The sequence below is a fragment of the Trachemys scripta genome, chromosome 7, assembly GCF_013100865.1.
Source record: "Trachemys scripta elegans isolate TJP31775 chromosome 7, CAS_Tse_1.0, whole genome shotgun sequence".
Taxonomy (NCBI): domain Eukaryota; kingdom Metazoa; phylum Chordata; order Testudines; family Emydidae; genus Trachemys; species Trachemys scripta.
Window position 1 is genome coordinate 93,609,211 of NC_048304.1, and position 144,179 is coordinate 93,753,389.

A 144,179-nucleotide genomic window follows, 5' to 3' on the forward strand; every position below is an offset into this window, starting at 1 on the left:
ACTGAATCTATAGTGCTCCAAATCCCAGTCTTGTGTTTTCTGGCCCATGCAAGAATCAGGGATGTAGTGCCATTGCAGTGTGGGCCTAGAACATAAATAAGTAGGCTCCAAGTTAAAACTGTGAAGCATGTGGTGGGGTGACTCTAGGCAGTAGGAGGCTTTAGGCTTCAGAGCCTGGTACAGCTATTGGTTGTCAAGGAAAAGAGGGGTCAGGGGGAGGGATTAGGTACTTTGTTTGAAGTAATGTGCTCCCAGTTTCCAAACCATCCAATACTTCATTTGACAATATTAAGAAATAACTCCTGGTTTTTATTTTTTTTTAAAAATGCTGTCCATTCTGATGGGAAAAGAGAAGTTGGCAATCATGCAGCAGCTATTTGGTAACACTTTTAGATTGATTGATAAGGAAATATTATTGAGACACCTGGAAATAAATTTAATAGGCTGGGGAGAATGTATGGAAATTGGGGGCAAACCTATCCCTCACTGTTTATTGTGCTAAAAAATTTAAAATATTGTAGCAAGCCAAAACAGATTCAATTATTGGTGGACACCTCTCTCCCTCCATTCCACCTTATTGATTTGCCTAACTGTTTTATACTGCCACCCATCACCATAGTAGCTAAGGAGCTTCCATGTAAAATCTCCAGTGGACTTCCTCATCTGTGGTACTTTTCCCTTTTCAGGATAAAAACTCTGCAGGGTTAGGGTTTATTTAGATTTTATTTATTTCCCCTTTCTTTGGTGGGTCCGTCAGGATTTATTGGATATAAGAGGGGGCGTCCATGTTGTATCATTCTTAAGGTGGACAGCGTTTTTGGAAGAGGAGGAAAGTTTTTGCACTATTTCCTGAAGATGGTCATTTGGGGTTACCAGGTATCCGGTTTTCGACATCCGCATTTCGACTGCTGACCGAAACGTTAAAAGTCCAGCTGGCAGCACAAGCAGGCTCCCTACCCGGTTCCATGTGACTCCTGAGAAGCTGCCACATATCTCCTTCTGGCTCCTAGGCGGAGGGACGGCCATGGGGGCTTTGTGTGTTGTCTCCACCCCACCCCACCAGCTCAGCAGCTCCCATTGGCCAGGAACCGTGGCTGAGGGGATGGTGCCTGCAGACGCGGGCAGCGCGCAGAGCCATGTGGTGGCGCCTCCACCTAGGAGCCGGAGGTAGATGTTGCTGCTTCCCAGGAGCCACCTGAGGTAAGCGTAGCCCTGAGCCCGCACCCCATCCCATGCTCCAACCCCCCCAGCCCCGAGCCCCCTCCTGCACCCCAAATCCTAGTACCACCACAGATCCCACCCCCCCCCAGCCACAGCCTGCACCCCCCACACACACCCCAGCCCCCTGCCTTAGCCCGGAGCCATCTCCTGCACCCCAAACTCATCTCTGGCTGGCCCCACCCTAGTGTCTGCACCCCCAGCTGCAGCCCTCACACCCTCCTGCACCCCAAGCCCCTCATCTCCAGCCCCACCCCAGAGCCCCCAGCCGGGGCCTTCACCCCCTCTCACACCCTAACCCCCGTCCCAGCCTGGTAACAGTGAGTGAGGGTGGGGAAGAGTGAGCTATGGAGGGAGTGGGGATGTGGCTTTAGAGAAGGGGTGGGGCAAGGGTGTTGGGTTTTCTGCAAATAGAAAGTTGGCCACCCTATGGTCATTGGTGAGGGCTCTGGCTTCCCCTGTCTCCTGGGGACGTTTGTTGCCTACCGCCATGCGGTTGATGGGGAAAGCTTTGTTCCCAGCCCTCAGACGCTTCAGAAGGGCAGCTATCCTGGGGGTTCAAAGCTGGAAATTGACGGGGGTTTGATCCCCGAATTGCTTTAAAATGCTGGGGGAGGGAGCTAGGGAGACTCCCTCGATGGGAGGAGAATTAACCTCCACCTGGGGGTAGGGTGACCAGATGTCCTGATTTTTATAGGGACAGTCCCAATTTTGGGGTCTTTTTCTTATATAGGATCCTATTACCCCCCACCCTCTGTCCCGATTTTTCACACTTGCTGTCTAGTCACCCTACCTGGGGGGTGCGACAGAGGAAGGGCTGGTTTGATACGGGGGGGAGGAGGAGAAATCCCCGCTCGGGGAGGGCGAGGGATTCCGCTGTCCTGTGAGGAGGGGTGACGGGAGGCAGTCTCTGTGTGCGGGCGGGGGAGGGGCAGACGATGCTCGCTCCCGCGGTACAGCGCTCCGTTCACGGGTGCGGCTGAGGGAACGCACCATGGCGGGCTCGGAAAAACCCCTTCGCGGCCCCCTCTGGCGAGCCCTGTGAGACCCCGCCCTCGGGCGGGGGAGGGTGTTGCGGAGTCCCTGGGCGGGCTGTACGCCCATGACGTAAAGGGTTGGTTCCCCTACGCCCGCCCTCCCAGAGCGCTCGAGCTTGCGACTGCGCAGAACGAGCGGGCAGTCCCTGCAACGTGACCGGGGCACCGCGGCATTTCTTACGCTGCGGAGTTTCCGTAGCCGTGTCCCCCGCTGCCTCCACGCCTCGCTCGTGTGTCGCCAAGCGCGTTTCTATGAGCAGCCCGTAAACAACATGGCGGCTGTGCCGGCTCCTTGTCCAACTCTTGGGCTGTAGGCGGCTAAGCGGGGCGCGGGCAGCCGCGGCCGCCTGGAGCGCTGAGGGCAGCGGGCAGTGTTCCGAGAGCGGGGAGCGCGACAGGTCTGGCCGGTGGGGCCCACTGAGGGCGGCAGGGCCGCGCTCCCCCCCACCGAGCCGTGCGGGGGTGTGTGTGAGCCCGCGAGTAGCGCCCGCTGCGGCACCGCAGCTTGTGCCCGCAGTGCGCTGGGCGGTCTGGGCAGGGGGCGTGAGGGGAGCTGGTTGGAGGGTCCCGGGGGGCTGCGGAGGTGACTGGTTCTGTTCCCTGGGGTGTTAAGTGGCCTCAGTGGTTTTGGGGAGGCGGTGGGTGTTTGGGGGCGACCCGGGTGGAGCAGGTGACCGGGGGCTGGTGCCTTGGGGGAGGCCGTGGGCGCGCGTGGGGAGGCCGTGGGTTGTTGGGGGTGATGAGTTTGAGGGGGTGACTGGGGTATAGGGGCTACTCGGGGGTGTTTGTGGGTTTGGTGGGGGCGGGGAAGTGTCGTAGACCCGGTGCGTGTTGGCTGGGCGAAGTAGCGATGTCACTGCAGACCCCGCAGGCTGCCACAGCCGGCTCAGATCTCCCCGCTGTTACCGAGAAAGGGTCCTTGCTGGGTTACAAAATGGGCGAGGACAGTTTTGTTCCCCCGTCAGTGGAGGAGGAAGAGGAAGACGGGGAGAAAGAAAAGGAGAAAGAGAAATTGCCTCCTATCCTGACCGCATCTAATACTGCTGCTGGGGTATGTGGAGAGCAAGTGCCTTTTCCTGATGCCATAAGGCTCTTGACACAGATGCTTTGTGAATCATTATGAAGGGGATTGTGTGACCTGCCACTTTTCGTTTAAGAGCATAACTCAGATTTAATCCAATTTTTTAAAGAAGGGCTTGAAAACCAGGAAGCAAAATGATTAATTTTTAAAGTTTTTTTATTTTACTTTATTTTATTCTTAATAGACATTTTTTTCTTTTTTGTGTTACTTGCTTTGAGGTGTTTTAATTTTTTGTTTTTTAGAAAGTGTACCAATTATCAGTGACGTAGCTGTGAAATTTAAATTTGCATGTGGTTTGTTTTATAGTGATACTTCCATTTTTTGTTGGACATGAGTGAGGTCTACAGCACTGCAAATTGATTTTAAAACACTTTTTCAGAGTGTAATATACTTATGGTAAATTTACCATATTGAAAGTAATGTAATGCTAATTATTTTCAACCCATTGCATTGTCTGCAGTATTTAAAGAATTTATTTAGAAGATTCTTTTATGTTCTTCAGTCTGCTTAAACAAAGATGACAAAATATTTTGGTGATAGAATTACTGCTGTATGGGTTAATGGAGATTGCTTTAAACTTATAAATGTGTGAAACAAAAATGGCCATATTGCGTGAGAACAATGGTATCCTGTCGTCTGACAGTGGCCAGTGCCAGATACTTCAGAACAGGGCAATTTATCAATTGATCCTTCCCTTGTCATCTAGTCTCAGGTTTAGGGATACCCAGAGCATGGGGTTGTGTCCCTGACCATCTTGACTGATAGCCATTGATGGACCTATCCTCCATGAAGTTATCTAATAAAATTGAAGATAAAGAAAGATAGATAAATGGAATTTTTTCAGTGTAATAAACCTTATTATTTTAGTGAAATCTCTGTACTTGTTGGAATTTTAAAGTTTATTTCTGATGAATATATAACATTTCCCACAATTTAACCTTGATTTCCTTGCTATAATTAGCCATTTTTTAACTAGCTCAAGTAACTGGGGACTATTTTCATAGAATAAAGGAGCAAACAATAGTTTCACTAATCCTCTAGTGTCAGAATTCTGAGATCTTTTAGTTGAGTAGATTTAAATGATGCCTGAATTATTAGAACTCATCATTTTACACAATTTAATTTTTGAACTGAGTTACTGCAATGCTTATGACACTGACAGTATTAAAGACCAGCTAGTGAAGGCAGACTGTAAACTTTTCTGTACAATTCTGCCAGTGCACCTTGGTCTTTGTGTACAATCAAATTCAAGGCCTCTGGTTCATTAAAAAGATTGTCAATTTTGCAAATCTCTAATCTGCACAAATATGGACTTGGATAAGATTGCTAGATTTATTTGCACTTGTGAACTCAAGTCATAATTACTAGGAGATAATCAGAGGCACAAATGACAGTTCTAACTCCTGTTGAAAGTCAATTGGAGTCAGTCACCCAACTGCCACTTGGCCTGGACACATGAAAAGAAAGACAGAGAGCAAGGAATGTGGCTTAGGTAAGGCCACAGCTTTATTATTTAACTCATCTGGGAACAAATTGTTAGAGTGCAAGTCATGATTCCTTAAGTTACTTCTACCTGTTGGAGGGCTGCCATCAGCTCCCCACGCCTCCACAGCTAGTTGTGAGGACCCCCACCACCTTCCCTTCATACAAAGGTTATGGGGCTGAGGAAAGGGGCTGTCTCTTTGCTCTACCAGATGTTACCTGCCCCAGCCCATTTACCCAGTTTCTTTACATCCAATTCCATTTCATCAAGGAACTGGTCCTCCTATGGAATGACTACCTGTACTGGACACCAGCCTTAAGGAGACATCAGCAATTAGATTGGCTGACTGCCCACACACCCCAAGCTAGGTTCCCAAATAGCTAACAGTTCCTTCCCCAGTGGCAGAGTAGGTGTACCCCATTACCTGAATAATTCAGGTACCAAATATATTTTGGGTGGATAATTACCGATCTTCCCAGATCCTATTCCAGATGCTTCATATGACTACTGGCTTTGTCAAGCTGCACAGGTCAGGTGGCTCGCCACCATATCTACTGAAGCTTTTCAGACAAGTTTACAGTCACGTCCTGGGCAAATGTTGTGAATCTGCCCTATATCTCTTTGGGCTCCAATTAGGAAGTCAATCCACTAATGAAATCCCAAATTGTTTTCACCCAAATGTACTAGAATGATTTTAGGTGTCTGCTTCCTTGCTGCAAAAGAGTATGAGAGAGTTATAAGTTGGTTTTAGAGCATGTCCCTCTTGCCATGCCAATTCAGATTCGCCTCTCTACCAAGACCCACCTTTGAACCTCCAGGGGAACTGTGCTTGTCTGCTTGCACAGATCCAGACAGACTCTCATGACCCATTTCCCAGCTCCCTCTAGAGCACCCCTGCATTCATGCTAATTCAACTGCCTCATCATTGATGCCCAGCAGCATATTCCTGGAGGAACTAGCCATCTGCCTGTGTGCCACACGCACAATCTTATCTCTGAACATCTAGTAACCAACTCCTGTGACCCAGTCACGTGATCCTGAAGGTTTAGTGTGCAAACCACTGAATTATCCTCCCAATAGGAACCTCCATACTTTTATATGCATTTGGATGTCACCAAGTATAGGCATAATCTCTTAGGTTCCTATTCCAGGATGTGCTGTGGATTAGAGCTTGGCAAAGAGTTTATTTTTCAGTTTTGCCAGCAAACCAAAAAATAAACTGAACTATTGGTTTGGTTCTGAAAATGTTCAGAATTTGTCAGCAAATCAGAAAAGTCTATTTTATGTGGGTCACCTTTAGAAAAGCATGTGTCCATTCCTCTTATAACCTTTAGCTTAGGGCTCTTATGTGGAAGGTGGGAGACCTAGGTTTGAATCCCCACTCTGGAGCAGGGACTTGAATTCTGATCTCCCATGTGAATATCCTAACCCAGGGGTGGGCAAACTACAGCCCTGGGGCCACATCCAGCCCCTCAGACGTTTTAATCTGGCCCTCGAGCTCCTTCCGGGGAGCGGCGTAGGGGGACTTTCTCCACGCAGCTCCCGGAAGCAGCGGCATGTCCCCGTTCCAGCTTCTACACATAGGGGCAGCCAGGGAGCTCCGCACGTTGTCACTGCCTCAAGCATCGCCCCAGCAGATGCCATTGGCCACCCTGAACTCATTTCTGGCCCCACCCCAGAGCCTGCACCCCCCAGCCGAAGCCCTCACCCCCTCCCACACCTCAACTCCCAATTACATGAGCATTCATGGCCCACCATACAATTTCCATATCCAGATGTGGCCGTTGGGCCAAAAAGTCTGCCCACTCCTGCCCTAAGCCCTATGCTATAGGCCAGTGATATTCAGACCTCACTGGTTCAGGAGCCAAATTAGAAATCAGCATTACCCAAAAGAGGCACAGTACTGTGAATCCATAAAAATTTGCCCAGCTCTGCTTTTGATGTAACCAATCCAGTCCTGACAGAATGGGCTCCCACTTTATCAGGGGAACCTCAACAACATGTGCTTTGACATTGCCATAAACTGAAAATCCTTTCCCAAGATAACTCCTCTGTGAAGAAAGAGTGGCACCTTCATTAGTGATTTGATTGGGCAAATCTCAGCTTCCCCACACTCTTGAAATATTATTTCACCTTGCCATCCTTTAATTGATTTTTGACACACTGAAAGTCGTTGTGTGAGATCTATCATTTTGCTTCCCTCCTCATTCCCTTTGCAGATCTCTAAATTCTGAAGACCTATGTAGATCCTTCCTTGCAGAACTCCTTAATATCCCTGATCGAGAAAAAAGTAAATTCCTCCACATCTTCAATGTACAGCTGAATATTGAAGCTTTAAGTTGCACTAAGACAAAATGGTCAATCAAGAACTAAGCAGCCGGAGGTCTAGCTGCACCAGAATGGCTTCCTCACTGGCTGCCAGCACCAGCGCTCAAATTCCACCTCCCTCATACTCTGAGCAACTCGAATGGCTAGTTACTAATACGGACTTCTGCCTGAATCGCCTCTCTGGTCTCTGACTTCATTCTTGCAAGTAGTCTCTGCCACTGGAAGGAGAGAGAGCTCTGTCTGGTTATACTCTCATCCTCCCCCAGATCCAATGAGCACTGCTTGCTCTGGTGAAAACCCCAGAACAGATGTCCCCAAGTATATTCTAATCAACTTTCAGGTCCAACTGTCATCCATGCTCCCTTCATGGAAATCCTATTGCACTGACTAGGAGATTTTCAAACACTCAAAACCTCCATCTCTTTCTTTTCCCTAAATAAATAGGATCTGGCCATAACTGAGGAAATAGCCATCTACTAAGTGCAAAATATCCATTCCCAGGGCACCACCTAAGGTGTGAAATTGAAGATGGCCAGGCTTGTAGTTCATGCAAATTAATCTTGGACATCCCAATCCTCCATAGCCAACTCCTACAATCCTGCAGTTTATTAACAGCAAGTAGAGAGATCTTCCTGTCTCTGATGCAGACTCCAGACAAGCCAGCCGGAGGCTCACTGTGATTTCTTTGCTGGTATTATTCAGCGGGCTTGTATCCTCTTGAATTCACCCTTGCTGCAAATAAGAGTATCCAGGTTACCACCAGCTGCAAAGTTGGTCTTAACGCAACTGTAACATCTGTGCTTCAATTACCCAGTGTCAGGAGGGGAAAGGTTTCCTGTTGCCACCCCTGCCCCCAAGCTATGGCATGCTCTCACTTGCGGGTCTGTCCCTATCCCTGTGCTGTGTATGTGTATATGAGTAAACCCTCTCTGGGCTAATCTTATGCTCCTTCCCCAGGGACAGCTTCCTCTCTCTTCCCCGCCTCCATGTGGGCTGCAAGTCAGGGTCCCTTGACTGAAGTGTCCCTCACTATCCATAGTCACGCTCTGTAAAAGGTCTTCTATTATAAGCATAGCTACTGCATATATACTTTTCCTACCCTCTGGTAGATATCCCATATTGTGCAATACTCCTTAGGAGCCTCAGTTTCCCCTTTCAGCTGAGATTTTAGTCATAGCAACACTGAGCTGTACCTCAATTTCCCAGTTTAGGCTCCCAGTTTCAGCTGGGATCTTTTTTGGCCATAGCAACACTGAGCTGTGCCCCAGTTTTTCCCCCTTCCAGCTAAAGTTCTAGCCACAGCAACACTCAGCTGTGCCTCAATTTTGGCTGCAATTGTAGCCACAGCAACACTCAGCTGTGTGTGTTTCATTGTTTTGGCTACCTCACCACTGTGCATGCTCTCACGCTGTAATGTGGGAGAGCCCAGCCAGCCCTTCTACCCCCTAAGAGCCATATACTCAGGAGAAGCAACTGCTGCACTGAATTGCACCCCCACCACACATATGTGCTCTTGCCCCACTGAGGGGGAGGGCCAGAGGCGAGCCAGCTTCCCTTTTCCCCCAAGGGGCTACCCACTCATTCTGTGGTGTGGGGAGCCCAGCCAACCTGCCCCTGCTGGGAATCACTCACCCTTCCTCTTCTGGCTCCAGAAGCTGCTACTGCAGGCTGCCTCTGCCTTGCCCCTTCATCCTATCCCTTCTTCCCATATGCATGTGCTCTCCTGGCTGGCAGCCGCACCACACATGCTTTTGCTCTGGGCAGAATGAGGGGAGGAAAAGGCACTGCCAGGTAATCAAGGGAGCCCACTCAACCTCCTCTGGCCAAGGGAAAACTGGTGAAAAGCTAGTACACTGTACCATCTATAGTTTAAAATCAAAATCTTGTTATATTAGGTCTGAAGAGTATTATGCTGAGGTTAATTGATATTGTCAGAGTGCAGATATTATAACTTGAATCTAGATCTGAATTACTGGAGGTTTTTAAGAACAGGTTAGGCGAACGCCCGTCAGGGATGATCTAGATAATACTTAGTTCTGCCTCATTGCTGGGAACTGGACTAGATGACCTATCGAGGTCTCTTCGAGTCCTACATTTCTATGATTCTATTATTCTAATGTTAATTCAAGGAAGATGTCAGGTCAATATGCTGCAGAAGTTTTTTAAAAAGTGAATAATTGTCCGGTTAAAACAGCATAAAACATTACAGTGAGATAATGTAAATATGTCTGTGACTTTTTAATATTTCATTCAGTTTTGATTGCCTTGTTTCTAAAATGGTATAAAAGAGATTTAAATAGGTTGATCTACAGCAATAAACCCACTTTAGTAGATGCATGAAGGGCTTTTATAAATAATACATTTACTTAGCACTTTGTATCTTCAGTTACTTAAAACATTAATCTTTACAGTAGTCTTGAGTTAGGTATTTACTCATTTTACATATGGGGACACTGAGGCAGAACAGTTAGATTGTTGTCACGTAGTGGGAGTTGGTTTCACACCTAGGATCATTACTCAAGAGTTCCTGGCTCCTAATATTATGCTTTCATCCACTTTGTGCCTTTCTTATATGAAGAGTGAATCAGAAGACTTGAGTTCTTCATACTAGTAAGAGAAGGTGTAATAAAAGCGTGTTAAAATAATTAACAATATAAAGAAAGAAGACCATCGAATCCACAACTTTACTCCTGCTTCCCTAAGGATTGTAGGGGTGGAGAGCAGGTAAAGCTATGAAGTCATGAGGAACTTTACCTCTGTGTACAGTCAAGGGAACAATGTTGGGGATCTCACCACTGAATATGACTTTAAGCAGCAGCTCAGAGGTCAATGCAGAGTGGGCACCTGTAGTCCAAACATTCCTGCAGAAAGCTGTGTTGAGGAGTAGAGCTCTGGGCCTGCAGCTGTCTCTCGTCAGTCATGTGTGGGATTTTCAAACCCTGGAGATACATGCATTTTTTAATTATGGAAAGAGAGTTGGTGGGACTTTTAAGTTTGCAAAAGGAGTCATTGTACAAGGCCTGGTGTTCTCCATGGCCCTGGATTTCTCTTCATGTAAGCATGGAGAGACATTTTCAAGCTGAATAGACAAAATTGGTAAGGCTGCTAAGGTCACTGGTTATGGAGCAAGTACTTTATAAGCTGCTTTGATGAAGCTGATGAACCTTGGAAAATTGCTTTGCTGCACCCTAGTGCTCACTAAACCCAGATATCTGGTTCCAGGAGCTTGTATAGTGTGCTATCAGATCCAGTGCACCTTACAGGTTCTTTAAACCCAAATTTCTTGTTGGTGCATCAAGATCAGTGTTATAAAACGCAGATCAGGTCTTATAAAACACTTGTAAAAGAAAAAGGGAATTCTCAGACCCAACCTTATTAAGTTACAATGAAAGTTGCAAGTTTGTATAACAGCTTAAGAAAAAAATCCTTATTAGAACTTGTAGTTTTACTTAAAAAAACAAACAAACAAACAAAAACACCACTGACCTTAACATGCAAGGAATTTTTAAGTTGCAGTCTCCTTGCTTTAAAACAAAAAAACCCCCCAAACACTGTAAATGTGAAAATGCAGTTAACTAACTCTAAACAGCATTAACTTTGCTGCTGTATCCCTGTATATATGATCTGTCCAAATTTATGTGATGCTCTTACACTAACACACCTGACAGCTTGTGAAATGAGCATCATACTCCTTCTGCAATACTCCACTAGATTTTCCTGTACTTGATATGTTATGGCAATGTGCTAGACAACCACTATATATTTGTACAACTGACCTGACTAGACTGTCTTGTAATTATTCCTTGATGAACCAAACAACTCCTTGGATGTACATCAACCAGTTACTGTTCTAGTTATGAACGTGCAGCAGATCCAGCTTCCTGGTCTCAGTGGTTGATGAGAAAAAGTATACCTTGCTGTCTGCTACTTTACCATTTTTCTCATGAAAGCTTGGTGATGGAGGTGTCAGGGCTCAAGGAAAGGCTGTCAGTACATAGGTAGTATATCACAGAATCCTGAACTGTGGCACTTAGAATCATTTGGATGAAAGGTTTACTTATACATGGCTGTAGCCCTTTGCATTGTGACCCTTCCTGGCCATAGGTGAAGTGGAACTATGGAAGGAGGATTCCATCATGACCTATTCTCTTACCTAAGAAAAATGTTGGGCACTTAAGAAACTTGTACATGAGTGCATTGATCTGACCATGCAGTCAGTTCAGACCTTTTCTGTGCATCAGGGCTTCTGCCTTAGGATATCAATAGTTCTGTTTGGCTGTAGGTATCCAGATTCCAGCAAGAGAAAGTTTAAGAACTTGCCTTTCACTAAAGATAATTTGTTTGAGGAGCAGGTGGTGGCCTCTGCAAAGGAAACAAAGGCCACTCTGCATTTTCTGGGGCCTGTTTCACCTTCCTGTTCTTTCTTCAAGGGAGGAAAAGGACGGGCTCTGCTTCATAAATAGGTATTACATTGATGGCAGGCTTCAAGGAAGCTGAGTGCCTTACCTCTTGCAGGGAGTTCAGCCTTGATGCCAGAAACTTAAGTGTCCTAAACCCTCTTTCAGCAAATGTTGTTATTTCTATTTCCATAGTTCCATAAAAAAACCTTGACAGAGATTCAAGAGTGTTGAGTCCACCTGCCTTTACCAATAGTCTGTCAGGACCTCCTGATTGGAGGAGGATAGGGAGCATTTTATCTTCAGTGGCCCATGTTCACCTCAGATATGTGAGTCGTGAGCATTGTTTGGATCTGCAGAATCAGGTTGCATTTTGCCTATGCCAAATGTGAATTGAGCCTTGAGAGTTCTAATAATCTCTACTCTGCTGCTGACGTCCTGTGTGATCTTGTGCACGTCACTTAGCTTCTCTGAGACTCACTTTGTTTGTTTGTAAAATAGGAATAATATCACCTTTGTAAAATTCTATAGAAGTGTTTGTTTCTCAAGGGAACAAAAATAATAATCTCGCCCTTCAAATGAATTGACATAAATAGTTATTTGCATGTTCCATCATACTGGTTCATGTAGGCTCGATGCTGATTTTTAAAGTTTATTTGCATACAGTATTGATGGCAATGGTTTATGCAGGTTCCTCACTGGCATCAGATGTTCAAGCAGCTTCTCTTGTTGTCTTAGAGAATGCTCAATAGTTAACCTTTTACTTGTAAGCTGAGTGGCAGCCAACATTGAAAGCTCAAGTTATTGACCTTCTGATTGGCCTGTAGATTAACATTACCAGCAGTCAGCCCACAGTTCATGGCCACATGCCTAAGTTCAGGCGCTCAGGGAACCTGCCTGTGGACCTGCTGGGGTAGGGGTGCCGCTCCCTCGGCCCGAACCCAGCCCCGGCCTGGACTTGCCGGGGGAAGGGCGCCTGTCCTGTGGTCCCAGTCCTGGAGCTGCCATGGTGGGGAGAGGCGACTCTCCCCCGAAGCCCAGGTGCTGCTGCGGGGAAAGAGAGCTGGGGGGGAGTCCTCTCTCCATGCTGTAGCCCCGAAGCACCCTCCTGTACCCCTAATCCCTGACCCCAACCCAGAGCCCGCACCCCCAGCCAGAGCCCTCACACCCCTGCATCCCAACCCTCCGCCCCAGCCCTGAGGCCCCTCCCACACTCCGAACCCCTTGGTCCCACCCCGCCACATTAATTTTGTTATGTGCACCAATATAAAGGTGATGTGTCACACACCACCTCCATATTGGTGGGCACATAACAAAATTCATTCCACACATGGGTGGTTAAAATTAGACTGAACACTGAAATTGGGGACATTTTTAAACATCAGATTTTTTTAGATTTCTGCTCTAAAAACAGTAGTAATACATAAAGGTATTTTGATGTAGGAATGTGAGACGCACTGTTGGATATAAACTCAGTTGCATGCAAATAAGAAATACAAAGGTAATTATTAATTAGGAGACAGTGAGTTAGAATAATATATTGAAATCATTTAGTCTTATCTGCTACTCCCAATTTATCTACAGAACCCTTAAATACTGTAAACTACCGTATGCCTTTTAAAACACGAGGAAAATGGGAAGGAATCTTACAGTGGCTTTTGTTATTCAGTTTGTTCAAAAATATTTAAGTATTACTCATGAATCTGTTCCTCATTCAAGAGGCATGTTGTTTAAGTGTTCCATAGAATAATTTATGAGTAAAATTACTTTTGCAGTAATAGATATTAGTGCTTTATTATTATTACTGCCTTCCTAATTACAGGGATTGGATAGAGGAACCAAAAGCCAATTTTCTACTTTTAGCAGTTTTATTTCCACTATCAACCAAAAGAAAGAAGCAGCCGGAAGCAGCAGCTCACCTACACAACTTGTTATACCCAACATCAAAAATGGTAAGAGAATAAAATGCCTTGTTATTTAGTTAAGTTATTAAATTACTCTGGGAAACGTTCAATATGCTGCAATAATTATCTGTATTACCATAGTGCCTTCAAACCTTAACTATGTTGAGTCTCCATTGTGGTAGGCACTGTATCAGCATATATTAAACAGCTCCATGCTCTGAAGAGCTTACATTCTAAAAGACAAGACCTAACAGGGTGGGTGAGACAAACAAGTGGGTCAGAGGATGGAGAATGGAGGACAAAGTAATAGTAATAATCAGAAGTTTTAGTGTAGAGTCTCTAGATGCACAAATTGCAGAGCCAGTCAGTAGCAGTAATCACAGCTTGACACCTGCCTATCTATCGTTAGATGGCAGATTTTTGTAGACATCATGGCAAAGATAGGATTTAAAGAGGTACTTGAAGAAGAATAATGTAGATATTCTGCAGGAGAAAGTGGACTATACCCTGCAGGATTGGGCCCTATATTACTTAATGATGATGTTATCTGTATCCATGCTGGCTATAGTGTGAGTACGGTGCTAGGTGTATTAAAATAAATGTAACATTACATTTCATAGCTGTTTTTGAGTAGACAAGTACTTCAAATCACAGATCACTGAACTGCAAAAGGCAAGGCAATTACGAACCTATAAATCATGTAGTTCATCTTAAATTAGATATTTTGGGGAGGATTCTCCAGTTTGCTCAGGTTATTTTGCACAATACAAACAGAGCAAAGTAGCCTGAAAGTAGTCAGAAAAGGCTAGTGGAGGATTATCCCAGTGTAGAGTTGGGAGTGGGTGTGTCAGGGACAGCATGTGGGTAAAGCCAAGAGGGGAGGTGTTTTATGAATCAGGTCAGAGCTGTGCCCTCTGCTCCACTGGCATAGGTCAATTCACACTTCCTCTCTGCAGCCCTAGCTTAAACCAGGGCCAGGGGTCCTGAAACAAGAAGCTGCAACCAACTCCCCGTTGCCCTCCCTCTCACCCTTATAAATGTAAATAAAACCTTTCAAATGTAAACTGAGTATAAACTGATGCAGTGCCGTTAAATCTGAAAAGAGCTCTGAAAAATGTAAAATTATCCATTCAAATCAGTGCACTGTTAACTCTGGAAGCTAATGATGCCAATTGGTCAATATTAAATTCACTGGTAATCATTTTTAACAGAAATGAATAGTTAATGTATAGTTGTATAGTGTAATGTATAGTTAATGCTTGTTCCACAATCCCAAACTATTTTCTTTGTCTTGCTGATGCCACAAACCCCAGTTGTTTCCTTTTCAACTATAAAACTCCAGCATCGTGAAAAATTGTACAATGCAATCTTGTGTTGTCAATACCAAAATCTGCAGCACATTGAAAGTTGGAATAGTAAAATAAATTTAATATTGAAATAAGTAACGCAATTGATATAGTACCTTTTCTAGAATTCACGTCCATATTTCAATTTTAAAAAAATCTCAAATTTTCAATTTATCTGTAGTTGCCAGAGAATATCTTGTCCTTCACTTGAGTGCCAGAAGAATTTAGGTCCAGCTTTTTGAAGGGAACATAGATGCCTGGTTATTGTTATTACCACAGCAATAGTGATTTTGTATGTATGCATGTATGTATTCATTCAGAAAAACTTAATTTGGTTATGACTAGATTATCTCCGTATTATACAATCAATCCTGCAAACACTTGAGTAGTCTCACAGAATTTGCAGTATCAGGACCTAATTTCATAATATTCTGTTATGATGAGGAGTAGAAAATTTTTCAAAACTTGTTTGATTGTGTCTTTCATAGATTGTACCAGATACTGATATATAACTTTATGCTTTGGGAAATTGCTCATTGAAATAAACCCAAAATTTTAAAAGTGTTTCCTTTGTGTTCCTTTATTTTAATGAGAATTATGGCATTTAAAAAAAAATACAAGTGAATGAATACGTTAAAACCTTGATAAATTAAAGTTCGTGGAATGCAATATATACCATGAAAAAGATGAGATAAGGCAAATACTATTGATAATTTGATGTTATGTTTAAGTACAGTTGGTATAATAGCAGCTACAAAGATTGAATTGGCATTACAATACAATGCAATAAATATCTATACTGAAAAGTCTTTTTAATCAGGTTGTTTTTTCTAGTTTTACTGTATAGTTAAAATATGGATAGGGTTTTTTCACTTTGACTGATTGGAAAGGCTGATTGCTCAATGGTTGTCAAGTCATTTCAGAAATGCCAGTGTTCTAGACCCATTCATTTTTAATGTCTTTGTAATAATCACTTCCTCCCATACCAGTAAGGTTTTTGTGCCTCAGAGTTTTCACATTGCTTGTTACATATTGGTTAAGGTTTTACCTAATGTAACTAAGCAACCAGCTAAATATGGTAACACAATAGTATAAGAAAAGAAAACATTATTGCTGCTTATCAATTCAGCACATAAAGTTCCAAGTATTAGCTGAATGGAACTCAAGTACCAGGTTTTTAACTATGAATATTTTTGTACCTTTACAGAGCATTATGATATGGTGTACAGTGGAGTAACTGTGCGTTTGTTATGCATGGTGGAAGTGTTTAGAACATCAGTTTGAGATTAATTTAGTATCTCACTGTCCTCTTTGTTGCTGATTACTACTTTTGCCTTCAGATTGTTTAAAAGTCCAGCTGTGAGAACTGGCAAGAAACACTCTCGAAAATCAGTGCTACTGATATTCAGCGGTCTGAGGTCAGGTTTCATCTATTGTCGTCTCATGAGTAGTATCTGAATAAGTCACATCAGTAGTTTGACTCTGTCATTAATGTCGGTGAAAAGAACTGACATTCTTTCTTCAGATGCAGCTTCCTGCTGGGATTAATGGAATTGGCAGCAGACTAGCAATAATACTTTGGTGTTTGGTTAACTCTCAAACAAGTTTTAGTGAAACCGGATACCTATTGGGTTGCAGATAAAAGTTTTAGATGAGCATAGGTTTAATATGCATTTATTGTATGTGACATCTTTTTGTATAGCATCTTTCATCCAAACAATATCTCAAAATTCTTGTACATAATTTAATAATAAAAAGAGGGGGAAAATTAGTAGTATAAATAAGGGAGAAACAAGATATTTGAAAAGAGAGAGAGAGTCAATGAAACGTTTTTTAAGTATGATGTGTTATAGTTTGTTTGATCTGACTAATCTTAGCAAAGGCAGGGCAGATTGAAAAATCAAGATAAAATATGGAGTTCGATGAAAAGATCCAGGGCTTCTTTATCTTCAGCTAAGGTATCTCCTAGGAAGGGAAAGAACTCAGGGAAGACTCCAAAAAAGGAGAGCTCTGCCTCTCATCACAAGGAGTCAGCTCCCAACAAGCCCTGATCTCTCACTAGGTCATTGGTGTTGGAAATCTTTACCTTTCAAGGTGGTACCATGGTGTCAAACTCTTCCTCCAGTACCAGTGAAATAGGGAGAGCCCAGAGCACTTCAGAGAAACAAGGCTCCAGCACGGCCCCGGTACTGTCAATGAAGGACAGGGAGGTACAAGACATACATTCCTTCACAATGTCACTGTCTACCTCAGCCTTACCAACGGTACCTTCATACTCAATTCCATCATTGTCAACAAAATTGAAGCCTTTGGCATCAGTGCCTACAAGCTCCAAACCAACTGTTTTATCTGCTGTGTCAGTACTGACCCACTTGGTACCTCAGAAATTCCACTACAGCAGGGACTTGTCAGTGTTAGATGAGCAGGAGTCCCCACTGCTTTTGGGGACTGAACAACTCTTGGTGCTGAGGCCCCAGTCTCCAGATTACTATCACTTCCCAATACTGCAGAATTCTCTGCCCTTTTCTGATGAGGCCCTCCCATTGGATAACAATGGAGAGGCTGAAGGAACATTCAATCAGACTCCTCCTTTTCAGTGCAGAATTCACCTCCGCATCATTCCAGGAACCCATATTTTGACAAGGACCCTCATCCATGTCAGAAATGGTGGAATCAGCCCTGAGTAATATCCCCTATCCTGCATGGGCTTCCTCAGTGGCTATACTGGGATCCTTGGGTGATGTATCGGCAAAAATTTGCCAGACCTCCATCTCCATTCCAGAGGGAGATTAGAGCCACACAGTCCCCTATACCAAACCGCCACCATGAAGAGACCTTAAAGGAATAGGAGGCTAGGGTGGACAAGGAGGCTACCCCTCAAGGCCCTATTTCATCTCCGGACAAGGCAGTCACGCCTCCACCACCCTTGATGGCCAACAATTTTTGTCAATTCCAGCACCTTGTGAAGAGGGTGGTTAATGCCTCCAGATACCTCTTGAGGAGGATAAAGACTCTCAACATGAGCGCCTGGACATTTTGCTGTCAGCAACACCCATCCAGGTTGTGCTACCAATTAATGAAGTGCTCCTGGATCCAGCAAAAACTGTGTAGCAAACTCCTGCCTCCATCCCACCGATTTGTAAATTGGTGGATAAGAAATATTCTGTTCCTACAAGGGACTAAGAATTTTTGTTTTCTCACCCCTAGATTAGTTCACTGCTGGTGAATGCTGTAAATGACTGGGGTCAATAGCAGGTCTAAAGGCATATTTATCCATGACCCTCCAGTTTTGGATTGCAAGTTATTAGGTGATCACGGACAAGTATGATTACACAAATTAGAAGAAGTTTGCATCCTTTATTGAATATCTTCCACAGAAGCATTCCAGATCATCATTAAGGAGGGTCTCTTATTAGTAAAGCAGCTTGGGCAGCCCCTGGGCCAGCCGCACCAGCCACTGCTGGGGCAGTCTCAGGCCACTGCCCCCTACCCCTCTGCAGCAACAGGAGTTTGGTTGTGGGAGGGGGCTCAGGGCTGGGGGTTGGAATGTAGGAGGGGGTGAGGGCTCTGGGCACCACTAACCTTGGGGGCTCCCCGGAAGTGGCGACATATCCCTCCCTTAGCTCTGCGTGCTGCCTCCGCGCAGAAGCACCACCCCCGCAGCTAGTGGGGGCTGTGGAGCCAGCACTTGGGGCAGGGGCACCATGCGGTGCTAGGAGCTGAGGGAGGGACACATCACCGCTTCCGAGGAGCCGGGTAGGAAGCCTGCCAACCCCCTCCCCCAGCACCAGCAGGGGTCCGAGGCTGTGGTGTGCCCCAGACTACTCCCTGAGCACCCATGGCACCCCCTGGGCTGCCCTCCCCATGAGCACACCTGGCACCCCTGGGCCACCCCCCCCCCCCAAGATTTAGTGAAGGGTACATAGTACAAGTCATGGATAGGTCATGAATTTTTGTTTACTGCTTGTGACCTGTCCATGACTTTTATTAAAAATACCTGTGACCAAAACATAGCCTTACTTATTAGTCAAAACCTTTCTTCAGGTGTCCTTAGATGCTGTGGATCATCTCCACAGCAGTTGTCATGCACAGGGCATCTTGGCTCCAGTCATCAGGGTTTCCAAGAGTAGTTCAGAATACACCTCTACCTCGATATAATGCTGTCCTCGGGAGTCAAAAAATCTTACCGAGTCATAGGTGAAACCGTGTTGTATCCAACTTGCTTTGATCCACTGGAGTGTGCAGCCCTGCCCCCCCGGAGTGCTGCTTTACCGCATTATATCCGAATTCATGTTATATAGGGTCTCATTATATCGGAGTAGAGGTGTACTGGTGAAAACCTCCTGTTTGATGGTCAAAAACTCTTCTCAGGAACTATGGACAAGTCTCTGCACATGTTGAAGGATTCTAGGGCCACACTGAAGTGTCTGGGTATATACACCCCCACAAACAACAGATGTGGTGCAGGCAATGTACAATGCAAAGTGGAGATGGGCGGATCATGTAGTCCACAGGCAAGACAATAGGTGCACAACCCACATCAGTGACTGGATCCCCAGAGACTACAAGCAACTGTGGGCAGACCGAAAACACGCTGGGCTGATCCCATGACAAAACTCTTTGGCCATAAATGGAAAGAACGTGCTCGCAACAAAATGGAATGGTCTGACGTCGACTTACGTTCGTGGAGGGACGGACGAAGACAAGCCGCACAAAGGTAAAACAGAAGATTTAGCAGGTCTTAAACTGCCCAGTGATCGCTTCCAGCTCAATTCTCTAGTTTTCACTGAACCACCAAACCTGCTAGAAAAAGACAAAGGTTCCAGAGGAGAAGAGCATCTCACCCTCCATCATCAAGTATCCAGTCGTCATCAAAACAGCAATTTTCATGGGCTGGTCAAGGGTTCGACTCCTCCCTCACCTATAGTTTGTAAGCTGCAACCCTTTGCCCACTTTCCCACTTTTGGAGATTGCCTTTGCCATTTCCAGCAGGCCTTGTGGCATGTTACAACAGACAAGGGGGTCGTGGAGATAATAACTTTGGGTTACACCATTCCCTCACTGCCACCCAGCAGCAGCTGCTACCTGCCCGCTCCCTGTGACCCATAATCCACAGAGGTTCAACGTGGATCCCTAGCTAGCTGTCATGACTACCCTGCTTCTCTGTTCCTGAACTCTCAGTATTTACCTCAGTTCTGACTTGAATTCTGATTCCCGATTGACCCCTAGAACTGCCACACAGACCCTAGTACCTGGTATTGACCTTCAGCCTGATTCCTGACTGTCTCTGACCCTTGTCTTAACTCCTGACTCTGGTTTGACTCTCAGCTTGACTCTTGACCCTGACACTGGCTCTGACTCCTGGCTTCAGTTCCGGAATCTCAGGCTCCTGCCACTAATCCTGCCTACCTTCGCCCAGAATTCTGACAAGTACTATGCTATCAGTTAATGTTCAGAAGATGATACCTGGATTCATTTTTTTAATGTTACAGATTACTACACATGGAAGAAGTACTTCAGATTGATTTCCCATCTTCAGCAAAAAAGAAACAGTAGAGTGGTATTGATTATCAGTTTTGTTTATTATGCCAAAGGAGTTGTAATGAGGCACTAGTTAAGACATCAGCATCCATCCAGAAATAACTGGAATCCATCTTCAAATGGTATGCATATAGTTACATAACTTACATTACTTAATTACAATCCCAGAGTAATTTATTACAGTATCCTTGTTTTTACTTTGGTCTCAATCATTTTTAGGCATTAATGGGGAGACAAAGACCAACTAGTAGCAGAATCTTTGGAGAATATCACCCCGGAGGACCTGATTGAACACAACACTTGGCATTGTGAACCAAATTTTTGCAGGGAAAAAGTTGTGACGTGCTGTAGAATCACACACCCAAACACTTGTTACCCTTCAAAAATGCTAACTAGATATCATCTTTGAAAAGCATACTGATGTGTTTTAAGTTGTTTCTCAAAGGATACAGGACTTCAAGACGAGTTCCACACATCCAGTGTACAGTCCGTATTCAGTGACTATTATTGTACATGATGGAGAGCTGCAATATCACAGAATGGATCATGACATTTAATGAGGTTGAATTGGTGACAAAGCCAACTTTTGGACTAGTGCAGTAATACATGAAGATGGTTGAGTCTTTGCTGCTCTTTATTCGATCTGCTAATTAGAATTTGCATCTCACACTGGAAGACATAGCAAAATACGTTTTTGCTTTAGATTTAACCAACTATTCTGGGATGATTGCCTGCTACCTCGCTGAAATAAGAGATGTAAAAAGTCTGACCTTCTGTTAGTATGATAATAAGATATCTTACTGGGAGGTGTTTGATTCAGCCTCCAAAGACTCTTTCCTCGCTCTGAAAGTTCTCGGAACGTGTGAGACAGTCACTGATGCGGTCATAAATGAACTGGAAGCATTAATATACCAGGTTTACCATTTGAAGACTAACATTATGACACTTGCAGAACTACGTTGGTGGATGTTTTCCAAGAAGCAGATAAACAGAGAAAAATTGCCATTGCTGAGGGCAATTTATACTTGGTGTCATGAGGGCAAATTATCAAGCAATGGAATGGCTCTTGAATGATCGACCATACCCAGAACTACCCTCCCCTATTGGGCATGGTTGGGTCTTGAAGAATGAACTGATCACACCAGTTGTGTGAAATACCATGTGGTCCCAGTCAGTACTTCAGCTAATCAAATGCTCATGTGCAAAGACCAGATGCTTACCATTCTGCAAATGTTTGGCCAGCCGCCAGCCTTGCACAGACATATGCAAGTGCAACTCAGACAAGGATCAGTGTGAGACTATGTCTAGCAATGGTGCCCTAGATGGAGATGACATTGATGATGACTTTGATAAATAAATGTTTTCAGTACTACATCTCAAGGCTAACTTCCTTAGGATTACAAAAGATCAATGTCTTTTTTATGTAAGCAATGCATCCCTCTGTTAAGGTATAATTTTAAAAATGTTGATTTTAAACATTTTCTCGAAATATATATATATATATATATATATCATTGTTCTAGGTTTGTCATGTTTGGTGCCATTGTGTTGATGGGGGAAAGGGGCTTTCGAATGATACCCAACTTGAGCCATTTCTGACAGCACTGCATTATCAAAATTTCTACCAACCGGACAACCTGAAGCTGGGTGCCAGGGGAGCAGTAAGCCCCCCCACCATGCCACAGAAGGCGGCACAATTGAAACTGAGATTCTGTAGGTTTTTAGGAATCAAATGACACCTCCATCACCTTTCTATCACTAATTTGCCCACCGAATGAGATTTTACTATATTGTGTTCCCAGATTTATGCTGAAAAATTGTGGTAGAGCTGTGAATAATACAATATAGGGCTGTCAATTAATCTTAGTTTTAACTCATGAGATTAACTCAAAAATTAATTGCAATTTAATCACACTGTTAAACAATAATAGAATACCAATAGAAATTTATTATAAATATTTTTGGATGTTTTTTACATTTTCAAATACAGTAAAAGCTGTTTTATTTGGCATGTTGGGGCAGTGGGGGTGCTGGTAACTGAAAAATGCCGGTTAACTAAGAGGGAGGGAGTTTGGGTGCGGGAGGGGGGCGGGGCACGGGCTCTGGGAGGGAGTTTGCATGCGGAAGGGAACTCAGGGCAGCGGGTTGGGGCGCGGGAGTGGGTGCGCGCTGCCTCCGCCTGCAGGCGCCGCCACCACAGCCAATGGGAGTTGCAGAGCTAATGCATGGGGTAGGGCGGGGACAGCCTTCCGCGCCTCTGCCTAGGAGCAGCCAGGACAAGTCGCCACTTGCGAGGAGCTGCCCAAGGTGAGCAACTCCCTCCCCCCGCCCGCCCCGGATCTGGCACCCCGTGCCACAACCCGCTGCCTCGAGCCCCCTCCCACACCCAAATGCCCTGCCTGAGCCCGCACTCCACAACCCCTTCTGTGCCACAGGCCCTCCTGTGCCCCAACCCCCTTACCCTGCCCCGCACCAATCGGTTTATAAACCGGAATTTCAATGAAGATCAAAAATGCTGGTTTATAGAGCTTTACGGATGGTGAAGTGCCGGATAAAACAGCTTTTACTGTATATTGGTTTCAACACAGAATACAAAGTGTACAGTGCTCACTTTATATTATTATTTGTTATTACAAATGTTTGCACTATACACATGATAAAAAAAGTACTGTAGTGTAATCTCTTTATCATGAAAGTGTAACTTACAAATGTCAAATTTTTTTTTGTTACATAACTGCACTCAAAAACAAAATAATGTAAAACTTTAGAGGCTACAAGTCCACTCAGTCCTACTTCTTGTTCATCCAATCACTCAGATAAACAAGTTTGTTTATATTTATGGGAGATAATGCTGCTGAAAGTGAGAACAGGCATTCGCATGGCACTTTTGTAGCTGGCATTGCAAGGTCTTTACGAGCCAGATGTGCTAAACATTGGACTGAGTAGACTTGTAGGCTCTAAAGTTTTACACTGTTTTATTTTTGAATGCAGTGATTTTTGTACATAATTCTACATTTTAAGTTCAACTTTCATGATAGAGATTGCACTACAGTACTTGTATTAGGTGAGTTGAAAAATACTATTTATTTTGTTTTTTACCGTGTAGACATTTGTAATCAAAAATAAATATAAAGTGAGCACTGTACACTTTGTAGTCTGTGTTGTAATTGAAATCAATATATTTAAAATTGTAGAAAAGATCAAAAAATATTTAAATAAATGGTATTCTATTATTATTTAACAGCATGATTAATCATGCGATTAATTGTGATTAATTTTTTTAATCACTTGACAGCCCTAATATATAAATATTGCAGCTGGTCAGGCAGTAAGTAAGCTTCACTAAAACAGTCAAAAGAAATGAAAATTTTTGGTTTAATTTGAAAAGTGATTTATTTCTTTTTTTTTTTCTACATTTTTAAATTTTTTTGAAAAGATTTGGAAGGGAAAATACCATTTTCTCTCACTCCTTTTACTTATTTTCACTGCAAAAAGGTAAGAGGAGGAAAGTAAAATAGCGAGAACGTGTTTGTTTTTTCACAGTGAAATTTTAAATTTTGATATTGTTCAAAAAATGAAATTTTGAGCAATATTGAAAAAAATTAAGCTAGTTCTTATATTGGTTGAAAAGGCATTTTCCGTCAGTTTCACATATATACGAGTTCCTAGTTTACAAAAACAATGTTTAGGTTATTTTTACAGATTACAATGTAAACTTTAATCCTTTTGTATAGTTCATATGCCTTTGTGTTTTGCAAGCTAAATAAATCAATCTTTCTTTGTAAATTATGTACACGATTACAATATATTTTACCACTTCTTTAAAATTTTTCAATAAGTGAGAGATCTACCACCAATTTGCCTTGATGTTAGGCAAAAGCAGCGCATCTCTATAGATACACTACCACCGGAACTGAAAGCTCCAGTCCCTCCAGAACCTTCCCTTCCCATCCGAACCAAAACTATGAAAGACTTCCAGTAAGTTGTATTGGTTTTAACTGTATACTCTGTTTTGGTTTTTATTGACTGATTTTCCATTTTATTTATGTATGTTTGTTTATGTATGTAATATTTATTTTCTGGCTGACCTCTAGTGATGGGATCAGTACAAGATAACAGAATGCTAGATAGAATGTATTTATGTATGTTAATTTGGCTAGGATGCTGGAATTAATACTTCCGTGTCTGTGGAAATTGTCATGACTCCTTGCTCAGCTTGGGTTTTATGCATCACCTAACAGATAGCACCATCAGCAGCTCAGTGCCACATGCATTTTTTTCTACCATTAACGTTTTTTGGGGGAAATGGGAGGAAAGAACTACTGATATTTAGTGGATATTTATTTTCAATCAGAGATTCTCAACTCTGACTGAAGACATTGTGTACCAGGCCATTAATTTGTAACTTCCTATATTTTTGGACCTTTGACAATAGTTAATAATATGGGCTGTGCCACCTCTCACTTAAATGTTTAAAATGTAGAATTTTTTTTTCATATTATGTCAAAGGACACTGGTGTTGGTAGTTCACTCTTTTTGTAGTTCCTTTTTTTTTATTTTATTTTCCTTTCTATTGATGTTAGTGCTATTTTAAATAGTGTAAGTAAGCTTGAAACCATATTGGGGAAATCCCTTCTTTCTAGTGCTAATTCCCTTATGTGAGAAGCACTACTCTTAATAGGCCTTTTATTCTGCGGACTTAGATCAGAGTCCGTACAGGTGAGCTTTATACTGCTGTCCTCTTACAATTTAGCAAAAGGACAATATGATCACTGTGCCAAATCAATTTGGCTTTGTTCCACTTTCATGTTTACTCCCTCTGTCAGAACACAAACCTAACTGATCTCATTTATCAAGGAAAAGTTCACAGTTGTTCTTAGTGACATATGAGTTTATCTTCTTTTAACAAGTTGGTTGCTTTTTTTGTGTGTTTGAGATTTCTCATTTTTAGTAGGAGGTTAAAAGTAACAGATTTTTTGATTTGTCAGGTGTTTCTTTACTTGGTGCAGAATGAGTCAGGTATCACAAAGGAATTGGTAAAAGAGAATATTTGTCTAGAACTCAAGTGGTCAAAAAACTGAAACATGTGACAAACCCATCTACCACGCATTTTATTAATTTATTAATTATAAAATTTTCAAAAGTGTCCATGACTTAGGAACCTAAGCCCTATTGACTTACAGCAAGGCATGCTCCTAAATCCTTTAAGCACTTTGATTATATTATGTCTATTTTCACATTTACAGTGTGTTTCATTGAAATACACAAGTTTATCATATGAGTGACTATATAAAAATATTTTATGTTGTAGAAGAAAAAATAAATTTGTGATTTGTATCACTAACATGTAGGGCCAATGTTTTCTGGAAATTGCCGCTATTACTACTTTTTTTTATTTTTTTCCTAAATGACTCTTCATTTCTGGAATTGCCCTTAATTTTTGGAATTGCCATTCAGCGGGTGAGCAGGGCATGCAGGGTGATGTCCACAGCACCTGTCACCCACTCATCTCCCCTGCACACCGCTGGCTCCTTCCTCCTGCCACACAGCTTGCCTGGCTCTAGCCCTCCGTACCCAGCGTCTGTCCCCCACCCCTCTGCACAGCTGGCTCTAGCCCTCAGTGCCCAGCATTTTTGTGCTGTAAAGCAGGCGTTCTCAAAGTGTAGGGTGCGCCCCCATCGGAGGGTGCAGAGTAGGGTTACCATATTTTGAGTGTCCAAAAAGAGGACACTCCACAGGGCCCCGGCTCTACCCCCAGCCCCGCCCATGCCCCAACTCCACCCCTTCCCCAAAGTCCCCGCCCCAACTCCGCCCCCTCCCCTGCTTCCTGCGAACATTTGATTCGCGGAAAGTCTGAAGCAGGCAGCAGGTAAGCTGGGCAGTGGGGGGGGGTGGGAGGAGGAGGCGCGGCCCAGTCTGTCCCCCCCCCTCCCCCCCAACTGAGCGGCTCCCTCCGGCCCCAGCCCCCGGCCCCACACCGCCGGGCCCGGCCCGTGCCAGCCTCCGGCCCAGCACCCCCAGCCCTGCACCGCCGGGCCAGCCCCCGGCCGAGCACCCCCGGCCCAGCACTGCCGGCCCCGCACCGCCGGGCCCGGCCCAGCCCTGTGGCCCCGGGCCAGCCCCCGGCCGAGCACCCCCAGCTTTTTGGGATTTCCCCCCGGACTGGGATTTGAGTCCCAAAAAGGCGGACATGTCCGGGAAAATCTGGACGTATGGTAACCCTAGTGCAGAGGACTGTTCAGGGGATGCGTGGTGGGGACAGGGACGGAGCGCCACACTTCCAGCCCCGCTCCGCACCCAGACCAGGTCCGTCTCCAACACCTTTTTGCCCTCACCCAGTCCTGCCCTGCCTCCAGGCCCAGCTCTGCCTTCATTTCTTCTCCGCCCCCAGACCAGCTCCACCTCTAGCCCGAGCTCCTCCCCCATCCCCAATTCTCCACCTTCTGCCCAAGCTCTGCTGCTGAGGAAGTCTAGGCTATGCAGTAATGGTGGGGGAGAGGGTTGCAGATAGATTCCATTACTGGTAAGGAGCAGGATGCGACTGGAAAAGTTTGAGCACCATTATTGTAAAGGATTGCATATTGCTCATGTTTGTCAATAAGTGTATTTTTATTAATATAATGCATATCAAAAATGTCTGAAATATATAGCTTTGAAAATCCGAAATTACTGTTTTCATTGCTGGAGAACACTGGCCCTACTAATATGAAAATAAGTTGTAGATTGGCTTTGCATAAATGTTTTTACTTCCATTTTCAAGGTATTTGGAGTTTTCCATTATATCAGACATTACTTCTTTATGGGTGTTTAATATGTTCACATAACCTATCCAACTCCCAGCTTTTAACTAGAATCTCTGAATTTTATTGTTACAACAATGAATGTGATCTTACACATGCTATGTAAAATTTAGGAATTTTAAAGCTTGTAATACAAGCAAAGATCAGTACCTGTAATGTTAAATTAACAGTTTTAGGAGGTTACTTACTATTTTAAATTATTTCTACACATTGCATAAGAATTGATAATACATTATTCTATTACTAATTTGTTTTAAAATACTGAAATCATAATCCACTGAATTAATAAATATTATGATCAGGTAGTGTTGAAATATATTTTGCACATCCAATTTCAAATGCTTCCATTCTTTTGGAGCGTCAGTGTTTCTAGGTTTTCAGGTAAAATATTCGAGTAGAAGTTAACTTGCACACATCAATTCTTAAATTAACCGTTCTCATAAATCTGTTTAGAGCTGAAAGACACTATTCATTTTGAATAGTGAAGTATTAAGTACAAAGTCTATTTCAAAAAGCGTTTAATATTTGTACATAAACTTTTGTGTGATTATATATTTATTTGTGAATTTTCCTTCTAGGGAGGATATGGAAAAAGCTAAGTCATCAGGAGATTGGAAAGCTGTACATGATTTTTATTTAACAACATTTGATTCTTTCCTGGAGCTAAATGCTGCATTTAAGGTAGAAAACAATTCAGAATGCTGCTTAGCTCTTATAGGTTTTATATCTTCAAGATGCTATATATCCATCACATAACATTTATATTTATCTTTGTTTACTTAAACAGACTAGACTCATAGTATTAGCTTGTTTACCTTACCCATACACTTTGTAGTTATAGCATTTCATTGTTTCATTTACTAGTTCCATTTATTATTTGTTTTTAGCAAACCATTTGTTCATTATTCATGTATTAGTAAACCAATGTTTCAAGCTCATTTGTAGGATTTAAAACAAAAGAAATACAAAAATTGGTGTCCTGAGAATTAAAGAAAATGCAAAGACTTTATAAAAGCTGTCTCTGTACAACCCGTTTCTGAAAGATTAACTTTGCATTATAGTAAGTGAAACTATAGACATATTATTCTGTTAAAATTTGTAATACTTTATGACTATGGAGTTGCTTTACTATCTTTTTAGGCTATTGTTGATGTACATTCCATTGCTAGTAAAATAGTTATCTGACAGCCCTGGAGACTGAAGCCCTTAATTCCCCAATGAAATACAGTATGGTTTTTGGCAATGCATTCTTCCTTGCATTGCCTTCTTAATGTGCCTCAGTGCTTCAGTCCCCATGCCCAATAAATCCTTCGTATTTTTTCAGAATCTGTGTGTGTCAGTGCAAAATGTGATTGTGCTATTTGCTGTGAACAGTGGGATCTGTATTGAGGCAATTAATTCATGTCCCACAGGCTATCAAACCGATATTGTGTGGTAGTAATTTTGTTGCTCTTGACTGTTGCTGAATTTGAATTTGAACCAATGACTAGAAATGGTAGACTAAATCACTCATCATGTATCAGCTGACACATCTAATGTAGTCTCATTATTTTAGACTTTTTTGACAAATTGAACCCATGTGAACTTCGCTAACATAATGTATTCTTGTATTAGAATTTGAAAAAGATACAATATCATATCTGACCTGGTTTCTTTTTTGTTGTTACAAAAAATTATCAATTTTTTTCTCTGTACATACTTTTTTCTAAAATTGATACAATGTTAGCACACCAAAACTTTTTTATTTTGAAGGGAATTTTTTTAAAATGACATTAGAAATAACTTGAGTAAAAAATGTTTATGATTTGAATTTGCAGAAAGATGTCAGTCTCCCTTTCAGTACCATTGAAGACTCTGGAATCAATGCTAAATTTGTGAATGCTGTCTATGATGCCTTACTAAATACTGTAAGTAAAGAAGATGTTTTTAAAATGTTTTAAAAGATTCACAATTATGAACTGAGGAATCTGCTGAAATTGCAAAAACTGTGCAAGGTTACATGAAATCACCATAAAATCCTGAAAACTGCACTCTACGGATAGAATAACTTTTAGTTAATAATATTGTTTATATTTTGGTAGAGTCTAGAGGCCTCAGTCAGGACTAGGACCCCACCATGCTATATGCTGCACAAACATAGTAAGGCATGCTTCCTTGCCCCAAAAGCTTACAATCTGGATTGAAAAAAGATACAGAAATGAGTGTAGGAAGCAATGGGGCAGATGGAATGAGAGTGACAATCATATGAATATGCACAGGCAAGTTACATGTGCAAATGATGGGTTTCAAATAATTTGAAAGTTGGTAATACCACAAGCAGAATTTGAAATAGAAAAACAAATCAGGGGAGCAAGTGCCCAATATAGGCATTCTTGACCACTTCTTAATTTAGCCAATTTTTTATTATTTATTATTTTTGTGTGACCTTTGGTGTTTTGCTGGACAAAAATATTTGTATCTGCTATAGTGAATTTAATATTACTGTTCAGTAAAGGATATTGTGTAACTATTAGTTTGTATCTAGGCTATCTGTTTGCATGGCACTGAACTGGTCTCTTTTGAGAGGTATGAAAGAAAAAATGGTAATGAGGGGGTTTTCCTCACAACATCTGAGGCATAGATCCTGAAAACAGCTTTTGCAGGTAGATTCCTGTGATTGTGCAGGACACCACTGATTTCAAACAGGCTCTACATTGTGTATAAGGGTCCACCTGTGCAGTGTTCTAGTGAAGTTAGAAGGGCCCTGCACAGCATACGGCTCTTGCAGGACTGGGGACTTGGACAGTAGAAAGAAAGAGTCTTATCTTACATACTAACAAGTAGTCAGGAAAACAAGATAATAGAAAAAGAACCTATAAGATAATATAGAATATGTAAGAGACACTAGTGATACCAAAAGTTAAACTTTGTTGTGCAACAGAAAAACATATATTGATTCAAAACAATTGTGCAATCTTTATCTCATCACTTTCACTGGACTCCCACTCTAAATCCATCTCCTTAAGTTTGGGTGATATACTTTTTAGATGATGTAGCTTTTTTTAAACATTTTTTTTTCCGTGTTTGCATCCAGTTGAAATGTTTTGTGCCTATTTAATAGGGCTTAATTTAAGATAAGGTCTTCTGGTAACCTAAACAATATTTTATTTAACCAAATGTAGAGCCTAGCTAGCCGTGATTTGTCTAGGGTGGTCTCTGTTTTTGTTTCTTTTCCTACGCATCCAGCCTTGATAATTTATATTACTTTAATAATCCTCCTATGGTGTCACATCTAAATAAAGATTTGGGGAAAATGTAATAAACTGATAATGTTTTGATTGGGAAGTTTAGCTATAGTGAAAACACACTTGCTCCCCTGATTTGTTTTTCTATTTCAAATTCTGCTTGTGGTATTACCAAGCAAAGCTTTGAATGGTCTGCAAACTAAAAGGTTTAAGTTTATATATGAAAAGAAAAAAATATGTATTGAACTTTTTCTGGACTGACTAGATTGATGGGATTTGCCTTTCCTAATTTTTACAGATGTAATCAAGCTATTAAACAAGAGCTTCTGTTGACTAGAGCTAGAATGATCAAGAAGTATTCAGTAGACCTTGGGCATTTAGCTTTTGTAGAGAAGGTAATTTGCATGAAGGAAAAAATTAGGTCAGCTTTCTTATACAATTAACCTAGTACTAAAATCAGTATAAGGTCATTCTTTCTATTATCATTATAAGAAAATTAGTATTTTAATTCTAAATTAGTAACATGGAAACTTGAAGACTGGAAATATGGAAAAGTAAAGGTAGCATTTATTACATATTCAGTGACTCATTAAGAAATTGAATATTATTCATTCTGCATTAAATCTGATACATACATATTTAGTTGTCAGTCCTAAAATGAGAGAATTTTAATAACCAATTTAATAAATCTTGCCGAATCTAATTTACCTATAGACCTAGTATTCAAAATTCAGCTAACTGAACTAAATATTCATCTGAGAGTTGTAAGTAAAATAATGTTACATATGCAATTTTCATTGAAAGTTTCTCACAGATTACTTTAAAATCAGTTTCTCCCATAGAGTGGGTAGAATTAGAATCTTAAAATTTACTGCTCAGTGTAGTTCAGTGTAGGTTTGTATGTGCAGTATTCCCATTTTAAGTATAGGGAGAACCACAAATACAGTAGTGTAGTAAAGTCAAATTTTTGATGGCACCATTTTTTAATGGCACCAAAAGTAAGTTTAACATTTTCTCCTAGTTTCTTTGTTCAACAGTAAAAGCCCAAATTTTTCTACTGATCTATTAATGTTACTTCATTGTGAACAAAGGGCAAAATCTAATAAACATTTACACCTGAATAATGTTATGCACCTGAGTAGTCCCAGTTGGAACTAACCTGGACATTTCTCTCAATGAAGGTAGCAGAATAGAATGCATATAAATTTCCTCTTAATATTAATTGTATTATTATTAGTTTGGGTTGTTTTAGTTATATTTTTTCGGTAAAGTAGACAAAATAAAAAGTTGAGTTTTATTGTGGAGTAAAAACTATTCCTAATCCTTTAAATAAGAATGTTATCCTACTGTCATGTTTCAACAATTGTATTATATGAACAAAAAATAAGTGAACTCTAACCTAATGCTGTTTGTTTTTTTCTTTACATTCTCCCTAGCCTCAAGATATTCAGAAGTCTGTCCTAAAAGGAATAATTAATGGTCTGTTACAGGAGTGGAAAGGGTAATTATAACCAGCATTTGTACCCATTTACAACCAGCATTTGTACCCATTTACATTAGTGGAAAATCTGGGTTTATTGTACTAGTATATTATCTTTCTTTAATACATGACAAGGATCTCGCATGTTTTTAGACCAAGAATGAACAATTATTTGTGTTACATCTTATTTGCTTTAGAAGTTTCTCATTTGAAGAGACACATCCGCTGATCATCTAAATCTTAGTCAAATCCCCTCTGAGTGATTGATTAGAAATAGCTGGAGCTCTCATTGTATTACTACACTGCAAAAAAACTTAAATTAGGTAGGAGAGACAAGGAAGGTGACATACTATCTTTGATTGGACCAACTTCTGCATTAGCTAACTCAGGTTGTGAAGACATGGCAAACTCAGCATACAGTTCATGTTCAACCCCAGGCTTCCCTCTAAGGCTCGAACTCAAGCTGCTAACTCAAGTTAAAAACCAGGTTAACCATGTCTTCACTGCTATTTTAACCCAAGTTGGCCAATGTGGGTTAGCAAACTGAAGTTAAGAACACATGGGTTTTTTTCTTATCCTTTCTTTGTTTTTTTACAATATAGATATATCCTTAGTCATAGTGGGCACTGGTTCAAGAGGCCGTCTCTCCGACTTCTTGCTAGAAATTTCTTAGGAAATGGGTACGCGGCTCTGGAGTTCCCTCATGCTTTTCGAATAAACCTTTATTTTTCAGCTGGAAGCCCTCTTTTTCTTTTCAGATTTTTGCTTTCAGAATCTCATTTCTCTGCTGCCTCTCCGCAATGCAAATTGCTCTTCTATTGCCAGGGCAGCACTTAGACTAGTGGTTTACGATGGTGTTCCAGACAGAGTTATTTTCCCCACTCCATTCTTGGTCATTACTGCCTCTTTTGGTTGATAGATCTTTGCTGGATAGAGGGGAATGTGATGGATAAGCTACTTCCCAATTCCCACCAAAGTGGCTCAGCAAATAGCAGTAGCCTAAAACAGAACAGCCTGAAGAGAGACACAAAAAATTCAGTGAGGGAGGCAAGTCTCAGCAGTGACAGTAACAGCAGCAAGAAAGTAAATGAACAGCAAGAAGTAGCAAAACCACACTGATATACCAGTCACAAAATACAAAAAGGCAGGTAGGCAAATCCTCTACCATGAAGGGCGATGAGACCATCCATGCTCCTCTAAGATAGAAAGAAGAGTGAGGAACTCCTTCTTTTCCTCCACTATTCCCAGCTCCTCATGCATCTCCCATTCCATAAGATTCCCCCCACCTCTAAGATGTGGGGATGGTTTTTAATAAATATTTATATTAACTAGTATTTGGGTCCCTTGTGATGGGTGCTGTACAAATATGGAAAAGATGCTAAGATAGCTAGTTGGCTGACATTGTTCCTGTTGCTCAAGGTCCCCCTCACTTAGAGAGTAGCCAGAATTTGGTAAGGTCCCAAAGGTCTCTTTTAGTCAATTATTTAATGGAGAGCAATGGGATCCTATATGCAATGAGCACTAAAAGAGCTTATTCCTCCCCCTGTCTCCTTCTGAATCCGTAGACACTTTCTGTCATGGACATAAGATCCACGATTGCATCTTAAGATCCAAGATTAAAGAAATACAAGAAAAAATTAGGAGCTTTGGAAATGCTATATGAGTCCTCCTCCAACTCAACCACTTCCTTTCATTCTCTTTCCTCAAAGAACAACTATTCTTTAAAATCTGAACTAAGCTCCCAAGAAAGACTTTTTGTCCCATGGAATTCTGCAGCACCATGATTAAAAAGATTATTTTGGCTCTGGAGTCCTCACCAAAAGAAGGCAAGAAAGAATCCGTTAAAAATTAGGTGGTCATATATTTTCCTCCTAGCACATGGACTTTCCTTTGAAATGATTGCTTAAGGAACTCAGAATGGGAGCAGCCATGAAAAAGCAATTGCATAAACTAGCAGATCAATAACTTTTGAATAAGCTGCAAAGAAAGGAACTGTCCACAGCGCCCAAGAGTGATGCTGTATTGACAGGCATGATGAAAGAAACAATCTTCTTCATTAAGAAAGATTTCTTTCTTAAGCACTATGTTGGACAGGAAGGTCAAAGCACCATTCTAAGGAAATTCAGGCCTCCAGGAAATTCAGTATTATTTTTCCAGCCCTCTGTCTCTGCCATCTACTTTGCTGTATTATAGTTCAGGAAACTTAGGGTGGACTTTTCAAAAGTGCTCAGCATTGACCTTCTCTAGTCCCATTAAATCCAGTGGGAGTTTTATCATTGACCTAAATGGAAGCAGAAGTAAGCCAATGCTGAGAGCTTTTGAAAATTCCATCCTTGAAAAACTACAGCCTTCAAACACAAAATAATGCAGTCCATCTTGAAGACTTCTCATCTCTTCTTTCATAGTAGATCCCAACCACCATTGTCAGGAAACAAACATAGCTGTGTTTATGGAAAGCTAACCACCAAAGCAATTTGTAACCCTTTAACACCTTTGCATGGAGGAGGATCATTTGGTGAAGCTCTCAACAAGGTCATGATTAAAATCTCTTGAAGACAATTGACCCAAGAAATATAGACCATTCAGAAATTGCAGGCTCTCTTCACACAGCTCCAACAGATGCTACAAGAATGAATTCACTTTTTCTAAACTATGAAAGCCAATGATTACAAAAAGCACACCAGGATCTCTGCAACATTTCCTATGTCAGAAACAAGTGGGCAGTTTGATTATGCTTGTAATACCAAGGACATTTTGAGACTGATTCCTGCTTTCTGTTCTCATGAGAGGGATTCATTAGAGACTTCTACTTCCAGACTCTTACGTGGACTTACCTTGTGGGATTTACCTCCTGGCTAACACTTCCTCAGAGTGTATCATTATCAAAAGTCATATTAGTTGAGACTTATTACTGCACATTCCATAGGGAACAAAGTAACCCTCAGGATTTCAGACTTAGAAGTGTATCTCATGTTTTAGTATCCTGTTATTTTACCCTAATCTAAAATGCCCTCAAAAAGAAAATTGATATCTCAGATTTTTGGTTTGTTCTCAATATTTATCTTAAGAGAACAGAGCAGTATTGATGGTCAAGTTTTTGTCTTTTTTGATTAGTCTTCAACATAGTAGTCAGAAAATCCAAAAAGGACAAAGTCTATTCTTGAATCAAATGCTCTCTTAGTAAAACATTGAAGGCCAAAGGTTTCTCCTTGGAGAGACTGTGGACACACTCCTCTGAATCAGCTTCATTTTCATGGGCAGAGAGATCTTGAGCATCAATCAAGGAAATGTATAAAGCAAACATTTGATTCCAAAGAGGAGTTCTGGGTATCGTGTCATATGAGGGTATTCAGTGAAGTGGTGCTTCAGCAATGTTCTTCTGTGCTTTCCAGTGTTTCTGACCTAACCTGTTCTTCCCTGCCTGTCTACTTTTCACTTCTGGCTATGCTTTTTATGCAAAGGATCAATGGACAAGTATCTCTAATAAGAGAAATGTTCTTTCTTGTCAATTTCTCTTATCTGGGCATGTCTGCTGCTCTTTATATTATTGCAGGAATACGTAGGGTCAGTCAACTTGGTGTATCTTCAAAGGATTCTTCAGGATCGTATTGAGATCCTTTTAAAAGACATTTTCCCTGTGTACATAGTTATTTACAGTAACATGCTTCTTGCCTATAATAACTTTGGAAGTACTCTTTATGGCAGAATGTAGGTGGATTGTGGTTCCTCAGCCTATGGTTTACAATGATAGACTAATTTTGCTTCTCCTGACCGATCAATGTAAGGGATCCAGAGTATGTATAGATTGTAGAAGAACATCAGATATGGTATCTTTGGAGAAGCAATACTGAGAAGTTAGATACATGTTTTCATTGACTGTTAATGTTTTTTTATACTTACATATGATTTTGGTATAAATCTGTTCTTAGGCCACGAACAAAAGATGATCTGAGAGCATACTGTATACTTTTACAGGTAAGAAAAATAGAAGCTTTTTAATAAAACACATAATCTGTTTAATGCATGAGGTACAATCCTGTATGCAATATAAGTGTAACTAGTAAAGTGTACTGTAAATTAAAAATATACGTTGAGAGGCTTTACATTAAATGGATTTATATTTAATTTCCTTCTGTATGGAAACTATGTACTGAAATATTTACAGCTATTCTACAGAAAAGTCTACTGCTGTGGGTTTTTTCTTTTAAAATTTTAAATTTATATGAAAAATAAAGGCTTTCTTTCTAATTTACATGCAAAAAACAATACAAATTTTACTGTTTGGAAACTGCCATCTTGCAGGATGAGAGAGCAAAGTGGGTTATTTTATTTCCTCCCCATCCCCAGCTCTCCTGCATTGATCTGCCCTTGTGCCCACTTTCCCAACAGGCTACATTCTGCATATTTTGAGCAGAGTTTTGTTCCAACAATTAAATAAGGCTGTAATGTTGCAGGAAACATACAAATATTATCGATAAATGCATCACTATACAGAGGTAAGAATGCCTGAGTCTTATTTATACTAGCATTTGACTGTTGCTGTTACTGGTGGAGTTGCATCGGTGATCAATAATAAGTCCGAATTTTACTAACGTAGATGAGGCTTGTTGGGTGTGTTTTGTACACAAGAGAGCAGTTCACCAGTATTTGGGGATAAAGTCAGCTGGGAATCTAATTCATGTAGGAGAAAAGGTTTTCAGTACACCAGGGAGGGGAAGCAGCTGTGAATTGTGTGAAATGTAACCTGCTGTGATAGTGGGAATGTGATCAGTCCAGTGCAGGGGTGATAGAAATTAAGACTAATGCTCTAATCCTGGAAGATGTCAATCATTAGTATCTATGTGGAGAAATATAGTTGTATATAATATTGAGCTGTAGGGTAAATGCTAACCACAGCCATAAGAATATTGAAATTTACATAAGTATTGCTTATCCAATATGTTTTAATTGATGTTCACTTATAGCAAAGTCTTCCTTAAATAAACAAATGTCTGATTTCTGTTTAAAACCAATGTTCAGAATGATATTTTCATCCATGATTGTAATGGTTGGAAAAGTCTAATGGCTTTTTTCTTTATACTAATTTTGGTACTAACAATATGTTTTTAATATCTTTTGCAGAATCCTCAGTTTAGTAACACATCTACTTATGTCATCTATGCTCACTTGCTAAGACAGATAGCAACCTTGGCAGAAGCTGACCACCATTTCCTAGCTCACTGGTTTAAAAAGTAAAAAAAACAAACTTTCCATCATATAGGATCACAATTTTTAATGTACTTTCATTGATAATGAACGTTTTTGTATTCTGACAAGCTTTAATTATATTAACTGAAAAGTTTTATTTTTTTAAACATATATGGAGTCTGGCAGGAAGGAGCAGGCTGTGAGGTACATACATAGTTCTCCTAAACTCATGGAAGTTACAAGGCTATGTTAACTTTTGCACAGATCCCATTAGTGGAAGTGTGGCCCTGTTGGAGGTGTGCTAGTAGGGGCCACTAGGGACTGTAGCCTCATCTGGATACAGGGCTTCTGTCTGAATGAGCCTGGCCTTGCAGGTTATCTGCTAGGTTTGGGAGCAGCTTTTCCCTGAGGAGGTAAAATTTCCCGCTCAAGCTGAGATGTGTCCTAGTTTACCAAAAACTCTAACAGCTATAATTGATTTGGCTCACTGTTTGAAAGGGTGATTGTAATCTTGGTTAAGACAGTAACATGAAGATTGATGTTTTTCATTGTTACGGCCAGGATAGAAAAGCCAAACAATACTAAAAATTTGAACTTTTTATCTTTTAAAAGATGGTGCATTTCTCTTACTACATACATGGAAGCTATGTATTGTACAACATAAAAAGTGTTTATAGAATACTTAATCTATACGCAAGAGAGCATGAAGTTCTTTTTAGTGTCTTTTCAATGAAACAAAATATCTCTAAATAGAAAATTCAAAAAAGCTGTCAGATTTAAAAGACAAACTTCACAGAGAGCAGATAATTTCTATCTTTCTATTTACCACTTTAATAAAGAGCCAATTAACTATTTAGGAAAGATGTAACTTTTGATACAGTAATCTAAAAAAATGTAGAGATTAAAGCATATCTATAGTATGCCTGATGCATTCAATAGAATTGCTGTATCCTTTAAAGAAAAATATTGCCACATGTCAATGTTTAGAAGTATGCAGATGTCAATAAGCTTTGTATTTGGAATTTTGTCCATTATGTGGTAATTTATTATAGTGGGCTTCAGTGGAGGCAGTACTAACTTAAGAGTAACTTCAGTGTGTTTCTTCTAGGATTTCGCAGAGGAGATTTAAGCAGTTAGTAGACAGGTTGCTGCAATTTATTTCTTTACGTCTGTTCCCTGCAAAACCTGAAGAATTCCCACCCATGATAAAATGTACTTGGTGGATTCCATCAGCAACCAAAGTCTTGTCTTTATTCAGTAAGTTTTTCTAATTAAAATTGATTATTCTTAGTTCATAATTCTGTTAGGATATATGCGCTTTTTCTTTTTAGCATAGAGACATAAAATGGTAACTGACAAAACAGATTCTGCAAGGGACCATGATGTTCCCACAGCACTTCTGTTTTTGCCACTGCATAATGAGAATGCACCCCTGTCTACACCTACCAAATGCTTTTTCCATTATCCTAAAAGAATGCCTTTAAACTGTACCCAAAAGCAGATTTTCCCTCCAGACGTGATCTAGTCTACATAACTATCACTTCTTTCCTAATCCTGTATGTATATTTAGGGAGAAGGTGCCATCTTATCTTGCACTTCAGGGGATGAGATCTTCTCCCACAAAATTGTGACCAATTAAGATTTACTGTATATACTCGTTCATAAGCCAAATATTTTTGGTAAAAAAAGTGACGTATCAAAGAGTGGGGGTTGGCTTATAAATGGGTCTACACCAAAATTTGATGATGATAAACTCTGTGGAATATCTAATACATTGTCGTTTTGTTTACCTGGCGTGTTCGCAGGCATGGAACCCCTCGGCTCCCTGTGGCCGCGGTTTGCCGTTGGCAGCCAATGAGAGCCATTTCCCGCAGCTCCCATTGGCTGGGAACGGCGAACCACGGCCACAAGGAGCCGAGGGGCTCCATGCCTGTGAATGCTTCAGGTAAACAAAACGTCCAGGCCCGCTAGTGGCGTACCCGAACGGGCCAGGAGCCAAAGTTTGCCAACCCCTGAAATATAGGGTCGGCTTATGAAAGTGTCATACAGTTTTTGCTATTTTTACCTAACCATCTTGGGAGGTCAGCTTATAAATGAACGGGCTAATGAACGAGTATATACGGTAGTCAAAGCTCACAGGTGCGAGTATGAATATATTGATATAAATGATTATAAAGTAGGTTGCTTCAGCAACTGCATAAGACTGTAATGTTGTAGTAAGGATACATATATTCTTACCACATAGATACATATAAAAAGATATAGGTAGTCTGAACACAAATCAAAGTGAATGGTCAGCATTTAGCCTGTTTTCCCTTAAAAGAAAATACATCAAATGAATGTGAGATTGCCCATACCAGTCTCACTGATATTTCCCACGAGTTGCTGACATATAAATTCAGCAGTCCCACTGGCACAAACCTGTAAGCAAAGCATGTGGATTAGCAGATCTTAAAAATTTCCAATATGCAGCATTCAACTTATTTCGCATCCAGTGAAAGTCAGAACTCCTGTTATAATGCAGCATTTTATACAAGTTTTTTATTGTTGAATGAACAGATATTTATAAACCTTAGTATTACATTGGATTAGCAATCCCAAATGTATTGCTTGACTGATCGCAATAAATACATTGTGACTCATAAATTTGGGCTTGTTGAAAGGAGTCATTATTTGCCATAAATATTGGGTCAGTTTTGGGGCGTGGTTTCAAGTCTACAGTGTGGGCCCTCTTTTTACATCAAGACAACAGTTGATTAAAAATCAGATCCCCATGTAATGACAATTTGGCTAAATCTCGTCCTCATTTAGTATCTAATTATTTCATTATGAAGCTCAAATAAGGTGATAGAGAATTGAAACCCTGAAAGGAAATAGGCAGGGCCTGGGGTGCATCCATGTCTTTTTTCCCTTTATTAAGACTGCATTGAACTTATACATGTATAACTTAAAAACATATTATGTCAATAGATCTGTTTGAAATATCTGGATAAATTAAGAGTTCAGGGAGTTGAAAAATAAGATAAGTAATCAATTGATTCCTTAATCATAGGTGTCCATTGTTCTGGTGACTATACTTTTTTTATTTATGGCTTATATGAATAGACTACTCTTTGGTGAAATCCTGGCCCTGCTGAAGTCTATGGGAGTTTTATTACTCTTTCATGAGGCAAGATTTCACCCTATTGAGATACAGTCAAGCTAAGATATTTTTTCAGGAAAGCAGTCTTCTGTTGTTGATGAGTAAAATACTTTTTAGACTTCCATTGGAATTTCAGTTTTCTTAAATTCTTAAAGTATATTTGGAAAAAATGGAAGCAGAAAAAAATTACCTTGGAATTTTGTTCCCTATTTCAAGTCACTGATCATAAGCATTAGCTGGTACTTTAATTTCAATGACAAAATCTGTTGCTTCATAAAATATCAAAAAAAGTAAATTAAATGATACGTATTAATTGCATGTCAAATATCCATATGTCAGAGACATGTTTGAGATAGCAAAAAAGCAATTTGAGTCCCTAGACTTAATTTTTTTAACATTCAAACTGCAAAATAAAGATATTTTTAAAATGATCTTTAGATTAGCACTTGTTTGTCCAGTTTCTCTTTGACTATAGTGGTTTGTAAAGTATTCTCATTAAGTGTTGGTGTGCCAGCATGACAATATTTATTTTAGCAGAGTGATAGCAATGCTGTAGCTAAGGGCTTGGCTACAGTTGCAGCTGTACAGCGCTGTGAAGTAAACCTGTCTTCGTACAGCTGAGTAGGGAAAGCGCTGCAGTCTGTCCACACTGACAACTGCCAGCGCAGTGGCGTGGCCACACTTGCAACATTTGCAGCTGTGTTGGGAGCGGTGCATTATGGGCAGCTATCCCAGCATTCATGTGGCTGCAACGTGCTTTTCAAAACAGGGTGGGGGGGGAGAGCGCTTTTTGGAGCGTGTCAGCACTCTATTTTGCAAGTTCCGAACTCCTGGCCCCCTGCTCATTCATTCACTCACTCAAAGCAAACAGCAAACTGTTTGCTTTTTCTCTGTGGTACGAGTTTTGAAACCAGCACTTCCGCGTTCCTGCAGCCGGTCACAACAATGGAGAGGATTGGCCACTTGACAAGGTGATCAGTACAGCGCTGCAGATTGATTCCTGGTACACGCTCACAGAGGAGAGTCATAGCCACTCCGCTATATCTCTTAGGTTTCTCAGGGAGTTGGAGTACCTGCAGCAGTGTACCCAGGGAAATACAGCGCTCTACGTGCCTTGTCAGTGTAGCTGGTCAGTAAGTTATAGCGCTGTGGGCAGCTTTACAGCACTGTAACTCACAAGTGTAGCCAAGGCCTAAGGTTCAAAAAAGATGACTGAATAACAGCTGATTTTTTTTAAGTGTTCTGACATTCACACAACTTGAAAATGGGTGTGCCTCATTGGGATAGTAGTTTGAGAGAGTTCCTGATACTGATTCTATATGTTTTCTTTGTAGATGCTGCAAATAGCCTAGCTAATCCTGCTATTATTCCATATACGGATTTTTATAATTCTACTTTGGATCATATTGATCTCATGGAAGAGTATCATAACTGGCAGTGTTATGGAAACTCTCACAGGTAAAAGAGAAACTGGCAAGAGTCAGGTTTTGTCTAACAATGAATAAAAATAGATTACGCTTTTTTTGTTGTTCGTTATAGGCTTGTCTATTTATTTTAAATTTCAGCATCATGTCTTTTTCAAATAGATAGCTTTGACAGTCTCAGTAAAATCCTGACCCCATTGAAGTCATTGGAAGTTTTCCCATTGACTTCAGTGGGGCCAGAATTTCACACTTTGATTTAAATCGGATAAAAAATAAAAATTGTAGACAGTAATATAAGTTCATTGTTTGCTAATATTGACAGTACAAAAGGCAGCTAGTGAAGTCTAATTACAGTAGAACCTCAGTTACAGACACCTCAGGAATGGAGGTTGTTCGTAACTCTGAAATGTTCGTAACTCTGACCAAAACATTATGGTTGTTCTTTCAGAAGTTTACAGCTGAACATTGACTCAATACAGCTGTGAAACTTTACTATGCAGAAGAAAATGCTGCTTTTAACCATCTTAATTTAAATGAAATAGGCATAGAAACAGTTTCCTTAGTTTGTCAAATCTTTTTTTAAAACTTTCCCTTTAATGTTTTAGTAGTTTATATTTAATACAGTGCTACCTGAGCGTATACTTCGGGTTCCAAATGAGGTGTGTGGTTGACCGGTCAGTTCGTAACTCTAGTATATGTAACTCTGAGGTTCTTCTGTACAAATTTTTAATATGAATTATTTTTATCATGATACAAATTATTTTGTCTGCCACACAATAAGAGAGACACCTATTAATATCAAGTGGCATTTACCATTTTATATATAAAACATATCAAATGTTCATATAATATATGTGTCCTTCCAGAATTTGACTCTGATCCTGCCAAGACTTAAACACATGCTTAACTTTACAGACTGTGATCAAGTTCACTGAAGTCAACAGGACTATTTTCAGTGCATAAAGATAAAAGTGTGTAAGCCTTTGAAGGCTTAGAGTCTTTTAACTGTCACTTTTGGAAACAAGTCTCCTGTTCTAAGTAATACTTCAGGTTATTAAAATGAAAGAAAATGTAACATTCAATTTATTTTTCACTGTTAGGCTGTTTTTATTTTTTGCATTTTGCTCAGCTTGTACAGTGAAATTAAGACTTTAGAGTCTCATGAATCAGCACAATGTTTGGGTTATGAAAACAGAAGAGGAATATTTATTAAAACTTCCCTTTGAATTAAAAAAAATCTTTAATGAAAACATTTTCATTGATTTCACAAAAGCTTATTTTTACAAAATGAAAATTTTGGATCAGATTAAACAATATAGCATCTCATTAAGGATTTCTGAAGGGACCTTGATGGCTTGAATCATGAGAGATTAATTACATCTTTCTTTACTTTACTTTTTATTTTTTTATTTCAAAGTACGCTGAAATGTTCTCAATAAGTTAAAGATACTAAAAACCAAATGTGGCCTTGTGTTTATATATGTGCAATTTGTATTGACTTTAGTAGGAGTTGAAGAAAACCTTAAGGGCAGAATTTGTTCGCACCATTACAGGTATTTTAGATCAGGCTTCAGTGTGATGCCTGATATTTGGATTTGGAAATATAAAAGCATTTTACAAACTTCTAGTATCATGGAATCTTATGATACAAATAACTTCAGAAAACTACAGAATTTCATCTGCATATTCACATGTATGTCCCAGAGCTGCTGAGCTTTAGGAACTTTCTAGAAAACAATGCCAGTTGGGTTCACATGAGTGCCTTCTTGTGGCTCTGAACATTCAGAACTAAGCCTTTAGAAGGGCTATCTGGCCTCCACCCCACCTCAGTTCTTTCCTTTTCTTGGTTAGCTGTGGACATCGGGACCTATTGTCTATAGCCAGACATGTTTTGTTTGGCTTTTGATCGTAGTGTAGTTTAGTCCAGCTATATCACTCTTGGTGTAATTTTAATTCTTTTTTACTTTGGGGTTTTTCCCTTATTTCTGCAATATTCAGGGCCAGCTTCAGCATTTCTGGCGCCCCAAGCCAAAAAAAAAAAAAAAAAAAAGCCGCGATCGGCAGCGGCAGTCCTTCGCTCCTAGAGGGAGTGAGGGACCTGCCGCCCCCCGAATTGCCGCAGGTGCCGACCCTCTCCCTTGGCCGCCCCAAGCACCTGCTTGTTAAGCTGGTGCCTGGAGCCGGCCCTGGCAATATTACGTAGTCTAAATCCCCAATGGGGCCTCAGAACAGAACACTGTAGCTAATCTGGACAAGCATACCAGTTTCAAGCTGTATTTTTTGTGTGTGTAGTCTTCATCACAACCAGCTCTGGTAACTCTGACATTCTCCTCCCTTCAGCTAATATCTGTGATGATCTGCCTGGCTTGGAGGTGGAAAAAATTAGTAGTTCATTTTTGACTGCTGATGTTCACATGGCTTCTGCATCCACTAAGCAACGTATTTAACAAATTGCCTGAGAAACCTGTGCCATTCATTAATTTCTAGTCGTCTTTGTCAGTTGGGGACCATTTGGTCCATTTCCTTGCAATGTCAAGTGAAATTACCATGGATCATTGGTGGTTAAAGTTTGGTTGGCCCACACAATCTAATTCCATGGGGCAACCCAGTCTCTCTTCCCATATGCTTATAAGGGTTTCTTCTAATTAAACACTATTCAGAGCAGAGGAGAATTCTCTGTAGAGTTTGAAACTACAGAAGGAAGGTGCCTGATCAGCACAAAGGGGATGTACTATCTATTCAAGATCATTTCTCATGTAAAAAAATCAGGATAAATCCATGATGATATGAAGGCTAAAAAAATTAACAGAGTTAATGAATAAATTTAAATTACAAATGCTGATATTGGCTTCCATCATTCTTATCCTTTCTCTATGAAGTCTGTACAAGGCTATCAACTTTTTTAAAAGATGCTTACATATCTCATTCAGACATACTCAACACAAATATTTAAATGAAGGCAACAGACATCACTATTTTCTGATTTACCAGTTGTTTGGCTGTGGTTGCCCATACTTCTGGCATTAAGATATTCCAATTTACCTGTACTTGGAGAACTGGCTGGTTTGCATTTGTATACCACAAACTTTAGAAGAATTCCTTAAAGTGACATGGGTGTTGCTTCATTTCTCTGGTACCTACTCAAAAGATATCATCTTATATTCGTGCAATCCTGGACTCTTTGCAAGCCATTTTTTTCCCCCGAAGAGAGATTGTAGGATGTTTTCTAAGATACTGTTCCATTAAAGAAAAATTATCAAATGTCAGTGAGTTTCTTTCTAAAGTGGGTAAGTCTCGTGGCCTCCTACACCTTTGTCACAGGACCTAGTGGTCCCTGCGTGTGAATGAAGCCACTGCAGCACTAGTTAGCTGCCAGCTACATTCTCCAAACAAGAATGACATGAGAGCACATCTCATCATCATGTTTTATACCTCATGATCAGGAATATAAGGGTACGTCTATACTTACTTCCTGGTCTGGATGTAAGCGATCAATCTTCTGGGATCGATTTACCATGTCTTGTCTAGACGCCATAAATCGATCCCGGATCGATCCCGGAAGTGCTTGCCGTCGACGCCGGTACTCCAGCTCAGCGAGAGGAGTACGCGGCATCAACGGGGGAGCCTGCCTGCCGCGTCTGGACCTGCGGTAAGTTCGGACTAAGGTACTTCGAATTCAGCTACGTTATTAACGTAGCTGAACTTGCGTACCTTAGTCCGAAGTGGGGGGTTAGTGTGGACCAGGCCTTAGAGGCAAACCTTGGAAAAGAAAATGATTATTCACCAGCAAATATAGTTCTTTAGGAGGGTTGCCTCTGTATATTCACACCCTGCTCCCACCTTTCTCTCTTCTTCACAACTTTGTTCTCGTGGAATTATGGAGTTTACTTGGTGGTTGTGGACTCCATAATCCTTTGTATAGGCTTGACTCTCAGTGTTCAGAGCAACAGTGGAGTGCTTTCAAGAAAGTTCCTGAAACTCAGCAGTACCAGGACACACATCCTATAAATGTGAACAAAAGAAATACACTCAACTTAACGTTATTGGTAAGTAATCTTTTTTGTTAGGCTTTATAAAAATTCTTGATAGAAATGCTGATGTGGTTCACATACATTTCTTATTTTTTTTGTCTGTTAACGTAGCTATAAATTTTTGTATTGTAACAGGACATGTGGACCACTTCATCAGTCTTAGTCTTAGTTTCAAATTGATTTTTAATGAGTGGTGTAGAATATTTAGTAAGTTCATTTTTAGTTTACATGGTGAATCAATGTTTCTGCTGTCTTCTTTAGTGAATGATGCCTCCGATGACTAAGGGTATGTCTACACTACGAGAGTAGTTTGATTTCACTTAAATCGAATATGTGGAATCGATATTACAAAGTCGAATGTGTGTATCCACACTAAGGACAGTAATTCGACTGTGTGAGTTCACACTAACGGGGCAAGCGTCGACATTGGAAGCGGTGCACTGTGGGCAGCTATCCCACAGTTCCCGCAGTCCCCGCTGCCCATTGGAATTCTGGGTCGAGCCCCCAATGCCTGCTGGGGAAAAAAATGTGTCGAGGGTGGTTTTGGGTCACTGTCGTCATCCAGCCGTCACTCCCGGCCTCCCACCCTGAAAGCACCGGCAGGCAAGCAGTTCGCGCACTTTTCTGCTGAGTGACAGCGCGGACGCCACAGCACTGCGAGCATGGAGCCCGCTGCGACCATCGCTGCAGTTATGGCTGTTGTCAACACCTCGCACCTTATCAGCCACATTTTCCAGAGGCAGATGCTGAGAAATCGGGCGAGGAGGCTACTGCAGCGCGATGAGGACATGAAGTCTGAGAGTGGCACAGACCTGTCACAAAGCACGGGACCCCGCGCCGTGGACATCATGCTGGCACTGGGTCATGTTGATGCCGTGGAACGGCGATTCTGGGCACGTGAAACAAGCACAGATTGGTGGGACCGCATAGTGCTGCAGGTCTGGGATGAATCCCAGTGGCTGAGAAACTTTCACATGCGGAAGGGAACTTTCCTTGAACTTTGTGAGTTGCTGTCCCCTGCCCTGAAGCGCAAGGACACCCGGATGCGAGCAGCCCTGACTGTCCAGAAGCGAGTGGCCATAGCCCTCTGGAAGCTTGCAACGTCAGACAGCTACCGGTCAGTCGCGAACCACTTTGGCGTGGGCAAATCTACCGTGGGGGTTGTTGTGATGCAAGTAGCCAGCGCAATCGTTGAGGTACTGCTGCCAAAGGTAGTGACCCTGGGAAACATGGAGGTGGTCATAGATGGCTTCCCCGTAATGGGATTCCCAAACTGCAGTGGGGTTATAGATGGAACTCACATCCCTATCCTCGGACCGGACCACCAGCCCAGCCAGTACATTAACCGAAAGGGCTACTTTTCAATGGTGCTGCAAGCACTGGTGGACCACAGGGGACGTTTTACCAACATCAACGTCGGATGGCCGGGCAAGGCTCATGACGCTCGTGTTTTCAGGAACTCTAGTCTGTTTAGACGGCTGCAGGAAGGTATTTACTTCCCGGACCACAAAATAACTGTTGGGGATGTGGAGATGCCTATAGTGATCCTCGGGGACCCAGCATACCCACTAATGCCCTGGCTCATGAAGCCCTATACAGGCGCCCTGAATAGTGAAAAGGAACTCTTCAACTACCGTCTGAGCAAGTGCAGAATGGTGGTGGAGTATGCTTTTGGACGTCTCAAGGGGAGATGGAGAAGCTTACTGACTCGCTCTGATCTCAGCGAAACCAATATCCCCATTGTTATTGCAGCTTGCTGTGTGCTCCACAATCTCTGTGAGAGCAAGGGGGAGACCTTTATGGCGGGGTGGGAGGTTGAGGCAAGTCGCCTGGCTGCTGATTACGCCCAGCCAGACAGCCGTGCGATTAGAAGAGCCCAGCGGGACGCGCTGTGCATCCGGGAGGCTTTGAAAGCTAGGTTCCTGAGTGAGCAGGGTAACCTCTGACTATTTAGTTTGTTTACAGAGAAGCTGAACCTGCCCCCGCTTCCTTACCCAGTGAGTGTTCACTATTCTCTCCAGTTTCATACCCCGTTCACCCCCTTCCAACCCACCTTTAAAAATAAAATCACTGAAAATTTGTTAATGAACAAGGTTTTCTTTATTACTGTTTTCGCGGTAAAGTGTTGAAACTGGGACGCAGACTCTGGTGGGGAGCGGGTGTAGTGTAGTGATGCAAAGGACGCTTCTAAACTCGAGGAATGACAGGCTCCTGCTTCTACAGTGGTCCGCACTAGTGGACTGATTGTTTCAACGGAGCCTGCCACCCCTCCTGTTCGGGACTCTGTGTGTGGGGGCTATGTGACTTTGTGGCAGGGGGAGGACGGTTACAGATCTGCTGCTGCGTGGCTCTGTGATCCAGGATAAGGACCGCTGCGTAAGATCTCTAACCGCCCTCCCCCGCCACAAAGTCACATAGCCCCCCCCACACAGAAACTGAAAACCACCTCCCAGACTGACCAGGGTGCCTAGTGACTGCACTGTGTGTGTGACCTGCTGCTTAACCTGTCCCCGTGTCTGTACCAACTCCCTTCCCCCCCTTCAAACAGACTGTCTTCTAAAAAAACATGATGGAAACAGTAATTAACAAAAACTTATTTTTTATTAGCAACTAGACAGTTAGGGGATGAAACTGGGATGGGGGCTTGGGTGAGGCGGGAAGGAAAGGACTTATCAAATTTTGGGGAATGACAGCCTTCTGCCACTTGAGCAGTCTGCAGGGGTAGAGTGACAGTTTTCACGGACTCTGTAGCCCCTCCTTCTTGGTACTTTGGGTGAGGGGGGTATGGGACTTTGTGGCGGGGGACGGTGGTTACAGATAGTCTGCAGCGGGGCTCTGTCCTCCTGCCTCCGGTCCTGCAGAACATCCATAAGGCGCCAGAGCGTGTCCGTTTGCTCCCTCATTAGTCCAAGCAGCGTTTGAGTCGCCTGCTGGTCTTCCTGCTGCCACCTCTCCTCCCGTTCGCTGTGTGCTCGCTGGTATTGGGACATGTTCTCCCTCCACTGAGTCTGCAGGGTTGCCTCGGCTCGGGAGCAGCCCATAAGTTCTGAGAACATGTCGTCCCATGTCCTTTTCTTTCTACGCCTAATCTGCGCCAGCCTCTGGGAGTCTGATGACCAGGCAGGTCGGGAGACAGTCACAGCTGTGGGATGGGGAAAAGGGAGTGAATTCCTCAGAAAGATAAATTTTTTGGTGAACAAAGAAAATAGTATTTCTCTGTGAACAAGACCATTCACAATACCGATCACATGCGCACTCAGGACAAGGTCGAATTTTCGGCCTTCGCATTCAGTCCCTGGGGTCTTGCAGTGCAGATCACAGAAGCAGAACAGGACAGCAGAATTTGGGTAGCAGGCTGACATGGTGAGCCGTAGATTTGTGGCACCTTAAAACTTTACTAATAGCACTGCCCTACTTTCACGTTCAAAGCAATGCTCTTAGTGTTGGCCAGTTCCTGCTGCCAGCAATCCGGCAAGCATGAACTCTGCCCCTGTCCCACCCCCTCGCGGCTGTCCCCGGGAAAGATCCCTCTATGCTGCCCCTCTCCCGCCTCCACCGCATGGCTGTAAATTGCCGGTTACAGTTCTGTAAAGGAACAGGCAAGCAGTCCCAATACTAACATTCCCCTAATTCAAAGCAGGTCAGCATGAGTGACATCACTCTGATGCGGATTTCAGACAGCGACAAAGAACGCATGCTTCGTGAAAGCCTGCAAAGACCAGGGCCGTATGCCGCCATGCTGTGCAAGGCAATGATACCTGAGTACTTGATGATAGCCTGGCGCGGAAACGTTTCATACTACGGAGGACACAACAAGGCCGCTTTCCCAAGGAACCTCATGCAAAGGCTTTCCAATTACCTCCAGGAGAGCTTCATGGAGATGTCCCATGAGGATTCTGCTCTATCTCCGGACATATAGATCGAATTTTACTGTAGCTGCACTGGCAAGGACTAAACAGTAGAGCGCCTAGGGCAAACCAATCAAGATATACCGAACATTGTTAGATTTTTTTGAAGCAGTTGCACTGCCAAAGACTAAAACTTTAAGTGCCTATGACAATCTAATCATGAAAAACCCACAGTTAATATTAATGTTCTGTTCTAAATAAATGTTTACATGTTTAAAACACTTACCGGCTGATCCTTCCCCTGATTCTGGGTCCAGGTTAATGCCTGGGGACGGTTGGTAGGGGATCTCCGTGAGGGTGATGAAGAGATCCTGGCTGTCTGGGAAATCCGCGTTGTAAGCGCTGTCGACTGCCTCGTCCTCCTCATCTCCTTCCTCATCTTCCCCGTCCACTACCATCTCCGAGGAAGCGGGCATCGACAATATCCCATCCTCAGAGTCCACGGTCAGTGGTGGGGTAGTGGTGGCGGCCGCACCTAGGATGGAATGCAGTGCCTCGTAGAAACGGCATGTCTGGGGCTGGGATCCGGAGTGTCCGTTTGCCTCTTTGGTCTTCTGGTACCCTTGTCTCAGCTCCTTGATTTTCACGCGGCACTGCGTTGCATCCCGGCTGTATCCTCTCTCTGTCATGGCTTTGGAGATCTTCTCGTAGATCTTTGCATTCCGTCTTTTCGATCGCAGCTCCGAAAGCACGGACTCATTGCCCCGCACAGCGATCAGATCCAAGACTTCCCGATCAGTCCATGCTGGGGCCCTCTTTCTATTCTGAGATTGCATGGCCATCTCTGCTGGAGAGCTCTGCATCGTTGCCAGTGCTGCTGAGCTTGCCACGATGTCCAAACAGGAAATGAGATTCAAACTGCCCAGACAGGAAAAGGAATTCAAATTTTCCCGGGGCTTTTCCTGTGTGGCTGGTCAGAGCATCCGAGCTCGGACTGCTGTCCAGAGCATCAACAGAGTAGTGCACTGTGAGATAGCTCCCGGAGCTATTAGCGTCGATTTCCATCCACACCTACCCTAATTCGACCTGGCCATGTTGAATTTAGCACTACTCCCCTCGTTGGGGAGGAGTACAGAAGTCGAATTTAAGAGACCTCTATGTCGAACTAAATAGCTTTGTTGTGTGGATGGGTGCAGAGTTAATTCGATTTAACGCTGCTAAATTCGACATAAACTCCTAGTGTAGACCCGGCCTTAGAATACTAACTGTTGACTTGTGGCCCATATAATGTTGTCAAAGGTGAAGGATGAAAGAAACTTTAGGTATTAGATGAAAGATGACACTAGTTGTTTGACAGATAGTATAATGGACTAACACTATCCTTTCATGTTGGGGGCCCAAAGTCCAAATTCCTGCACAAGTTCCAAGGCAAATTTTGTATTGGGAGGGAGTGTCATACTTCACTGTTGTAGCTTTATGATATGTATAATGTTCTACACAGTTGTCAGAGAATAGGCTAAAGAGACAAATAACGTTATTGCATGTAATGACTGAATACTAGCGGAGCCACATGAGGAAGCTTGGACAGCATCTACATGCTCTGTTCTTTGCTCAAGCTAGTGCTGCTATTCCCTCACTTTCATGAGAGCTTAAATTTAACAAAGAAAACTAACAAAGGAACCATTGGTGTTTGTCACTTCTGGGATTCTTGAGTGTTTATCATCCTTATTACTGATTGATTGAAAAATAATGTTACTAATGGCCTGATTTTTTCAGAAGTGCTGGATACCTGCAGCTCCTGATGTCAATCAGGCCCCAGCAAATAGCATAAAATACAAGTATTTCCATTATGTGCTTTAATTGACTGGAAAATAATAGACATGAGACATCTTTTTTGCAATCAAAATAATGTAAAAGTTAAGTTTTTTTTTTTATTCATTAGCTCTGCTTAACAATTCACATTTAGTATTTAACACCAAAGATGCTGTTTGCATACTATAGTGGCTGGCTTTGTTCTTCAGTCACATGAAAGGGCTATGATGGTAGATACTACAATAAAGATTAAAGGTCTATTGTGAAAAAGTACATACAAATACTGTGAATGCTAAGTCCTTGTTAACACTAAAATGGTTTGCACAAGATTAAATTAACATCTGTGCACACAATGCAGAGAGAACAATAGCTATTTCAGAAGAAGAGTTATTTACAAATGAGATATTAACGGAGGGGAGAATTACTAAACAGTAATACAAAGATTGATTCTTGTTTTATTATCTTTAGTAAAAATTACACCTTATTTAACTTCCTGTCTATTTTGCCATTCAGGTTTTCTTTCTGTCAGTATCCATTCATTATTTCTATAGCAGCAAAAAAAGTTATTATTCAAAGGGACTCAGAACAACAGATGATAAGCATGGCACGGGTAAGTCACTTCGTGATAAATGATCATGTAAAAATAATGTTATACATTTTAATCTGTTAAACATTCTGTAAAATTATTCATTGCAATCTCTGAAATTTAGGGCTAACCTCTTAAAAAAAATTAGGTCATTCTGTAACTTCTAGTCTGCAAAAGGCCACGAAGAATGCTTACACAGTATTTTTGTTTTAGTTTGCTTAGGGCGGCAGTAGCTTCATAAATGTGTTTCTACAGTATAATGAGCTGGTTAGTCTTCTGCAATATATGAATCTTTCTTCACCACTCCCATGAGTGACAGGCAAGACAGAGTAATGAGGAAGATAATTTTGAAGGAACACATTTCCCTGAAAAGCCTTGTTAATTGTCAATTTTATTCTGCTAAGGTGGACAATGATAGATCGGAATACAACAGTACCTATTCAGGTCACAGGACAAGGTGTTGGATATAAGGGAGAAGTGACTGTTAAGAGGAAATGGTACTAGGTACTGAGGGCTGATTTGGCTTCTTAAGCAAAAATGTTGTGTGTGTAAAATATATTTTTTTTTAATTCCAAATAGCAAAGCCTAGTGGACAAAGTCTCTCGCAGGCAGAGACCTGACATGAATATGTTATTCCTGAACTTGAAAGTGAGAAGGATGCACCTTGTTAGTGATTCACTTGATGAGGTACAGAAAATGGAAATTAATTAATGTTTTGTTGAAAAGTATCTGTAACATTTTTAATTCAGTCTGATAGAACTGATTTCTATAGTGAATCTATTTAAAACATTTGTAATGATAGCTGAGAAAACTAACCATATTTTCAGTCATTGTCTCCTGCACATTTACCCACTTCACACACACAGTTATGTAGATTTTGTGTATGTATATGCTAACTAAAAAGAAATTTTAAAAATATGAATATAAAGTTAACCCATTAAGAATACTGTGCATAATCATCAGATTATATTGTATCATATTCCAAGGTAGGAATTCCAACTTCTTCTAACTAATTCTTTAGATACTGTGTGATTTCTTCCTTCATGACCTTCTCTCCTCAAGCTTTATAGTCTAGGAGCACAATATAGTAAAATCTCATTCTGTGGTGGGCAAGCTAGTGTTAGCAAGATAAGGGGAGGTGTTTAAAAAAATCTACAGAATCATAATTGCAGTGGCATGGCAGGGGGGCTCACTTCTCCCCGGGTCCCCACTCCAGGCCCTCCGGTTGGTGGACATTTTGATAATACAGTGTGGTTGGAAATTGGTCAAGCTGGGTATCATTCGAAAGTCCTTTCTCCCACAAACACTATGGCACTAAGCAGGAAAAGCCTGGAACCATTATGTAGCTATACATTGAAGAAAATTTTTTAAAATTATACTTCAACATGTCAAACGTGGCAGCCCTCACAAAGTTCTATTGAGGCTCTTGACTGACAATAATGTGTTATCAGTTAATGCCCAGAATGTGATACCCGGATTAATATTTTTTAAGGTTGCAGATTACTATAAATGGAAGGAATGCTTGAAGTTGATTACCATCATCAGTTAAAAAGGTGATACCATTGAAATTATGATTCCGTAGATTTTAATGACTCAAATGACACTTCCCTTACCTTACTATCATTAACTTGCCCACAGAATTACACATGCTCCAAGATTATTAAATACTTTAGTCTTTCTTCTTCCAATTTCTTACCCAAAATTTTAACCCACTGCTGCCATACCCAGGACCCAGTTACTCAGAGAGAATGTGGATGAGAGCTATTTGATGCCTTGACTCCCAAGATGGCTCCAAGCCTGGACAGAGACCTCATGAGTCAGGAGGGAGAGCGGCCAACCAATTATGATTAGCTAACTCTCCCAATCCAGACAGTTATTTGCATATAAACTTGAATTATGAATTAGAATTCAGTAACTTTATGGATTCATATTTCACTCAACTAATAGCTATAGAAATAAAATAAGCACATTTGTTTTATCCAGTAGTTCTGTAATACTAAATATGTTGTGAGTCTGATTTATTGTAATTTTTATTTTTTAATAGCTGACACGGAAGAGGGCAGATTTGAAAAAAAAGTTGAAAGTTACATTTGTAGGGGAGGCTGGTCTTGATATGGGTGGCTTGACAAAAGAATGGTTTCTTCTCCTTATTCGCCAGATTTTTCACCCGGACTATGGTGAGTCCTCATAATTTACTTCTTTTTTAAGATTAACAAATTAAAAACGAGATTAATTAAAAACAGGGATGGAGAGGCATTTTTAGTTTTTCAAATGTTTAGCCCATCCACCTTGGATCTTTTTTTTAATATTCTCTGTTGGGTCACGTAGCCTGAGCCCTGCAAGCCCGAGTCAGCTGGCAAAGGCCAGCTACAGGTTTTTCTTTGCTGTGTAAACATACCTTCAGTGTCTGTAAACTGAAGCACATTAACTGTGTATAGATATGGGACTTGCCTGCATGAGGGCCATGTCCTTCCTTGAGCATTGTGAATGCAGTAGTCAGTATTGCACTATCCAGTGGGTCTCAGACTCCTCAATTTCTAAGCAACATATCCCGAGGCCATTATTAGAACATATTTTGCTTTTGTTTTTTCCAGCAATTTTGACTCACTCTAACACTAATTTTTGGCTCCATTAATATGGATCTTAAATACAGTTCTTTAGCGAATTAACTTTAACATTGTCAATTTCACTATTGTTTGGTGATTTCTGTGACGCACCCCACAACCATGCCTTATATGGCAATACAGCTTGTGACATTAGTGTCAGTGAATATGTGCCAGCATCTTTCAAGATTACCAAACAACTACCTGTATTGCTGTGGGAGGGAAGGAAAGTATCTAGAATGAAGGCACTCACTGATATACACACTCTATTACCTAAGAAAGGATGAAGGAAGTGTGAGACAAATATATGCTTTGGGGAGATATTTTTAATTGCAGATAAATAAATAAAATTAAATATAATGTTTATTTTTAATTTTATATTAATTATGTTGTGAAATAATTTTTACATTCCACAGGTATGTTTACATATCACAAGGATTCACACTGTCACTGGTTTAGCAGCTATAAATGTGATGATTACTCTGAATTCCGATTGGTTGGAGCTGTATCCTTTGCTGTCCACTTGAACCTGTTACTTGCATAGTATTTTAATCAGTTACTAAATGTAAAAACAAAAATCTAGGAACTTCTGATTGAAGTATAAATATACAAAGTCAGAATTAGTTTTTATTATGCTTTTCTTTTTCAGTAAGTTTTTTTTTTTTGCTTTAAAAAGCTAAACAGAATACACTGACTAGTGATTCTTGTAGGAAAATTAAAAATAAGTAAAATACATATTGTGTGTATGTATACATACATATTACATACAAAAAATACATTAAAATAATGTTAAGTTTGCAAAATCAAGCACTCCAAAGTTAGGAAATTAAGAATTAGATTTTTTAAAAGTATGGAACCCCTATTAGTAACAAGTTTAAAATCTATTTTATTATAATAGTTTATTGACTATAAAGTTTCATTTTTAAAATTGAATCTTTGGTGGAAAAAAATATTTTCTTGCTGACTGTTAAATCAACTGATATATAATCTAGAATAGATTACTCACACTGCTGTTATAAATGACATAACTTGTCAACAGAATGATTAGCAATAGATAAACTGAATTTTTTTTAAAAAATCATTAAACAGTATAGTCATTACAAATGGAATGAATACATACAGTAAACAGGATTTAATCTGCTAAATACAAAAAGAAAAACAGCCTGGTTCAATAGGCAGCAAATTGGATGGTTTATATAGTTGTTTATTAGAACTGGCATATTTAGTCAAAGGAAACGAATAGTCTGGTCTTATATTTAAGTTTTATATAAGGAAAATATCCCATGCATTACCCAGTTGGCTGCCTGGCATAGGAAGGTTAAACTAATGGGGTGTAATAACAAATCTGGCAATAACCGGTAACAACCACAAAAAAGGGGCAGCTTCTCTTGATGGATAATTAACTTCTCAGGTACAGCAATAATCATACTGATTTGTACAAAAAAGCCTAAAATAAACCTGATTTCTCATTAATAGTTCCCCAAAACTCTGGATCTTTGTGCAGTCCCACCAAATATGCCTGAATAGGCCAGCTGGTGAACTACACTGTCAGCATAAGTTTGTCTTAATGGGTTTAATTTTTATGGAAACATTGGTGTGTTAAGACCTCTTTAGAATTTTTTAGATTAAAGATACCCATATCTATAGTTTCATTTTAACTTTTTTTTCATATTATAGTAGTTCAAAAAATGCTTCATGCTGTACAGAATCTTAAGTATGAAAGAATTCAAGTGTTGAATAGAAGTGCATGATTTGATCATGTTGATATTTTTTAGTTTAATAATTCTTACATTAGACAATAGACTCTTAAAAGAATGATGGCAATGTTGAAAAAGGAACATATTTTCTTGCCTTTTCAGTTTTGTTTAATACTTTCAGAATACTCTCAGTAACAGTGTAAAATAATCTTCTAAAGTGATCTAAAAAAGAATAATAAGAATATAATTTTCTACTTAACATCTGATATGTATAGCTTATGGGACTTGCCGTGTATAACAGTATCACCTTGGATATTCGCTTCCCACCTTGCTGTTACAAGAAACTTTTGAGTCCTCCCATTGTTCCCTGTGATCAGAACACACCTGTAGGCATCAGTGGTGTTTCATTAGATGACCTGTGTCATATTATGCCAGTAAGTAAAAAAGCAGTATTTTAAAGGATTGTTTATTTAAATAATAATTGGTTTCATGTATCGGTGCTTGGGTGCTTCTGTTTCATTTAAATGTTGCAGAACATTTCACATTATAAGCCCCCTTTTTATATGCTTTCCAAACCACTCACCGTTTTCTCTCCTTGAAGATCTTATTTATTTATTTTTTGCTTGTAAAAGATTGAACAAAATTTTCCCTTCTGCCAATTAAGTTATGGGAATTAAAAAAAAAAAAAACTACACACGAACACATGAAACTTCACATCTAAGAAATGTACTATGCAGAACTCCACTCTAAGAGACCAGTGCTATACTTTGCAATCCATGGTATCACTAGATGCAGTAAAACTCTCAACGGTGTACATGAGTCAGTTCTGGATCTAAACATTCCAAGCAAAGTTACAAATGGCCTCAGCCATTTAATTGACCTCAGTTCCTCTATAGCCACCTGCTAGATCATTCATTCTTCATTCCTGTGGTTTAAAAAAGCCCTTAAAAGTATTGTAATGGCCAGATTCATTTCTAGTAATTTTAGTGGGGTTAGTTTCTACAACTGAGTAGCAATATTCTGAAATCTGCCTCAGCACAAGATGACATATCCTGAAAAGAGTTTGGGAATCAAAAAAAAGGTGCCCCATGCAGTTGGAAGATATCGCTACCCTATCATTAAGGCACTTCGTATGCTGATGGGTACTTGCATTAGTATTATTTTTTTGTGTGTGGCACCATATTCCAGGGTAGGGGTAAGAAGCATGAGCTCAGTCTTAAGCTTCTCCCCCTGGATTGAAGTCTGACCTGCTCAACTCCTTTCTTCAGAAGTCTCAGAATCTTCGACTTTGAAATCAGAGATGATCTTTCGGTCCAGCTTCTCCAACAAAGAAACCATCAGATCGTAAATTGAAGACAAGATCTTCAGATCTTATTTTGCCTGGCAAGAAACCACTTTATCTATCAGTAGGTTCCATTTTTGAATACTGAGCGTCATAGATCCTCTTGCATTCATATTGAAGAGGAAGGGGGAGGCAAAGCATTCCTCCAGATACACATACGCAGGCCAGACAGTAGATTTACAAAGGTACATAGGCGCCTAAAGATGCAGATAGGCGCCTAGTAAGATTTACAAAAGCACTCTGTGAGTTAAGTGCCTAACTCCCATTGACTTTGAGTGAGAGCTAGGTACCTAAATTCTAGTAAGCACCTAGCTGCATCTTTAGGTACCTAAGTACTTTTGTAAATCTGGCCTATGGTGTCTTCATGCCACAAAGAGAAGTTACATAAGCATAAGCTGGACATGGAATGGGCTATTTAGTTACCATCTGGACACAATGAGCCTTTCACTCAGGCTCATCAGTTATTTGGGCATTTCGGGAGAAGTACGTCTCCCTCAGTAAAATGCCTCTGAATCCCCACTGTAGAAGGATAACATACAATAACAGAACCAAGTGGTGTCAAAGGAGTACTAATTTTTTTTTTTAATTGAAGAGCTGCTCTCCCAATATTAGCATCTGATCTTGACCCCAATGTCAAGAGTGTCATGATTATTTAAACAATATAAAGCTGGAAACTAAACTTCAAGTAGCAGCCCTACAAATTTGCAAAATACATGCATTCTGGATGCAAACATTCCAAGCAGCCACTCCCCTGGTAGAACAAGAGTTTAGTCTCTGTGGCACTGGGACTCCAGCTTGCTTATAACAGACCTGGTTACTAAATTTAATCTACTTGAATAAGTGTGATATAATGATGGTAGGCAAAATGCAGAAGCAGCCCCTTCTCTAAGCTCTTTGTTTAGTTGTACCTTTCTTTCAGAGGTAACATCTGGGGAACAGTTACTGATAAATAATCTCCCTTTTTTCCATTTGTTTAAAAAAAATCTAACAGGGCTTTTTTAGATCCATTTGTAACTAATGTTTGAAAAATGGAATTCAGTATGAACATATTGGAAATAAGTTCTGTTGCCTGGTGAGGGAAAAAATTCAAAATGTAGTTAGTAGTAGTTGAAAAATCATTTCTGCATATGCAGAGTAACAGGTTGCTTTATGTATAGTATGCTTTAATGTGCAATTTTGCCCAAGGTGTTTCTCAGTAGTAAGTTATTGTACTTTAAAGGACAAGGTGGAATTGTAGCTAATTTAGTAATTTTTTCCCCCCCAGGAGTTGGCCCATGGACTAAGTGAGCTTCTATCCTATGAAGACAACGTTGAAGAAGACTTTTATTCAACCTTCCAGGTACTGTAGGAACACAGAATCTACAGTTTATAGTAATTATTGATCCATCTCAGGAGATTTATTCATAATGTTGGGGTCACTAGGCCTGCCTGAGCCAAAGTTCTTCCATGTTTAAACTCTGTCCTTCCCATGTTTAGCTCTAATCAGCCTCAAAAGCCAAGGGCAGAAATTGGAATGTGTAAACAGCCAATTATCAGTTACGACCCCCCCCCCCTCATACCAGGTACCAAGCGATAATGATGAGGTTTGCATGTTTCTGGCTGAAGAGGTAGTAAACCAAGAGTAAACAAGACCAGGTAACAGTTTAGAGAGACGTTACTAACAAGCTAGATTTATAGCCCTAGAATGATTTAATTGCTTAAATGTATAAACATGTCTTCAGTAGGGAGGGGAGAGGGAGTAGATGGAGAGGGGGGGTGGTAGAGAGGGGTGGGTGGTAGAGAGGGAGAGAGAGGAGGGGCTTAGTTGTAAAATGTATAAGAAGAGAGAAACTGTTTTTGCTGGTGTGCTTGATTTGAGACTTGCCTGTCTCCTTGCACCACTTTGAGATCTCAAATAAACTTTGATTGTTTATCCACCCCGGTATGTTTATTGACGTGAAGCACATCGGGCAACGAACCCCGCTGTTGCTGTCCTCGGGCCTCTGTGCCGGCAACAATAGGTAGAGTAGTCCATCATAGAGAGTGATTGCTGATTGTCTGGAGTTCAGTGGGGTTGGGGTTAAAGAACTATAAAGCTCGCCCCAGCTTTGAAAGAGTCAGTCTAGCCTGCGAGGTTGGCCCAGACAGAGGCTTTGGAGAACTTGGTAAGTTTGGATTGAAGTTGGCCTGGAAGCCTGATTTAGGCAGAGGCCTACCTAACTTGAAAGACTTTACCTAATCTGGGGGCTAGTTTTTAGGCAAATGCTTGCACTAACTATTTGATATACTCCAACCTGGAAGACTGGCTTAAAGAGAATCCTGATCCAATTATGAAAGACTTGGTTTGCCATGGGAGTTTTAAACTAATCAGAGGCTTGCTCTAATCTGGAATGATTTAGCTTAGCCAACGAAGCTTGGGTTTAGGCCTGCACCAGCCTGAAAACACTTGTTAGGCCTGACATAGGCTTGTTCTAGTTAGGGTTACCATATGTCCGGATTTCCCCGGACATGTCCGGCTTTTTGGTGCTCAAATCCCCGTCCGGGGGGAATTGCCAAAAAACCGGACATGTCCGGGGAAATAGGGAGGCAGCATAAGTCAGGGTCCTCCCGGCTCTAGCAGGACCCGCCGGGTCCGCAGCGCAGCCCAGCCGCCCGGCTACATTGTAGCGAGCTCGAGCGGGGGAAGGAGGGGGGCGTAGCCACAGAAGGCGGCGGAGGGGCCGCTGCTGCCCCCGGAGGCCGGGCGGACTGTGCGCCCCAGCCGAGCCCGCAGGACCATGGGGAGGCCAGGCCCAGCCAGCGGCCCGGGCTTCCCTCATGGGCCGGGACTCCCCGTCCACTGGGGGACCCTTCCTGCAGCCCTGTCACCCCGCGTGGCAGGAAGAAGGCTGCGGCGCGGGGCAGGAGTGTGGCGTGTGCCGGGGCTGCAGGGACCCGCGCTGCCCTGGTCACCGCTGAGCATCCGAAGCTCCCACCAGGCAGAGGCTGCTGGGGGAGCAGGGCAGGTGGGGGGGTGTGTGTGTGCAGAAGCTGCAGGGTGAGGAGGAGCAGGGGAGACAGGGGCATAGAGGCTGCAGGGGTAGGGGGGTGCAGGGGCAGGGCAGGCGGGTGGCGCAGAGGCTGCAGGGACGGGGGGGGTGCAGGGGCTCCAGGGCCAGTGGGGAGCAAGGGACACAGAGGCTGCGGCGGGGGGGGGGGGGCGGGGCAGTGCAGGGGCTGCAGGGCAAGTGGGGAGCAGGGAAGCACTTAGCAACCCCCAACCAAGATCAAAGCGGGAGGGAGGAGGGGGAATGTAGGGTGCTCAGAGGAGGGGGCAGAGTTGGGGCAGGGACTTTGGGGAAGGGGTTGGAATGGGGGTGGGGAAGGGGTGGGGGCGGGGAAGGGGCGGGGCCAGGGGGCCAGGACCCCGTGGAGTGTCCTCTTTTTTAAATGTTTGAATATGGTAATCCTGGTTCTAGTTCAAGGCTTTTTTACTTTTGCTGGGAATTATATTGTCATCAAGTGGTATGAGAATCTTTATAACCTAAATTATTTTCAATTCTGTGGGACCTACAATTAAAAGAGAGTTTATTTCTTCTAATATATTTAATCTCCTAAATCCTTTTCTGCATCTTTCTCCATCATGGTATTCGAGTCTTACCACACAACTAACACATTTTAAATAGTGTATTTGTTTATTAAGAAAAATACTAAAAACTATAACACACAATTTAAAAAAACTCTCACAAATATACAAAACTATTGATAAGTGATTTATTTGCCATAATGGACCAAAGGTGTTACATGTGCTATAGCATCTTCTCTCTTTATCCAGGTGTTTCAAGAAGAATTTGGAGTCATAAAATCTTATAACCTAAAGCCTGGTGGTGATAAAATTCCAGTTACGGCTCAGAATAGGAAAGGTACACTAAAGATATAAATATACCAACTGAAATGCACCAAACTTCACTTATAACTATAGATTTTGTTATTTAGCTGAGTAGTAAAAATAAAATTCAGAATGAACTTCCTAATATACTTTCTATTTATAATGCTACATAAAGTAAAATGTATTTTAGAAGTTTTAAATTATTTCAACTCTGTTTAAGACAATACAATAAATGATAGTCTGAAATAATTGTATTTAATATCTAATATAAAGGATATCAAATGCTTTTTTTTTTTTTTTTTTTTTTTTTTTTTTTTTTTTTTTAGAATATGTGCAGCTTTATGTTGACTTCATTCTCAACAAATCAATCTACAAACAATTTGCAGCTTTTTATTATGGATTCCATAGTGTCTGTGATTCATATGCGTTGATGGTAAGAATAAGATGAGAAGTTTTATAATTAAGATATTATTAAATAAAGTTTAAGTTTGGTTTACTTCTATTATAAATCTGTGACAAAGAATTGAAAATGACTGATCTGAATTATATAAATAAACTTTAATAATTCAACTGACCTTTTTCAGTGTTCATAGAGGCTCTGTTCATCAAAATATTTAAGCAAATGCCTAATTTTAAGCATACGAGTAGGCCCACTGAGATCAATGTGCCTTGCTGAATATGACCACTCAAGAAAGAGATCTTGGAGTCATTGTGGATAGTTCTCTGAAAACATCCACTCAGTGTGCTGCGGCAGTCAAAAAAGCTAACAGAATGTTTGGAATCATTAAGAAAAGGATAGATAATAAGACAGAAAATATCATATTGCCTCTATATAAATCCATGGTATGTCCACATCTTGAATACTGCATGCAGATGTGGTCATCCCATCTCAAAAAAGATATATTGGAATTGGAAAAGGTTCAGAAAAGGGTAACAAAAATTATTAGGGATATGGAACAGCGTCCATATAAGGAGAGATTAATAAGACTGGGACTTTTCAGCTTGGAAAAGAGACAAGTAAGGGGGATATGATAGAGGTCTATAAAATCATGACAGGTGTAGAGAAAGTAAATAAGGAAATGTTATTTACTCCTTCTCATAACACAAGAACTAGAGGTCACCAAATGAAATTAATAGGCAGCAAGTTTAAAACAAACAAAAGGAAGTATTTCTTCACACAGTGCACAGTCAACCTGAGGAACTCTTTGCCGGAGGATGTTGTGAAGACCAAGACTGTAACAGGGTTCAGAAAAGAACTAGATAAATTCATGGAGGATAGGTCCATCAATAGCTATTAGCCAGGATGGGCAGGGACAGTATCCCTAGCCTTTGTTTACCAGAAGCTGGGAATGGGTGACAGGGGATTGATCACTTGATGATTACCGGTTCTGTTCATTCCCTCTGAAGCACCTGGTATTGGCCACTGTTGGAAGATAGGATACTGGGCTAGATGGACCTTTGGTCTGACTCAGTATGGCAATTCTTATGTTCTTATGACCAGAAAACTATTTGAGAAAAACAGTATATAATTGCATTAGTATTTAGGACTCTGCAATATTACGGAGTTGGAAAGTATAGTGTTTTCATTGGAGAATCTTAAAGGTCTTTAAAAATATTTAATGTATTTCCTCTCACAATACTGCTAGTAAGTAACCAGTATGATCCCCCTTTTATAGACAGATAATTGCAACAGATTAATGCCAAGATTTTTTTTTTTTCCAATGGGTAGGATTTTTAACAGTTAGGATTCAGTGTGGCCTGATTTTTCAAAGGTGCTTATCACCCAGCAGAATTCACTAAACTTAATGGCTGCTCATCTCTTTTGAAAATCAGGCCATTTATTTGGGTGCCTAAATGTAAACTCGAAACCTTAATTTTAGATACCAATTTTTTAAAACTTTGTCTAAAGTAATTGCAAATATATAATAAAACCACAAAAGGAACCTCTGTTTCCTCACTTTAGTCTTTAGTTTTAAGCCAGTGATTCCCAGGTGTGCTGAGCTAGATCCCCTCTTCTGTGGCAGGTTTGCAGAGGTGCCCCCATTGTCTCTCATGATTAGGGTTGCCAACCCTCCAGGATTGTCTTGAAGTCTCCAGGAATTAAAGATTAAACTTTGATTAAAGATAATGTCATGTGATTAAACCTCCAGGAATTCGTGCAACCAAAGTTGGCAATCTACTCGTGATATAGCCCAGATGGTGTCAGTGTGGTCCATTCTCTTTCCCGCTCTATCCTTATTCTTATTCTATCCTTATAATCAAGGTGGGACTACTAGGGTCTGTTAATGAACAGTTCTATGGGCATTTTTGGTGAATTTTAGGTTATTTTCATCTTAGAAAGTAATGGGAGAAAAAGCAAAGAGAAGTCACCCAAAACTCAGCAGAATGAACATAAAATCCTTCAGTAGACCCCACACCACTGGCTGGCTGACATGAAAAATCATCCCTTGAAAATAATATTGTTCCCCCCTTTTTCCTGAAACTTCCCTTTTCTCCCTCACTTCTCCCCGTGGCTTCTCTTCCTAGTGACCTACCTTGTTTTGGCTGCAAAAAGGGCCTCATGGCTGCTCAGTGCCTCCTCCCTGCTGGCTACCTCTTTTCAGTGCATGCAGCATCTGGCTCCAAACTAAACCCTTTACTGAGCTGAATGCATCTCTAGACCATTAGAGAGGATCAGAACTGGAAGCCCAATATGTGCAAGCAGTGATGAGCTCCCAAAATCCTAAGAACCGGTTCCCTACTGGGTCCTCAGAGGCACTTCAGGTATTGACTCGCTCCAGATTTTTGGCGGCATTTCGCTGGCAGGTACTTCACCCGGAGTGAGTGAAGACACCCCCTCCTCCTCCGCCGCCACCGATGTGCCGCTGAAGACCGGGTAGGGAACCGCGCGGTGAGTACAAGCCCCATGTGCCTGTCTCCCCCGCAACCCACGTCCTGCCCCCAACTGCCCCCCTCAGAACCCACAACCCATCAAACCCCCCCCGCTCCGTTTTTCCCCTGACCACCCCCTCGTGAGACCCCCCCCACCCTAACTGCCCCCCAGGATCCCATCCCCTACCCAACTCGCCCTGTCCCCTGACTGCCCCAACCCCATCCACCACCACCCTGACAGACCCCTGCCTACCCAACCACCCGTTCCCCGTCCCCTGACTGCCCCCCCCCCAGAGCCTCTGCCCCCTCCAACTGCTCCCTGCCCCTTATCCAACCCCTCCTCCCAGCCCCAGCCCGGGCCCTTACCATGCTGCTGTGTAAGGATGCCACGCGGCCACTGGAGCTCGCAGCCCCACCCCCTTACCATGCTGCTCAAAGCGGCAGGAGCTGCCCAGAGCACTGGCAGCGCGGCGCACTGGGTCTCTGCGAGGGCTGGGGGAGCCTCCCCAGCTGGGAGCTCAGGCGGGACGGGCAGGACGGTCCCGCAGGCCGGATGTGGCCTGCGGACCGGAGTTTGCTCACCCACCCACCCCTTTAGGAACCGGTTCTACACCGGCTTCTAAATTTAACAACTGGTTCTTGCGAACCGGCTCCAGCTCACCACTGTGTGCAAGTGAGAAAAGCTGCCAGCAGGTAGTAGAGTAAAGAGTGGTTGCCTGTCACACACACCTGCGATGCTGACCAAGACCTTAGTTACCTTGGGCAGGTTTTCTAAAGCCTGGCCTGTTCTGACCAAATGAGGACTAATGGCAGATATACTGCTGGCTTCCCTCCTCTGCCCCTCCCCCATTTCTAGTTGGATCATTGGGAGGGGGCTGTCAGGATCACACAATCTTGTGTACTTACAGTAAATTATGGGTACAGCGTTACTCAAAGAGAACATGAAGAAGAGGTAGGTAGCCATCTTAAAAGCAATTCTGAGTCCCTCAATTTCAGCCCCACCCCACCCCCCATTTATGGATCATGCCTACAGTGGGGGCAGGAATCGGACAACTTCTCCGGCACAACTTCTTCTCTCTTCCAGTCTTTGCTGGCCTCTCCAGCTGCTACATTCATCCCGTTTCTCATGAACCATGAAGCCAATCAGAAACTGGCAGGGAAAGGAGCTGACACTGGAGCTTAGTCTCCATTTGTTTTTTCACCACTTCTGCAACCTGATAGTTCAGCCAAATAGCTTGCAAGTAGCCACAGGGAAGTGGTGCATGTTTGAATATAATAATAATACCACCACCACTAGATGGTAGACAATTGTCTTAATTGGAATTACTTAATTAGACCTTATTAGTTAAATATTCATATAGCATGATACAGAATACAGAAAGTATACCTTACTATCCTCTGTAAATTGTGAAGAGATGGTAGCTTGTTCTCTTTTTATTTATTTATTTAATATATATATATATATATATACACACACACACACACACATACCTCTACCCTGATATAACGCTGTCCTCGGGAGTCAAAAAATCTTACCGTGTTATAGGTGAAACCATGTTATATCGAACTTGCTTTGATCTGCCGGAGCGTGCCCCTCCCCCTCCCCCACGGAGCCCTGTTTTACTGCATTATATCTGAATTTGTGTTATATCAGGTTGCGTTATATTGGGGTAGAGGTGTGTATGTGTGTGTGTGTATAATATTTTTTTTATATATATATATATATATATATATAACTGAGATGGCAACTTGTTCTCTTCAACTAACTTGACAAAATTTATTCCTTTATATTCTGGTTTAGAACAAAGAAAGTTTATTTGTTGGGAGGGGAAAAACTACTTTCCCACAGTTGATTGTGTGTGTTTTGTTTTAATATTTTAATTTATTTAACTACTTATGGAATTTTTATGGTATTTTAATTTGCATGATTGGCCCACTAAAGGGATTTCTAACACCAGTTGTTGTTGTTAAGAACATCTGTTCCAGCAAGCACTTCCAAAGGAGTTAAAAACATCTTTGAATGTGTCATTTTTTATAAATTACAGAAAATATTTGCATTCACAAATACCTCTTATTAATCACAGAACATAACTGGATTGTAAGCACCCCTTATCAATTATCCGATCTTGTTCATTATATCATACTTCTATAGTAATAAGTATCTTTTGTTAGTGCCAGGAGTCCCTTCCTGGACATCTGGATTAGATTAAAGGAGTTAAATTATACACATTTCATTACTGAGTACACGCTTTCCTTTATTTTCTTACTCAATAAAGTTTAACTTAAGTACAGAAAAAGGATTTTCGTTAACGGGTTTGGTTATATGGGTTTTACGATATCAGTGGAGATGGAATATGATCGACAACCAGAAATCCTAATCAAGAAGTATATCCTTCCCACTTACTGACCAGAGAGCAGTGAATTTGGTGAGATTGAGGCAGCAGGCCCATTGGTCACTGGGACAGTTAGGCTCTTCCCTGTCCAGGAAGGAATTATTAAGGTGGCTTGGAACCAACTTTATGGTAGTGTGGCTCCTAATCTGACCAACAGCATGTCAATGAGTTGCTCCAAGGTCTTGCTTCTGATTGATTGGGAGCTTTTCTGGTCCTGAAATTAAGGTGTCGCAGGTTCATACATACTTCTTCCCTGCTCCCTATGTTTGCAGGCACCACACTAGTACTTCAGGAAGAAGGGGGAGAGATTTAAAACTAGTAGCATTTTCAGGGCGAAGAGTCTCCATTCTCAACAACTGAAGCATCAGAATATTATGCAGAAAGAACTAGATGACCTAGAGGACTGTGGTAATAAAAATTAGATGAAAATTAATAATATCAAGTTCAAAGTCATGCACTTGGGGAATTATAATACAAATTTCTTTGGAGCAGCCTTTGGAGGCAACAGAAGAGGAGAGAGACCTGGGTGTGTGGGTTCATCCCAGGATAGCTATGGCTAGCAATGAGATGCAGCTGTGAAAAAGGCGAATGTGATCCTAGAATGTATCAGGTGAGGTATTTCTAGTAGAGATTGGGAAATATTAACACTATTGTACAAGGCAGTGGTAAAACCTCACACGGAATACTGCATGCAGTTCTGTTCACCCATGTTCAAGAAAGAAAGAAATTCAAACTGGAACAGGTGCAGAGAAGGGTTACTAGGAAAATCAGGGAATGTGGGGCCTATCTTATGAGAGGAGGCTGTGAAAGAACTTAGTTTCTTTAGCCTAGCAAAATGAAGGCTGAGGGGGGATGTGAGCGTGCACAAATATATCGAGGAAGTAAACACCAGAGAGAGAGAAGAGCTAGTTAAGTTAAAGGAAAATGTTGACACAAGAACAAATGATTATGAATTAATTAAGGCTCAGAAATTAGAAAATTGCTAACCATCAGAGGAACTTCCCAATAGGAGTAGATTGGGAAAGCAATCTAATTAATTTTAAGATAGAGCTTGATAAATTTATGAGTGGGATTGTATGATGGGGTTGCATGCTGTGATGGGGGTTGGGCGTAGCGGCCCTGAGGTGTATTCTGTATTTTTTTTTCCCTCCTTCCTCTGAAGTATGAGATAGCACTGACCCATCCTGTCCAGTGTCCTATGAGGCATAAAGGGAATTCCTTCTCGGATGCTTGGTTGGTGGGTCTTGCTCACATGCTGAGTGTTATACCGATCACCATTTCTATTTTCAAGAATGAATTTCCCCAGATTAGATTGGCAGGAATCGGGGTGGGTGGGGAGGAAGAGTTGCCTCACTCTGCAGCATGGCGTGCATGTCGATTGTTAGAATCATCTGAGTATATCTCACCTAATCAATTCCCTGCCATTGCAGAGGCCTTGAGTATTAGTGCTCCTCACTCCTTCCTGTTCTCTGGCTGTGGCATACAATAGTTTACTGGTGTTGGGCTCAGGACAGGATAATTGGGGTCAGTTTAGGGCTTGTGGATGTGTGCAGGAGGTCAGAATCGATGGCCTAAATCTCTGTCTCTAAGTAAGAAAGTGTAAACATTAGGAGGCAAGGGGAATAAGGGGAATAGTAATAACACACTAATGGATATTACCCACTTTTATTTTGTTTGTTAGTAAACAATTTTAAAATTAAGCGCTGAGGAATTGATCTTCCTGCAAAATAGTAAATACTGGAGTATAGATATAAACTTTTATCCATGAAAAATGTTCTTAAGAAAATAACATACTTTGTCTACAATGCATAACAAAACATTTGCAATTTAATTTTTCAATTCTTAGTCTGAATCTTTATTAGCATCATTATTTATCTTTAAAAAAGTGTTCTGCCAGCAAATGTTATGACTTTTTGGCAGCTACTTCGTCCAGAAGAAGTTGAAATTCTTGTTTGTGGAAGCCCTGAACTGGATATGTATGCTCTACAGAGAAACACCCAGTATGATGGCTACCTGAAAACTGATCTCACTATACGGTAGACTTAATTTTTAATCTTCTTAATATTCATATAGAAGAACAGTATAGACTGATGCACTAATGGGACCAATTAAAATCTGAATTTCAATATAGTCTTGAAGTACTAAGATATAACTAAGTTTTTAAAAGGTTATCTCAAAATGAGATAAAAATACTGTAGTCTTATCTCCTTAAGTAGGAAAAGTTATATTAGTTGAACCTCCTTAGCTATGCCAAGTATCTTTAAAAGGACACAATCGGTTTAAGTCTAGTCAGTTTCAGGTACTACACCAAGCTACTGTGTGGTTTTACAATATTTTCTTGTATTTTAAAATGTTATCTCTCTTCTCTGATGATGATGTGTGAACGATCCACACAAACTGGGGCAACTGTCTATACACAAAATGTAAAATGCATAAAAAATTGAGAAGAAAATATTTCCATCTGATCTTTCTGTAATACCTAGTAACCCTAGGCATTTTGTGTAACTAATAGGTTTTAAATAAAGTTTCAGACGTTATGTGTATGTTTTTAACTAAACCAACATTTGAAAAATAAGGGTTTGTAAGATACAGGCAGCCAAAACATCTCTTCCCTTTGCTCCACTATGCCAGTTATAAAATCTGGCTCTAAATAATGGGGGGGGGGGGAGAAGTTGTATAGAAGAGTGTCACTAGCACGTTTTTGATAAGTGTTTGAAAATGTACATAAATACTTTATGCTTTTAAGTTCACCTGTTAACTATATGTTGATGGGAATTTTTATATTAAGTGACAATATCTGAGCGTAGGGCATAATGATATCTTTACATTGCTTTTATCAAGCTATTAACTATCCCCTTCCCTAATTAATACTGTAGATACTTTTGGGAGGTAGTACTTGGATTTCCTCTTGATCTCCAAAAGAAGCTACTGCATTTTACTACAGGAAGTGACAGAGTACCTGTGGGAGGGATGGCTGATTTGAATTTCAAGATTTCAAAGAGTGAAACATCCACTAACTGGTAAATAATTTTCATTTGTATTCTTAAATATTTTTAACAGAAGTGTCTTATTGTAATTTGTGTATGTAGTATAAAAAAGCAAACTGATTGAGAAACTATATTAGTTCCTTTAGCTTGCTTTACAAATGTTATTAAAACCATTTATTGATTACACAAATTTAGCAGATGTTCATCTAATACAGAGCCAGCTCTCTGAACAATGTGTAAATCTGAAATCCAGTTACTGCTTTTTAATACAAGTCGTCCTTATGCTTCAATTCAAAGAAGCAGTTTGCTTTAGTCCTTGACTGGGGCTGAACTGGTGAAAAATAAACTACCATATTTACCAAGAGTTGTGCTGGATCCATTTGGGTGTTCATCACTCTGGATACCGGTCTCTGCAGCTGACAGAGTGCCCTTGTTTCTTACGGCTGATCTGAGTCAAGCTTTTTAGTGTGTGAGTCCTGAACAGATTGACCATTGCTTTGGGATCTCTATAGAGTAAATGGATAGATGGTCCAGAGGTTCTTCTCTGTAGGTGAAACAAGAGAGTCTGTAACATGAAATTAAAGGTTAAATATTTGTGTGCTCCGCTGGAACCTTTTTATATCCTTTTGAACTCATCTGGGAAGTTTCTCATTCCTTACTATCAAGCTAGTTTTTTGGATGGCTGTTTTCTCCAGAAGGTTAGGAGAAATTCAGCTCGGTTAATTTGGAGAGCGTACTGTCACCAGAAATTCCTGGTTCCACTTTGCATTGTCAAGTCTTCAGCATCACAACTAATTATAGATCTGAAATAAGTACAGTACATGAGACCTTTTTTTTTTTTTTTCAAAAATTCATTTATTGTAATTGGCCTTATCATAATATTATAATGCTTCTACTGATTTTTAGATCAACTGACTCATGAATCCAATAATATGTTAAAGGAATATCAAGGCAAGAAAACTGAGAGCTGACTGCTAATCTGATCTTAACTTGGTCTCATTTTTAAATTCTCAGAATTGTATATGATCTTACATATATTTGGGTACACACAACACATATCTTACTGTTGTCTGGTGCAGTGGCACAATTTAAAAATGGAGTAGTAGTTTTTAAGTAAAAGGGAAATATTAGAATAATGTAGGCGCTATTCCTACAGTGTCATCTTTGTAGTCAGATTCTTGCACCCATGCAGAGCCATATTGACTTCCATGTGCCTCTTCATAAGCATAAGGATCCACCTGCGTGGATCATATTACAGGATCCAGACAGTAGTAATGGCCAAAATTTTCAAACCTGAGTGCCCAATATTATAGTCCTAGATCCATTGTATAGGTACCTAGTAGTGAAAGTGGCCTGAGTTTTAAAGGTGCTGCAGCTCCTGTTGACTTTAGTGAAATGCATGGATTCTCAGTGCTTGTAAACATCTGGAGCCTGGTCTTCACTGGCCTAAAGGCTGTGATTTTTCAAAAAAAAGTTAGGCCACTGCTAAGAGCTTTGGAAAATCCCATCCCAAATATGAATTTAGAAACTTAACTTTAGACATCGAGCTTTGGAAATTTGCCAATATGTCCAGTCAGTTTCATACCTCAAACTGAGCTGAACTATAATTCCGTACATATTCCACTGTTGGTGCATATGCAGCCCCTGCACTTGATTTTTGGATTCTTTTGGCTACCATATCCATATGGGGCCATGCCTGTGCTCTGTGTCTCTGTGCCTCCCACCTAAGGATTTAAGGACAACCCTACCCATCTTTCAGTTCCTTCTCCATGCCTGTGGCTATGAGTTGGAACTTTGACAGTGGCTGAGCCTCTCGATCACTGTGCCCTTTCTGTTGTTTGTAAATATCTTCTTGTTAGGATTAGCTTTTTACTTGGTGTTTCCTTTCTCTTTGAAAACAAAAAAAAAATTCTCTGAACGACTTCACCTGGAGCCAGGGTTAGTCTTTTTAACAGAATAGAAATCTCCACGATTTAAGAATTGTCCTTGTGAGGCAGTAATGCCACTTAATGATGGGAATACAGGTCCCATGGCACCTCTCTCAGGAACGTGCCTTAGCAAAGGGGCACGTTCCTGAGAGAGGTGCCATTTTGCAAATTGTTCCTGAAGCAAAGGGAAGAGAGAGTTTCCAGAAGCTTCTTTTACTGGAGATGTCTGTGCCTCTTCAGATATTGGAGTGGCTGGACATGAAATTCCTGAGCAGTCCTCTTCCAAAAGTGCTCCAGTCAGCTCTTCAGTCTACTCTCTGAGGCACCTGTCTAAGGGACCTTCCTCTCTGGCTGGTAAAATATCTGAGGTTGGGGGAGAAAGGAGCATTGCACCTCTAAGGGACACAGATTTAGGTCCCCCCCTCACTAGGTCCTCTCATTCTGCTACTGAGAAACGTAGTTCAAATGAGTGGGTGTCCCTCTGGCACCCAGTCCACACCAGTCACCATATCCGAGTGCCAGCTCCCATAAAGCATCATATATCATCCAGAACTGACTTGTCACTGAGGCTTCTGGTACCAATCTCTTCCATTCACTTGATACCACCATGCTCAGTACCAAGACCTGTTGCTGCATCAACAGACCTCACACTCTCTGCAGTACCATTTCGTTGTTCATCTAATTTCCTTCTGAAGTACCAACCACTACTCTGTCTCTTCAGTACTGAGCACATCTGTGGTACCAGGTAGACAACATACTAAAGGCTTGCCTAGCACCTGAGCTGGTACTGCCCCTCCATTAAAAGAGCAGTAGTTTTTCTCCTCCTCTTGGTCAGACAATAACAGAGAGGGGTCACCATCTCATTCCCTGGAGTGCTTTGATCCCTACGTACCAGAAAAGGATTCTAGGGTGCACTACTACCATCTAAGGCCAAAAGTTCTGGGAGAGACACTATGCCTTGACCCCCATGGTTCAATATCCATACCAGGACCCCGGCAGTCATATCCACTCTCATGGCTCCCTGTTCAATATTCATACCAGCACCCTGGCAACCATCCCTCACGCACAGCACAGCCCATCTGAGAAGTATCAGATATTCCAAACAAGGAAACCATCAGCTTCTGGCTGCATCATCATCTCATCCACCTTTGCTACTGAAAGAAAGCCTTGGTCACAGATGCCTCCAGTCTAGGGTAGGGAGCCCACCTAGACAATCTTCAGCCGCAAGTTCCCTGCACTTCTCAGGAAGCCTGGTTGCATATAATACTAGAATATCTCCTGTCCTTTAGGGAGCTTGTAGACAGTTCTGTCTTCCTTAAGGTTCACCTAACCGCCATTTCAGCTTTCCATCTTCCCATTTGATTCAGGGCTATTCAGCATTCTCACACCCCACAGTAGGTAGATTCCTGAAGAGCCTTATAAGGGTATGTCTCCCAATCAGGTACCCTCCTCTTCCTTGGGATCTTAACCTAATGCTGACAGGTTTGATGAGTCTTCCTTCCCGCATTCCTTTGAGCTCCTAGCTACACATTCCCTCCTGTCCATCAAAACAGCCTTCCAGATTGCAATAATAGCAGTTATCAAGGTAGGAAAAATGCATATGCTCACTGCAGAACCTCCATATACAATATTTCAATGAGGCCTCACCCAAAGGTGTTGCTAAAGGTAGTCTCTGACTTCCATTTCAACCTAGTAATACACCTGCCTGTGTTCATTCCCAAGCCGTATGCCAACAAGGAAAATTTACAGCTTAATCCACCAGGGTTTAAGCAGCTTCTGCAGCTTTTTAAGAAGCATTTTGATAGTGGAAATATATAGGGAAGCAACTTCAGAATTCCATGCATACATTTACCAAACATTACTCCATAGATGAAGCATCAAGATCTGATGCTCCTTTTTGGCAGAGCTATCTTATTGTTAGACTCCAAGCACCCACCTCCTGGGATATAGGTCACTGCTTGTGAGTCACCAACCATGGAATATATATGGACAACTAACCAAGAAGAAAATTGTTACTTATCTTGAAGAACCACAGTTACTTTAAGGTATGTTAAATATTAAATATTAAATTAAATTAATGGAGATATCCTATCTCCTAGAACTGGAAGGGACCTTGAAAGGTCATTGAGTCCAGCCCCCTGCCTTCACTAGCAGGACCAAGTACTGATTTTGCCCCAGATCCTTAAGTGGCCCCCTCAAGGATTGAATTCACAACCCTGGGTTTGGCAGGCTAATGCTCAAACCACTGAGCTATCCCTCCCCCCACATGTTATCCATTTATATTCCACAGCCCACCTTCCTCACTACTACAGAGTCTCATAATACCTGGATTCTGTATTGGCAAAGAGTCTGAGGGTTATTTGGGGTTTCCTCACCCTTTGTGCACTGAGGTGAGAGGCACAAGGACACTGCTGGACAAAAATAATCCAAATTCAAGGGCACTAACCATAGAATATATATGAACAACACATGTTGAACCCCAGTTACTGTGAGGTAAGTAACACTTTCTTCGTGTTGGTTTGTAAAAGTAATACACATAAATTAAAAGCATACAGGTAATATCCTAGTGCTATTATATTTCTGTTAAAAACAAATGGTGCATTATTTTTTAAATATTTTTAGGTTACCTGTGGCCCACACCTGCTTCAACCAGCTTTGCCTCCCTCCTTACAAGAGCAAAAAAGAACTGAAGCAGAAGCTGATCATTGGAATTTCAAATACAGAAGGTTTTGGTCTAGAATAAGATGAAAGATTTAAAATACCGGATTTTTTATGTAGCACTCACTCTCCTCTTATTGTGCCTTTAAGCTTTTCATGTTTCTGTCTCTTGATCCTGTGCCAGTCTTATCCAATTTAAAACATGATTTTTTTTTTAATTAAATGCAAAGTGCATTTGTTTTTGCTGTATGGCAATACATTTACTGCTTGTTTTTTCAGAAAGTAATTTTCATAAAATACAGAATGCTGCATTACTTGACAGAAGAAAGCTGACAGAGGTGACAAATTCCAGGTTACAGTTTTGTCTCTGATTATTCTTGGAGCACTGTATAATTAATCATAATTTGCATCATGATGCATGTTCCACTGGGAAAGGAAACACAAAAGGTTTCTTGATTAGGTAAGCCAAGTGGCAGAATGTCTTTAATTAATACACGCAGTAGCAAAGTGTATAACTGCCATTCATGTGAGACATGAGGCCATATTTTCATATTGAGACATAAAGCAATTTTAGCCTGGATAAAATGTATACAGTTTTAATGTTCTGGCTTTCGTTATCAAATAATTAAGCAGGATATTTAAAAAGCATGTAAATAACTGTCTGTGGAAAAATAGGATTTTGATAGTGCCATTAATTGCTAAAGATTTATTTTTACAAATACACAGTTTTAGATGTTATATATTCAGCTTTTACAGATCAACAGAATTGATTTGTACAGGGATGTTAAAAGTACTATATTCAGTATAACTGGACTCAAGGACAAACTTTAAGTATTAAACAACCTGCATGTTAATTTTATGAAATTGGCAGCAAACTAGTCAGTTTGACTGTAGATATTGTAGTTTTGTAACCATGGCTTACTTAAAGAAATTGGATGTTGACAGGTAAATTCTAAATCTCTTTGAATCACTTCAGAGATAAGTGATATCCACATCACATGGAAAAATATTAAAATTTTAACTTGTGAACCATACTGTCATTTGATCAACAATTTTATGCTAGAAATCTTTTAGTAAAAGTTTATTAGAGTAAGCTATGACAAAAGTGAATACAAGAACAAATCAAAATGCTGTAGCTTTCATTTAACTTGAAGGTCAGTATTTAGACAATGTTTTGTTTTTTTCGCTGCACACTAATAAAGTAAATGTAAAGATATTCTTGTCTGCAAGTCTTAGCAAATTTGGAGTTGGGGAAGAAACTGATTGTAAAATGCAGGCATAATTACAAATCCATTTTTATTCACAACCTGAGACAGTTAGCAGCATACAGTATAGTATATTGTATTTTTTTACATCAGGTAATACCTACTGTATGTTCTATAGATTTTGCAACGGAACTTATTTGCAATAACAAAATATACAGTAATTTTTCTGATACTTTTCTTATTCTGGCTATTTCTTCCTTTCTATACTACTTACATACAACCAGCAGATTTCTACGTTGGTTAATAAACTAATCTGGCTACCCTGTAACCTTAATGCCATTAATCCTTTAGTAAATAACTACACATTTCATTCTGTTCTGATCCTTAAAGAAGGTAGTGATATTTTACCATTTTTATTTTATTAGGAATAGAGATTAGTGGTAGGATTTTTGAAAGCATTCAGCATTGGCTTAACTCAGTTCCTCTTTAAGTCAGTGGTAAAACTACCATTGACTTCAGTGGGAGCATATTTAGACCAGTAATTGGTGCTTTTAAAAATACCACTCTAGAATTATATTTTTAATCTGAAAATGTAAAGTGAATCAGTTACACAAATCACACTGCTTCATCACTGTACTGCCTGAACTAAAAAAACATTTTAAATGGGTAAAATATTAATAAGCACAAAAATGTGAGTGTATTTTAGAAATCAGAATTATGTATATTTTTATTAAGTAAACTGGAAACAAAATTTTTGTTTCTAAAGGGGGTGATTCATGGAAAGTTGTCTTATGTATTTTGTTTATGAATTAATAGCTATACAGTTTCTCATGTAAAATGCACATAAGTCAATATTTTTATGACTCAAGCCCACATTTAATAACTGAAGCATTGTTTCTGCCTATCATTAAGATAAAAGCTTTACATTTTAATCTTTTATCACAAAATTGCACTTTGCCTTGGTTTAGTTTTAATTATTAAAAGCTTTTTGGGTTTACTGTATAATATTACCTCAAAATTTTAAAAGCTATTATATTTGCATCCATTTTTAAATAAACTAGAGAACTGTCATTGAATTACATTTTATATTTCCTGACATTAAGTTAAATAATTGTAATTTTTGTATTTGTTAAATGAAAGCATTGCACAGTATTTATGAAATAAGCCTCTGATCTCCTCATTTAACATTGTTTGCTCAACTACATTTTATTTTGTTGTCTTGCAATGTAATCCAATGAAACCTTCCACCCATTTTTTCTCTCTACAATTTTTTTGTACATTACCTAAGGAAATCTGGTTTGTATACATTTGTTCATTACTGGGTATCTATTTTTATGTATTGAAATTGTGCAGTCATTAAATCAAACACGTTTCAATTTCCGAGTTTGACCTATTTAAGTGCAGTATTTTTTCCATTGAAACATTTTCTTTGCACTAGCAATTCATAATCTTCTATTAAAACTCTGCATGTTTCAATGAATAAGAAATCTTGACTTACTAATACAGAGATGCTTACCAAAAAGCCCTAAAATAATATTCCATATTCTATCTTGAACTACCAATGTTGCAATGCATACCATGCTAGAAACACAAGAATGTAAAATAGTATTGATCCTGAACCTATTTCTCCTTATTTCGAGGAACAATCCTGATCCTGCAGCTTCAGGGCTGTTCTAATTTGTGGTGATAGAAACTGGTTATCATGCTCCAGCCATATCGCCTCTCAGTCTCACAATGACCCCTAAAACAGGGGGAAATAAGGATAAGGAGCAAAAACTATAGAACTAGGTTCTCTGGCTTTGTGCTGCCTGAGGATTCCCTTATGCAGGCATAATTTCCAACCAGCTGTTAAAGCCATCTTTCCATCCCCTTTGCACTACTTGAGTGGCACACGGGACATCAGGGACCAATATCTGAACTATTTATTATAAATATCAGAGTTCCTTCTTAACTGTGACTTAACTTTTAGGTCTATATACAACGAAGAAATGTTTTATTTTCTAAATATGCTGTTTCTTTATGATCGCTCAGCCAGTAGGTATAAATCCTCCTTCCAGCAAATGGAGATGAGGGGGAGCAATTCTCTTCTGACATCACTTTGTAGAGGGAGAGATGGCAGATGACTTGCTTAGCCTTAGTATCCTGTACCTGCTTTCATTTACCTTGCCAAATTTGGCTTCTCAGCCCTCTCATTGTGTCTTTCATCTGGTGAATGCAGGTTGTTAATCTTCACCATTGGTCACTTTTAGATCCTCTCAATTGATGGTACTCACTATGGACATGAACCTAGTAGAAATAAACACTTAGGCCACCCTGTAATCTAGGACTGCTGGCTGCTGACAGAGAAGATTCTCCTGATCAGTTGTCTAGAAAGTAGTACAGCTGGTAGGTAATTTACCACTTCAGCTAGGGTCCAAAGTTATAGACAGGAAAGATTCAAACAGACATTAGCATAACCATTTGTAACTTGTGTTGGCCCCAAGAATTTAGAGAGACAAGATTGGTGAGGTTGGTCCAATCACAGATATTACTTCACCTGCCCCTGGTCTCTCCAGTATCATAACCAGTAGGTCAGGGAGCACAATGTAAGAGCATGGTAGCCAAATCCTCTTTTCAGCAAAAAGGAGTTTTATGTATTCCCCGTGGTTACTAGGGGTTCTGAACTCCAGAGCAGACAGACTTCTAGAACTAATCAAGGGAAGGAAATGCACCAGTCAGCATTCCTCCTAATTTGCCACAAATGGTGTCAGATGAGTCTGATGGCTTTATGGTCAAACATAAAGACAAATGTCGTCTTCTCCGGGATCCATTAGTTTTAGGAATTCGGGTGTTCTCTCTTTGGAAGTTTCACCCAGCATACCTTCTGTTCTACCTCTCTATCAAATGAGCACACAATTAGTCGAGTCTTCCTGATAGCCAACAATGCTTTGGTTGTGAGACTGGCTGAATCTCTGCCTAGATCACTCTTTAATTCTTCCCCTCAAATGGGACATTCTGGCCTAAGATCCAGTCCAACATGAATACTGTGTTCAAATATGTTAGTTGGCCTGGTTTATGAAGTGAAACTCATTAAGGAGGATTTTATAGAAGGGGGGTCTTCACAAACTATTTGCACATAAGTAGTCTACATTCCCTGTATGTTAATCTGGGCCCCTTAACAGCATAATGCAAGGATATAAATTTAAATCCTTTAAAAATGTAATTTTTTAACACTCTTGCCTGAGTATGAGTTCTCTTTAGGTCCAAATGGCTGCTAGTATGGCTTTAAAAGCAAAACGGAGCATTCTTCTGTGGATTCTGAGCAAGAAGTGGTGAGATTTTTTGGCTGGCTGGGTTATTATTAAAGCTGAGGAAGAATAGAATCTCTGTTCTATCTCAGTGGTTCTAAATACATTTTCAGAATCTCCTTCGGAACACCTGAAGAAGTTCTGAGGGATCTTGACTTTTAAAGCTGATCTTCTGGCCAGGAGAATATAGGAGCATAGGGTTTTGGTTTTGCTGTTTTTTTTCCCCCCTGCAAGAGTCTCTGCCAGATTTTTCATCAGGACATGTTAGTGATTAAGATATTTGTTTTCCAAGATGGTTTCTCCTTTTCTGTTGGTACCTTTTGAGTAACTAACTGACCAATCCACCAGGATTCTCTCTCCTGGATCTCATTTTCATAATGTTTGTTTGGTGAAAATTCTAAGCTCTTAACAATTTTTAGTCACCAAGCCAAGTGGTAACAAGATGGAGATTTGCACCATACACAGCAGGGCATCATGCACCACCTACTGACTTGGAACTTCCCACCATGGCTAGCAAAAGAGTCCCCCACAGGAGACACAGCATTCCAGTTGCTAACTCAGACTCTTACTTTGATTCAGGGCTGGATTACCCAATAGGCAGACTAAGTACGTGCTTAGGGCACTAGCAAAGCAGGGGGCACCAAAAAAAATGATTTTTTTTTTAAATTGATATTTGATATTTTTAAAAAAGCATTGAAGAAGTCATCATGGGAAAAATCAGAACTTTGTTAGACTTCCTTACACTCCATTACACACACTTCCCCCATTTTTCTGTTCTCTTTTTATTACTTATCCCCACCTAAACCAGAAGGGTGTCCTACTAATGTAGATTGAAATAATACAAGGAAATCAGATCCTGTCATGTATTGCAATAAATTTATGTTTTATTATTGATATATTCTTCTGAGTTATACGTACTTGATTAGTTTTTTTTCTTTCTTTGGATTGACACACAAATTGGAAGAACAAATTAAAGGGGAGCGTGAATACTGGCAACATGTCTTGCAGCGTGTTATAGGTGTTATTCAAACATTAGCTGAATGTGGTCGCCTTTCCGGGGTTCAAATGACACATTTGGATCATTGCAGAATGGAAATTTCTTGGGATTGTTGGAGCTTGTGGCTCATTTTGACCCATTTTTAGCAGGCCGTATCTCAAAATATGGGAATGCTGGCAAAGGTAACCCATCATACTTATCCAAGACAATATGTGATGAACTCATCGGTCTAATGAGTCACAAAGTTCGTTCAGCTATTGTGGATGAAATAAGTACTGCTGGGTACTTCAGTTTCTGTCGACTCTACACCTGATCTTTCACATATTGATCAATTGAGTTTTGTACTAAGATATGTGTCTCCCACAGATGGAAAACCAGTTGAACGATTTATAAAATTCCTCAATTTGAAAAGCCACACTGGTGAAGAAATGGCAAATCAAGTACTGCATTATCTGTGCCAAGTTTGCAAAATAGATATCTCAAAGTGCAGAGGTCGATCTTATGACAATGCTACCAACATGTCAGGGCATTATCAAGGAATGCAGAAGAAGCTTTTAGAACAGAACGTATATGCCATATTCATACCAGGTGCTGCAAACTCTCTCAATCTTGTTGGCCACAGTGCTGTTGATTGTTGTCCGGTGGCAGTAAGGTTTTTCTCAACAGTCCAGTTACTTTATACATTTTTCTCTGCCTCCACACACCGATGGGCAATTCTTAAAACATATTTGGGCAATGATCGTGTGTTGAAATCTCTTTCTAATACTCACTGGGAGGCACATGCAGTGGCAACAAGTGCAATTCTGGAGTCCTACTCAAAGATTGTGGATGCGTTAGTATAGGTGAAGATCAGTCACACAAGGGAGAAACTATACGAGAGGCAGAAAACATTGCAAACAAGATGCAAAAATTAGAGTTTGTATTCATGTTGACCATGTGGAATGAAATTTTACAATACTTTTACCACACAAGTCAAACTCTCCAAGAAAAAGAATTGGATTTGAAAACCTGTGCAGACCTCTGTCAATTATTAGCAGACCACTTACACACTTTGAGGAATGATTTCGAAAGATTTGAAGACATATCAAAAGATATCTTGCCTGATACTACCTACAAAAAAGCCCAGTCCCACAAGCGAATCAGGAAAAAACAAGCAAATGATAGTGCAACAGAAACAGCATTGAATCCTAGAGACAGATTTCGCGTATCTACTTACTATGCTATAATTGATACTCTTGAAGCTCGTATGAAGAGGAGAGGTTAAGTGTACAAAGAAGTATCAAGTGGATTTTCTTTTCTAAACAATATGGACTTATCTGACGAACAATATTCACAGGGTTCCCAAAAGCTAGTTGACTTGAACATGAATCTCTGTGGAGAAGTACGGCAGTTCCACTGTTATATGCGCGCAAAGTTTAATGAAACAGGAAAAATGAAATTCAGTCACATTGATCTTCATGACACAATATTGAAAGACGGAATACAATGTATATTTCGAAATGTAGAGATCGCACTACGTATTTTTCTAACATTGATGATTATTAACTGCTCCACAGAACGCTCTTTTTCTCAGCTGAAAAGAATAAAAAACCCTCAGAACAACAATGTGTCAGGATAGACTTGATTCACTTTCCCTGTTGTGTATGGAAGCGTACATGCTTCGTCGAGTCAGCTTCAATGAACTTATCCAGAATTTTGCGATCAGAAAATCTAGAAAGAAGCTATTTTAATTTCAGAGTACATGTAAGTTTTGTGTCATTTCCAAAAATAAAATTTTATTTTATGGTATAGTATTGTTTTTATTTTGAATTACATATGGGGGGGCACCATAATCTTTTCAGTGCTTAGGGCCTCTAAAGGTCTTAATACGGTTCTGCTTCAATTGCTTAAAATACAATGGCTTTATCTAAAGACTATAAAAGGAAGATGGTAAGATGACTGTGTTACAGTGTAATAATTACTAATATAGCCGAATTCACAGATTTAAGGTGTTCATAGCCATAGAAAATGTTTGATCGAAAAATATCTCATTCTACAACATATGCATGGGAGGGAGCGAAATGGAGAAGATGGAGGAGTGGTCTGTTTTTGTAAGCAAACCCTTCACTGTGTGTTTGGGCAGCACCTAGCAAAAAGAGTCTTTGGGAACTATTGCAATACTCATGTTAAATAATAATTACAGAGTATATTGTATCTAATTTTATACAAATGAACAGGGCCCTACCAAATTCACAACCTATTTTGGTCAATTTCACAGTCATCGGATTTTAAAAATAGTCAATTTCACAGTTTCAGATGTTAACATCTGAAATTTCAGAGTGTTGTAATCATGGGGGTCCCGACCCAAAAGGGGATAGTGGGGGGGTGTCACAAAGCTATTATAGGGGGTTGTGGGATTGCCACCCTTACTTCTGCACCACTGCTGGCGGGGCACTGCCTTCAGAGCTGGGCAGTGCCCAGCTGTAAAGCCAGCACCACCGCAAATAGTAGAGCAGAATTGAGGGTTGCAGGGTATGGGGGTGTTGTCAGTTGGGGGGGGAGGGCCAGCCTTATGGGTGGGCAACCACTGGGCTGGGACTAGCAGCTGGAGCCCAGTGCACGGTAGGTGCCCCCAGCCCTGCCCCTCCCCTATAATAGCCAGATATCACGGGAGGATAAGATTTCACGGTCCATGAGGCATTTTTCATGGCTGTGAATTTGGTAAGACCCTACAAATGAGAGAAACAAAATTGTATAAAAATATACGGATTAATAGTTCAGTTGCATTTGCTTGGATGCTTCACCATTATAAATCAGTACTTGCTTACATAGCTAGTTTCTAGTGTCACTGATGTGTATGTTTAGAAATCTGTAGTGAGTGGCATAAACAAATGGAGTCTGTTTTCATTTTCCTGCCAAATATTTCCTCCCTAAGAAAGTGGTGCCAGATCACGTAGATGTGTGACCAGACTTTGTCTAAGGTCATCTTGTGTATATAGTACTTTGACTCTAAACTCTGACTATAATCTGAGAACTAAAAAACTCCCTCTATGCCCCCCCCCCCCCCGATTCAAACTTGTGCTCTAGCACAAAATCTTAACAGCAGTTTCACGGGCTCTTCTATCAACTGATTGCCACATCTGCCACGTGTAACATACAAATGAGAAGTTGTTCTGCCTTAACATTAATGAGGTCAGTTATTAAGGTTTTGTGCTAGAGCACAAGTTTGATGAAGTTGGGGTAGATACTGCTTTTCTCTGTTATCAGTGGTGGTGTATGTAATGTGAAAATGTCAAGGAATGCAGAAGACTTTCCTTTAACTTTTCACAGTTTTGAGTAGAGGGAAATATTCTGGTACAACCTTACCTTTCAAGGTAATGCACATTGGAAACAATAATTTCAGCTATACATACAAAATGATGGGGTCTAAATTAGCTATTACCACACAAGAAAGAGATATTAGAGTCAGCATGGATAGTTCTCTGAAAATGTCTGCTCAGTATGCAGTGGCAGTCCAAAAAGCTAACAGAATGTTTGGAATCCTTAGGAAAGGGATAGATAAAACGAAATATCATCATCAGGGGTCACCTAATTAATAGGCAGCAGGTATAAAAGAAACATAAGGATGTATTGTTTTACACAACGCACAGTCAATGGGTGGAACTCATTGCCCAGGGATATGTGAAGGCCAAAAGTATTGCCTGCTCTGTTCATTCCCTCTGGGGCACCTGGCATTGGCCACTCTCAGAAGACAGGATACTGGGCTAAATAGACCTCTGGTCTGACCCAGTATGGCCACTCTTATGTACAGTAACTCCTCACTTAACGTTGTAGTTATGTTCCTGAAAAATGCGACTTTAAGTGAAACGATATTAAGCGAATCCAATTTCCCCATAAGAATGAATATAAATGGGGGGGAGGTTAAGTTCCAGGGAATTTTTTTTTTTTTTTTTGCTATACAGTACAGTACTATAGTTGGGAGGTGCCCCTGCCTTACCCCACACAGGCACAGCCCACTGGCACTGGAGACAATGAGGCAGGCAAGGAGGCTGGAAGTGCTGTCGGCTAGAAGAAGCACATTGCACAGCAGCAGTGGCCGCTTCCCCTACTCTGCAAGCACCCGGGGCGGAGGGCTCAACCCTCGGCCTGCCCATGCTACCCCTTCCCTCAAGCCTCCACCCTTAACCCACCTCTTCTTCCCCTCCCCTTTACTCCGCATGCTGCGTTCTCGCTCCTCCCCCCTCCCTCCCCTGCCTCCTGCCCGCGGCAATCAGCTGGCTTGCAGCGTTCGGGGGGGGGGGGAGGAGCGAGGACATGGTGCGCAGCCTCCCCCTCTCTCCCCTGCCTCCTTAACCCCACAAGCCAGGTGATTGCTGCGAGCAGGAGGCAAGGGGGGGGAGAGGTGCCCCACATTCTCACTCCTCCCCCCTCCCTCCTGCCTGTGGCAATCCACTGGCTTACAATGTTCAGGGGGCAGGAGGGAGGGGGAGGAGCGAGGACTCGGCGTGCAGGCTCCCCCCTCGTTCCCCTGCCTCCTGCCCATGGCAGTCAGCTGGTTTGCGGTGTTCAGGAGGCAGGGGAGGAAGGGGCAGAAGGCGGGGGAGGAGGGGGAAGTTGCTGATCCGCGGGGTCTGCCGGCGGGCAGGAGGTGCTGTGTGGGGGCATAGGGGAGCTGATAGTGGGGCTGCCAGTTTTGGACAAAGCAGGCAGCCAAACGACGTTATAGCGAAACATTGCACAACTTTAAATGGAGCATGTTCTGTAATTGAGCAGGGACGTAAGATTGAAACAACGTTAAGCAAGAGGACATTAAGTGGGGAGTTAGTGTATAACTGGGTTTAAAAAAATTATTAGCCTTTTTATAGTTTTTGCAGGTGTAAGAACACCTCTTTGTTCTTACTGTGGAAAATTACAGCAAAATGGAGTCTGGAGTCACATGGGCAAGTTCCTGCATACTTTGCTGAGTTACAAGGCATATTTGCCTTCTCTCCATGGGTCAATTGTATAGCTGATGGTCCTTAATCGGCCATCAAGCAGGCTAGGCAGAGCTAACACCCACTTGTCTGGGAGGTTTCCCAAAAGCATAGCATAAGTTTGAAATACAGACAGTACAGAGCCAATATTTATAACTTCAACTACAAAATTGATATACATAGCTACGCAGCATAATCATAACCAGCAAACCATAACCTTGTCTTAGACACCTAATTTGACACCCCCCCCTTTATACAAGATGTGGTGACACTACAGGACTTTGGTTGCAACCATGTTCTATATGGTCCCAGATTATATCAATAACATCACAACTGGTGCCGGAAATTTTTCCCTTAGCAGTACCCGTAGTGGGGGAGCACCACTGCGGTCCCTGAAGTGGCGCAGGTATATCGCGCCATAAAGGGGGCTGCGTGCTCTCCCCACCCTCAGTTCCTTCTTGCCGCCAGTGAAGGTAGTCGGAACTTTGTGCTCCAGCCTTGGCTGCAGCGCTTCTAGCCTTAGTGGTACTTGTTCGTCAATAGACAGCTTCTCTAGTTAGTAGCCTGGCTTGGGGCAAGCCCCGTGCCCCAGGTTTCAAGTCGTGCAACTCCTGTCACAATTCCTTGCCCAGAAGCGATCCGCACGCCGAGTGTCTTCGCTGTCTGGGCAAGTCTCACATAAGTGAGAGGTGCAAAATTTGCAAATCATTTAAGCCCTGGACTAAACGCGAACGCGAGATCCATCTCCAGGCCCTCCTTATGGAATCAGCATTGGCCCCGGCATCGCCGCGCCGACCCAACCCGGCCCCGGGTACCGTGTCATCAGTGCGGAGCAAAGCCCCGTCCACCAGTCGGCACCGCTTCCCGGCCAAGAAGCAGGGCAAATCCCAGCAACACCATGAGAAGGACAGGGGTGAGGCTGGATCTGAGTTGGCCAGCCCACGATCCCCGTCGGGGCCCAGACCTCTGACTCGTGCAGAGCAGAGCAGTCCAGCCCTGTCTGCGCATACCTCCCCATTGATATGGGTCCCCTCCATGCCGGAGGCAACCCAGGTGGCGCGTGACGTCCTTGCCATGCCGGTACCGAGCGGGCCATCCGAGGTGAGGCCCCGGTCCCAAGGGAAACCACCGTTGGGCTCCCAACCCTCACTGGCTATGTCGGTCGTGGAGACCTCCGTCCGGTCTGCCGGGCCCTCCCATAGCCCCAGACATATCTCCACTCCGTTGTGAGGGTCGCCTGGGAGTGAATCGCCTGAGTCGTCCTTGACCCACAGAGGCAGCAGGCGCAGGCATGGGAAGTGTCAATGCTCCGTGTCGAGTGAGAGCGGATCTCGACACCGACAGCACCACCGATCATATCGCGATGATCACCATGTTCAGAGTGCATCCCGGCACTCGCCGGCACCGCAACGTCGCGCCCGGAGTCACCGTAGGGAGTCCAGGGATACGACCTCCGACGTCTACTCCTATTGGTCATTGAGGTCGAAGTCCCATGGCAGGAGCCAAAGGAGACGGCACCAGTCGAGCCGCTCCTACAGCACCGTGCGATCCTCGGCCACCTCTGCCTCGGCTCCCAGATGCCCCTCCCCGGGCCGCACTATTCCCCAGGAACAGATAACCCTGGTGGGACCCCAGGCAGCGCAGTGGCAAGGGACACCCTGGCAAGGACAGTGGGCATCGTGGCCCCAGGCGCCTGCACCACCGAGGCCCCGCTTCGTGGCTGGGGCATCTCAAGGCCACTCTGCGTCCCTGCCTCGGCACCGAGGGCAGTCCCTGCAACCAGACCCTGACATGGACTGTGGCATACCAGCACCGCCCGATGCTCTCAGGACCGTCCCGGTCACCCTGCAGGCACCGATGAGTCCATAGCGGCACCGCCTCCTCCTTCTCAAGAGGATTTCAAGGCGTACCAGGAGTTCCTCCGGCGTGTAGCCGCCAACCTACACCTGCAGGCAGAGGAGATGGAGGAACTATCGGACAATCTTTTCAATGTCCTTTCCTCCTCGGCACTGGGCCGCATGGCACTGCCACTTCACCAGGGGGTGGCAAACATCTCCGTGGGCCTATAGCAAACCCCGGCCTCCCTCCCGCCTATCTCTAAGAAGGCGGAACGTAAATACTTCGTGCCAACAAAATGGCACGAGTATCTTTACACCCACCCCTCTCCAAACTCTTTGATGGTGTGTCGGTCAACCATCATGAGCGGCACAGTCAGCCCGCACTGACCCCGAAGGATAAGGAGCCCATGAGCCTGGACATGTTTGGCAAAAAGGTTTATTCCTCAGCCAGTTTCCAACTCAGGGTGGCAAACTACCAAGCCCTCCTGAGTCGCTTTGACTTTAACTTGTGGGGCTCTTTGCCAAAATTCGAGCCCTCCCTCCAAGAGCAAGATAGGAAGGAGTTCAAAGCGCTGCTTGACGAGGGTACAGCGGCAGCGAAAGCAGCTCTCCAGGCCGCCTCAGACGCAGCTGACATGGCAGCTTGTTCGATGGTCACGGCTATCTTCATGAGGCGGGCATCCTGGCTTTACCTGTCAGGGCTGTCGGTGGAGTCCTAGTCTATAATGCAGGACCTGCCATTTGATGGCAAAGCGTTATTTGCAGACCAGACAGACACCCGTCTTCACGGGATGAAGGACTCCCGCACCACCCTGCAGACATTTGGTCTGTATGTCCCACCGGCCAAGGATAAGCCCAGACTGCAGCCCTCAGCTCCCACGACATGGGGCAGATACGAACCCTCGCCTAAGAGGCAGAGGGAGCAGAGGCGTCGGTCCCAACGCCAATCCCATTCGGCCCCATGACCTGGACCCTCGAAGGCCAAGAGGCCAGGGAAACGGCGTTTTTGACTCGTTGCAGGGCGTCACTGGGCCTGTTGCCAGGGTACCCCCCGCCCAGTTAATAAAGTTGAGTTTTACCAACCATTTATCTGCCTTCCGACTGCAATGGTCCCGTATAACATCGGACCGATGGGTCCTCAGCACCATCTCCCAAGGGTACAGGTTGCAGTTCGTTTCGCCCCCTTCCCACCATCCCGCGTCCCGGTAGCCGGCCGGGGACCTGGAGTATGCCCTCCTCCTCAGCCAGGAGGTAGAGCGCCTGCTCTCCCTGGGAGCTGTGGAGAGGGTACCTCGGGAATTCCAGGGCAAGGGATTTTACTCCAGGTATTTCCTCATCCCGAAGGCGAAAGGCGGGCTTCGGCCCATCCTCAATCTGGGAATCTCAACCAGTTCCTGGTTCGTTGCAAATTCCGCATGGTGTCCCTGGCCTCTATTTTCCCGTCCCTAGACCCGGGGGATTGGTTTACGGCTTTAGACCTCCAGGATGCGTACTTTCACATCCACTTTTTCGAGAGTCACAGGCGCTTCCTCGTTTCCTGGTTGGTCAGGACCACTACCAGTTTACGGTCCTCCCCTTCGGCCTTTCTACTTCCCCCAGGGTCTTTACAAAGTGTATGGTGGTGGTGGCGGCCCACCTCAGGAGGAAAGGGCTGCAGATCTTCCAGTACCTCGACGACTGGCTGCTCCATGGCAAGTCTCGGTCTCAGGTGCACAAGCAGATGGACTTCCTGCTAAACACCTGCGCAGCTCTAGGCTTAGTGGTAAACAAGGAGAAATCCACGTTAGTCCCAGTTCAGCGCATAAACTTCATAGGAGCGCTGTTAGACTCCTGGCTAGCCACGGCCTCCCTCCCAAGGGACAGATTCGAGACGCTCAAAACTCTCGTCGCCTCGGTCACGGCTTTTCTGGTAACTACGACACGAGTGTGCCTTCAAATCCTAGGCCATATGGCAGCATGCACCTCTGTGGTGCGACATGCCAGGTTCAGGATGAGACCCCTTCAGCTTTGACTGGCCTCCCGGTACTCCCAGGCCAGGAACGGCCTGGACAAGGTCGTCACGGTGCCACCAACGGTGGTGGCAGACCTGCAATAGTGGTCTCTCCCGAGCAACATGCTTCAGGGTATTCCCTTCCGAGATCCCCCTCCCTCACTAGATCTAGTGTCAGATGCCTCGGACCTGGACTGGGGAGCCCACGTTGGGGGCTTCAGGACCCAGGGTATATAGTCATCCGAGGAACTGACCCTGCACATAAATGTCAGGGAGCTCAGGGCAGTGCGCCTGGCGTGCGTGGCCTTCCGCCAGCACATAGAGGGGAAGGTGGTCAGAGTCCTCATGGACAATACCACCGCAATGTATTATGTCAACAAGCAAGGGGGCATGCGCTCCCGGGCCTTATGCCAGGAAGCCCAGCTCCTGTGGGAGTCTGTATAGCCCACAACATCCTCCTGCAGGTTTTTTACCTGCCCAGCAAGAGCAACACGCTCGCAGATCAGCTGAGCAGAGTTTTCTCCCAGCAGCACGAGTGGTCCCTGCACAGGGAGGTGGCCAGGTGGATCTTCCTACAGTGGGGCACTTTCCAGGTAGACCTGTTTGCCACCGCCCAGAATCGCCTGTGTCCCAGATTCTGCTCCAGGGCGGGATAGGGCGATATCAGACGCGTTCCTTCTCCATGGTCGGGGCCCCTGTTGTATGCCTTCCCGCTCTTCCCCCTCATAGGCAGGGTCCTACAGAAGGTGAAGTCAGACGGGGTGCGGGTTAACCTCATAGCCCCGGACTGGGCCCATCAACATTGGTACGGGACCTTACTACAACTCCTAGCGGGCCCCCCTCGCAGGCTGCCGCTCCGCCCGGACCTCCTCTCCCAGGAGGAAGGTTGTCTCCTCCTCCCCAACCTGGCCCCACTCCACTTGACAGCGTGGCTGCTCCGTGGTTGAATGAGGAGGAAGGGAGATGTTCTGAAGATGTCAGACTGGTCCTGCTGGAGAGTAGGAAATCCTTCACACGTCGAACCTACCTGGCCAAATGGTAATGGTTCTCTATGTGGGCGAGGGATAGAGGTTCAGCTCCGTCATCTGCATCTATCCAGCTTGTCCTCGATTACCTCCTGTCCCTTAGGACTCAAGGGCTGGCGCCCTCCTCGATCAGGGTGCATGTGGCGGCCATTTCAGCTTTCCACCCCCTGGTGCAGGGCCTTTCGGTGTTTTCACATCACATGACGTCCCTGTTTCTAAAAGGGTTAGATCGGGCATTCCCTTATGCCAGACCCCCAGTCCCGCTCTGGGACCTGAACCTAGTGCTCTCCCGCCTCACAGGGCCTCCTTTCAAGCCTTTAGCCACATGTTCGTGGTCCCACTTATCATGGAAAGTGGCATTCTTAGTGACTATCACCTCAGCCTGCCGGGTCTCCAAGCTCAGGGCCCTGACCTCTGAACCACCGTATACGGTCTTCCATAAGGACCAGGTTCAGCTGTGCCCTCACCCTGCATTTTTGCTGAATGTAGTCTCGGCTTTTCACATGGATCAGGATATTTTCCTCCCGGTCCTCTGCCCTAAGCCCCATTCATCTAATGAGGAACACCACCTGCACATGTTAGATGTGTGCAGAGTGCTGGCCTTTTACCTGGACAGAACCAGGCCATTTAGAAAGTCCCCCCAGCTATTTATTGCATCGGCCGAGCGCATGGGGGGGTGACGAGTTTCCACTCAGCGGATTTTCTGCTGGATCACCTCGTCCATTCGCACCTGTTACGACCTGGCAGGGGTTCCCCCACCTCCTATAGTGAAGGCTCATTCAATGAGAGCTCAGGCCTCATCAGTGGCTTATGTGGTTCACGTCCCTATTCAGGACATATATAGGGCTGCTACGTGGTCTTCTGTCCACACTTTCTCCTCGCACTATGCAATCGTCTCCCAAACGCGGGATGACGCAGGGTTTGGTAGGGCAGTACTCCGCCCGGGTAACCCTTAAAACTTAAGACTTAAAACTCCTACCCGCCTCCATCAGGTATAGCTTGGAGTCACCTATAGTGGAATACACATGAGCAATCACTCGAAGAAGAAAGGACAGTTACCTGTTCCGTAACTGGCGTTCTTCGAGATGTGTTGCTCAAGTGTATTCCACATCCCGGCCTCCTTCCCCTCTGTCGGAGTTGTCTGGCAAGAAGGAACTGAGGGTGGGGGGAGCACGCAGCCCCCTTTATGGCGTGATATACCGGCGCCACTTCAGGGGTTGCAGCGGTGCTCCCCCACTATGGGTACGGCTAAGGGAGAAACTTCCGGCACCGGTGCACGGGGCGAGCACGCACACCTATAGTGGAATACACCTGAGCAACACATCTCGAAGAACGTCAGTTACGGAACAGGTAACTGTCCTTTTTCATCCCAAATGCTGCCCCCTTTTCCACATTTGTGGCAGGCCCTTGCCACACAACTTCTTCCTTCCCACTGCACACACCACTGAGGATGCCTGGGAGTCAGCAAAGGGGCGACTGCATGTGTGTGGTGGCCAGTTGTACAAAGGTCACTCCTGGTTTTACCCCATTCAGTAACAATTAGGCCTGGGCAATAAGAGAAGCTGAGGCCATAGAATCTCTGTAGTGCCTTATCTCCAGGGCCAGCTCTGGCTTTTTTGCCGCCCAAGCAAAAAAGCCTCCCACCGCCCCCCCCCCCTCCCAGCACGGCAGGGGAGGGCAGCGAGCCCGGCCAGCGCTCCACTCTCCCCGGCGGCCAGAGTGCCAGGGGGAGGGCAGCGAGCCGACCGGGGCTCCGCTCTCCCCGGCAGCCAGAGTGCCAGGGGGAGGGCGGCGAGCCGGCCGGGGCTCCGCTCTCCCCGGCGGCTGGAGCACCGGGGGCAGGGCAGAGAGCCTGGCCGGGGAGCTTGACCGGGGCTCCGCTCTCCCCGGCGGTGAGCCTGGCTGGGGCTCCGCTCTCCCCGGAGGCCGGAGCGCCGGGGGGAGGGCGGCGAGCCCGGCCGGGGCTCCGCTCTCCCCAGCGGCGAGCCCGGCCAGGGCTCCGCTCTCCCCGGCGGCCGGAGCGCCCGGGGGTAGGGCGGCGAGCCCGGCTGGGGCTCCGCTCTCCCCGGCGGCTGGAGCGCCGGGGGGAGGGCAGCAAATCGGCCGGGGCTCCGCTCTCCCCGGCGGCCGGAGCACCGCGCCACCCCCCTCCAGGTGCCGCCCCAAGCACAAGCCCTGGAGCCGGCCCTGCTTATCTCTGAGCTGGAATAGAGGCTTCTGAGTGACTGCTCTTATTCCAAGGTCTTACCAAAGGAGTCTTTTCCCTCTCATGCAATTCACCAGCACCTAGTCCACACTTTTAAAATAGTCAGTTTTAGATTTGAATGGTGAACTCAAAGGAAAAAAGAAAACTCCATTGTTGAATGCCTACATTAACCACACTAAGGGTACATCTACACTACAGCGGGGAGTCGATTTAAGATACGCAAATTCAGCTACGTGAATAGCATAGCTGAATTTGACGTATTGCAGCTGACTTACTCCGTTGTGAGGACGGCGACAAAATCGACTTCTGCCGCTTTTTGTCGGCGGCGCTTACTACCACCTCCGCTGGTGGAGTTAGAGCGCCGATTCGGGGATCGATTGTCGCGTCCCGATGGGACGCGATAAATCAATCCCCGAGAGGTCGATTTCTACCCGCCGATTCAGGCGGGTAGTATAGACCAGACCTTTGAGATTTCAATACAATAATTACAAGTTAACTCTCCTTTCAAGTTACACATCCTTTATCACTGTGTCCATTTAACTCCGGCACCACTGTAAATCCTGATCATGCCCCATGCTGGTAATTATCTGTCCCATCTCTCAGAAAGCCTTTCTGGGGCATGGAGCCATTTCATATAAAGTAAGGAAAGTGTTTATTATACAACACATTTTCAAAGTTTTCCTTATGTCTTGTACTCTATAAAATACTATTCAAGAAAGGCAAAATTGTCTAATAGAATGGTTAGTGTAAGTCCTAAATACTCTTTAAAAATGTGTATAATATAGTTTAGTTCTAAATTAAGAAAAAGAGCCTTTTGAACAAAAGTAATATCTTGGCACATGGTTTTTTTGACTCAACTCTTTTTCAGCTCATGTTATCCAGCGTTAATTCTTAAATGCAGTGATGAAACAATGGCTTTTTACAGCTATTAATGAAAAAAGAATCAAAAGTCCTCCAAAGAGCAAACAGTGTTGTACTAAATATTTTTATACTGAAATACAGTATGAAGCTTATCTCAAACAAATGTTACTGTCTTGGTGAGTTCAGAAAGTATTTGAACCATATATTTGCTTGTCTTTACTGTAAATGTCTCATCCAGGGTGGATGGTTCTGTTTTCCATCTTTGGATGATTGAGAACAGCACTTTACTGTGAGAAGTACAGATTTAAGAATTAAGGTCTGGTGATGGATGCACAATATATATTTAGAGTTGGCATTTCTTTAATTCTGGAAGAAGCCTCTGTTGGTAAACCCTCCTAAAACAGCTTAGCTGTTGTCTAATTGTGTTCTACAAAGTTTTGGAAATGTCATAAGTTCTTTGAATGTGTTGCAGATGGACTAAGTTCCAACATTCCTGAAGGAATACAGTGTGCAATAATAATCAAGTTTTCTATCAAAGCATTGTTTGTGTTATTACAATGGATGGCAGTAACTTAGGATATGTCTACGCTGCCATTGGGACAACACGTGTAGTCATACCTGAGCTAACTGTGACCAAGCTAACTGGCTAAAAATAGCGGAGCTGTGATGGCATGGGATAGCCATGAGAGTAAATATCTAAGGTTCTAGACAGGATTGTATTCAGGTGGCTAGCCACTCCTCCTGCTCATGCCGCTGCAGCTACACTGTTATTTTTAATGAAGTAGCTTGATCATAGCTAGCTCGGCTATGTCTACACATGCAACAGTCATGCCTCCCTAGACATACTATTAGTATGAATTTCCTTTATATTTTAGACAAGGACAATCTAGCCTTCATATTGCAGAATGTCCATCCAACCAACTTCATTTATACCAATCTTTAGGCCTGCAACCACTTTTCCAGATTACTTAAATTTGTGCAGGACTGTGTCTCTCTTTGAAACTTTTTGGTTTTAATTACTGACATTAACGAAGTACTGTCCTTCAAGCAAATAAAATATTTGTTACACAAAAGTGACATATTAGCCATCTCATACTTCCACCTCCATTTTACTGTCCACAAGTTTGTCCACCCCAACTTCGATTTCTGGCAAATGGTCTAAAGCCAAAGGCATCTAGAGAATTCCAGTGAGCATAGTGTATGATTATCTTTCTACACCCTAGGTTATGAGTTACCATTGCATCAAAATGCATTAGATTCCAAGGTCAACATGTGATATACACAGCAAAGTTTTAATTAATGTCTTTGTCTATAAGCATGTTATATTATCAAATAAAGAAGATGAAAAGGCTGTTAATATACAACACAGGGTTATTAGCCTTAAATCATACACTTAATACTGTGAAAAGCGTGGGACTATCCATCAGTGGCTACTGTACTCTGCTACTGTGTAATCCAAGATGGTCCTATACATTCTTTGGCTATAATTTAAACTCAAGTACAGTATATGTTAAATATCATTTATTATTTTCACTATAGGGTTACAAGTTGTGAGAGAGAACCCTCAATATTGATGCAAAAATTATATTAAAATGAATATAACTTATTTTTCTTTTAGGTTTCTACAAGTTTGTTTCCGCCTTTACTGAATATTGAGATATAGTTACAAGTATCAGAGTAGTAGCCGTGTTAATCTGTATCCGCAAAAAGAACAGGAGTACTTGTGGCACCTTAGAGACTAACAAATTTATTGTAGCATAAGCTTTCGTGGGCTACAGCTCACTTCATCGGATGCCTGTAGTGGAAAATACAGAAGGAAAACACACACACACACACACACACACACACCATGAAACAATGGTGTTACCATACACATTATAAGGAGAGTGATCAGTTAAGGTGAGCTGTTGTCAGCAGGAGAGAAAAATAACTATTTGTCGTGGTAATGAAAATGGCCCATTTCCAGCACTTGACAAGGAGATATAAGGAACTGGGAGGGGGAGATAAGCATCGGGAAATAGTTTTACTTTGTGTAATGGCCCATCCACTCCCAGTCTTTATTCAAATAAATTTGTTAGTCTCAAAGGTGCCACAAGTTACAAGTATGTTATACCAGGATACTTGAAAATATAAGAATATATATTATGTTTAGCTAGTTATGTACAAAGTGCTCAGACTAATCAATGAAATTCAAAAAGGTTATGCTTTTTGTCTCCCAAGGACAAGCAAATGTTCGCAATATAACCCTTCCTTAGTCATAAAATGTTTACTATTCCAAGTGTGTTTACACAGACTGTGGGATGCAGCTTTATAACTTCTATTTAACTTTAATATTGTATACCATGTTTTGAAATATGTATATAAGGTAATTACTATGATTCAGGCTTTGTATAGAATATTTGGTCTGTAATTACAAATTACATTTGTATACTGCAAATCGTGGGTTATAAATCTAGAAACCATTTGATCAAAAAGCAAATAAGCCAATCAGCGTGTCTTATCAAAGACTAGGACACATCTGTCTTGTATAAGATATCAGTTTAGTGTAGATATGATCTTTATCTCAATAAAATAGATTTTGTAGTGTATTTGTTTGAGGGGAAAAGCCCTTGCTATGTAAAAGAATGCAAGAATATTTTTATTCAAAAAACTCCAAAAGAAGTAATGCTTAGGATGTGTTATCAAAGCTATAAACCAAGTCATAAAAGTGAGTCTTGTAGCCCTCATCTTTGCAAAGAGAAATCTTAGTTTACAGAAGATACTGATTACTTCCAACTCATATTTCCACTTGAGTGAAATCTTTTATTGTTTCTCAAATGCTTAAGATGTCATAAGCTTCTCTTTAAATGCATATTTGCAAATATTCTGTATTTAAATGCAACCCTTCATATAATAACTGCCTGATATTGTTATATGAGTAGTAGGATGTTTTATGTACAAATATAGCAATGTCATTTAATGCTAACCTAGTTACTAATGTAAGAAGCCTTTTAAGTATAGAATATTTATGTTAATAGCAAATTAATTAATTACTGGCAGTGCACAAGCAAACCCTCACTCAACTCCAGAAGACAAGAATCCTCTCTCCAAAAATTATTATAAGAATCAACTTTTTAATTATTAAAGCTTAAGACTTTGTATGAGTTATTTGATTTGACTGATTTGAGAAGTTTGGACCTTGGAAAACAGAATTTCATTTCATGTCAAACCTTAATAAAATTTTAAAATATCTCACAAAATGTACTGAACAAAAAGGAAGTTAAAACTAACTTTAAACATTACCTGATGTTTTCCTGCCACAAGAAGAACAAAAGCAATTAGAAATGTTGCATATTCAGGAACTAAGCCAACCATGATGCCAATGAAAGAGTGACAGCATCCAACTTTGAATCTAAACGTGCCTGAAAGAGATGTGTTTCTTGGAAATAGGAAGGATGAGAAGAGTATAAAACTCTGAAGTGAGTGCCCCTCACATACACACATCCCCTCTGCTACACTGCTTAGACAGCAAGCACTCCACAACTCTTTATGTCCTTCTCTACAAACAAGCTGCCACTGACAGAAAAGAAAAACAGAAGAGTCAAGAAGAAATGAAACCAAGGAAAACCTCCCCCAGACTTCAGCATGGATTGGTGAGAGCAAGTTAACTAAGATGCTGCCCAGCAATTAAATTTAAACTTGTGTAATGATTTTATTGTGATATTGAAGTGCTGTTGTAACTTAAGATACTAAGTTCTCCTATTACTCACCAGATGGTTAGAACATGTGTTCCTGGAAAGGAGACAGGGGCTAAACATTGGTAAGTGGAGAAATACTGTGATTTAATTGGATTTAAAATTAATATTTGTAGTGGGCATGTCTCAAGACTAAGTAACTGATTTAAATATTTTCTTCAGTTTCATATGATTTAGTTAAGATTGGTTACTTTTCTCATCTATAAACTGACTGCACCTCTACCCCGACATAATGCAGTCCTATATAACGCGAATTCGGATATAACGCAATAAAGCAGCGCTCCGGGGGACAGGGCTGCTTTACCTTGTTATATCTGAATTTGTGTTACCGCAAGCGGTTCCTCTGCACCCACGTTACTTGCTGCGGCCCTCCCCGGGGCCCCCCCGCCCCAGCTCACCTCCATTCCGCCGCCATTTTCCCCCCTCCCTCCCAGGCTTGCTGCGCCAATCAGCTGTTTGGCACGGCAAGCCTGGGAGGGACGGTGGAGAAGCGGAGCTGCCGCATGCTCCTGGGAGGAGGCGGAGGCAGAGTGGAGGTGAGCTGGGGTGTGGGGGCCGCAGCAAGTAAGGGGAGGCGCAGAGGAACTACTCTCCGCTCCCCGCCCCAGCTCACCTCGGCTCCGCCGCTGCCTCCTCCTCCTCCCACGAGCACACCGCTCAGCTCCGCTTCTCCTCCCTCCCTCCCAGGCTTGCCATGCCAAACAGCCACATGCCTCTCTTGTAGCCAGCTGTTTGAATAGGCGCTCATACAGCTCGTGATCATTGTGGTAGGATCAGCAGAGAGAGGACATCTAGAGAGCTCTGGTTGCTGAGAAGTAACCTTTTTAAAAAGCTTCATCATTGATTCAGTCCTGTATGTGGACCCACAGTTGTCCTGGGAGTGTCATAAACAAACATCATGTTCTGGTGTGCTAGATCTTGCATTTATATATCTGTACTTTACATTAGTTGACTCTAACTAGACAACTAGTGAATTATGGTGAAATTATGCCTTAAGTGTCTCTTCCACACAAGGGTCAAAAGTGAGATGGAGATCCTTGCTTTTGCGAGGATTGGATCCTACCAGCAGATTATCAGTAGGGTGGAAAGATGGCTGCCGGCCCCTTACATTTCTAAATGAAGGTCACTTTTCAAGATACACAGTGTAGTTATGGTATCATAGTTCTCAATTATGTCTAAGGTTTAACTTCTGAACCAAGTACTTTGTCATATTTTTTGTTTGTTAGTGAAAAACAGCTTACACTCTGTGGACAGAATCTCTACAAAGTTCAGAGGGGTGGTATGAGAAGAATGTGAGAAAGTACTGGTTGAAAAGTTAGAGCTTCATTTTACTGTCAGTAAATATTACTTGTTCAGAGCATCTATGCAGCACTTGCTCTATCTTTGGGCCTAGTGAAGCTGGACCGTGGTGTTCCACTTCTGTGAAGGGGTCTGTGAAAATTATCTCTCATTTAGTCTGAAATAGCATTCTATTGTCCACTAAACACTTCTGTCTTGGTGGGTGTCCATCAAGTATCTTCTAAACTATTTAGTCCTTGTTTAAGCCAGCAAATGCCTTTTATAAATTGGCATGGAATTTGGGAAGCTTGCTCAGGTCATGTATATTGTCAGCTTCACCGATTGTGATTCACTGTGCTACCGTGGCAAATGCAGGCTATGAGCCAAGTCAGCTATTTATATTTATAGCAAGAGCCAGATCCTCAGCTGGTTTAAATTGGAACAGGCAGTGGAGCTATTCCAGTTTACACTACCTGAGGATATGCCCCATAGTTTTAACTTTTAATTTAATCTCACAGTTCTAATGTAAAGTACTATTTTACTAGTTTAACGACATAATTTTAGAGCCCTGATGCCACTGAAGATTGAAAGGACCTAAATTCATAGAATCTCTCAAAGATTTAATCTACCAGAGTATTCTGAGTCTGCCCCCATAGGTTCTTGAACCAACGTTAAGCTCCTTTTTATTGTCTAAGAAAGAAAACCAGCAAATTAAATACTTCTAAAGATATGACTAATACATTCCTAAAACATAACAGGTTTCAGGGTAGCAGCCGTGTTAGTCTGTATCATCAAAAAAAACTGGAGTACTTGTGGCACCTTAGAGACTAACAAATTTATTAGAGCATAAGCTTTTGTGGGTTGCAGCCCACGAAAGCTTATGCTCTAATAAATTTGTTAGTCTCTAGAGTGCCACAAGTACTCCTGTTCTTTTTAAAACATAACAGAAGTTCCAGTTAATGTTATGATTAATACATTGACACCAAGCTGTTTATATGTCCCAATCAGACACCACAAAGTGCATTTTTATTTTTGTTCAGTGCAGTGCTAAAATGGACTTATGGGCTCTGCCACTCTCATCTTGGCTGCTATACCTAGATGGCCCAGTGCATCAGCAGAAACATTCTGGTGAGCAGCTCCAGGTTGGGTGAATGTCTGATAGGATAGATCCTGTGTCAGCTCTGCCTGGCTCAGCAGAGTTCTCCAATAGCATTCTGGGCAACAAATGCGTAGTCAGACTCATCATTCATCACGCCAAAGAAAAAGCCAAGATTGTGTCTGTGACGGATTGGATCACAGAAACCCCCTGGGAACTGCCAACTGATGTGCCAAGACTACTTCTGCCCCTGCTTTCCCTGCCAGCTTGGGACTCCAGCACCCTGTCTTGTTGAGCCAGACATGCCAGTCTGCTCCAACACAGAGCCAGGGTCTGAACCACGTGCCCCAAAGCTGCAGACTTAACTGAAAGCAACTTACAGAAGTGTTCCTGTCTTTAACAGTCAGATGCCCAACTCCCAATGGGGTCCAAACCCCAAATAAATCCGTTTTACCCTGTATAACGCTTATACAGGGTAAACTCATGAATTATTCGCCCTCTATAACACTGATAGATATGCACAGCTGGTTGTCCCCCCCCCCCAGGTATTAATACATACTCTTGGTTAATTAATAAGTAAAAGGTGATTTTATTAAATACAGAAAGTAGGATTTAAGTGATTCCAAGTAGTAACAGACAGAACAAAGTGAATTACCAAGCAAAATAAAATAGAACACGCAATGTCTTTCTTATGTCTAAGAAAACTGAATATAGATGATAACCTCACCCAGTAAGCTTCCTTTTAGAGACTAGTCTCCTTCTAGTCTGGGTCCAGCAATCACTCACACCCCCTGTAGTTACTGTCCTTTGTTCCAGTTTCTTTCAGGTATCCTTGGGGGTGGAGAGGCTATCTCTTTAGCCAGCTGAAGACCAAATGGAAGGGTCTCCCACAGGCTTAAATAGACTTTCTCTTGGGGTGGAGACCCCCTCGTCTCCCCTATGCAAAGTCCAGCTCCAAGATGCAGTTTTGGAGTAACATGGGCAAGTCACATGTCCATGCATGACTCAGTTTTTACAGGCAGCAGCCATGGCTTACCTGCTACCTTGAACGTCCTCATGTAGACTTCTTATGTGGAGTGGAGCCTCCCAAGATCCATTGTCCCTTAAGTGCTTCTTGATTGGGCACTTAATTTGCACATTCCTTTCTCAAGAACCTGACCAAATGCTTTACAAAGGCTACTTAGAAATCAAGCAAATATACAGCCACTATTCCTAACTTCAAGTACAAAAATGACACATGCATACAAATAGGAGGAATGTATTCAGTAGATCATAACCTTTACATAGATATGTTACATGGCATATGTAGCATAAAACATATTTCAGTTATATATATACATTCATAAGCATATTTCCATGAAACTTTATGGGGTACACTGTCACAGTGTCCATTTTGTGAATCTGATCTCACTCAAAACCAACTGGACTACCCTCTCTGCCAGGGCTAGCAGCCCACCCTTGACTGGCAGAGACTTGAGGGTTGCATGTCAGATGACACCAACCAGTCCAGCTATGGATCAGATACTTCAGATCTGAGGTATAGCTGGGACAGGTGAAGATGCCACATAAGGCTTTTTCTTGAAACCTATTTCCAGAGACGATATTCCCACCTGGTATTCTCCCCCATGGAAGTTTCCCTCAAAGGCCAGCGCCAGCTCCTAACCCACAGCCATATAAAAGAGGTTATGTGGGAAGAGCTATTAGTTATTGGGCTTCTTGAAGCAGCGTAAGTAGCAAAGGACATAAGTAGCAGCTAAGCATGAAATCAACTCTTCCCAATCCACCCACCCTTAGCCTCATGTGACCACACCAAGATGACCAAGGGTGACCAAAGGGGTACTGTAGAATCCAAATCCAACTAATCTTTTAGACTCAAAGAGAAAAATCTTTCCTCAGCTGTTCAACTAAATAACAGCTTGTACGTGACTTTTGGTTCCTTTTATAGCTGATCTAAGGGTGAAGCTCAGCAAATCAGACACTTCAGTCCTTATGACCTGAGATGTTTTAGAGAGAAAATTCTAGGGTGGTAGCCCTAGCAAGAGCTACTCCTGAGGCTCCCATCTCCAAGGTATATTTCCATGAGGCCAGTCATCAGGATTAAGACCCTTCTTATTCTAGCAGACTTGATAAGATTGTGACTAAAGTTCAGCATCACCTGATGCGAAATTCAGCTTTCCTATGTCCTTCTCCAAGTTTCACACATTTCCTAAAAAACAAAGTTGAACTCTACATTGCTTCTTAAGTTTTCTGCTATAAAAAAATCCCATAGGAAGGCAATGTATCTCCTTCTGACCCTAGGCACAAAGAAATAGATAATTATTTTTACAGCCTAAAATTACTTCCACGCAGCTTAACATGCCCTTTGCTTTTCAAGACCTCCTCCTGTTGTTGTTTAGCTATTTCCCTAAGGCATCTCTCCAGGAAACTAAAAGTTGTTGGATTTCTATCTCATGGAGAGCTCAGTTTGCATTTGACACAGTCATGGTTTTTCCTCAAAGTTTTTGCATATTCATGGTGGTTAATGTGATTTACAAAATGGTACCGTGCCTTAGACCTGGGACTCTTAGACACAACTACTTGTCTGTTTCTTGGGGAGAGTAGGTGTTTTATGGAACCTTGAAACAAACCTTTAAGAACTAGCTGAAAATAAGTGCTTCCTCTCAGTAACCAAACTGGACAAATCAGACTTCCCACATCTTCTCTTAAAAGGGAAAGCTCTCCTACAGATCATTGGTGAATTATCTGAAGTGCAAATATAGGAGCAGGTGCCAGCAGAGTGACTAACAGTCTAAAGTCATTACTAGTGTGGTGTGGGCACCCTGGTTAATTGAGTGGACCCCAAATTCCAAGTTATGCTTAAAGGTGGAGAACCACACTTGCCTTCCAAAGCCCAACTTCTGGGGAGGCAGGAATTAACACCATAAACAAATACTGCACTCATATATAATGTTAATGACTTTAGATTGGCAGGGCCAAAACCTCAGTTGGTAAAAGGGACCATTCAGAGTCTCCTATGGGGTGTCATACCTACCATCCCATAATTGTACAATGTACTGAGTCCGGCATGCTTAATTACACAAAGTACTAATATCTTACCCGATAGACTCCAACCAGTCCCCCAGTTCCCCTCTCTGTCCCAAAACAGTTTGCGGTGGTCACTCAGGTTTGGGTATGGTGAGAGCTCAGAGTGGTGAATCCCAGTCCCTGCTGTATCCCCAAACATCTATCCCAGTAGTCACCATGCTGGTCAGGGCTTCTGCAACTGGCTGTGGCTGAGTCCCCGGCTTGCTCTTGGATCAGCCTTTTAGCACAAAGTTCAGGAAGCATTTGGGTCTGCTCCCAGCAGCGTAAATAGCATGGTGTACTCTCTACCCAAGCCTGCAGTCTTCTCTAGTTAGTTCAGAACTGACCAGGCAGCTGGCAACCAATTCCCTTCCCAATTTGGGCAGAGCTGAGCTCTTGCTCTGGAGTGACATTGTTCTCTTCTAATGGAAAGTGAGCCAACAGCAGGGAGCCAGGAGTGGGATTTTCTCCCTGTTCTTTAGGCCAGTGGTTCTCAACCAAGGGTACGCATACCCCTGGGGGGTACACAGAGATCTTCTAGGGGGTACATCAACTCATCTAGACATTTGCCTAGTTTTACAACAGGTTACAGATAAAGCATAGTGAACTCAGTACAAATTAAAATTTCATACAGACAAAATGAGAAAGTACTGTAAGCAATTTATAAGAAAGTAAGTAATAGTGTGCTGTGACACATTTGTATTTTTTATCTCTGGTTTTGTAAGCAAGTAGTTTTTAAGTAAGGTGAAACTTGGGGTACCAAGACAAATCAGACTTCAGGAAGAGGTACCGTATTCTGGAAAGGTTGCTCTAGGCACTGCTCTAGGCAACTGGGTCTCTGGGATGGAGGGACCAGCTCCCTTCTCTGCCACCCCCAATGAATTAGAAGTTCTGGGACTAGGGCTGGCCTTTTCACCATGTCAGTGTGAAGTTGGTGGCTCCACACTAGAAAAGTCAACCTAGACCCAGAGTTTTTCTCATGGCACCAAAGGAAGCACTTGGCAGTTTGCTTCCCTTCCCCTAGATGCTGCTCTGGGATTTCAGCATTCATCCAAGAATTTCAGAAAATTAGTCAGAGTCAATTTTCCTATAAATTCCCTCAAGCCTAAACTCCAGGAGACCCAACTGGGGGTTAATTTATGACATCAGCAGGGCAAGCTCAGACATTCTCAGGAAAGCATCATCAAGAGTCAGTGGTTAGGCAGGTTAAACTGGGCACCCAGAAACTGCAGCACCCAAAATTAGTGAGTGCTTTTGCAAATGTAGGTCTTAATGTCTCTATTTCTCAAGTTCCCCAGTGGTAAAGTGGTAATGATACTTACCCACTTTTTTAAATTGTTTTAAGAGCTACCATAGCTCTCAAAGTACTGTACTGAGCGCTTAATGTTACTATGGCTGAACAGTATTGTGTACACTGAGTCCTTCTTGTTACTTTGTTGTGTGTAAATATGTGACTATGAGCAGCATTTCTCCACCCAACACATGTATATAAACAAATGTGCACAGTTTTCTTTCTTAAAGTGTATATTGAGGCCCAGAAATCACTGCTGTGATTTCATATTTGGCCTCTTGATCATCTATGCTGAGATTTGACTGTAATCTAAAGATTAATGAGCTAGTGCTGAGTCAAGATGGCTGGCTGGCTGGCCTTGGATAAGTATTTTTAGTAATATATGTCCATCCCATTTATTTGATTACTATGAAAAAAAAAGTTAGAGCACTTAATAATTGTTAGACATTTCTGCTTTTTCCAAGAGCATGAAGGTTACCTTTCGTTCAGCAGAGCTGACAACTTCAGCTTTGATTTCATTTCAAGCAATTATGCTGTCCATTGCTCTTTAAACATTAGATATTTACCAGATGAGACAGGTGTTCTCAAAAGTTTTCATACAGTGGACCATATCATTCTAAACAGATTGGCCCATGGAAAACTTTCCTCCCATTCATAATCAGGCATAGCACTGCCCTTCCCATTTGCAATCAAATAACATCCCTAGGCAATTACAGAAATTGCTTTGTAGACAAATCATATCTGGAAAGTGATGTACTTTTGGAACTGGAACACAGGTATGGGGCTGGCACCTTGTTAAAGCTATAGCGGCACAGATCACTTGCAAATGTGCTATGGACCACATTTTGGGAACCTCCTGAATTAATCTTTCTAGAATCTTCAGCCTATTCTGCAGATATTTAATATGTTTTGAAAGAGTCACCTCCTGCCCCTTGCAGCAAAGGTGGATCTGAACTTCATAATAAATAGATTGAAGTTAAAGTCTTTGTTCTTAAAACTATTGAGGCTCTTTTACAAATGCTTAATTTAAATTTATAGTTACTGCTAAATTATATTGAATTTGTTTATACGAACACTTTGTATACAGGTTAGCATCTCCCCACTCCAAACTTTCTAATCAGAAACCTGGGTCAGATTAAAGGAGATTCAATTAAGATAGGTGGGAGACGGGGTTATATTCTCCAGATAATGCAAATGCATGGTGAAGATTTCTCCATCGCTGTAGCAATTTACAAGTAATCGATCTATTGTAGGGTGGATTCTGCAGTACAGTAACTACTTCAAGAATGTCCTACCTTTGCATTAACTGAGAAATACCAGTTTCCCAACTGAAATAATTAAAGTCCTCAGCTTCTTGTAGTCTTTTTTACTTTTGAAAACTGAAAGGACAAAACACTGAAGGCTAAATTCTCCACCCTACCTAAGGTGCAGATAATGGAGCTTTAGGGAGCTGGTCACAGCTCCCTGATGCTATGCTGCATGGCTCCAGCATAAATTAGAGCTACTGAGGAGCACTGCAGTCAGGTCCCTGACACAGGTGACCTTATGCCAATGGACAATCTGGTATAACAGATTTTCACTCCACCATTCCCCTCCCTGGACCAGCAACCCCCACCATCCCTCTACAGTGAGCACTGTGGCCTGAACTCAGCAGGATGTATCTAATCAGTATCATAAAGCAGCGGAGTATGTGTCTGAGAGACAGATGTCAATACTCTGCCACCCTAAGAATTTTTCTTATTTCAAGATGTCTCACAGTGAGAACCCCTTATACCACTAACAGTTGCTAACAATAGTCCCACTGAACTCTGAGATGACTCCTGCAAGTACTTGCTTACCAATGGGCATAAGGGATAACAATCTTGCTCATTGAGGGAGTATGGAACTTTGAGTAAAGAGCTCCTGAGTTCTATTCCTAGTTTTCCTAAAGATTTGTGTGTGGCCCTGCATAACTCACTTACCTTCTGTTTCCTTCTCTCTAAAATGGCCTAAACCTTAGAGCAGGGGTGGACCAACTTTAATTGTAAACTGAGCCCATTTGTAAGGAGGTCACTAAGAAAACTTCAACATGGGACTGTGTGGTACCATTTCTACAGAGTGCCTTTCTGAAGAAGAATTACAATTTCTCAATTGCTTTGGTTTTGACACACAATTAGTATGAGACTAAAGGGCTTTTAGGGTGACATCAACAGGACTCCACTGGGAATTTCATGGGCATGCCTGCATGATTCAGCCACCTGATTCCATTAATATATCAAAACTTTTTTAAACTAGTGTGGCTCAGTCCAAAGCAGATATTTTGTTATCTGAGATGTTAGAGATATTGAGTATCTTAATGTTTGTACATTAGGTACGATACAAATTTCCTAAAGGTATTTGGCATTACAAGACACCTGTTTGGCCTTCATTTAGAACTCATGTGTCTGTCACATGGTAGGATATAAGGTCAAGTGATATTTTGGGCCTGATCCTAGGTTCCTTACACATCTAAAACGTCCACTGTATTCTGTGTTTATATGAGGAACCCAAGCTACACCTTAATCTTTCAGAGGGGTAGCCGTGTTAGTCTGAATCTGTAAAAAGCAACAGAGGGTCCTGTGGCACCTTTGAGACTAACAGAAGTACTGGGAGCATAAGCTTTCGTGGGTAAGAACCTCACTTCTTTGGATGCAAGTCAGACTTCAGACTTGCATCTGAAGAAGTGAGGTTCTTACCCACGAAAGCTTATGCTCCCAGTACTTCTGTTAGTCTCAAAGGTGCCACAGGACCCTCTGTTGCTTTTTACCTTAATCTTTGTTTCTGAATCCCTGCACTGTATAAGACACAGGTGTTCATAACAAAACCATGATTATAAGGAGTATAATAGCATTCATGTTATATGGCATATTTTTTATCAAATTATTGTTACAAAGTTATTTTGAGTGTATTTAACAGGTGAACATCTAAAAATATAGGACCACATAGCAATGACCTTTTTAGTACCACTTTGCAATCCCTTTTTAAGTGCATTTACTATGTTTGTTTGATGGCACTGGTGGTGAAGGGAGGGTATTCCTTCCCACCTAATTCTATGAAAAAGCTCTGATATAATGTAATGCAAAATAATCTTTCTGTGAAATTTTTCAACCCAGCTATAGAATTCTATGTCAAGCATACAATTCTGTATTAACAGTTCTATTGAGCAGATATCATTCTTGATTAAATTCAGTGGGGGGTTATAGTAAGTTTTACAGGACTCTATTTAATCTCTATGGAATCCTAGTGGCTTCTTTCTTTATTGTTTTCTGTAAGACTTTTGCATAACAAAATGTTTATAATTTTAATTTTTCTTTTGTCATCCTTCTACATTTTGTGTCTCTGGAGATTGCTGATGATCTGAACAGTGGTGAGAAGGAAGGATGGTTTGCGGTTAAGGTATGTTGGGCACATTAGTCAATCTTTCTGTGCTTCAGATTCCCATCTGTAAAAGGGGGATAATACTTTCCTCAGAGAGTTGTTGTGAGGATAAATCTATAAATACTCAGGAGGAATTCAGGTGGTGGGAGCCATAGGAGCACTTAGATAGTGGAAAGTGCACTACTGATTGCTGAACAATCAGAAAACATTACTGGAACTAAATCTTGCTTCAAAAAAATTACTGGTTCAGAGACAGAGATCTGGAATGGATGATATAGTATAGAGAACAATGAAGATAATTCTTGGTTTGTGGCTGGAACTGAAATAGCTATGTACTTAGCCACAGCAAAAATTTCTGGAAGCCAGAATAAATAGATTCCAGCTTTTTCTAGGTCCTTCCTTTGAAAAATAACTACACATACATAGCTGCCAACTTCTGTTGGCTCAGTTAATAGTCTTCTTGCAAACATAACTCTAACTCTCCATTAGTGATTACAATAGGTTTTCTTTGTCTCTATATGGTTGTTTCGTATCTCACTGGAGCTAGCTCAGCCCACTCCCAATTACATTTTTATAGTTTAGGAAATGACAAGCCTTGTGATTCTGGGCATCGGTCCCGCTTTTAAAATAGAACATAGCCTTTTCTGTTTACATGAAAGGTGTGCTAAACCTAAGGCTGTAGTCTGCTGTTAAAATTTAATATCAGCAACAAAGAGTGATGTTTAATTAGTAAATATACTAAATCACCCCTTTTTTCACCCATTGATAAGACAAAATATACTTTCACTCATCCTGCTTCCCTAGCATTTGGTTCATATTTGGCTCATAAGTTTGTTCTGAGATAGTAAGTAGGCACCACTGAATGAAGAATAAATCTTTGCCCCAATGTGCACATTGTTTATATAGAAGGGAGTTCAAATCTCCCCGATGGAGGATGTTCTCTCAGGGACATACTCTATTAGCACTGCATTAGCAAAGTAATTCTTGAGCCTGCTCTGTATGCACCTGTATTACTAGCATCTCTTTAAGCAGAAATTAATCAATTTACAAAGTGATGTGCGACTATTTAATCATGTGCAACTTCTGAGGATTTTCAGTTCTCAACATACTGCAATGATATATGTACTTTGGAACATAATACTATACTTTTGTACTTCCAAAATAATAAAAACTAAAAATACAGTGGTGGTTCTTTCCGTGGTTGGTACAATGTGGTGTGGTGTGGAGGAGGAAAAGCTGGCAGACGCATGTGGGAACAAAACTAAGGAGCTGTATGGACAATGCTGGAAATGTTAACATATGCCACCAATTTGTTCTGCCTGTAATAGTGGATTCAGTTATTCTTCTCTTCCCAATAAGATCAGTATTGGCCTCATCCAATGCCTGATGAAATTACTGGAAAAACTCTTATTGATTAAAATTTGCTTTGGATTGGACCATAGTAATATACCAGGAATTGGACATATCCCATTGCATAAGACAAACTGTATTGCATATGCATGGTATTTGGTTTTTTTTATATCAGGTTTATGAACAATTGTGGAATTATTCAAAAATAGGATGCACACGTTTTTTCTCACACTTTATTGAAGTTAACTGAGAATGTTATTGTTTTGGAAGCACTTTTTTAATATTGAAACAACTTCTCTTATTTCAGCTTTCCTCTTGCATATTCTCTGTTTAACCTGAAGTTCACTCAATCCTCTGTAAAATTCAAGAAATATTGTTCAGGAAGCAAGAGTAAAATAAGATATTGGTGAAGAATCCAGGATAAGTGCAAAGAAATTACAGTCTCAAGAATGGAAATAAGAAACTAGTCAGTCATCATTACTTTGCATCATTTTGGTTTACAGAACAAGCAAAGGTTGGGTCTGCATGCCAATGCAGTTCTTTGTTTGATATATTCCACCAGACTCTTTGTACTTGACGGAGAGAAGTTCTGTTCGGCTGTGTACCAGTACTTCTCTGAAGAACCCTCTGCTTCCTGAGGAGAAGGTCTGTGTAGAGCATGTAGGCTGACATTTCAGAGGCCAAACCGTCCATATAGTAACGCTGCAGAGGTCCAGTAAGTTCAAACTTCTACTGCCATTAGAGTTATCAGTGAACCTGAAATTGCCCATGTGGACTCACAAGGATGGCAGGACAGAAGACTTAGGAAGTGTTTAATTTCCTAAAAAGAACTAAAACTGCACCAGAAAATACAGATAGTTAACACAGTGACTGGCTGGCAGGAATAGCAACATTTTGACCAAGGAAAACTTGCCAATGTTGCTGTTTATTTGTATTACAATAGTACCCAGAGACCCTAACTGAAATTTGGGCTTCATTGCGCTAGGTGCTGTACAAACATGATTAGTGACAGTCCCTGCCCCAAAGAGTCAGAGTCTAAATAGACAAGACAGACACTTGGCTGTGGGGAAGCAGCTGCACAGAAAGGTGAAGTGCCTTGCCCCAGGTCACTTAGTGAATCAGTAGCAGAACCAGGAGTTAGAACCCAGGTCCCTTTACTCCTCGGCCAGTTCACTATCCACTGGGCAGTGCTGCCTCTAAACAGGGATTAAGTGGAATGTAAGTAGTGCATAGGCTTTGTGATGGCTCTCTGAATGGGGCGATTTGCGCCCCTTGTGAATGCCACTTTATTCTAAATCAAGGAGCTATATGCATTTTAAGAAAGCTATAGACTTGTGACCAGCTCCCATTGATATTCCATGTGTACAAACTAATTATGTTTTTTGTGATTTTTGTGTGTCTGTATTTTCTGAGCTAGTATCCTGTTGTGATCCTCTGGGGATCACCCAGATAAGGGGTTCTGTCACCACCTGTCCTGTTACCCTGGGTGCTTCTGTGCTATGCAAATTTGGCTCAGAGCCCTGACACTAGCAGCCTGCCACAGCACAATGGCCTCACTTTGGTTTCTACCAGCCTGGATACGCTTCTGATCTTGAGTTTCCCCCTCTCCTCCCTCAGCCCGGCAGGATCCAGTCCCTTTCACTGGATACTCACAGAAGTTATTAAGTTCGCTGCCTCCAGAGAGACAGAACACACAGCAGAATTGTAGCTGAGGACTTCACCCTTCAGTTTAATACAAAGCTCTGAGATGATTTTGTAATAAAACAAGAGTAAGTTTATTAACAGACATTTTAGTAATAGTAAATAAGAGCTCATGACACAGGCATGGTTACAAGTAAAACTAAACCAAACCCACATCTAGTGACTAAAACTTAACTTCAGCAAGTTACAATCTTTGTCTAAGCAGGCTCCTCACCTATAGTCAGTTCCCAGAGACTTCAACCCCATGAGTTGGCCTCTTGTGTCCCCCAGGAGATCAATGCCAAAATGGTTTTCTGCTTCTGTTTGTAGTTCCCAAAGTCTACTGTCTCTGTTTCAAGAGCAGGAAAGCTTCCTGGGGATGCAGGTTCCATCCTCCAGTATGATCATTAAGCAGTCTTCCCTCCACCACTCGTTTAGCTTACTGACTTTGTTTACCCTTTCTATGTAGATGCACTTTTCATTAACCTCTGAGGTATTACCTGGCCCAATTTACACTGGAGACTCAGGAAAACAGGCCATACAACATTGCTATGTCTAGGACAGACTGGATTTATGCACTTCTTGCAAAACACCTTCTAAGAACATACTTCCAACACACATCTAGAATTCTTTATATACCGCCTGTACGTACATCACACAATAACATTAATGCCCAGGATGTTACTGATTTGCAGATGATACATTACATGACACCTTTTAGATGCAGATTATGACAGGAGTATGTTAGGGCAAGGAGTGTGTCAGGCCGATGTGAGTTACAGGATGAGGTGCTCTCTGCCCGTGGGCACTGAAGGACTCCCTGGGTCACAGCTGTACAAATATGCTATCAACAAGACAAGGAGATGATCTCAGCCATCAAACCAAAAGCAATTTGCTCGGTTTTCTCACTCCTAGCACTCCTAAAGGAATTTCAAAGGCATTTGCTATTGAGTTGCTAACGGCTGCTTCTGTTCCTTTTATTCAATAGATTCTAAAGCCCTGATCCAACTCCCATTAAAGCCAATGGAGAGATTCTCATTGACATCCCTGGGAGTTGGATCAGGCCCCATATAGTCTATGTTCTATATCTGGAACATTTACACTGATACAAAATACAAATCCTGGTGTTTGCTAGGGAGGTGCTCTGCATAGCACCTAATCTAATAGGGTGTGCCACTGTAATGTAAATATTGGTTGATAATATTTGAGTGAGGGTTCACAAATGAGCGCTCTATTAACTGTTTTCTTCTGCTTCATTGTACATGTAAGTTTGGGTGCTAGCATTTAGGAAAGCATTAACCTTCACATTTACCATCTGCTAAAGTAAAATAGCAGAAAATAATTAATTAATTTAATTATTCTGAATGTGTCTTATTCTGATATTGTGAAGGTGGTGAATGTTATAAGCAATGCTTGGTCAGTTTTTATAAATGTTTGAGAACAGTTGCAAAATGACTGCATGTAATATTTTTAATTTCTAAAATATGTCCACTGAGATTTGAAAAACAAAATAAACCCTTCTAAGAATTAGCTGACAATAGGGCTGCCATTAACAAATGTTCCCAATATTTTACCACAGCTCTTGGTTGACAGATGATGTGACAAAAGGAAGGCCATCTTATCGTTTCATTTTCTGTAAGCTTGCATTTAAACAAGTTTGAATGCTTGAAAGAAAACCTTGGATTTTGACTATCTTAACTTTTTATTTTTCATTAAAAGTCAGTGCATTTCCATTTCATTCCCCACAGCACAATAGTATATCTATGGTAACCTATAATGGTATGTGGGAAAATGTGCTGAAATATGGAACTCATATTTGAAACAAGCCATTGCAACAAGCCATTGCAGTGCTGAATAGGGGAGAACTTAATATGTTATAAGAGGGAATCAGTGACAGAAGCTAAAAGGAAGTTGACTAAAATTCAAACTATATAAAGATAATGTAGTGTTTTATTGTAGCTTGTGTGTTGACCACATACCACACAGCATTCCTTGACTATATAGCAGTGCTTCTAATATAACTGGAAATGTGCTGGAACCCTCAAAAGTGATCACTGTTTCCTGCTTAAAATAGCATGTGTGCTGCAGAAGCTACAACAAAGGCTTACCACTCATCAGACACCACATTCTCACATGCCTTCACTCAACTCCGTGCATTTTCTATTACAAAATCAGAGTTTATACACACTACAGAACTTGCTAGAAGCAGCTGAACTTACCTGTTTGCTACCACACTTTGGACAGTTAGAACATTTCACAGATTCTTCAATAGTTTGCTTTGTGTGCCCCAATGTGCTCTACAAATTAAGAACTATGGCTGAAATTCACTGCAGTGCAGAGAGCCCTATGCATTACTTAAACCCAACTTCAAAGATCTAAGTGGTGTTTAAGTGGTGCAGAGCACTGCACAGATCCTCTACACTGGAGTGAATTTCATCCTATTAACTTGGAATGAATCGAGTCCTTTCGTGCAAAGAAAGCAACAAAAGACATTTTGGAGCAAAAGTACACTTTCTGCCAGCTGCTTCCTTCCATTTGTCTCTTGTGAGCTAACTTTATGCAGTGAAGTAGCATTTTCCACCAGCGTATACTCTGTTGCCCCATATGATTTCCTACACCCTGTTACAGACCCTCCTTTAGTTCTGTAGGCAGCTTATAAAGTAAAGAAAGGAACATGCTTTTGATTCTGTGATCCCTACCCTTAGTCTCCAGCCTCTAATGATAGAAAAGCATTTCAGTCAAATGTCTTTGAAATATTGTGATAATCAGACCTAAAAGAGTGGAAGTGATAAGACTTCACTAATAGAATCATAGGAGAAACAGTGCCCATGTAAAAGAAGCATATGGATAAAGAGAAGGTTCATATTGAAAATGGCTACAAATACTCTGGTAAAGCATTGGCAGTAGATCAAAACCCCAACTGGGGGTTGCATTTTTGAGCAGATACCCTACAGCAGTGTTTCCCAAAATGTGCATAGCACCCACTAGTGGGATTCAAAAGGCTAGCGAAAGGGGTGCAGGCAGCTCTCTACATTGTTCTGCAGTATCTCAGCTTTCAGTAAAAAAGAAAAAAAAGAGGAATGCAATTAGTCTCATTCTCCTGAAAAGAGGGGTGGAGGAAGGGCATGTAGCTTTCCAAAGATCAGAAAACATTGTTTTAGACAAAGAACAACGTTTGTTTAACCCTTTCTCTGTATAGCCAAAGGATGGAAAGAAAAATATGGGATCCAAAAATCCATAAACTGACACGGAAACTGTGTAAATTTCCAGTAACTTGGTTATATGTGGCTTTGAAACCTGGGCAGGTAACTATCACCACCGTAGAGTCTTATTTTCTTCCTCTCATCCCTAAAGAAAGGTACCCATTAGGCCCTGATTCAGTAAAGCCCTTCAACATGTACTTAAAGTTAAGCACATGCTTAAGTGCTTGCTGAATTGGGGCTTTACCGAATATTTTACTGCTCTACTTTTTGGTTTTTGAGAAAAGGAATGTCATAGCCTGTCAGAGTAAGAACCGCTTAATATGGTAAATAAAACAAAGAAGCTAAACAATAAGAAAAGTTAGTATGGTCGTTCAGAAATGGTTGCATTTTTGTTTTCATGGAGATCTTTTTCTGAATCAAATTTGTAAATACATTTGAAAGTATCTACTTTTTCTTGTAAATATGTATGAAGTGAAAATTAGTTATTTTCCAATCCCAGTAAACCAGGCTAATTAAATTTCCAAGCTATTTTTATGTCTATAGTACAAAATGTGCTCATAAGATACTTGAAGTAATGATCCAAAAAATGTTTTCAGCAGTAAGTGAAGACTTACTAAGCAAATATTCTGTTACCAATTATTCAGAGCCATTCTGAGCTCCCTGTTTTTATACACTTCACATAGACAATTAGTAATGAACTTAATACTGGAGTAAATTTCTTTAACTAAAACATGGAAAATGTAGTTATGAAAATATTTGAAGTCCATGACTTATTTCGATAGACATGTTAACTTTTTAGCTAACCTTGTTTGGATTTTTATTTTTAGCCCAACACGTGCTCAAAGAAGGCAAAAATGGTTTGTGAATCAGATCCAAGCAATTTCCCAAGATATTTCATCATGATCAAGGCAGACTTTTATCAGACAAGACCATTTATATTGGCAATTTTTCAAAGGTTGCCATTCTCAAATCAGGTTAGTTACACTGACAACTCCTACTTTACTCTGGACATTGATTCAGAGATTGCAATCGTGTAGTAAAAAGCAATATGTTAAATTTTAACTGACCTTTAATAGACTTTTTTCATTTCTTTCTGATGTATAAACTCAAGTTAACTATTAAGAGTCAATATATATTTTTAGCCCTGCAAATGTTAGCAAACAACTGAAGGTTAAACAGAAAATTTCTAATGCCCTAATTTTCAATTGCCTCTTCCTGGGTATTATTAAATGTAATATGTATTTTAATCAAATAATAGAATTGACTCACTTTTTCCCCACAACATGAAACTCTTTCTTGATTGCTAGCTAAAAGTACAGTAGTGTGGTGCTCGTCAATGAAATGGGTTGAACTGATTAAGAAGTAAATTTTTACTTTTTTCATCCATTTTTTTCTTGGATTTGCCCATAAGTGTGTGATGTGATGTGAAAGAAAAAAAAATGTCCTTTTAGCTGAATCCCTCTTTGTTTGAGCTATTGTTCTGATTCTGTATTATGCCCAAGACACCCAAAATTGTGCAGTCAAAGGGACCCTCAGGTTGAAGGGCCCCCAAAGGTCAGGCTGAAGTTAAAATAAAGAAGGTGGTGCTTTTCTGAGCTGGCTTCAGTATGCCCGTGGGCTCTGCTAGGCTTCTTGGACTTTGCTCCTTCTTGATCGGGGTAAAAAAGTAAGTGGTGGTATCTCCTAGATGTCATCTGCAGTAAATTGTGTGGATCTGTAACCTTCCCTCTCCTTTCTTACATGAGGAGGAATGAAGTAGTTCCTGCTAATAGGTACAGTGCCATCCACTGGGTAGCTGAGTTAACCCCTCCCTGAGATGAATAAGTAGTTCTCACCTCTCATTGCTGTTATTCCAGGTTCCCTGCAGACTCATCTCTGTATTGTTTACACTTATTTCACACTTTTGAAGTTTTCTGCACAAACATACCAACTAGAGACTTTTTTTATAATAAAAATTGAGATTCTAGCAAACAAGATATTAGCTTCAGAGAAGCACAGTAGGATGTAGGGCTGGATACTGGCTGTTTCTGAGCTCTGACACTTGCAAATTAAAGGGCCAGCTCTAAAATAGCCCAAAGAATTGCAAACATAGGTTGAGACCTTCCAGTATGATTTATCTTGGAACATGCCTATGCCCCCAGAGTCCCATTGAAATAAATTTGGGTTCTGTATGAACACAAGGTTCTGCCTGCAAGGTTCTAATTGCAAGCTTGGGGTCAATTTATTTTAAAATATTTTGTTCTTCTTGTTCCGAAAAGGAGTAATATATAATAGGAGATAGAAATGACAAACTACTTTTTTATCCTAATTTCTTCACCTGATGGGAGATTACAACTTAAGTAAAAAGATTTTTATAGGAAAAAATTTTAGGGACTTAGGGAAGCCAAGGAACTCAGGCTTCTAAAAATGTTACCTTTTCTTCTTGCCGCAAATTAACATGTATTTAACATAGCTCTGAAAAGCCAAGAATCTTCTTTCACCAACATCTCCCTTCTTTCCTCTTAACCAGTAATATCCTGTATCTTACCATTTTGTCTGGTCTGTCGCCGACTGCACATTTGGTATTCTGAAAATGTCCTTCATGTGGCTAAAGGGTTTTAGTTGTGGCTCTATAACTGGAAGCTGTGAAAAACAGAATGTTCATTGTGTGATACATGAGTTAGAATGTGACTTTGAGGCCACAGTGCCACTAAGCAAGTATAGCACACAAGAACCAGATGGGCACAAACTGTAGCACTTACTGCACATAAAACTAGCCAGGTTTGAGGAAGGAATGGGGAAGACGTTCTGCTTTCAACTAAGTGAGAAACATGGCAAACCATATAATAGTCCATTCTATGGTGGCAACATACTTACTACCAGGGGCGGCTCCAGGCACCAGCGCAGCAAGCGCGTGCCTGGGGCGGCAAGCTGCAGGGGGCGGCCTACCGGTTGCTCTGAGGGCAGCAGTCAGGCAGCCTTCGGCGGCATGCCTGTGGGAGGTCTGCCAGTCCCGCGGTTTCGGTGGCAATTCGGTGGTGAGTACGCTGAAGCCACGGGACCAGCAGATCACCCACAGAAACGCCGCCGAATCCGCGTGACCGCGGACTGCCCGCAGGCATGACTGACATGACGCCTGACTGCCGTGCTTGGGGCGGCAAGAAACATAGAGCCACCCCTGCTTACTACAGCCAGAAATAAAGGTATTTGCAGAACCCAATGACCCAAAAATCATCTAATGATTTACATGCAGCAAAAACACTGCTTATGTGTAACATCCCATGTTCATTGGCTGTTGTCCCAGTGGTATAATTAACTAGGATATACATGCAATTTGGGAACATAGGTCCAGGGGTTCTCAAACTAAAAACATTAACAAAAATACTAACACTATGATATTCAGGTTTACCTGAATAGGCCCCCATTCAGCAAGGTACTTAACCTTACACACATGCTTCAGTCTCATTGAAGTCAGGACTACACACACATTCTTAAAGAGATTCATATGTTTAATACCTTGGTATCAGAGCCATAGTGGGATGTTGAAGTTTATTCTGGTTCCCATGGAGCACTTGTAAGTTCTCAGCTGGAGTACTGTGTCCAATTCTGGGTACCAAATTTAGGACAGCTGTGGACAAATTGGAAAAAGTCCAGGAGAGCAACAAAAATTATAAAAGGTTTGGAAAACCTGGCCTATGAGGGAGGTTAAAACTGGGCATGTTTAGTCTTGAGAAAAGAAGCCTCAGGGGTGACTTTTATAACAGCCCTTAACATACAGTCTTCCAGTATGTTAAGGGCTGTTATAAAAGTGACGGTGATCAATTGTTCTTCATCTCCACTGAAGGTAACACAAGCAGTAATTGGCTTAATCTGCAGCAAGGGAGATTTAGATTTGATATTAGGAAAAACTTTCTAACTATAAGGGTAGTTAAGCTCTGGAGTAGGCTTCCAAGGGAGGTTGTGGAGTACCCATCATTGGAAGCTTTTAAAAACAAGTTGAACAAACACCTGTCAGGATCTAGATTTACTTGGTCCTGCCACATTGCAGGAGGTTGGACTTGATGATTTATTGAGGTCTTAAGTGATGCATTTAATAGGCAGAGACATACAAATCTGAGTTCTGTCTTGAGTATTTTGTCCTTCATTGTGAAATGTCTTTTGCCTAGGCAGTATGCTACCTAATCTGTAACTTTAACCGGTTGAACTTGGCCTGAGCCTTATTTATTTTTACTTATACAGTGATGACATGAATTATTTTTCTGACACACAGTATGGCTAAGTGAATGCATCTGATATGATCAAATGTTTTCTACTGCAGGAGGCATTAGTAGATTAGGGGCTTCGTGCTTTTGTATTGTATGTTTCCATATCCTAAAATGTCATGTAGTAGCTCATAGGAGCTGCTATGCCCAAAGAGACCGCTGAAGCCTAAGGACAACTTAGTGATAGAACATGTTTATGAACATGGTCCTATTTAGTGAAGAGAATCTGCCAAAGTAAATAATTCCGCAGAGCACTAGAGATAAGAGAAACCAGAGAGGTTTGAGGTTTAACAAACCCTATAAATGTCGTTTTAAATAACTGTATAGATTTAACAAGATGTTTTAGGGCATAGGCAATGACAACAAAGTTACACTGGTTCCCAAAAATGCCAAATACTCTTGCTCCAAATGTTTGGTATAAATTTAAAGGCAATTTCCAAATGCAGGAAAATCTCATTCATACACATGAATACTGTATTGATGAAACAAAAAAGGATTCATTTCCAGTAGCTCTCTGAACTATAGGTTTATTGATGGCTGGATGGATTAACTGAGATATCAACTGGGGCTGTTGACTTCCCCTACTTTCACCTAAGGCTTTTGTTGGGGCAGAGAGAAACATTTCCTCACCTTGCAGTCCGGCTAATGTTTGCTTTTGTGGTTCTCTAGTACTGTTTGAAGGGAGGAAGAGAAGCTTTTTCTTCTCCCTGATGGCCAGTCTTGTGCCTGAGACTGCTGCCCCATTGGTGACTACCAAAATCGGTGGCAAATTACAGGGTTGAAGCATTACTGGAAGTCACTAGAAGGCACTGTTGTAGAGAGTGCTATAATTTCCATTCATCTCAATATATAAGCAGTTAGCTCTTAAGAAATGCTCATTGTCAGCTGTGATTAAGTTTTATTTAGAAGTGGCGCATATCACCGGTAAAGTCTGTTCTGTCTTAGTCTGTTGTGCTAAGTGTCATGATTTCTAGCTGTTGGTGCACCCAAATGAGTGAACAAACTGTTACATGCTGCCATAACAGTGAAAGCCATAAGAATAACAGTAATGAAGGAAGCTTCAAAGGGAAGTCTTATGGTTCAGTGAGTATATTAAGGCAGGTAGGGTTGCCAACCGTGCAGGATTGTTCTGGGGTCTCCGGGAATTAAAGATTAACCTTTAATTAAAGATTATGTTGTGTGATGAAACCTCCAGGAATATGTCCAACCAAAATTAGCAACCCTAAAGGCAGGAGACCTTGTGTTCTAATTTGTGTGCTGCCACAGACATCACTGTTGACATTGCGGGAGTTGCTTAATATTCTCTGTGTCCATTGTCCTGTGTCAGGTCCCACAGGTCCTGAACCATAGTCCCCAGGGCGCCTCAGCTCTAGTAAATTCCAACCTGCTACCCAGTGATGTGCTAACAGTTGCCAGAATAGGAGCTCACAGAGGACTCCAGTCCCAGAATCTGACTGTTGGGATGTTGGGGTCCTGACTGATTCACAGCTCCTATTTAAACCCAGCACAGGAACAGGAAGTGTCCATGCAAGTGGGTTCTCCCTGCTTAGGCAGTCTGCTTCCCCTGTAATACCTGCTCCTAGTGTCCTGGTATTCTGACCCTGCCTGCCTCCTGACTCTTGATTTTGCCATCTGACCTCCCTCAGACTCTGAGCTCCTGGTACCTGACCTGGCCTGACTCCCACCCCATGACCACTACCTATGTCCCTATCATGACAACTTGCATGGACCATGTAGGCCACAGAAATGGGCCCAGTGCCAATAGAATGGACCTGGCTAACCCTTCAGGAGCACTAGGCACATATGAATGGGCTATCCACCTTCAGGCAGACAGCCAAGTCCTGCAGGCCTGGGTCATCCAGCTGACCTCAGGAGCAAGTCACACAATTGCTTGCTGAAAACAACACATTCCAGACACAGTTCGTGCAGCCCTGTTCCCCAGTACATCTGCCGGAATGGTTTGATAGCAATCACTAGTGACTCTAAGGTTTTACAAACCAGTGCCACCCAGAAGTGCTCACTTCTGCAGTTCCCGGGAGGTGCTGGAACCCCACTCCTCCCCAGGCCCTGCGCCCACTAGACCCCTTCCCCTAAACCCCCACCCTTGCCCTGCCCCATTCCACCCTTTCCCCTGCCTCTTCCTGTCCTCCAGCGCCTCCTTCATACCACTGAACAGCTGGTCGCAGCGGGCGGTAGGCACTGGGAGGGAGGGGGAAGCACTGATCAGCGGGGCCCACCGGTGGGCAGGAGGACTGGGGGAGGGAAAGGGGAGGCGCTGATCAGCGGGGCTGTTGGTGGGTGCTGAGCACTCACTATTTTTTTTCTGTGGTTCCTCCAGCCCCAGAGCGCCCACGGAGTCGGTGCCTATGGTGCCACCTCTTGTTCACAATGCACCCTCAGTCCTATACTACTGATCATGCAAAGGTGAGCCCAGTTATCAGTCTGCTGCATTAGACTTGGCCTTCCCCTGCTTGGAGTGTCACAGTCCAGTACTGTCGACCTGGGAGGTCTTCATCCAAGGCATATTGGTATTATTTGATGTTCTGCACCAAGTTCAAATGTCAGAGGCTATCCTAAGGAAGCTCTTACGGGGGCAGGGCACCATAGCCTCCTATGCTGCACAATTCTGCTGCCTCATCACTGATACAGACAGGAACAAGGTGACACATGTGCCAGTTCCCGTGGGGCCTGCAAGAAGAAATTAAAGATGAATTAACCCAGGTAGAGACGCCCATGAGTCCGGATGCCCTCATAGATCTCGTCATCCATATAGACAATCGGTTACAGAAACAAAGGGAGGAAAAAATGGGGTTCTTGCAACCCTCCAATCCAGGTACCTTTTCACAACTACCTCCCATTGAGCCAATGCAGGTGGATGTGGGCTGTCAATGGCTCACCTCTGTAGAAAAGGAACGATAACACCAGCACCATCTCTGCTTCTACTGTGATGAGTCAGCTCACTTTATCTGTGTCTGCCTCATACGAATGCTAAGGAATCAGGGACAAGAGCTCCCCCACACTTCAGTCTTGTCTGGAACACACCTGGAACCCTGCCCAAGAGCTCCCCACTTGCATGTGCCAGTCCAGTTGCACATACTTGGGGTGTCCCTGCAAAATCCTGTCCTACCAGCCCTCATCAACTCAGGAGCAGCTGACTGCTTCATTGATGCAGCAGCAGCCCAGATCCTGCAGATTCCCCTACAATGCAAGGCCACTCCTGACCTTATAGAGACTATTGACAGTTCCCCCTTTATCTTCTGGTCCAGCCACAGAGAAAACAACTTCCCTGGAGCCTGTGATTGAGAGGTACTGAGAAATATTACACGTTGGTGTGATCCATTCTCCGTGTTTTCCCCTGATCCTTGGTATCTCCTGGCTGTCCCTCCACAATCTGCTCATCTGGTGACAAGCACAGGAAGTCTGTTTTCTATCACAGTTTTGTAGACAGTACTGTTGGGGACCAGTAGCTCCAGTCCCAGCATCTGAACCTCAAGTGGCTCAGATGGGGGTGGCTATCCAGGCAGAACCTTTCACTGAAGCAACAACTGAACTTCACTCAAAATACCAAGACTACACTGATGTTTTTGAAAAGAAATGAGGAAACTCTACCTCTGCATGGGGACTATGACTACCCAATTGAGCTGCAGCCAGGAGCAAAAATACTGTTCAGATGAATTTATGTAATGTCAGAACCTGAGCTGAGAGCACTCTGAGTACCTTCAGGAGAACCTGGCTTGAGGGTGTATCAACCTCGCTGGCTGACACACCAGTACTTTTTGTCAAGAAAAAAGACGATCTCTGACTTTACATTTATCTGATTCAGTGCACAGTAATCAATATCAGGAATCATTATGCACTACCCCTATTTCCTGAGTTGCTGGATAGTGTGGGAGGTGCCTTTATGTTTACTAAGTTGGCCCTCTGGGGGCATACAACCTTGTGCGATTCAGGGAGGGGGATGAGTGGAAGACCGCCTTCCAAACCCGGTATGGCCACTATGAATATCTCGTAATGTCTTTCAGGTTGACCAATGCTCCAGTCACCTTCAAACATTTTATAAATGATGTGGTCCAAGATACATTGGACCAGTACATAATAGTCTACCTAGATGACATACTGATCTGCTCTGGCTGCCCGAAACAGCATATCACTCATGTCTCGCACAGTCCTGGAACGCTTACAGCAGTGTGGCCTTTATGCCAAACTTGAGAAGTGTGCCTTCGATCAGACCTCCACAGAGTTCTTGGGCTTCATCTTATCCCCAAAAGGGATCCAAATGGACCCATGCAAGCTCCAAGCTATCCAAGATTGGCTGACTCCACACACAGTACACGTCCTGCAATGCCTCCTGGGGTTCACCAATTATTATCAACTATTTATCCTGATATTTTTCAAAACAAATTGATCCCCCTCACCGCTCTCCTCTGGAAAAATGCCCAGTTCCATTGGTCTCCTAAGGCCCAGCATGCCTTCAATCAGCTGAAATCATCTTTACTACAGCACCCATACTGTCTCATCCAGTTGTCACACAAGCCTTCATTGTAGAAGCTGATGTCTCCAGCACAATGATCAGCTCTCTGAAGATTCACCTAGGGTTTCATGTATAACTTTTGAAACCCTACACAGAAAACCCTTTTCCTCACAGCACCCAGACACCTCCTGCACCAGTACAGGTACAGGACCAGGTGATTCACAAAATCCTGGATTCTAAATATAAACGTGGCAGGCTCTGGTATCTTGTTGACTGGGAGAGGTATGGTCCTGAGGAGTGCACTTGGGTACCTGTGGAAAAGATACATGCCCTGCCACAAGCATTCCAGAGGAATCACCCTGAAAAACCTGGCTCCATGTCACCCTGAGGGCACCGCTTGCAGAGGGGGTGATGTCAGGAACCTCAGGTCTTGAACACTGGTCCCCAAGGCTCCTCAGCACTAGTAAGTTCCAACCTGCCAAGCCAGTGACCGGCTTACAGTTGCCAGAACAGGAGCTGAAATCTGACACAGGACTCCAGTCCTGGAATCCGACTTGCAGAATGCTGGGGGTCCTGATTGGTTCGCAGCTTCTATTTAAATCCAGCACAGGAACAGGAAGTTGTCAATGCAACTGGGTTCTCTCTGCCTAGGCCTGCTTCCCTTGCAATACCTGATCCTACTGTCTGCTGCTGATCTCCTGGTGTCATGACCCTGCCTACCTCCTGACATCTGAATCTTGGTTTTGCCCTCTGATCTGCCTCACACTCTGACCTCCTGGTATCTGACCTGGCCTGATTCCTGACCCCCTGTTCTGACCACTAGGTCTGACCACCTGTGCTCTGATCATGACATCCTTTTTATAAATAGACAAACAAAAACTCACAGGAATGTTATGAGGCATAATCCAACTCTATTTCAAGATGGAGCATTTCAGATGTCATTAACAAAGTGACATAGCAGAATTAAATCTGATTGCAAAGTTACCCATAGAGTAACAACTGAGCATAATCATGGATGAGAACTACCTCTGAAAAAGCAAGGACTGATCTGCAAACAAACACAATCATTTTGTTCCTGTTCAGCTGAGTACCTTCCCACTCCTCACTGTCTCCCTGAATCTCCAGTGGCCCCTGACTGCCCCTGCAATGATCTTCCAACGGGACTGTATTCCAAGACTGTACTAATGCTGCCATCTTTTTGGATGCTATGCATGTAACTCCTTCCAGAAATCAAATCATTATTGTTCAATGCTAATTCCAAGCAGCATGTGACAGAATGTACCAGCCCTGCACTGGGCTGCTAGGGGCGGAACAAACATTGTGGGCCCAGGAGGCCACACCCCCTCTTCCCTGCTGCACATGCTCCAACTGGAGAACTCAGATAAAAGGAGGCAGCCCAGGCCAGTCGGGGCTGGGGAGGGGTGGGAGGAGGATGAAGGAGGAAGGGAGCACACTGCTGGCTCCTGCAGAGGTATCTGCAGTACCCCTGGCAGTAAAGCCTGGGGACCTGGACTACCCGCTGGCTGCGGAGACCGTCATGGAAGCCGAGCTGCCATCTGCTGAGGAAGCTGCCTGAACTACACCCCATCCCAGAGAGACGTGAGGCCTATGCACTGATTGTTTGCTTGCCTTGCCCTGCCCTGCCCAGTGGCTGCAGCCTATTTGCTGCTTCGCCCTAACCATGGGGCTAATTCCCCAGACTGTTTGATTGTTTGCTGCCCCAGCCAGGAGGCTGCAGGGCTATAGGCTGCTTGTTTATTTTGCTCCTTCCAGGGGCTGCAGCCCGCTTGTTCTTTGCCCTGGCCAGGGGGCTGAAGATCTACAGACTGTCACTTACCTCACCTTGCCCTGGGGCTGTAGCCTGATTGCTGCTAATAACTATTGCCTGCCCCACCAGGAGGCTGTGGGGCCACAGATGGTTTGGTGGTTTTGCCACTCAGAATACACAGATTACCCGTTTAGGTGACCCTGTCCAGGGGCCGGGTCACACTTAGCAGAAATCACCCGCTTAGCGGGGAATTCTGACGACCGAGTGGTGGAGCGGGCCACCCCCATACTGGACTGACGGGGGTGCCCCAGCCCGACCAGCAAGGCCCCGCCTGTCACATGTGGTGGAGAATGTGGGCAGCGGTCAGGTCCTGATAAGAAGACTAATCTGAGGAGAGCTTCGTGTGAGAAACCCACGGACAACACGGTCATAGACAAGATATTAAAATGGATGCTAGAAAGCCAACAGCAGCAGGCTACCCAGCAACAACAAGCCCAGCTACTACAGCAAATGGCCGCCCAACAACAACAACAAATGTCCCAACACCAAGAGCAGCAGCAGCTAATTAGGGAGCTAGCCGCACCACACCAATCCCAGCAAGAATGGCTAGTTCAGCAGATGGTGGCACTCCTGCAGCCAGAGGGACCACCCAGACCTGTCGGGGTGAGCCAAGACTTGGAGAACACCCTTACTGGGTTACTGATCAGGCTGGCCAAAATGGGACCCGGGGATGACCCTGAGGCCTCCTTGGTCATGTTCGAACGGGTTGCCATGGCGGCCCGCTGGCCTCCAGAACACTGGGCTACTCTAGTGGCCCCATAGCTAACTGGACCCACACAGACTGCCTACCAGAACTTAGACCCTACAGAAGCCCTTGACTACGCCAAAGTGAAGGCTCCCATCTTAGACCAAACCAGGGTGAGCCCCGAAACATTCCATCAGCGATTTCGATGGGAGAGGTATTCCCCAGGAGCATGACCTCAGGCAGTGGTTCAGCAACTCCGGGATTACTGCTGGAAGTGGTGGGAATCCAAGAAGTTGGCACTCAAGTGGCAGAAGCTATCGTTCTGGAGCAGTTTACACCGATCCTCCCCTGAGGGGGGAAGGAATGGGTTCGCCGACACCGGCCAAGGCCTCTCGCTGAGACGGTGTCCTTGATGGAAGATTACTTGGCTGCAGAAGGGCCCTGACCTAAACCAAGGAGCCCCAGGGACTGCAGAAGGGGCCCAAGTGAAAAAACTGCCCAAACCAGAGGAAGAAGGACCTCAGAGTAGGCTGGGGCCGCGAGGGTCAACTTCCCACCCAGGAGTTATGCAGAGACTTAGCGGGTGACCCTGCAAGGAAGAGATCCCTATCTGAGGGGTCTGTGCCAACACTGCTGAACTCAGAAGGAGATGCATTGAAAGGTCAATGTTATGAGTGCGGCCAGGAGGGACACTTCAAACGTGACTGCTCTTTCATGGACTGTAATTATGGCCAGGTCTGGGTAGCGGGTTCTCAGGCCCGGCAAAGAAGCTCACTGAAACTGATAGTCCCTATGTAGGTCAATGGCACCCTAGTAGCCAATCTTATTGACTCAGGTTGCAGCCAAACCCTTGTACGGGCTGATCTGGTGAAGTCACTAGACCGGACAGAGGCCTCTATATACCTCCAGTGCATCCACGGGAATGTACAACCCTAACCCGCCACCAAGGTGAAACTGAAGGTGGACGGGCGTGATGAGACATGCTGGGTTGGCCTGGCTAAAAAACTAGCGTACCCTGCAGTTCTCGGTCATGGCTGGTGCTGGTTTGGGGAGGTCATGTGAGAATGGGGAACTGGCCACTGGTGGAAACAAAGCAAAGACCATGGGCAAGGGGACTCTTGGGCCAGCAGGAGGAAGAGGGACAGGATGAGAGACCCCTGGACCTCTCTAAGGACCCTGTATCACATCCTATAGGAGGGGTGACACTGGAAGCAGAGCGTGAATGACTGGTGACTGACGGGGACTTCCTGAGAGAGCAAAGGGAGGATCCCACCCTGAGTAGTATATGGGATCAATTGACCCCAATCGAGGTGGAAGGGGATGCCAACCCATGGCCACGCCAAGGGCCCCACTTTGAGGTCCAGAATGAATGCCTATACTGGATGACCAAGGTCCCACAAACCCAAGAAATGATCCAACAACTGCTGGTGCTACATACATTCCGGCGGGACTTGCTGCACCTGGCACACTTGGTGCCCTGGGATGGACACCTGGGGTGAGAGAAGACCCTACACCAGGTGGCCCTTAGGCTTTTCTGGCCCGGAATCCATAAGGAAGTAAGTGACTTTTATGCTTCCTGCCTGGAGTGTCAACGCGCCAGTCCCAAAGATATACCCAAGGCGCCCTTGATCCCCCTCCCAGTGGTAGGAGTGCCATTTGAGAGGATAGGTATGGCCCTAATCAGGTCCTTAAAGAAGAGTAGTTCTGGGTTCTGCTACTTATTGATGGTGGTAGACTATTCAACCCGATAGCCCGAGGCTGTCCCCTTGTGTTCAACGAAGGCCGCTGCCATAGCAAAGAAACTCTTAGAAATGTTTGCCTGAGTTGGGATATCAAAAGAGATTCTGACAGACCAGGGCGCCAACTTTTCATCCTGCCTAATAGCAGAGCTATGCAAGCTACTAAACTCGGGGCCCTGAAGATTTCCATCTACCATCCCCAGACCGATGGCTTAGTTGAGAGATTTAACAGGACCTTGAAATCAATGCTCCATAAATTTGTAGAGGATGATCCACGGCATTGGGATAAACTGTTACCTGCCTGGGCTGTTCGCTATATGGGAGGTACCACAAGCATCCATGGGTTTCTCCCCATTTGAACTGTTGTATGAAAGCAACCCAGAGGGATCCTGGACCTCCTTCGTGAGATCTGGGAGGAAAAAGAGTCCCAGGTTACCGGGTCCCGTTCCATATATATTACAATTGTGAGAGCACCTTAAGAGGCTCGGGGGATTTGCCCGCGAGAACCTAATGAAAGCACAGCAGACCCAGGAGCAGAGGTACAACCAAGGCACCCGTCTATGGACCTTCGAACCTGATGGTCGTGACTTGTTTCTACTCTCATCATCTGAGTCCAAACTGTTAGCCAAATGGTAAGGACTGTTTGAAATAGTCCGAAGGGTGGGACCAGTAGATTATGAGGTCTGGTTGCCCGGACAGCATCGTGAGACCCAGGTGTACCATGTCAAAATCCTAGAGGCATGGAAAGCCCAGAAGGGCATGCTAATTGCTACTTACCCAACTGACCCTGAATTTTGAGCCCCCCAACGCAACAACGATTGCAGGAGCTCACTGAAGAACAACAGCAACAACAAAAACTGACCCAGTCTTTCTCAACCGTTCTATCGCCCCGTCCCGAACAGACAAAGATGGTGTATCATCACATAGCCACCAACCCAGGACAGAAGGTGCGGGATCATCACCGACTGTTGCCCCGGAAGATGTGGGGGATCGAAAAGGAGGAACTGGAGGCGATACCAGCTTTGGGGGTCATGGAGAAATCCCGTAGTGAGTGGAGGAGTCCTATCATCCTTGTTCCCAAGCCAGATGGGTCCACGAGGTTCTGCATAGATTTTCGGAAAGTAAATGTAATTTCCAGGCTTGATGCAGGTGGGTAGATGAGTTATGGAACGGTTGGGGAATGCCAAGTTTATATCTACACTCAATCTCACAAAAGGATACTGGCAAATTCCCCTGACTCCGGCATCCCGGGGGAAGACAATCTTCACCACATCATTTGGCCTCTTCAAATTTACAACCATGCCATTTGGGCTACATGGGGCCGCTGCGACCTTTCAGAGGCTTATGGATCAGTTACTGCGGCCACACGAGCAATACGCGGCCACCTATATTGATGATATAGTGATATACAGTACCAACTGGGAGGACCATCTTAGACACCTCACCACTGTGCTGCAAGCCCTTGGAGAAGCCGGATTGATGGCCAAGCCCTCCAAGTGTCACGTAGGGCAAAAGGAGGTAACATATCTGGGGTACATAGTGGGGTGGGAGTAGCTGTGCCCACTCATGGATAAGGTCCAAGCCCTGAAGGACTGTCCAACCCCCACGACCGCAAGTGAGGCAGTTTCTAGGCCTGGCCGGCTACTACAGATGCTTTGTTCTGGAGTTTGCCACATTAGCTGCACCCCTAACAGACCTGATGAAAAATTCCCAATCCAAGAGGGTCCAGTGGTCCCGGGACTGCGAGTACGCTTTCCAGGCCTTGAAGGTGGGTTAAGTCAGGAGCCAGTCCTTTTTCACACAGATTTTGCAAAAAGGTTTATACTCCAGACCGATGCTTCAGAGGTAGGCCTGGGAACTGTCCTATCACCAGATCATGATGGAGAGGAACACCCGGTGCTTTACCTGAGTAAGAAGTTATTCCCTCGCGAGACTAGGTACTCAACAATTGAGAAAGAGGCACTGGCTGTGAATCATAGAATCATAGACTTTAAGGTCAGAAGGGACCATTATGATCATCTAGTCTGACCTCCTGCACAATGCAGGCCACAGAATCTCACCCACCCACTCCTGTATCAAACCTGTGTCTGAGCCATTGAAGTCCTCAAATCATGGTTTAAAGACTTTAAGATGCAGAGAATCTTCCAGCAAGTGACCCGTGCCCCACAATGCAGAGGCAGGCGAAACCCCTCCCCGGGCCTCTGCCAATCTGCCCTGGAGGAAAATTCCTTCCCGACCCCAAATATGGCGATCAGCTAAACCCTGAGCATGTGGGCAAGACTCATAAGCCAGACACCCAGGAAAGAATTCTCTGTAGTAAATCAGATCCCACCCCATCCAACATACCATCACAAGCCATTGGGCATATTTACAGCTAATAGTCAAAGACCAATTAATTGCCAAAATTAGGCTATCCCATTATACCATCCCCCCATAAACTTATCAAGCTTAGTCTTGAAGCCAGATATGTCTTTTGCCCCCACTACTCCCCTTGGAAGGCTGTTCCAGAACTTCACTCCTCTGATGGTTAGAAACCTTCATCTAATTTCAAGTCTAAACTTCCTGATGGCCAGTTTATATCCATTTGTTCTTATGTCCACATTGGTACTGAGCTTAAATAATTCCTCTCCCTCCCTGGTATTTATTCCTCTGATATATTTGTAGAGAACAATCATATCTCCCTTCAACCTTCTTTTGGTTAGGCTAAACAAGCCAAGCTCTTTGAGTCTCCTTTAATAAGACAGGTTTTCCATTCCTCGGATCATCCTAGTAGCCCTTCTCTGTACCTGTTCCAGTTTGAATTCATCCTTCTTAAACATGGGAGACCAGAATTCCAGATGAGGTCTCACCAGTGCCTTGTATAACAGTACTAACACCTCCTTATCTCTACTGGAAATACCTCGCCTGATGCATCCCAAGACCACATTAGCTTTTTTCACGGCCATATCACATTGGCGGCTCATAGTCATCCTGTGATCAACCAATACTCCGAGGTCCTCTTCCTCCTCTGTTACTTCCAACTGATGCGTCCCCAGCTTATAATAATAATTCTTGTTATTAATCCCTAAATGCATGACCTTGCACTTTTCACTATTAAAATTCATCCTATTACTATTACTCCAGTTTACAAGGTCATCCAGATCTTCTTGTATGATATCCGGGTCCTTCTCTGTATTGGCAATACCTCCCAGCTTTGTGTCATCCGCAAACTTTATTAGGACATTCCCACTTTTTGTGCCAAGGTCAGTAATAAAACGATTAAATAAGATTGGTCCCAAAAGCACTACGATACTACCTGCTTGGGAACCACTTCCAGCTCATCACAGATCACGCACCCCTCCGATGGTTCCATTTTATGAAAGACACTAATGCCAGGATTATGAGATAGTACCTTGCCCTCCAACCCTACAATGTTGAGGTACTTCACCGCCTGGGCCGAACCCATGCAAATGTGGGCTTCTTTTCCCAGGTAATGGGGGAAGAGAGTGAGGGGGACCACCATCCGGTCCAGACTTGAGGGGGAGGGTGTGTGACGGGGTGTACCAGCCCTGCACTGTGCTGCCAGAGGCAGACCAATCATTGTAGGCCCAGGAGGCCACACCCCCTCTTCCCTGCTGCACATGCTCCAAGTGAAGAACTCAGATAAAAGGAAGCAGCCCAGGCCAGTTGGTGGGGGGAGGGGAGAGGGAGGGGGAGGGGAAAAGCTGGAAGAAGGTTATCAGGGAATGGAAGCAAAATAAGGTAAAGGGAAGAAAATAGCCCATATGTGGGGGAGGGGATGTTGTGGATGGAAAACCATATTAATTGAGCTCAGAGAAAAGCAGACAGAAGCTGGAGTGAGGGGGAAATGCAAACTTGAAGGAAACAGTCACCACAAAACTAGTTGAGGGGAAAGAGATGAGGAGGGTGGAGTTAAAAATAAACAGCAGCGCTTTAAAGTGTGACAGATTTTTTAGGAAGCATAGAGAACAAGAGGGAAAGGAACAAAGAGAGGAAAAAAAACAGGCGTGCTAACAAACGGTGACCTGAATCCGTTGTCAGCAGTGAGTGTTTGTGAGTGGGGGGGTTGGAGTAGAATGCAGTGTCCTTTCTAGGCAGATTTGGTCTAGCATAGCATTGCAGCAGCATAGTAGCTAAGGGATTTGGACTAGATCCAGTTACTGTAAATAGGCAACAATCTGATATGAGCAGGAGCTCATTTTATATCTAAGGTTTCATGAGCTCAGCAACTTTCTCTATGATATGAGCTAAGAGTTCCCACCTCCAGAAAATAATCCAGCCGGTGACCCTATATAATCTATGATGCCTGTGCAATATATTTGGCTTTGCAGGGAGATGAGTCAGTAACTGATGGGGAAACTGAAGAGCTTGCCTAGTAGGTGATGACTTTAATATTTAGAGTCCCATCATTTGACTTGGAAAGCTTGAGGTGAAACTGAGAACTGATTTTTCTCTCTCATGAATACAGCAATACTCCTAGCAACCTGTTTTGCAGCAATTGTGTCAAAAAAGATTTAAATAATTAATATTGTAGTACTATGTAGACTGTGGTAATGCTGACAGTGTGCTAAGCACTTTCCAAACATACAGGAGTTTGGGTGTGGGAGAGGGTTCTGGGGTGCGAGCTCCGGGTGGTGCTTACCTCAGGCAGCTTCCAGAAGTGACCGGCATTTCTCTCCGGCTCCTAGACGGAGGTGCGGCCAGGCGGTTCTTTGCGCTTCCCCCATTCCTGGACAATGGGCACTGCAGCACTGGTGCTTGGGGTGGGAGCAGCATGTGGAGCCCCTCTGGCCGCTTCTCTGCCTAGGAACTGGAGGGAAATGCCGGTCGCTTCCAGGAGCTGCACAGAGCCAGGACAGGCAGGGAGCCTGCCTTAGCCTGGCTGCGCCACCAACTGGACTTTTAATGGCCCAGTCAGCGAGGGTCAGACCCTCAGAACTTGGCTGAACAGTGTCTGTGTAAGATAGTCATGCTGCTGTGACTAAATGGAAACTCGGGCCCTATAGGGTGTAGATAGCAGTAGTAGCTTCTGCCAGGCAAGCTGGAGAGAAGCATAGGGTTGGTTTTTTAGCAATGGAAGCTGTGTGATGTCTTTTGTTACCTGGAAGCCTCTTACACAAATATAAAATGGAATGGTAAGGATTAAGTATGCTTTTAAATCATCAAATAGCACTTAGTGAATGTGCACTAACTACCTAAGAATTAATAACTGAGGGCCAAATATTCAAACAGTGAAGCTGACTTGTGCCTGCATAAGATACATAGGAACATGTACATTCACATGCAGGTGAAATTATCCATTTGAATAAGCAATTCCAACTTAACACACAAATAATGATTTTGCATGTGCAAATGCCAGTGTATACAACAAAGAAGTGCATGTGGCAGTACATGCAAACTCCACATTTTTGTGTTCAGTTGAATACTTGTACCCACATTTGTGTGTGTGTGTGTTTGTACACACCTGCAAACACAAGTCAGCCACTATGGTTTGAATATTTTGGAAAATGGACACAAATCAGAAAATGTGTTAAGAACTAGGCATTTAGGGCGAATTTAGCAAAAAGGTAATTTATGTTTCTGAATGTTCTAATTTCTGTACATTGTCCAGTGCAAAACATCAGTTCAGCCAGTGGTTACAGCTCTGTAGATTAGCATCCTGCTCACAAGCTCCAATCTGGCTATACAGAGAAAAGGTAAGTCAAAAACCCAGTGAAAATAACAAAAAGCAGAGGAAGTTGTTAATGCAAGTACAGGTCTGAGAAACAACAAAATTGAAATTAACCAGGCAAATTCCAATTTCTGGATTCAAACAAAATGAATAAAAAGAAGCAAAAATGAAATGCAAGTGTGTAAAAGTAATTATCAGAGTTGTCTAATGACGTAATATTACTCAAGAGTGCTGTGTGCATTTGCATTTAGTATATGAACATTTGGCTTGTCAGTGATTCCTACTTACTTGTTGGAACGTGACGTTCTAACAATATTCTCTTTTTTGGGAGATTTTTCTACAAAGCCTATGCTCCCTTCAGGATTCTGATAATTTATTTCATTATAAACTGTTGATGATGGAATGTCTTGCTGATTTAGCCCTTTATTTGGCAAGCAGCCTGCCCTGTATTTCTTTAATTTAGGAAGGAAGGAAGGAAGGAAGGAAGGAAAAACACAGGGCTCTCTGAGTCACATACTACAGAAAGGTCATTTCTAAAACCTTTTCTGATTTAACTTCTTCAACCTTTGCCATTATACAGCTTCTGTTTTCCTGATAATAGAGGACTCTCACTGGTGAGGAGAAAGCAGCTTCTGAAATACAGGTGACAAGAGCTCTTTAAGAACTACCATTGCAGCGCTCTATACCAAATAATGGCATATGATATTGTACACTCTCTACTGAATGTTTCCAATTAAACGCAGTTGACTTGAATTTGGCCCTGCAGCAATACGGTATGATAGTCCATGGGAAGCTTTTCCTAATTGTTAAAAATAACACATTCTTAGCTGCATGGTAGAGCACTTCCAGAATTAAAACACATTAAAAATTCATATCCTAAAAGGCCAGAAAAGGAAAGCTGACCAGTAGTAGGAATTTAATAACATTAAAGTAAAATGGTACCTTTGATGAGAGATCTCATTGCATTGCAAAATCTGTGAAGAAAGAGACATTAGAAACCAAGTATAGTAAATACTGCTGGAAAAGAAGAGCTTGCATTGTAGACTGGGAATCAGTGCCAACAGCATATTGTACAGCAGCTAAACCTGATGCTGATTTTCTATTTCAGGGGAAATGCTGGATCTAATTTCTTTAACTCTTTTACGGCTAACACAAGGACTTCTAGAACTGTAAATGCTCCTCCCCTTCTCAGTGTTCATTTCCTAAGGTCTGATTCTGCTCCCACTAAAATCAGTGGCCAAACTCTCATTGATTTCACTGGGAGCAGCAGGAGCAAGCCTCCCAGCACTCATTCCTTTTGCATTAAATTTGACCCGAATGGAGGTGTTATGAGCTTTCTCGTAGCTCCTTGAATTTACCCATCAGGTTACAAACTGCAGAAGTTTAAGATTTTAAAATGGACAATTACGGAGCAGGCCACCCTTTCTAAAGAGCATTTACATTTAGGGGCATCATTCCTATGGATAGCACAGGACATTGATTAGCCCCAATATGTGACTTGTTACATTTAGTTTATTTTGTTTATGTTGCACCATAGTCAGTTTGTGTACATACTTGGCATTATCCCATGGCATTATCTGCAACATACCACATGGAGCTCCATGTTTCTTCAGGAGTACTGGAGCACTGATTGTATCTAAAATAATCTCCTCTCCATCCTGGGTCTAGGCATAATTAGCCACATTAATTAAGAAGTTTCAGTCTTAAATGAGAATGTGCTGGGTTCTGTTGATTGGTCATCACTTTAGCATTGCTTACCAATAAGTTTTCTCTATCAACATTTATTTTTTAGGACACATTTTTTTATGGAAAGTGCTGACATGCATATTTACCATAGGAGTTGGTATGGGCTATCTTAGATGAATGCACATTTTAGAAAAATAACTAATTTTAGAAAGACAGTAAATATCATCCACCAGACAGACCATAAATGGCGCCTTTCGGGCTGTGTTCTGTTTGTATAAAGCTTTCATAATTTAGGGACCTGATAGACTGTGACTGCAGTATGTAGTAAGGATATATATGGAAAAAACTCTATACAATTTCTTTTGATCAAAAGTTTCCCCACTAGCATAAGGGTTTGTTTTTGTTTTTAATTGAAGTGACTCAACAGTTGTAATGGAAAAAAAATTAATAAACCTTAAACCAGAACTGGTGCCCACACAATTCTTTTAAAATGACATGCTATTTTTGAATTATACCTCTGAAAAGATTTCTAAAGCCCCAGATCCTGCAGTTGGAACCATCTAGACAGAACTTTTTGCCCTGTAGTACTCCCAGTGACTTCAATCGTTTTTGCACAGGTGTAAGGATCCAAGTGCAATGGAGCCCTTATATTGTAAGCTTTATGGAACAGGACCATGTATTGTGATTTTGCCTAGAGAGCACTGGATCCCAATCCTGACTGGGACCTTTAGATGCTACTGGAATATAAATGAAATTAATAATAATAACAACAACAGAGAAAGATATTTTAGCTGCACAGATTTTAAAGAAGTTTTGTAACTTAGAAATGGCCAGATGGATTTTTCTCAAATTTTGTTTGGAAAAAAATATTCTTGGGCGTAGACCTCATATACCTCCTTTTAGCTTGTAATGGGTTATTATCCCTGGAAACACTCTCTTCTACCTGGATTCTAATTACAGTTTTGGGCTATTTTCAGATGTTTTTACTCCAGAGGTATAATTAAATGTTAGCTCCACACACACTGCTGTATACGCAAGAAAACCATCCTGCTGAAAATATCCATCCATTTCATTTGCAATTTACAATGGGATTGAATAAAAGTGCTGGGTAGGTCCTTAGAATTATTTCTGATCATCTGTATCCAGTGGCTGTCCTTTTCTGATCAGAATCACTTTCTCCATCCCTGAGCAAATTCAAAAGCAGTCTATCGGAAATGGGCCATTGGCTGAATTTCAAGATCTCTAGCTGCACACTAGTAGCTAGCAAAAATTGCACCAACCTTCCCAATGATAATGAGGCCAGATTCCCAAAACAAAAGTATTATCTATCTGACATTTCCTGCCTTGATGCTGAAAGCAAGAACTGAGTTGACCAAAACATTGCTAATGAGGAGATACTTTGCCAAGATGCCATGTCATATTAGGATGGCAGACCTTTATACACTGTTGCATTACTGTACCTCATTTTTTTTCAAGCCCAAGTCCAATTTACTGAAATGAAAGTCATTTATATAAAATGCCAAGGCTAAATATAAACAGTAGCTGCTGAAAGCTCTGGTTGCCCAAATACTGTTGCTGTATTTAGCGCTTGTGACTGAGAGTGTGGGAAAGGGCAGATATTCTGGAATGCTTTATAAATTTGCATGATGGGACAAATAATCTCTGACTGAGGTACAATATGATCAGATAAGTCACACAGGCATATGCAATGCTCTGTGTTTTCTTCACTGGAGTTATGCTGATCTACATCGGCTGGTGATCTGCCTTTAATATTTGAGGAGTCATTAAACTAAATGAGGGCTTGTCTACACTGGCAATTTATAGCGCTGCAACTTTTTCACTCAGGGGTGTGAAAAAACACCCTCCTGAGCACAGCCAGTTTCAGCGCTGTAAAGCACCAGTGTAGACAGTGCACCAGTGCTGGGAGCCACATTCCCAGCGCTGGTAGCTACGCCCCTTGTGGAGGTGGGTTTTTTAGAGCTCTGGGAGAACTCTCTCCCAGCGCTGCACTGCAACCACACAAGCTACATTAAAGCGCTGCCAAAGCAGAGCTTTAGCATTGCCAGTGTAGACTAGCCCTGAGTCTTTTTATTTAATGCCCCGCACCCTGCCCCCCACACACACACACGCCTGCACACACATGCAGCCCAAGAATGCATTGCTATTTGGTGATTATTATTTTTTTGTCTGTATTTTTATTGAAATGCTGTTTACTTGTTTGTTTGTTTTTGCCCATTTACTAGGCCTTTATTTTACTATCAGTTTTGTTGCTGCACTATTTGTTTTTACTCTGTGGCTAGAACAATGAAGACAAAAGCTGATTTTTCTCTGTAATTGTTTTCTTACATATATTTCCTAAGAGAATGAATTATTTGCCTGGGTTCATCTGAGTCAGTGGGTAAAATGGTGAATTCTTTCGGTAACTGCCAGAGGGAAATTTCGCAAGGAGATGTTTAGGTTAGCAGGAAGGAAATGCTACAAAATGAACCTCACTGAGTTTTCCGTCCTCTCTGGTCATTCCTTGGGTTTCTCTAGGTAGATGATGATGCAGTATAGCCCACAATTGGACCTTGAGATCAATCCATCCTTTTAAATTCTTCCTTTCCTTTTTACATACACTTTGCCTTCTGTCCTGTGGCAAGTGTCCTGAGAGTGGTTCAAGTGCTAGAGTAGAAAATATGGACATGATTTCAGTTAGATCTACATTATGATGCTTCTCCCTTAATTTGCAAAAATCCAAAATATTATTGTTTCATCAATTTTTGAGGCCAGAAGGGACCACTATGATCATCAGACTTCCTGTCTGATTAGTATGACTTGGGTGAAATTTCATTTATAGGTTTCATTGCAGTGTTGGTTGAACATGAATTAATGAAGGTGAATAAAGGTAAATCCATGTAAACAGATAGGTAAAGTGTCCATCTACTATGCTATAAAACTAAAGGGCCAAATCGTGAGGTTTCAATGTAATAATTTCTACTCATTCCAACATAGGGTTATCATATTCAAACATTTAAAAAAGAGGACACTCCACGGGGCCCTGGTCCCGCCCCCGCCCCAACCCCACCCCTTCTCCGTCCCCATTCCAACCCCTTCCCCAAAGTCCCTGCCCCAACTCTGCCCCCTCCTCTAAGCACCCCACATTCCCCCTCCTCCCTCCCGCTCTGATCTTGGTTGGGGGTTGCTAAGTGCTTCCCTGCTCCCCACTCTCCCCGCAGACCCTGCAGCCTCTATGCCCTTGCCTGCCCTGCTCCTCCTCCTCACCCTGCAGCCTCTGCACCGCCCCCGCCCCTGCAGCCTCTGTGCCCCCTGCTCCCCACTCGCCCTGCAGCCTCTGCACCCCCTGCCTGCCCTGCCCCTGCAGCCTCTACACACACACATACCCCGCCTGCCCTGCTCCCCCGCCCCGCTCACCCGGCAGAGGGAGAAATGCAGGCTCCACGTGGAATCAAACACTGCCGCGCTGCTCTGTGGGGGAGGAGGGAGAGGGGAAGGGACTCTGGCTGCTAGAGGCCCTAGTGGCTGCGAGCGGCTTTCAATCAGGTCAGGCGTCCAATCAGCCACGCCGCACTCCGCATGAGGGGAAGGGGGAAATCCCGGACATTTCTACTTGATTAGAAATCTCCCCCCGGACGGCCATTTAATGCTGAAAAAGCCGGACATGTCCGGGGAAACCCGGACGGATGGTAACCCTATTCCAACAAGAGTTTTTTGTCTCATTATCCAGTATTAATAAATAATTGTAAGGAATATTTTAGTTCATCTCCTCAACTATTTACTTATATCTCTGGCAGGCTTTCCTACAGCACTTGTCACTGTGATGTCTAATTCTGAAAAGGCCATTTAGTTCCACAAAGCATTATCTAAAATGGATTTCCCAGTGAATTCTGCTCTTCAGCTTTCCAAGGCTCCAGGAATCTTTTCTAACATTATGTGTGTGTTGGCACCTCTTCTGTCAGGACAGGAAGGCTTTGGCACACTTTTCTGGTATGTTGTGAAGACAGCCAGGTTTTGGCTTAACCTTATCTCCTCCAGTAGCTTGTTCCAAAGTCACGTGCCCTTAATTGAAAATGTTTAGATCTAGACTGTGTAATCCTAGTGCATATTGGTGAGCACAAAGGACTACGTATGTGAGTTGGTGCTCACCAATGTGTCAGGACCTTCACGCTAGGCCTTCTTAGTGTCTCTGTCCCAAAGAGTGTAGGTGTCTAGGAGTCATGTGGATAGAAATGAGGTGGTCCCTATTGTAGCTGGCTTACTGATGCCTTTGTAGAGAAAAATCAAAGTCTTAAATTCAGCACAAAAAAAGTATTTTGTATCTTTTCACTCTAGGAATAGGAATTCGTAGGTGGACATCGACAGCATCTCTGAATAGTTGAATCCTCCTCAGCATTAGAACAAGTAGAGCACAGAATGTTTTGGTTTGTTTTTGTTTTTTCTTAATGAGCAGCTATGGCAAGGAAAACACTCTCACTGAGCATTATCACCACAGGGTGGTAAAAGTTCAAAGACTGACATGTACACTCCAAATACTTTCATAGCCCAATCCAAGCACATGGACCAAACTCCAGGACTTCTATTCATTCCTTACAGGCTCTTTAACTGCTCCCATTACCGCCACCTGCTTTAGCAGCTGTAGGAGACTCTGGGACCCACAGGGACAGTTCCCAGAGGCATACAGGGTGCCTTAGTACAGACATAGCCAGAATGTATCTGGGCACACTGCCAAGGCATCCCCTACTGCACCTTACCTAAGGGTGCACTGTGTGCTCCACCTTCCATTGACCCTTGTTCAGTCACTTGTAAAGAAGGGAGAAGGGCCTAGAGCCCACCCCCTTTTAGAGGGGCTAGCACCAGAAGCAGATCCATGAGTCCTGCTCACTTGTGCTCTGAGTGTGCAAATGCTAGGATTGTAGCTCCCTCTCGTGCAGATGTGCACAGGAGAGCTCCTTGTGCCATTGCCCTGCTATTTTACACCCAGAGCCTGGTCCCATCTGTTTAACATTTAGGTCCCAATTCTGAGCTATTTGCAAGCCCCTCTGTCTCTCTCTCTTATGCTGTAAAGAGACCTGAAAGCAACTAAATTCCCCCAGCGCCATAGGGCTGGCACAATGACTTTATGCTCTCCCTCTTGCTGGAGCAGGGGTATGTCCGGAGTAATGCTTAGAGACCAGATGTGTTTGTAAAAGGAGGTATGTCTGCACTCTGACTAGTCTGTACCTGCACAGCAGTCCACAGGGGGAAACTGCCCTAAGCTGGAGCAGGCTCTCCTCTGCTCTAATTTATACCAGGGGCCAGACCCAGAGTTCAGAGGTGCAAAGCCAACTTAAAGTCACATTTGATCCCCGCCTGCCAAGATAGTGCAGCTCAAAACCATGGCCTCTGCCCTATGTCTCAGTTCTTCTCCACTGCACCACTAAAAAGATTTAAAATTACATCAAACTTCTAGGCATTTAAAAGACAATGATGATATTAAATGAGATTGAAATGGAGCAGTGTTTTATAAAGTGCTCATGTTGTTGACAGACTTTCTTTTTGCAGGATCCCCTTGGAAACATGATAATTATGTCCCAGGGGCTATACCTAGTCAAATGAATTATAATTACATAGCTATAAAAGCATTAGTGAGATCAGAATAGCCCCATGACTGGTACTTATTCCATATTAGGGAAATATATTTGTGGTAGTTTGAGTTCAGTCATAACAATGCATTTATTTTACTTCTGACAAAAGCTTAATGGGCTTTTAAACTTTAACATGAATACTCCCAGGCTTAGGACTAACAGACAAGAATACTAATGAGTGCATGCTACAAGTCTTAAAGTTTGGTGCTTTAAACCAAAGCTGCCTGATCATTTCAAGCCACACAATACCAGAAATGTATACTGGCATGAGTGTCTGGCTTTTTTACTGCAAAGCCTCAGCAACTGCTATTAAACTGCTATTGCCAGTGAAACTACTGTCAGAGCATATTATGCCCCTAAATCAGCTTTTCTGTCTTTGGGTGTGTCTAGTCTACAGTGCAAAAAAGGTATGCTCTTCTTTGAGTGATTGCTCATATTGATTCCAATTAGGTGTGTGTGCACAGTCATCAGAAAGTTTTTCCCCTAGCAGCACCCGACGGGTTGGCTGTGGAGCCCTGGAAAGTGGCGCCTTCATGGCACTCAATATATGACCCTGCTGACCTGGCACCTCCAGTTCCTTCTTACCCCCCATGACAGTCGTTGGAACTGTAGTGTCTTGCTTCTTAAGCTCTCCACATGTTCCCTAGCTTCGTACTGTTCGTGTTCCATAGTTGATTAGTTTATAGTTAGTTCATAGCTAATGTAGTTCCAGTTAGTTAGTTAGCTGATGGGTTGTGGGGGGGTTACCCTCCACCCTGACTGCTTTCTCCCTTGGGGACTTACATGCCTTAGTCCCAGGGGTTCAAGTCCTGCAATAAGACCATGCCAACGGATGACCCCCATGACACTTGCTTAAAGTGTCTGGGGGAAATGCATCAGTTTGAAAAGTGCAGGATTTGTAAGGGCTTGTGCCCCCGAACCAAGAAGGAGCGGGATTTTAGACTGAAGCAGGTCCTTATGGAGGCGGCACTTAGACTGCATCCCACATCGGTGCAACAGGACCCAGCACCAAGTTCATCGGTGCGCAGTGCCCCAGCGGCAGATGCAGAAGCGGCACTGTGGAAGGACTCTGGTCAAGACCTGCAGCACCGCTGCTTCCCGGCACCGAAGCTGGTGGGAACAGCCCAGCACAGATCCCATTCACCAGCACAGAAGTGGCACCAGAAGCAGGGGAGGAGTGGTTCCCTGGCTTTAGGACCCACCCCCTCGGAGCCGGTTAATGGGGCGCATCCCAGGAAGGAGCTCCCAGCAATGAAAACTTTGAAGCCTGCACCATCAACTTCGGCCCCACGAGGGGGACTGTCGAGTCCAGTGCAGTTGGACTCCCCGTGTCAGGTGGTGGAGGAGGTAGAACTGCCTTCTATCCCAGACACCTTTGAGGCTGCGAGAGAACTCATCGCGATGATGGCACCGAGGTCCCCGGCCCTTCATGCTAAGCCTCTGATACCGCAATGGGCAGCACTGTCCCGAGGAAAGCCGGTGATGATATGCTCCTCGACTCAGCCCACAGAAGCAAGACAGCACTCAGAGTCGCGGCACTGCTCGGCACCTCTGCCTTGGGGCCATCCCCTATAGATAGCCAGGCCCACCAGGACCTCCAATGCAGGGTGGCACGGAATATGAACCTGCAGGGCTAGGAGGTGGTAGAGTCGAAGGACCCTATGGTGGACATCCTGGCACCAGAAGGACCAACCAGGGTCACTCTACCCCTCATCAAAACTATACAAGCCAGTGCAAGGACCATTTGCCGGACCCCGGCCTCCAATCTTCCCACCACTAAGGGTGTGGAGAGGGAGTACTTTGAATCCTCCAAAGGGTATGAGTACCTGTTCACACACCCACAGCCTTGCTCATTAGTAGTGGCTGCCGTGAATGAAAAGGAAAGGCAAGGACAGCAAGCCCCAGCATCTAAGTCCAAGGACACCAAGTGCCTGGATTTATTCAGACGCAAACTATACTCCATGGGGGGCTTGCAACTCAGGATTGCCAACCAGCATGCAATCCTGAGCAGATACAGTTTTAACTCCTGGAACTCAATGCTGAAGTTTAGGGAGCTGGTTCCAGCAGAGTCCAGGGAGGAGTTTGGGGCAATTGTTGAGGAGGGCAAGGCAGTGGCACGGACCTCTTTACAGGCCTCACTGGATGCTGCAGACTCAGCAGCGTGCATCTTGTCCTCAGGGATAGCTATGAGGCATAGCTCATGGCTGCAGGCCTGGGGACTCCCGCCCGAGGTTCAACAAACTATGCAGGACCCACGGCCAGCTCTAGGATTTTTGCCGCCCCAAGCAAAAAAAAATTTGGCCGCCCCCCTGCTTTTTTTCATGACCCTCCTGCCCCCGGCCCCGCCCCAACTCCACCCCTTCCCCAAATCCCCAGCCCCATCTCCTCCCCCGGGCATGCCGCATTCCCCCCCCCATTGCTTCCTGCGGGCCCCCTGCAACCTCCCGCCCTAGCTCACCTCCGCTCCACCTGCTCCCCCGGGCACGCCGCCACTGCGCTTCTCCCTCCTCCCTCTCAGCGGAGCAGCGGCACGTTCAGAGCGGAGGTGAGCTAGAGTGGGAGGTGCAGGAAGTAAAGGGGGAGTAGAGGAACTGCTCACCTCTGCTCCACCACCGCCGCCTCCCCCAAGCCCCCCCCACCCCCGCTCGGCTTCTCCTCCCTCCCTCCTTCCCAGCCTTGCTGCGCGAAACAGCTGTTTTGCGCGCAGCAAGCCTGCGGGGGCCGGGGGTAAGCGAAGCAACGGTGCATTCAGGGGAGCAGGCGGAGCGGAGGTGAGCTAGGGTTGGGGGGCGCAGGAAGTAATGGGGGTAGAGGAACCGCTCCCCCCTCCAGCTCACGTCCGCTCCACCACCGCCGCCTCCCCTGAGTGCCCACCGCTCGGCTTCTCCTCCCTCCCAGCCTTGCTGCTGAAACAGCTGTTTCCTGCATGGCAAGCCTGGGAGGGAGGGGGAGAAGCGGAGCAGCGGCAGCGTGCTCAGGGGAGCAGGCGGAGGCGAGCTGGGGCGGCGGGGGCACTTTTCCCCCATGCCCCGGAGTTGGCGCCTATGATGGCCGGCGCCAGAATGCCACCCCTAGAAATGTGCCGCCCCAAGCACCTGCTTGTTTTGCTGGTGCCTGGAGCCGGCCCTGGCAGGACCTACCCTTTGATGAGGTGGGTCTGTTTGCCAAACAGACGGACTCCAGGCTACATAGCCTCAAAGACTCCAAAGCAACAATGAAATCTTTGGGGGTATGCACACCCCGGTAACCCAACGAAAGCCCTATAAGCCCCAATTGCCACAACAGTGGTCATATCCTCCTTGGCCGAGGCAGGGGTAGGAATGGCAAGCGCAAGCCCTCCCATCCCCAGTCCGAACAGGGCCAGGGCCCGACTAAGCTTTCATCAGGCTCAAAACAGACATTTTGAAGGTGCGCCCGAGGACGGAGCACCTGTCTCAACGCCGTATCCTTCCCTGTATTTTTTTGAACCATCTATCCCACTTCTACTGTGCGTGGTCCCAAATAACATCAGACACGGTAGAAGTGGGATATTCTCTCCAATTCTGCTCCTACCCTCCTTCCCATCCCCATTCCCCGTCCCTCTTCAGGGACCCTACTTATGAGCAACTCCTTATCCTGGAGGTGCAATCACTCCTCGCCATGGGAGTGGTGGAGGAGGTTCCTCAGGGGCGGGGGATTTTATTCCCACTGTTTCCTAATCCCCAAAGCTCAGGGGGGGTCTCAGACCCATTCTAGATCTGCGAGGACTCAACAAGTTCATGGTGAAGTTGAAGTTCCGCATGGTCTCTCTCAGCACAATTATCCCTTCTCTGGATCCGGGAGACTGGTTCGCTGTCCTCGACATGAAAGACGCATAGGAAATTCAGAAATAAAACTCCCACAGCAACATTAGTTGTGCTCCCTGGTATGTATGTATAATACGGTCTCTCATTGCAGGATCACATTCTGCTATGTGCAATGTGGCATACTTTGGGGGAACGTTGAAGAGTTCTGTGATCTGTTACAGAGGGAGCCAGGTAAAGGTATGTCTCTGTCAACAAATGGTCCTTACCTTCTTGTACAAATGAAATACAAATTATATTATGATAATATTATTGAAATTAAGTATATGGAAATTAGCTGTCTTTTCTAATACACAAATACAGTGTACATTTTATTATGGGTTTTTTACCATTGTATTAAGGATAAATAAAACCAATTATTTTCTGAGCACATGCACCTCTCCACATTAAGCATTGAGTCCCATCTATCTGTTGTCGTCTTGAGGAGATGCTGGAAGGCTGTTATTCTTTGGTGTTTTCTGGGGCATCTGGTAGCCTTGCTATCCCTTCTGCCGTTGAAGGAAAGGGAGGTCAAATGGTAGACAGGTCCATATACTTGCCAACAGTCTCAAACTGAAGTCAAGGGGAGCTGGTGGGTGCTTGGCCCTTCTAAAAATCAGGTCACTTATTCAATTTCCAAATGCTGCAAACACTTATACCATGCTTAACTCTACTGCTGTGAGCAATCCCTCTGAACTCAATGAAATTACTCACGGTAGTAAAAGTAAGCACCAGGGCTGGTTCCAGGCACCACCTTGCCAAGCAGGTGCTTGGGGCGGCCACTCCGGAGAGGGGCAGCACGTCCAGCTATTCGGCGGCAATTCGGCGGACGGTCCCTCACTCCTACTTGGAGCGAAGGATCTCCCACCGAATTGCCGCCCAGATTGCGATCGCGGCTTTTTTTTTTTTTCCCACTTGGGGTGGCAAAAACCCTGGAGCAGGCCCTGGTAAGCACCCATGTAAATCTTTGCAGGATCAGAGTACAAATATGGATTTAGGAGCCTAACTTTTGGCTCCCATCTTTAACTATCTTTGCCATATTGTATATAACTTTCTCTGCCTACAGAGAGACTACTGTATAATAGTCATCTTGACACAGATCCTCATATGTATTTATGCACATTAAATAGAATGTGCATAAAAAGTGTTCATTCTGTCTAACACTAATAAGTATATTAAAAGATAATAAAAGATTATCCATCTGACCATTGTTTTAACTTACAAAGTGCGGCTAATGACAATATGTCTTTGCTGTAAAATGTTAAATAGTCCTGTGAATTAAAGTACTAACCTATCACCGCTGGTTAAGAAATGCAGTTCAGGCCATAAGTGAAATGAGTTTCTTGGTCTCACCCTAGGCCCTTCTTGCTCTTTGTCCATGTACAGGATACTGCATCATTGCTGGTGAAGGGTAGCTGGAGATGGGGAGGGCAGTTGAAGTCAGGACTGAAATGTTTTGGCAGAGTTGTGAAGGAAAGATTGCATCGCACCTAGCTTATAATTCATTTCTTTGTGCCTCAGTTTCCCAATCTGTAAAAAGGGGATAATGACGCTGACCATCTTTGTAAAGTGCTTTGAAATCTACAGATGGTACCTGATGGGCCATCAGCCCCAATCTCATCCAGTTCAAATAAGTGTAAAAACAAATCCACTGAGATAAGTAATAGCAGAACACGTGATAGCTGTCAGCGATGGAGATATGGAAAGTAGAAAAGAGAGTTTGATTGCTACTAGTATGGCTACTGATTTATTAGAATGAACCACTT

General features: G+C 42.9%; 1 protein-coding gene, 2 long non-coding RNA genes and 1 pseudogene across 4 annotated transcripts in view; all 4 read left to right on the plus strand.

The window, feature by feature from the left end:
- The first annotated feature begins 3,041 nt into the window (after window positions 1–3,041).
- Window positions 3,042–76,667, plus strand: HECTD2 (HECT domain E3 ubiquitin protein ligase 2). 2 transcript variants are annotated; one of them, XM_034775337.1, is made up of 21 exons: window positions 3,042–3,306; window positions 13,367–13,496; window positions 24,175–24,313; window positions 27,714–27,816; window positions 28,953–29,042; window positions 31,796–31,860; window positions 35,769–35,814; window positions 36,961–37,070; window positions 38,135–38,283; window positions 41,503–41,626; window positions 51,797–51,893; window positions 52,449–52,556; window positions 53,914–54,046; window positions 54,889–54,977; window positions 56,445–56,603; window positions 58,776–58,850; window positions 61,305–61,392; window positions 61,685–61,791; window positions 68,543–68,658; window positions 69,499–69,642; window positions 74,160–76,667. In XM_034775337.1, exons 1-21 carry the CDS (start codon window positions 3,106–3,108, stop codon window positions 74,278–74,280), a joined length of 2,394 nt encoding a protein of 797 aa, XP_034631228.1. In that variant the 5' UTR covers window positions 3,042–3,105; the 3' UTR covers window positions 74,281–76,667. The 2 variants fall into 2 exon arrangements, with proteins under 2 accessions (XP_034631228.1, XP_034631229.1); XM_034775338.1 differs by lacking the exon at window positions 3,042–3,306 and adding an exon at window positions 20,287–20,457 and having other exon boundaries at window positions 13,448–13,496.
- A 2,920-nt stretch (window positions 76,668–79,587) lies between these two features.
- LOC117880575 lies at window positions 79,588–81,441 on the plus strand (annotated as a pseudogene).
- A 1,332-nt stretch (window positions 81,442–82,773) lies between these two features.
- LOC117880661 lies at window positions 82,774–106,790 on the plus strand. The gene is made up of 3 exons (XR_004646569.1): window positions 82,774–82,855; window positions 96,309–96,355; window positions 106,382–106,790. It is a non-coding gene; the product is annotated as an uncharacterized LOC117880661 (long non-coding RNA).
- Window positions 106,791–129,303: 22,513 nt separating this feature from the next.
- The window catches only part of LOC117881091, a 22,252-nt gene continuing 7,376 nt past the window's right edge, over window positions 129,304–144,179 (plus strand). Inside the window, exons 1-3 of the long non-coding RNA XR_004646683.1 lie at window positions 129,304–129,352; window positions 131,863–131,925; window positions 142,529–142,614. This is a non-coding gene — a long non-coding RNA (uncharacterized LOC117881091). The remainder of the gene's footprint in view (window positions 129,353–131,862; window positions 131,926–142,528; window positions 142,615–144,179) is intronic.

Bases quoted from the DNA above. Each gene is read 5' to 3' on its own strand.
- HECTD2 (XM_034775337.1), top strand. From the start codon at position 3,106: ATGTCACTGCAGACCCCGCAGGCTGCCACAGCCGGCTCAGATCTCCCC. The intron at 3,307-13,366 runs GTATGTGGAGAG...TCCTAATTACAG, and splicing joins CATCTAATACTGCTGCTGGG to GGATTGGATAGAGGAACCAA. The intron at 41,627-51,796 runs GTAAAAGAGAAA...TTTGCCATTCAG, and splicing joins TGTTATGGAAACTCTCACAG to GTTTTCTTTCTGTCAGTATC.